This window comes from Glycine soja, chromosome 10 (assembly GCF_004193775.1).
Source record: "Glycine soja cultivar W05 chromosome 10, ASM419377v2, whole genome shotgun sequence".
NCBI lineage: Eukaryota > Viridiplantae > Streptophyta > Magnoliopsida > Fabales > Fabaceae > Glycine > Glycine soja.
In genome coordinates this window covers 4,980,337-5,102,232 of record NC_041011.1, presented here as the reverse complement: position 1 = coordinate 5,102,232, position 121,896 = coordinate 4,980,337, and the positions used below count along the sequence as shown (strand labels likewise).

Genomic DNA, 121,896 nt, shown 5'->3' with positions numbered 1-121,896 from the left:
AATTTTACAGTATTATATCAACCATTTAGGTTATAAACTATATTTTTTTAATTTTTTAGTAAAGAACAAGCATACTATTATTAGATAAAGTACATAATTAGTTCATTGACAATTATTTTCTTAAAATAATTTGCCCCAACAAGCAAGTAAACGATTTATTTACGCAAATCGAACATATACATTTTTCTTGATAGCATTCGAACATATAAAAGTAAACCTTCACAATGCTTGTCTTTTTTTAGGGACAATCGGTTGGGCTGATGGAATGGCTGAGAAATGTTTGGATGGGATTTTTTTGTAAGGTCAGACGGGCTGTGCCTAACTGATTTTTCAATTTTGATAAGGCCATAATAGGATTAAGTTTGACTTTGGATATGGGGATGGTTTCTTAATAATAAATAAATCGAGTAAGGTTATGGTTATTATGCGAGAGATATTTTAGTTAATTTTTAATTTTTTTATTAGTTAAAAAATTTATTTATTTATTTGATAAATAATCTTTTTAATAATTTTTAGTATTTTTTTAAATGTTATTTAAAGTAGTATTTTTTAAAATATTAGCTTTTAATTTTTAATTTTTTATATTTTTTTATCCTTAATATATTTATCACCTTTTTTAAATAAATTATAATTTTACTGTTTTTTTTTGTTTTTGTTACTCATTCACCTTTTCATACATTAGACTTATTAATATTCATCTATCTCTTTTCTTTCTCTAATGTGTAGACCCTCGTTTTGTTTTTCAATGTACATATTCACTTTTTTTTCCAAGGAATGGTATTATATTTTTAATTTGATGATTAAACTATTTTTTTTATTAATTTAGCATTATAAATCAAGGCATTTATAATGATAGATGGTAGGGTTTTTTTTAATTATATTTTACATTTTTTATGTTAGATTATTTATTTTAACCATTGTACTACTTATAAATATTACACTAAATAACATAATAAAAATATAATGTCTACTCAAGTGAATTTTCTTATATTATTTTAAACATGATTAAAAATATTTTTAAAATAGTATAAGATTAATAGTAGAATATTTAACATGAAAAAATATAACATAAAATAATAGAATATAAATATGTCTATTTTTGTCATTATACATTTTTCAGTTACTTTAATCGTTAATTTTATCGAATACTTATAATTTAATAAGTTAATTTTTCAACTTTCAACTAGTTTTTTAACTAGTTTTGTCAAAAATTAATCTTTAAAAAATCAATTTATTAAATTTTTACCATTTTTATTTAAGTTTGTAATTCTTAAACCTAATCACTTATTGTTATTTTGATCACTAAATATATGTTGATATTATTAAATTTCTTGTATTGTACATTACTATGCACATACAAGACTAAAATAATAATTTACTCTAAATAAACTTGTAGGATTTACTAGCTATTTTTTTTGTTCTTGATCTTTCTTAGAATTTTACTATTGCTCCTTGATTAAAGTCTTTGATTTTTTTCTTTCTTATCAATCTTCACAACTGCAAAAAAGACATTTAACAACGGTTAATAGAAGAATAAACCATCTTTACATTAAACGTCATTGAAAGTTGAAATATATAATGACGTTTATAAAACAACCATCGTAGAAAAGTCAAATTTTCTAAAACAATTATTTGCTAACAATTGGTTGTTAGCAAACAACCGTCTTAGAAAGTCCATGTTCTAAGACGATTTTCACCCAAGACCTGCTTTAGAATGTCCACTTTCTAATACGGTTCTTGGCTAACAACCGTCTTAGGATACTTTCCAAGACGGTGCCAGATAAGAACCGTATTAGAAAATGTATTTTCTAAGACAGTTGTTAGCTAAGACCCATCTTAGAAAGTGAACATTCTAAGACGGTTAGTTAAGACCCATCTTTGGGGTGAATTTCTTACTCGAAGGAAAAAGAAGATTAACAAAACATTCATTATAACTTCTGAAGAATATAGTATCGAATATGATTTTAATAAATTATTAGAAAAATCCATACCTTGGTGACTTAATTGAGAGGCCATGTACAACAATCAATCATGGAGTCCACCAGGTTAAGAATCTACTTAAGCTACTACCAGACCTGCTTGGAATAGCTTGGATCATATAGGTTGGATCTGTAAAAGAGAAAAGACAAGGCATTACACTTTCAGCCATTGATCCTTTCAGTGTGTCTACACACATCATTGCAAGAACTTTTAATCTTTACAAACCTATGTATTTGAGAGTTACGGGCAGGGTCTTCTGTGCAATATAATCTTCAGTGTGTCCCTTATGAATATCTCCAAAAGTATGGATAACTTTCCTGCACGAAATTATTGAAGGCATAAATTTCATATGCTAGGAATCTAACTTTTAGCCAAGATAATTATATGCAACTAAGGAAGAAATATAGGGCAGCAACAAAGGGGCAGGAACCCATTAACATAATTTGTGTAGCATGACATGAATTAATTATCTCAGACCAAAACACGGGAAAAGAGAAAACAATTATTTTTCAATGTTCAATTATCCACATGCATCCACAATTGCATATGTCATAATATACACATCTAAATCCCACACCAATACGACCACAACTCAAGGGATCAAAGATAGCATGAGAATGCACCTTTGCATCAATGCAACAACATTGATTGACTTAAAGATATTCTCAGTTAGTTTTCTCCAAGAAAGAAGCCAAAAAGTAAACTGTCATTGCTAAATGTAGACAATTAATTTTGACTTTGAAAAGCAAAAAAAGGGCGCCAATATACAAACCTTGCAGAAAGGTCGTAGACATTGGTAATTTTAGCCATACCTGTTTGACATCCACCCTGACAATAAAGATATGTGATATCAAATATATTATCATATTCATATATCATTTCCAGAAAGCTGCCTCTTGGCACAACATTCTATGAATTATAGAACCACAATTCATAGAGCAAAGCTCCACTCTTAGCTCAATTTCCCAACTAAACCATTATCTCATAAGAAATTCAACAAAAAATATAACGATCGCTAAATTTATAAGCTCAAATGTTATCAACATCAAGCACATAACATTACATTTTGGCAACAAAAAAAATTATAAGAACTATACCAAAGTTGCACATTCTTCTACAAGACCAGGTCCAACTATAGCATGCAATCCAGAGCTGCTCACCATCAATCCACCTCGAACAAGTATCAAAAGTAACAACAGAGTCCCCACTGTCATTTGGCAATCCAGCCCGAGATGTGGCTGAATTTGAAGTGGCCACGGGCCCATACATTTCAGGGACTCTTATCAACAACACCTAATACGCTTTCCAAGTCCTAAAATCACTACAATTGCAAATCAAAAATCCAAAATTTCACACCTCATAAGTTATTCAATTACCACAACCTCAACAATAAGAACCCTCCTTTCAAACAAAAAAACAACTATACATGAGATTCCAAATTAAAATTCAAGGGTAACCCATTTCTTCAACTATCATTTGTGATAGCTAGGAAGAAAATGCAATAACAAATAACAAAAATTGGAATCTCAATTATAAAGTTAAAATGAAGAGGGAAACCTAATCAGATTATTTTCCTACAGAAGAAAATGAGATTGTCAAACTTAACATGTTTTGCAAATAATCATCCTACAAGGTCAAAATGATATTCAAAAACCAGCAGTGAAAAAATTGGCAAATATTAATATAGAACATATTTTGTATAGTGTAATTTGTATCAAGTGTAATGATTTATCAAAGACTTTTATATATTATTTTCATTATATTATTAGAAGTATTTATTTTCTTTGTCAATTAAATAATTTTTATCAAAAAACGTGATCAACTATTTTCATAAAAGTCTTCTTTTCAAACATGTTTATGCCTTTAACAAAAACTCGAATCTAAGACTTTATTTAAAGATATTGAATTTAATTTATGTTACTTGACAAATTTATATTGTAGATTTCAATAACACTTATTTTTTTTCTATATATCTTTTCCTATCCAACTATAACTCCTGCTATAATCACAAATATCTCTTATTATGCTTTTCATTTCCCTCCTTAAGTGTTGAATACAGTTTGAGTTTGGTTTCCCAATTTTTCCTTCTGAAAATTTAAAAGTCTGCCTCCCCTCTAACATTCTAGCATGCTTTCACCACCCAAAACATTTTCATACATTCATTTTACTTTTTGTTTTTCTATTCCTTAATTTCCCAAGGGAGAGAGACAGAAAACTGGACCATCAAAGAGATATATAACATAAAAAGCTGCAAAGCTTCCATAACCATTTCTTTACCAAATTTTCCTTCTAAGAAAAAAGCATATTAATGATAATGTCTTTTCCCATTTTCTTCTTTACTCTTCTACCTTTACTATTCCACTATTCTCGTTGCACCACCGTTATAGTTGATGGGTCTTCAGAATGGAAGAACCCCACAGTTCACATTGGAGATTCCATCAATGAGTACTACACTACTACTAATAGTATCCCAGAAATGAAAAAAAAAAAAAACAATTGGAATCTTTGTAATAAGTATTCTTTAACACTAGCAACTAACATTATTCTCTGATTTGCCTCTGTTTCAATTTTCAATCACAAGCAACACTACAACATCTACATTTTCAAGAACTAGAAAGCCTTTGATCTTTACAATTTCACACAAGCAACTCTTCTCACCAACCCCAACATTGCTTCCTACACGGTAAGGCCTTTCAAAACTTTTCATCTGGGTGCTTTGTAAGTTCTTTCAAAACCATTGATTTTGAAAAAAAAATATGAAATTGTTATATCCACTTGTCATAATTCTATGAGTAAAACTCATATGTAGTTACGTAAATATTTTGTATACTATTCTCTTATTAGAATTGAAGTTTCATTTGGATAACCTATATTTTGATATTTGATATAAAGTTTTAAACTTTTATCATGAGAGCTATCAAGATTAAAAAATAAAAACCATTAAAATAAAAATAACTACAAATAAGTTGGCTTAATCATATTAATCTTATCTTGTAATACTTTATAAAGAAAATAATATACAAAAAAAATCAATATATCTAACATCTTAAAATATAAGATAAATTAAATAAGAAAATTCTTGAAAAATTAAACATTTTGTGTCATTGTTTTCTTATACCAATTATATGTTAATGTTGTTAGTGGCATCCATCACGACTTGGTTTCTTCTACTTTAGCTTCAATGATGGGTCCCTCAAAGCATGCCAAGCTTCTCAGAAGCTAGCAATTAAGGTCATCACTACAGTAGCAACAACAACCACACCACATGCTTCAGCAATGCCTCCTGCTCCATTTTCTGATGAAGTGTCACCATCTCCTCTATTTCCATGGCATTACAATAATCCTCTGCATGCAGCTTCACCTGGTCCTTCACCTTCAACAAGTGTGACAGCTCCAATGGTGCCATATAAAAGTAGTTGCATGCCCTTTATTAGCAGTAACCCTGCAGTTCCTCTTCCCACTGATGAAGTTGACTCTGCTTCTTCTATACACCCTCTTCCCACCTCGTGGTCATGAACTACAGGTCTATCTCTCTCTCTCTTTTAATACATTCTTTTCTTATTCTCTCCTCCATTTATTTGATAAAATTCATGTTTCCATCTAAATAATAAATGAATAAAAGAAAATATAGGACTCCAATCTGTTAGTAGAATTAACATAAGTTCTATCAAAAAGGTTTTAATCAATAATTTGCAACTATAATTATGATAGCAACTTGAAGGTTTTTGGAGTATTTAAGAACATAATTGAGGTCGCATCAATCATATTTATTCCTAATTTTTCATAAAGATCATGATAAAATGTCAATTATGACCACAATTTAAAACTATTTTTGAATGATAAAAATAATAGTAAAACAAATATTGTTATCAGTATTTCTCATCTCACTCTATTTTTTATATTTGTCAACGTATAGTTTTCTAACTTGATTGTAGAAACTTGACAATATTATAGAATATTTGTTGGTTTTCTATTTATGTTAGTATACTTGAACATTAATGTTCTTTGTGCATGATAAATGTGCTAATTACTATTAATGTTCTCTCGCTTCTCTTGCTCCTTCCAATTCTGCTTTTCTTAATCCATTTACCAATTTTTACTCTTCTATGCTAGCATGATTCTTTACTTGCCTCTTGATCCTTAAAACTTCATTTGCATTTTTGTTTTCTTCCTCCAAAATGAAACTAGGGAAAAGTCTCCTAATGTTTTTATAGTTTATTCCCTATATTATAGGCATTTACTAGTCTGCTAACATAAACCATTGTATTTCATTGACTAATAACTCTAACTAACTAAGGGTATCTATCATTCTTCAATTAGGCTTCTCTGAGTATATAAATGTATAATGGGCAAAATAAATAACCATTGAACATATATTACAAGCAATATGTGATCAAGATTTTGAAAGGGTTAAGGAAAATTATGAATGACCACATTTTGTTAATGGCTGGTGCTAGGTGCACCCAACATTATTGCTGGTGCACCCAACATTTTTCAAAAATGCCAAAATTTCCCTTGTGTCTTCTTTTTCCTTTTAAAAGTTGTTTTATATTTTAAAAACGACACCAACCATTTTTACACAGTTCTTCTTCTTTGTTTTCTCTCTTCGGTGCGCAGTGCTTTGCCGTATTTTCTTCGTTTCGTTGCGATCGTTTAGGTTCGGTGAAGGTGAAGGTGAAGGTGTCGGTGTTCATTGTTGCGGTGGTTGGTTCGTCGTCTGCAGCATACGAGGTACGCATTTATGCTGGGTGTATGCGAGGGTGGTCCGTAAGTCGTTTAGATCAAGTTGATCTGTAAGGTTGATATGGATCAACTTGATCCGTATGTTGATTTTACTTCTACAGATCAAGTTGATTCGTAAGCTTATTGTGGATCAAGTTGATCCGTATACAACTACTTTCATGCATAACCTTTGCGGATCATCTCTAACACTATTATGGATCATCTCATTCCTAACATTTGTCTACTGCGGATCAACTCAAAGGCTATGTGGATCATCTACAGCTAACCTATGTTTATTGCGAAACAACGAAAAGGCTATGCGACCTATGTCTAGTGGGGATCAACTCAAAGCCTATGCAGATCAAAAGAAGCCATACAAAATGTACACCAATCACAATGGAAACAGAAACGCACCACGGGGAGGGAGAACACAACTTACCTCGACAATGCCGACGAAATGCGCAAAACCAAGGGGACTGAAGAAGAAGGCACCACCATGCGTGCAAAATCAATGGGGATGAAGAAGAACGACATAGTGGCATGAAGGAGAAGGGTTGGGCTGCTAAAGAAGTGCTGAAGAAGAAGAAGAAGAACGGGCGGAAGAAGGAGAAAACGCAGTCACAGCGTGAAAATGGGCTATTGGGTGCGCAAAATATTTTTAAATAAATCAAGGGGCATTTTTGTCTTTTACTCTTAAGTGCTGGGTGCACCAGCAATAATGTTGGGTGCACCTAGCATCTCCCTTTGTTAATTAGTTTCCAATAGTTGTATAATGAAGCAAAATTAATTATATAGTATTCTTTCAATAATATTCACTTATCAAATCAAGAGACGTGGACTTGTTCAGATAGCTTTTAAGAATTTCTCTCTTGAAAATACAAAACTTTCTCCATTAAAGCTCTAAAAAATTCTTGTATTATTATAATTAGGGTGAAGAAGAACACAAAAAAAAAACATATTAACTGTTTAACTCATCCACCAATATCTAATACAACACAACACAAAAAAAAAATTGTTTCCTCTTGTATTATTATAAATAGGGTGAAGAACAACAATACACAAACCACACCTTGGTGCGTGTTACTACGGGAGAAGAACAACAATAATTTTCTAAAAGGATTAGCAAGATAACCCTAGACCTATATAATAAACCCCATTTACAATTCAAACTATAGTTCTTGCAAAGAATTCTTTAGATGATCAAATGTTAGACAATTCTAGATTCATTTTGTCCCATATTGTGACCCAATAATCTTGCACCCTATAGTTTACTGACAACAAATTCTTCATAAGGTACACGAACGAGAAAGTAAATAAACAAATATGGGAGACAATGAGACAATGAAATGATGAAAAATGGGTAAGCTATAAAAGTTGGGGTCAAGCTCTGTACATACCACTTGTGTAACCGCACACGTGACGTCGCGAGGGAGGGCTTCATTGAAGGGAACTAAGCGCTTCGACTACCTCACACGTGATTCGAAACATAGCTCTTCACCGAGGGAAGGCAAACTTGTTGACGGAGGGCGGCCGGGGAAGTTCGAGAGAGCTCAAGAGGGAGTAAGGCTAGTTTTTTGGTTGCGCGCGACAATGTTGTTCTTCGCGAGGTAGGGCTTTTAAATTCTTTGGAGAATGGCGACAATTTTTTACTAAAACCCTTTGTAATTTTTATGTCATATAATTACAGGATTGCCACCAAGACACATTTTAAGGCATTTTTCAATAACCGTCTTAGAATGTGCTTTGTAAAATACATTTTTCAGTAGGATAATTACAAAAATGCCACCGACTTATTTTCTAAGGTAGTTCCACAAAGAATCGTCGTAGAATAACTATCGTAAAAACACATATTTCTAGTAGTGCTTATTGTTAAGTAATAATGTTAATGGATGATGTAACAATAATGCTAACAACCTAATGACTTGTCATATTATCAAGAAGTTTGTCACGATAATTATGTGAATTTTCTAGATTAATTATATTTTTAATCTCTCATTAATTTAGAATAGTTGATTACTCAAACTAGTTGATTAGAAATTAACAATATAATTTACCAAAAATATTACATATGATTATTTTATCAAATTTATTGATTATTTGACAAATTATTGAATTGCTAACATCATTGTTACGTAATGAATTAATGTTATTACTTGATAATAAAGACTAAAATTGATAATGAAAAAAATTAACCAATCAAATTTTAGATTAAAAAAAGAAATAAAAAAGTTTATGAATTAAAAAAATAGTAAACCTAAATCCTTACTGTGATATTTATTACTTACTGACAAGTAATATGATCTTTACAATATTGTATGGAAAATATTAGTGACATATGTCTGACGAACTTGATATAAACTTTATCTATTATAGTGTTAACTGATGAATATTCAATTTTATTTCATTACACAAAATTACATCAATAATATTTATAGGCAAACAAGTAACTTTTGGTGAGTATTCCTAATACCGGTCATTACCGGTGATAATTTTATAATCTCAATTCTTCACTGTTAATTTATGGTCTAGGTTCTTTATCTTTAAATCTTCCTTTCAATTATAATCCACTCAAGATGAAATTTATTTTACTACTTGGTTAGTTTGATATCAACAATTTTTGTAATTTAATTTTTATTTAAAAATACCAATTATTTAAATTGTATTTAAAATTTGTTATTTATTTTTAAATTAATTTTCTTAGCAATTATTTTTTTATTATCGGGAAATGGCTCAAATAATCACCAAAAGACTTTCATGATTTACCTTTTGGATGCCTTGTAGTTATCATGGTTGTCCGTCTGAAGTTTGTATTTGGATCCTCTGCAAAGGTGATGCTTCTGTAGTGGTGATCTTGACCATTGAATTTACATCTGATGGTTGTTGATGACAAAAATATTTTTATAGTTAAGCTTCTTATGGATCACACACTAAATGTTGGGACATATTTAGTGTTTCAGAAAACTTTTTTCATTGTAATTTTTTTTATCTCCTTATGTTCATGTAGGCCGTAGCATTGTTGTTTTTTTTCTCGCTTTCCTATTTGTCGCCAAAAGGAAATGTTCCTTTTACTTTAAGCCCTATTTGAAAAGTAAAAATATCTTTGTTTCAATTTTTTTTCTTAATTTAAGTTTGTTTAGTAATAGAGGAGATTATGAGTATCACATACGAAACATGTGCATCAATTAACATGGTATTTTAACTTAACTACTAATTAATCTTGAATCCAAATCTTAAATATGTAATAATGTTAAATACTCAAAATAAGAATTTTGTTACTCATAATTATTCTATCCAACTCAGAGAGAAAGAAGGGATAATCATAGTGCTTTGATAATAATAATAATAATGTTCGTGTTAAAAGATGGCCGAAACTTCTACTCCTTTCGTCGAAAGATCATTTTCATCTTCTTTTTTTTCACTTAGTTCGAATGGTGTTATTTGAAGGAATACCTATAAAAGGTACTTTGACGCTCAAACAAGAGTTTATCTTAGAACAATAAATATGTCTTTTATGAACAATTATCTTTACCTAGGGATCTAACCTTTTTGTACTAATGTTGTTGGGCCTTGGACTCTTGGGCCTAAGCACAATGATTACCATCTAGGTAATACACCATCTAATCCGGCTTAGGTGGCTTAACCCCCTGATTATTATTATTTATTCAAGTGTGGTAATATGTCTTTTAAGGGATCACAGATACTTGGTGTCTTGACCAAATACCTACTTGATGCATTACTTTTGTCATTTTGTGGGGGTTAAATAGGTACACAGTGTCCTACCCAAATATTTATCCGGTATAAATAATGATCTTGGTGATAAAAGTGACAATGATAATGATAACAATAATAACATGGCAATTATAATTAAAATGTGTGGAATGATTATGACAACGACGATGATTGCAATAGTGAGAATGACAATGATAATAGTTGTAATAATAATAATTATTACGGTGATAATAATGATAATAATAGTGACAAAAATAATAAGAAGAATAATTATAATTGTGATAAAGGCGATGAAAATGGTTATTATATATTTTTTAAGCTTAAATACATTTTTAATTTTTGTAATTCATTTTTTTTGTTTTTTTTTCATTACAAAATTGTTTATTTATTTTTTAGTTCTTGCAAATTATGTTTGTTTTATTTTTAGTCTTTAAAACATTTTAGATAATATTTTTTCATTATTCAAATCATCATCTAAAGTACCTTAATGACTAAAAATAAAATAAACATAATTTCCAAAGACTAAAAATATAAAAATAATTCTATAAGGATAAAAAACAAATACTGAATTGTAAGTAATACAAATATATTTAAACTTATTTTTTATTATTTACTTTCATGATTAAATGTAACAAATGAAAACCTAAAGACTATGGTTTTGACTTTTGGTACGTTCTTGTCTCATATAGAATCTATGTACCAGCTGAAGCACAATCACTCCATGAATTCAAATACTACTAAATATTGAAGAATACAATGATTGACCTACTATAGGAAATAAATATCAAATAATCGTGGAGGACACGATAAAAAAAAAAACAATTATGAGTGTGGGTAAATGTAAAAAAAAGAAAACAATTTTTGATTGGCTGACTCTCATTATCTCTACAACAACTATTAGAAGAAGAAAAATAACAGCTAATTCTTTAAAGACTTCTTTCTCCTCGTGTTCAGAGAAATATGAAAGCTGAAAACATGTTGGAAAATTAATTCCATAAAAGAAGATCTCAGTCAAACGGGATTTTCTAGGGGGGAGGGAGTAAACAGTGCTTTTTTGACATTTATACATTCACTTGCATTACATGTTAGTAGAATAATAAACACGTTTCGCCTTTGTGTTAAGACTTTACGACATTTAGCTGTATTTTCCGTGTCTATTATATGATGCCAGTTGCTAGCAAGTGTTGTTGGTCTAATCTCGTGGGAATATAAATGCAAACAAAATTGGTGAAGAGGTCAATGCATGCTTTTGGCTTCAACTTTTCAATCAGTTATTTCCTTGGAAAATTAAACTAATAATTAATACTTTATTCTAAACAAATGAGTACAAGCCACCAACCAATGACTTATCCAAGGCACTATTATCTTATGGTCATATATTTTTGGAGCCTCTTGGCTAATCTCCCATATAATGATTCTTTCTTAGATGCATCACGTAATACATGCTTTAATTAAATACTATCTTTTAAATCTTTGTCCCCCTCGTTGGATTTGTTTATTATTGTCTCACTTTCAATTCAATATTTATGGACTATATTGTTTGCGTTTCCTTATAACCCGATGGTTTTTTAAAAATGTTTAAATGAGGACAATGTGTGTGTCTTAAATTGATAATCTAACCGTAAATAATTGAGGAATATATCAAACCAAGGATTATGCTGCATACTTACAACCTAACTTAATTATTAAATTGAGAAATTCTGCCTAGACAAAGCATGTTTTCCTCATAGACATGTCTTAATTCGAAGTTCTATATTGGTCATGCTTTGATTATATAAAAAAAAATACAAATTACATCATATATCTTTTATGAGAAGTAATTATGCTCAAATTAGGTATATAAACAGTAAAACTCTTTAAAAAAATACAGCCACATATCCAAAAAAAAAAAAACTTGAGATTGTTGATTAAATTAAAATAACAACTTCAAGCCAATTAATCAACATGTTTGATGGTTTCAATTGTGTCAGCTTAACAATATATATGAAAAAATAGCGTGACATATAATGGAAAAAGTCTTAAATAAGCACAAATAATATAAAAATCTGAAGAATATGTGATTATTAATATATTAGATTTCAATTTTGACAAATTATATTAGTTTTTCATTTAGCTAGATTTAAAATCAATCTAATCTTTTTTCTTTTCCAATTAGTCTACTATAGATTGCTTCACTTGATCTTTTTGTTTTGTCTGAATTAGTTTAATTTTGAATACTTCCACGCCATTGATCATTTTATAAGCAAGTTTCACATGGCTGCGACCCAGTGATTTTCTTATTATATTGTTTTGCTAGGTCAGTTATAAATTAATTTAAAAAAAAAAGTCCAAAAGATTTAGATAGGGCAACTAAAAAAAGATTTAGATAAGGACTCGCCTCATTTAATAACCGTTGAATGATTTTCTTTTTATTAGTAAACCCGTCCCTGAAATTAAAAATGCTAGCGATAAACTTTTCAATGCTATTGGTCAAGATTATTAAAGACTGATAGGTCTAACTTTTTATTTAATGGGTTTCTCTCCATTTTATAATTTTTAATAAATTTTAATTAATAATAAAATAAATGTAAAAAAAACATATTAGAAAATGTGTTAACACATTTTTTAGTTCTTGAATTTGTAACAATGTTGTCATAATAGTTCTTAAAATTTAAAAAAATGTCAAATAAATTCATAAACTAAAATAATTTCTAAAATAATCTCATACTTATTGATTCAGATGTGATAATATATAATTTTATCTTCAATCAAAATTTACTTATATTTTAAAAATATATTATATATCAAAGAAATTATGAGCCAAAACATTAATTCATTTGCAAGTTCTATACAATGTCATAAACTTACTTTATGAAAAATAAATCAGATCAATAACCTCTAATTTATATAAAATTATTTAATATATAACTATTAAGTTATATATTAAACTTACTTTCTGCTTCCCTTTGTTTTGTGCCTGTACGTGCTTCCTACACTGCTCATATGAAGCATTTCATACTGAACCTTTTTTTTAATATAAAATATATCACAATATACAATAATGGTAAACGAAGGTGCCCAATTTATACTGTCTTTTATATCGACAATAGGAATGGTGCATCAAATTATTTGATAAATTGAGTTGAAAAAAAATAATTGACTTGTATGTAAATTTCTTCTTTTAATTTTTGGTGAGACCAGGTATTATCCATATACCCTTTCAATTTAAAACTAACCATCATTTAAATTTTAGTTTAACCTTAATTTGCAAATTTCATATTTTTTTGTTTATGTATAAATAAACAAAAGTTAAAATAAACGAAAAGTAAAATTACAGTACAATGGTAATAAGAATGGGATTCAAATCTAAAACCTCACGTAAATGACTCAAATTCCATGACATTAACTAACAAATGAGTAAACAATCTATAGTCTCAACATTAACAAAATGAAATAAAATCTGTATGGAGTAAATAAATACGTGCACGATCTACATTGGGGAAACAATAATAAAACCATGATCGTTAAGCAAAAATTAAAGGTGCTTTTAGGTGCATGATTGGAAGCAAAACTGTTACATAATATAGTATTAAATAATAGTAGTGGATTGCTGCTGCAATCCTCTTTCTAAATCTGGTGGAAGAAGGATTCAGGGTGGTCTACTTTACCAGGTTTCCTCAATTCCTTTCTGATTCATTTGTTTTTGGACACATCCATCATGGTTATGTTATTATGGTGGGGTTAATGATACCTGCACCAAGTAAATGATACAAAACAAAGGAAACTTCCAACATCAACATGTACTGTAAAAAAAGTAAGTGGACCAATTGAACACTAGTACACTACCTTTCCCCCACAAAAACACACACCAAGTCCAAATCAAATCTGAATCTTCTAGTACTAGTTCTAACTTCAACCCATGCCCTTGTTTATTACCCTTTCAAATGTTCTTGATTTTTAACTAGTCAGCATCAGTAGTACATGGCCATTTCCCCTGTCTTGCTGTCATCAAGCATAAAGTTGTTGCAACTACTAGTGCTAATTAGCTGTTTAATTTCTTCTAGACCATACTCTAATGGACTTTCTCCCCATAATCTACTTTCTTCATCTGTCACCCCACTATTAACCTTACCAGCATTGGAGGGCACCAACTTTTGAGTATCTTCCAGTTCCACCCCACTATTGAGGTAACTAAAACCACCACCTATTATCTGGTCACAAAAGGTTCCATCACCAATAAATCCAAGTTCTGCTTCCTTGACATGATTGATCTGATTGTTGTTGCAACTTCCATCTGAAGAAGAGCTGCAACTTGTTTCACATCCTAACATAAAGCCACTATTATTAACTTGGTAATTCTGAAGGCTCTCAAAAGTGGAATAATTGTCACTGAGAAGACTTGAATATGTCATGGACTCGGAGCCTGTAAAGGGCAAATGGGGTTGGTAGTAGTAAGAGTTGTTGTGGTTGTTTTTGAAGGATAATGAGGTGAAGGGTGATGATGGTGTTGAGTTTTGAAGCATGGATGAAAGGTTAACTTGGTGAGGTTTCTTCAGTGCTGAAGGGTTCATTTTCACTCCCATCATTTTTTTCTTAAGCTTGGTGTTCCAATAGTTCTTGATATCATTGTCAGTCCTTCCTGGCAACTGAGATGCTATTATTGACCACCTGCAGTTATCATAATGAGTTCCCAAATTAGAAACATGTAGCAGATCTAAAAGTACATGTATCAATATCATATTTTTTAAATCTATAAAAATAAAAAATGGTGTGAGAGAGTTTACAATAACTCATGAACATTGCTTAACCAACTGAGTTAATCCCTTCTCCTTGACTATCAATATCATATCTACTTTGATATTGTAATTCCCAAGATGTGAAAACAAATTCTTTGATACATGATCTTTCCTCATTTATTTTCTAAAGTATATTTAAGGTTGGTTAGAAAAAAGTGGGAAATAAGTGAAATGAAGAATACCTGCTTCCAATGCTAGCAAAGAGAGTGCAGATTATTCTATCTTCACCTTCAGAAAACTCCCCATGCTTAAGGTTTGGTCTGAGATAATTAAGCCATCTGAGTCTACAACTCTTCCCACATCTTTTCAAACCTGTTTGAGACAAATTAACAGATGCCATCAGGAACACAAGATAGAAGAGAAAAGTTTAGCAGGTAATTAAGAACCCTGCATGTCAACATATTGTAATTACTCTCATTAGCTTGAAGAAAGTAATTAAAGGTTTTAAATTGCGGTCACAACTTCAGTTTCATTGCATTTTTTGATATTAGTGGATAAATGTGACCGATATGATTACAATTGCAGTTGTGGACACTCCAAAAACCTTAATGTTTGGCCAAAATCTTGGTCGTTAACCGTTTTAAAACCTTCTAATTTCTTCAAACTTCACAGCTCACAAAAATAAAACAATCAACTTGAGAGAGAACAAGGGGAGAAAAAAAAAGGGTAGAAAGAAAAACTTACCAGCTTTTTGTGGGAGAGCAATCCAGTTCCCTCCAGTTCCATGTTTCTCTATGTACTCTCTTAGCTTTTCATCTTCTTCAGGACTCCATGGCCCTTTCTTTACATTGGCCTTGTCACAACAAGGAGCTCTTCCCATCTCTTCTCACACACACACACACTTGAATAAGGCTCTTTCTTCACTTGAAAAAGTTTATATAGCTTAAGTCAACGAGGGAACAGCCTTTATTATAGATCAAAATTTTCACCACTGTAGGCTTCTAAACTCATAATTGAATGAAAGAAGTTTCCATCACTACTATATTATAGGACCCTCTTGCAAAGTTTAAATTGGTCACTGCATTCACAGTTTGTATATAAAAGTATAGAAAGTCTGCTCCCCGAGTTGTATATAGAATAATAATAATTCATCGAAAGTGATTATGTATTGCTAGTTTGCTACACATTTTTTCAAGGGATGGGCCAAGTCTTCGAAAACAAATGTCAACTTGGAAGTCCAATTATGTGCTATTTGTTCTCATTACCTTGTAAAAAAATATTAGTTTATAACCAAAGGGGTTAAAAGATATCATGGTCTCTAAGCTGGGACAAAACAAAAAGCTTGTGTTGCTTCCGACTCATATTATAATCATACGTTTAATCAAGCGTTGGTTTAATAAAATTGTTTTGATATAATTTATTGAATTAAATTAAAAATAAAACTTACAAAAGAGTTATATATAAGCCATGCTAAACTTAATCAAATACGTGTTTTAAGGGTGCATATAATAAAATAAGTCTAAACAAACTATGTAAAACTTCTAAACATCGTCCTCGCTGATTTGTATAATAAAAAAATGTAAATTACATTTTCTCTCTTAAAATATACTTAAATTATATTTTCTTCTCCTCTTATTTTAAAATATGCATTTTTATTCTTCTAGTAGATGAATATGTATTAAGTATTATATTTGAGTTTGTTTTAAAACAAATCATCTTTTTTTAAGAGATTTTTTTTTTCACTTTTGTGAATCTTGACACAATTGACATAATTGGAAACTGATTTTGAATATTTAATATAATATAGTGATTTTTTAAAGATTAAATAAAAAATTTGATAAAATTCAAAAGCCAACATTATAAGTATTTTAAATTCTATTTATCTTCTAAAATATTAAAATAAAATATAAGATATTCTAAATTAGTTATTGTTAAATGACTTATAAAAAAATTCATAGATTGAGAAAATCATCTAAGATCTTGTTGTGTTTCCAAGTGGGGGAACAATTTATTTAGCGGGAGAATTATGATGTTCATCATGTTTGTAAAATTTTCTTAAACTAATGACAACCATACAACATGAATAAAATTAATCTTTAATCCAATAAATTTGGAGACATATGTATTCTATTATCCAAGAAAAAGAAAAAAACTTATCTAGAAGTATCATAAAGTCATATACATCTTTTCAAAAAACCCATTCCAAAATATAATTTTGCATTTTATAATTGGTTTTACATAATGTAATGAGAATTGCATGAAACAAATGCTGAACTTTTGTAGCTCAATTAATACATTTGGGCCAAAACATTCTGTGACTGGGCCATCATTTTTGGGATTGGAACCTCCTCTCATACACACTCTATCACTCAAACTAAGTATTTTTATTTTATATTTAATAATGATTTAAATATCTTTTTGGTCCTAGTTAATTTTTTATTGCTGTATTTTTTTAAAAATTTTAGTTCTTGTGAGTTTTTGCTTTATTAATTTTGGTCCTGTAAGATATTTTGTTTATTTTTAATCTCTCTAAGTTTGTATTTTTTTAAAATTTTAATTGTTGTAAGTGTGAATTTGTAGAGACTATAAGTGAAAAAAATTAATTTTAAAGGGACCAAAATTGAAAAAAATACTAATTTACAGGAATTAAAAATAAACAAAATATCTTATAGGGACCAAAGTTAAAAAACACAAACTTACATGAACTAAAATTAGAAAATGAATTTATAGGGACAAAAAAGGAAAAAAAATATTAACTTACATGGACAAAAAAATATAACTAAGCCTTTAATAATTAATATTATATCACTTTTCATATATTTTTAAAAATTTCTTTGAATTTAAGGAAAATTTTCAAAAAATACTTATTTTTGCAACAATAGATAAAGCCGTAACTCGATATTTCTGAACTAAAAGTAGCAAAAAAAAAAAATGCACAACATGGTTCTTAAAATTTAAATGGAAATTTGTAAGAGTAAATTATGTGAAAGAATGTCATCAGACAATAAGAAAACTCGTATTACTATTTTGGCTTGCATAAATATATTAATTTTTAATCTTGTTAACATTAATCCTTAATTAAGATTTCAAGTAACTAAAAGTGAAATATTTTCTTAAAAAATTAATAAATATCTATTACATCAAATAATAAAAGTGTAGTGAATAATCTCTTTAATGAAAAACTTGCAATTTTAATTACTTAAAATTAGGTTTAAGGATTGATGTTGGTAAAATTGATAGTTTTTTTAATAAATAATGTTAAAAAAAATATACCCGACAATTTAAGGATCGCGATTTACAAACTAAAAATAAGTTTTTCTTTTGCATAAATATACAGTAATATATGTTAATTAAGGCTTTTCGATTCATAAGCTATTGTAGGAGTACCTAATGCGATCAGTATAAAAACTTTATTATCTCTATAGTTTTTTAAACGTTCAAATAATATCTGTGTTGAAATGAAAAAATACTTTACTTTAATACTAGGCACTTTATAAAAATTTAATCCCTTCCTTATTGAGTAAAATACACAGAATACTTTTAAAAAACAAAACGAATATCACACAGACTTTGCATAACAATTTGTAAAATTATATTTTCTCATTTATTTCCAGCTGATTTGAAATTGTAAATATCATGTTATCATCAATTTAAGTTTTTGTGACATATATCACAAGAATCTTCGATAAGAAACCATCTTACTTTATTATAAATCCCATGTATTCTTTATTTGTATAAACAAATGTATTCTTTACGTATTTCTAAAAGAGAATTAGTATTTTTTTCCCTCAAAAGAATAAAAACAAATTCAACATGAGACACACGTTCAGTTGGTGAGAATAATAATAAATGTACGTAGGAATGCTTTATATGAACTTAAAGAAGGAGAGATAATAGGAATGTCATAAATAAACTCAAATGAACAAGGAAAGATAATTTGTGAAAAAAATTATTAAAATAGAAAGAATATCTAATCATAAAAATGAATAAGAAATTGTATTTATTATTTATCAATGAATATAAAATATTTTTTATTAGTTATATATTCTCTATAACTACCCTAACAGAAAACTAACTCCTCTAACTAATTATAACAGAATTAGTTAATTTAGATAACTAACAAGTAATGCAAGTTAGACTAAGAAGATGATGGTTAATAAATAACTGGGATTTCCGACGAGAATTATAATGGTAGTAACGAAGTACTAAAAAAGAAAGAAAGTGTAAATGGACAGTGTGTGGGTGTGCTACTTCCCGAGCTGCACCATCTTTCCCTGTCGCCAGTGCAAGCTCTCTCCAACGCACCTTCTTCAATCTTCTACCTCAATCTCTCTTCTCCGCGTACGTGCTTCTCAAACCACAAGAGCCATAACAAGGTTTTCCCTCTCTCTCTCTCTCTCTCTTGTTGATTGAATTTCTATGTTTCCTAATTCGGTGGTCATTTTTTGCGATTCAGGAAAAGTCGAAGGCTGAAAAGCGACGCCGAGATCCGCAACGATATCCGCGAATTCCTCAATTCGGTTGGCCTCCCGGAGGATCACATTCCCTCCACCAAAGAGCTTCTGCTCCACGGATGGTCCTTTCACTTTTCCCTCCATATTCGGCGTTTTTTTACGAACTATTCTCTCTCACACTTGAGGATAAACTTCAATAATCAATCGCTTAATTGTTTCCTTCTAAATTTCCCAATATTGAAGATATTTGATGTTATATGATATTTTATTTAGCTGATATGCTATGAATTTTTCCTGCATGTATACTGCAATGTAACGGTAGTGCTTGGAATTAGAAAAAATGTCAAATAAATCCTTGAAATTAAAATTTGTCAGTCAGATTAGTCCTTATGCATAGCTTCCTTAGTCGCAAGGTTTTAAATATGGTCGGGGTCGCATTACGGTTTTGTGGCGTTTGTTGATATCACGGAAAATTACAGGCAAATGTGGCTGATGGGGTCCCAATTGCAGTCACGTTGCGGACAGTTAAGAAACCTTGATGTTGCGGCCCAAATCTCGGTCCCAGGCTGTTTTTTAAAACCTTGCTTAGTCATAAGGATAATAAGTTACAAAATTTAGTGATTATATTTGCATAAAAATAAAATAAAATTAGCAATTATATTGAAAATAAGTTGTACATTTCAGGGACTAAAATGACAGACATTTCAATTTCTGGGATTTATTATGACAATGCTTTACAAATTCAAGGATTAAAATGGGGGTTTACTCTTTTTTTTAGCTGTAGCTGGAGGAGGTTATGTTTATTTTTATTATAGCCTTTTATTTTTGACTTGTTTTCTCTACTTATAGGAATGACTTGGCAAACATTGTCAGAAGGAGAGGGCATAAACAAATTCAGGAGCTTCGAACAAGAAGCTCATTGAATGATGATGCTGATTTTTTGAGTGCTGAAACTAGCTTAGATGAGGGATTGGATGCTGCAAATGGTTTTGAAGATCCTTTAACAGGTCAATTAAATTTCTTCTTTATGAATGGATACTTATTTTGTGTTGCTCGTGATGATGACTGATGACATAATATAATGAAATTTAAAGGCCAGAGTGAGAAAGTGGACAGTTTGGTTGATGATATTGAAGCTTTGACAGAGATTCTTCTAGGAAGTAGTTCTGGTAGTTTGTATGTTGACTCTAGTTCAAGTTTAGGTGAAGGTACTAACATTGCTGAAGAAGCCTCAACTAATATTGTAGAGGATGGTCTTAGTGAAGTTGAAGATCATGCTGAAGTGGTCAACGATGTGACGGAGGGGAATTTCTACCCAACTGAATTGACTAGTGTGGATAATGATTATGATAGTTCCATCATGCGTACAGAAATTTCTGGTGAATTACCGTTTGAGGCAGTGTCTTCTGGAAATTCTGAGTTTGAGGATAGTCTAGTAGGCAAAATGGTGGGAGAGATAACCTTGTCGTTGACAGAAAGCCATTCCAACACTTCATGTAATGATTCCAATCTTGACACTGAAGACAAAGAGTTTAGTCATTTGGAACCATTAGTTGGTTTCCCTTTGGAGCAAAAGGACTTGGGTGCATTAGAAGGTCTGAATGACAGCAAAGATGATATTGTTGAGGATGTTACAACAACCTCTGAAGTTTCTGTTAGGGAAAATTTATCTGGTGACAACAAACTTGATTCAGTTGTTCATTCAGCGGCTGACAGCAATTCTACAAATCTTGACACTTTGGCCAACTTGTCTTTGAAGGAAAAGGTTGCAAATTTTATTCAGAATGGAGATTTGGATCCAGTTGAAGGTAATTGTAATGTGTAGTGTTGTATTGTTTTGAAATTATGGGGTTTTAAATATAGAGGGAAGAAGAGAGATGAAAGAAAATGAAACGCTAAATTGATATTAACTAAGATGTATTACAATTTATTGAACTATTGATGCATTTAATATATTCACAAAACATAGAGCACTGACCCATATTTATGCTAATCATTGTAAGATAAGGAAATATCCGTCCTAAGTGATAATGAAGAAATAGGAAAACTAATCTGATAAAATAATCTAAGACATTCTAAGATATGAGAAGATATATTCATATATTCTAACTGTCATCATGAATGGCTTTAGCTATGCCTTTGACAACTGTAGCTTTTGATTTGAGTTTCAACATATTGAGTAAAGAGAAGACAACGACCAAAAAAAAAAAAAATGATCTACCTTGCCTCTGCTCAAATTTTCACTCTGAATGTTGGGCTACATTGCCTTGACTTATTTTTTTTTTGAAAAAATTTCTTTGGCAACAAGTGCCTATGCTTTAGTCAAAGCCCTTCTAATGAACAGATAAATTCAGAATAATTTCTTTGTTTATTGCAAATTTTATTGACACTTTCTTTTTGTTCCTTTTCAACAATGTCCCTAATTGTTTGATTCTTAGATCATGTCTCTTGCATTTCAAATGGGGATGGTCCTCAAGAAAGCAAAGAGTATATTGAATCCAAACTTGTTGTGTATATGCCACCAGGTACCCATCTTCCTGAAGATAATAATGTCATGGCTCATGGGAACTCATTGACATCCAAGCAAGTTGTTCCATCTGGAGCATTGGATTTGGATCAGCCTCTTTGGTCAGTATTTTGTATTATATGGATGCTAGTAACCAACTGGGACTGTGAGAAGTTCATTGATGTTTTTCATTTGAACTGAACCCCCCCTTTTTTTCTGCATTCAAATCATATATAGGGATGATCACTTGCCACACGAAGATGTAACTACTCATTTCAACAAGGACTTGGATACTGAGGTCATTTTTGTTTAAATATCCAGAAATTCTATCTCAATTGACAGCTTCTTGTGACCTTAATTATTTGCTTTACTTATTCTCACTATGCAGGCTCCAAAAGTGCCAAACGAAATTGAGATAAATCATCTCAAGTTCATGCTGGTAGTAATTATTTAAAGTTTCTGTTGTGGTTTAGATTTTGCTAAAGCTAACTAATTTTTTGTTTAGAATTATGAATATAATCTTTATCATGCTTTTTCCTCTTCCATTTGCATTTTTTTTTGCTTAGTATCAGAAGGAGTCGGAACTGTCTTGGCTGAAGGAACAGATTGACAAGAAAAAGGTAAATGAGAAATATCTGAAAACTGGCACTACAAGATTTGTGTGTATACTACTAAGATACCAAAGTACTTTTTATTTGAGCAATCGTCCTTTGTTGAACTAGCTTTTATGATTGAGTTTGACACCCAATCCATTCTCAGTCGTTGTATATATTTTCTGGCATCTGCCATGTTAATTGTTAGCATCAAAATGGCATTTCTCTGGGCTTTGACACCTTTGATTCACCAGTTAAAAAAAACATTTCTAAATTCATTATGATGGACCTAAGAGTAAAGATGATAGAAAGACAGGAATATGAGTGCCTGAATGGCTAAATGAGTGATAGAGAGAGACTATAGATTGAGAGGTGACATCAAATGTATCAGGGAGAAAATAGATGACTGTAACTTATTTTGTATAGTTCATTTTCTCTTTTTTAGGAACTACCTCTTTGGATGTCTCCCTATTTGATTTTATTCTAGTTTCAGGAGAGAAAAAGTGTCAAAAACAAATTCTATGATTACATGAAATCCTGTTTGCTCAATGTGTGTATAATTATAAATGATGCTCTCTGTGAGATAACTTTGTAAAGGTTCTCTAACCTTTCTCCTGTTATGAAATCGTTTGAATCTCCTGAAATTTATGTCATAACTGCAACTCAATTTTAGGGATGATGATCATCTAAAATCAAAACATGTATGAAAGGTTCTTGCAATTAAAACTTGAAACAGAATGGGAAAATGATTGATCTTCTAAAAGAACCCAGACTCTCAATTTTTGACACTTCAATTGTAAGAAATTGCATGTGGTTATTTTAAATTGTTTAAAGCTTGTTGTCTGGTCTTAATATTAGGAAATAATATACTATCACATTAAACAATTATATTATAATGGGTTCAAAGTCAAGTGTAGTTCAATTTGAATGTGTCCCAAATCTGACAAAATTCAACATATTTTTGTTAGTGTGGAAGTGTTAACAAAACAATATCATTGCCTACTAGAAGCAACTGAATGTTCAGCCTTTCTCTCATCCCTCTCTTCAATGTATGAGAGTTATTCCATAATCCATACAACTCAGTTGCATGTTATTATTGCTTTCAGCTTGCTTTGTCTGTCTTGCAAACCAAGGCAGAGGCAGAAATCAGCAAAGCCAGAAAACTTATATCTGAAAAAGATGCAGAGTTACACGTTGCTGAAGGAAGTCTTTCAGAACTCAAGGAGGTATTGCATCTGTCTTGTTGTGGACTTTAATCCAGTAATGTATTCAGAGCATCTTGAATTCTTGGCCTAGTGGTTTTTTTTTTTTTTTGTAAATTTCAAGCAGTTTCAGATAGGAATATTGTTTATGAAATTGAAGAGTAATTGTTTAAAACTATTCATGTATTGGATTAGAAACATTCAACATTCCCTAAACTTATAATTGTAAAACAAGTCTTGTTGAACACACCATAAGACCACCCGATCCCTGCCTTTATAGAGTTGTGTTTTACTTTTTCAAGAGTTTCATCCGAAAGAAACACTTCAAACACCATCTTTAATTCTGAGTTCAAGGGTAAGTTTTGATACTCCCCTTGTGCTGAAAATTGTCCTATTGTCCCGGAATATACAATAATTTACATGGAACTATATACACATTCCTTGTGCTATACACAAAGGATGCAGCAGAAGACAACATTTTTAAGGCTGTAGGACTAAGGGAGGTTTAGCTGTATATGTCTGCTGTTGGATGCTAAAATATCATTGGGCTGGTTTACATTTGACCAACTTCATTTTTGATATTATGAAAATCTATAGTTGAATTCAAATGTTAATACAGCTATTTGGTCGTTAGCTTCAGTCAATGAATGGTGATGGGAGTGTGTTTTTTCACATGGAATATATGTTGGTTCTATTTGATCCTGTATATGGTGTATTTGGTAATCAATATGTGAAATCAGAACTTTCTATCCAAAAAGATGAAAAATAGATTTTATTTATTTAATAAAACTTGTATACATGTCTGAGTTCTGTTTGCCGTTATTATATTCCAGGTTCAGATTGAGTTCTGTGGTGATGGTGATGTTGTGGAGCTGGCTGGTAGCTTCAACGGTTGGCATCACCGAATAGAACTGGATCCTCAACAATCAACTAGTGCTTTAGACCTTGATGGATCAAGGTATAGATTTAACATGTTCAACTAGTTACTGTTAACTGATTACGTATTTATATGTCATTATTCTGTTCCTTTTGATCATGTATTGTTTGTTGATCATATAAGAGGAAATGTACAGAGGATTCTTTGTTTAGATGGCAGTTAGTGTTAAGGCTGAAATTGGAAGTATCATTTCAATAATTTGATTGGAATCAGCCAATGCCATTTAGGATACAGAGTGAAAAACATTTTGCATCCTTTGATAAAATAACAACATAATAATATCATATTAGTATTAGAAAAGTTAACCTGTCTTATAATATTGATATATGTTGTTCAATGTAATAATATCCAGGAGTTCCAGATGTTGGTCAACGATGTTGTGGCTTTATCCTGGTGTATATGAGGTGTGTGCATCTTCAATGATACTAATGATTAGAATCGCTTCCCCTCAGTCATTAATTTTCCAGTTTTTGTGTTCTCTCTCTAATTATGGGCTTTATTATTTTTATTATATTTTTTTGTTTCGTAGTGTAGCAGTTGAAATAGGTTGGTTTTTTTATTACCTGTGTGTTTCTAATTCTATTACCCTTTTGACTTGTAAAGCATAAATACTTTAAAATGATTTAATAACTATATTTGTTTCTTGTAGATCAAATTTGTCGTTGATGGCAAATGGATAACAGATCCTCAACGGGAGTCAGTAACAAGGGGTCACATACGTAACAACATTTTAAGAGTAGATAGATGATGCACTCTGGTTCAGGTCTCAATTGCTAGATGTATATAAAATGGTAAGATGGTGGTTTTCTTCTTGACTTTTCTTAATCATCAATTTTAATGTTGCCAGAGATACTCTGAAAGTGACAGAATCAAACTACGTGTTTCAAGTGATAATTGGAAATTGTGCATGTGCAACATTCTAAGATCAGATAGTTGATGCATTTAAATATTTAGTTATTGCCTTGTTCTTAATCATTAATTCACCCCTTTTCAGCGCATACTTGCACTTACAGTTAATTTAAGCATTCTCTTATAACTTCTTAAAATTTGTTTAATACTGAAGTTGTGTTTGATTTTTTATTTATTTTTTATGAGTGCCCTAATATTAGTATGAACTATTGTAGGGTACATAAAAATCGAAGAAAATGGTTTACTACGGATTTCTAATAAAATCACGTTTGACAGCAATATGGAAAGGAGGGGAGAAGAAAGCATGCAAGAATGAGCAGAATCTAAATGAATGTCTTTTACTACCGTCATGTTTGTACATTTGGGTATTTTTTTTGGTCAAAGTACATTTGGGTCTGAAACTAGAGATCATGACATCATCTGGGACTGTGCAAGAGTTAATTAGAAATTAGGAATTTAGGGTGGGATGGTGCAGAGGGATTTGGGTAGTCCTTAAGAGGTTGTAGCTTCAGACCATGCTATTATCAATCAGGGGAGAATTGTAGCCTCCTTCGTTTTGGTATTCCTCATCTCTTGTTTCTGTTATTCGGTTCTTCGGTTATTCTTTTGGTGGTCTTTATTGTCAAAGCCACTCACAAGAACCGGGATAAAAGTTCGTTTTCACTTACTGGACTTGAATGAGATTCTCTTTCACTTCCAATCTATTACATTCTCAGCTATAAGAAATATTCTAGGAAACGACAAACCCGGATTTAAGCCCAAAAGTGTTATTAAAGTGATAAAATAGTACGAGCAGAGATCATAGTTATCAGTCTCGAATATAATAGTACAAGTTAGATCATTTATGCTGCAAACATAAAAATTAAAATTAAAGAAATTCATGATAAATAATAAGTCACAGTTTATACACAATCAGTGTAAAAAATTAATAGTTAACATCTAAATTTAAGGTTGGAGATTAAAATTATCGGATTGCAAAAAAAATTAAAGGACTCAATTGGTAAATTAAGTTATAAAGAAATCAAATTTGTGAGTTGAGATAATCAGAGGATCAAATTTATAATTTAGTCAATTTTTTAAGTGTTTTTGGATATCCATTTATTTTTACTAAAAGAAAGTTTTTGTGTTCCGATGCACAAAATGTAGATTGAATTCACGTTACATTTAATTCAACATTTTCCAAACACGCACTAAAACTTAGGTGTGATGAGAATTTTAGAGCTTATCTGCTTCTTTTTCTTTCTTTTCAAGGAAGCTTATGTGCTTCTTAAACAATTCATTTTGGGCTCTTATCTAGCTTGCATCTCTAATACACATGCACAAATATCAAATTTGTTTATTTTTGTTACTAAATAAAGTAAGGGTTGTATACCTATCATACTCGTAAGTCGTAACCTGCACTTAATTTAGCTTATTTTAGAGGAACAACCCTTATTTATTTTGTCTTCACATCAATTTTATTTATTTGTCTTTATTTTAAATTTTTTGTTATGAATTCAAATATAGGACAAGTGTTAGTATGTTGCAGTTTTTAAAAAATAGACAGAAAATAAGAGGGAGGGAGAGAGAGAAGGGAGATAGAGCGAGTCTTCCGTCTACGTAATCTCTCTCTGACTCTATTGCGTTGCAATATATTTAGAGATAACACTATTCATCTCATCTCTTCCTTTTCAATTTCGCATCTCCTTCTCCTTCTCAATCCCTACACCAAAATACACACGGTACGTATCATTATTCTACTCTTTCGCCATTTTAATTTGCATTTAGGATCTAATAATTTGTCCATTTATCTGATAACCCTACATATACCTTTTTCCTGGCTCTTGTTATTTCATTCGTAACTTTCTCTGCTTTATTCTGCCAATGCGTATTTGAACATGTTTGTGAATTGCGATGGTAGATCACGTTTCAATAATAGACAATGCCGTTTCTATTTGAGATATAGCGAAACGCATATAATAAGATTTTATTTCTATTCACGAACATGCAATCTCACGCCTCTTTCAACTGTTAGATTCAAATCTAGATCAATGCAACATTTTATTAACAATCAACAATTTTAATTTGTACAAAATTCACATAAAAGCCGATGACCAGTTTTTGGTATAAGAATAAATTATATATGTATTAATTCAAGAGTTTAAAACTTATATAATGATGGTATAAAATTTTACACCGTCATCTAATCATATATCATCGTTTGAATTACTTTAAGATTATTATTTTAAAAGTCAATAAACTTATTATACATAATAGATTGTAGTTGGATTACTATGTAAAACTTTCTATAGGCATAACCTTTTTCCTCATAAATAATTATGTATAATCCATTCATTTTTGTTTGTGTAAAACTCTCTACAGTATTATTACATACTTGAATTTTAAGTGCATGCTTGGATTTCAATAAGGAGAGTTTGAAAGTATTTTTACTTCTAAAGTTCTAAATTCTTCTTTCTTCATTATCTGTATTAGAATTTGCTATTATATATTGGACTTTGCAAAAGTAATTTCCACAGCAACTTTTAATCTAAACATAGCATAATTATAATTATTTTTACTTATAAATGTAGGTTATTTAAAGACTTTCTTAATATCATGTAACGATGAAAATTTTAAAAGCAACTAAAGGAGTTCTTAATCATTATTCTAATTATGCATAATCATTAAAGTGGTTTAGCCGTATGCATTTGAAATGTGAATTTGTATTTTCTTTCCTTGGTGGTAGAGCCGTCTTCCTTGCAGGACGTTTTAGAAACTTTGATTGATCATTTTGTAGATATGTATGCACTAGAAGTTGCCTTAACAATTTCAACTTAGTTGCTTCTATATATAAGTCAATTAACATGTACATATGCTCCATGCTTTTTCTTTTTTATTTTTCTAACTTTGAACGACAGAGATGGAAACCTTCCTCTTCACCTCAGAATCTGTAAATGAAGGCCACCCCGACAAGATCTGTGACCAGGTTTCGGATGCCATCCTCGATGCTTGCTTGGAGCAGGACAAAGAGAGCAAGGTTGCCTGCGAGACCTGTACAAAAACCAACATGGTCATGGTCTTTGGTGAGATCACAACCAAGGCCAAGGTGAACTACGAGAAAATAGTCCGCGACACTTGCAGAGGTATTGGTTTTGTGTCTGCTGATGTTGGTCTCGATGCTGACAAGTGCAATGTTCTTGTCAACATCGAGCAACAGAGCCCCGACATTGCACAGGGAGTTCATGGTCACCTGACCAAGAAGCCCGAGGAAATTGGAGCCGGTGATCAAGGCCACATGTTTGGTTATGCCACAGATGAAACACCTGAGCTAATGCCACTCACTCATGTGCTAGCTACCAAGCTTGGTGCCAAGCTCACTGAAGTGAGAAAGAACAATACATGTCCTTGGTTGAGGCCTGATGGAAAAACCCAAGTGACTGTTGAGTATAGGAATGATGGTGGGGCAATGGTCCCTATCCGTGTGCACACAGTCCTCATCTCAACCCAACATGATGAAACTGTGACTAATGAACAAATCGCAAAAGATTTGAAAGAGCATGTGATAAAGCCTGTGATTCCAGCTGAGTACCTTGATGACAAGACCATCTTCCACCTAAACCCTTCAGGTAGGTTTGTGATTGGAGGGCCTCATGGAGATGCAGGACTAACTGGGAGGAAGATCATCATTGATACCTATGGTGGGTGGGGTGCTCATGGTGGAGGTGCCTTCTCTGGCAAGGATCCTACCAAGGTTGATAGGAGTGGCGCATACATTGTTAGGCAGGCAGCAAAGAGTGTGGTGGCTTCGGGGCTCGCACGCCGTTGCATTGTGCAGGTTTCATATGCAATTGGAGTGCCTGATCCACTGTCTGTGTTTGTTGACACCTACAAAACTGGAAAGATACCTGACAGTGACATTCTGGCTTTGATTAAGGAGAATTTTGACTTCAGGCCTGGAATGATTTCCATCAATCTTGACCTCATGAGAGGGGGAAACTTCAGGTACCAGAAGACTGCTGCTTATGGACATTTTGGAAGAGATGATCCTGATTTCACATGGGAGACAGTGAAGATACTCAAGCCTAGTGCTTGATTGGTTCATTGGCATTGGTGTTTGTTGTTTTCTTAAGGTGGTTATCATATCGTAACTCGTAACCATCTTTCTGATTTTGGGTTAGAAAAATAATAGTAATAAAGGAGCTTCGGTGTAATACATACTTCATTTAAGATGTGTTTCTCGGCTTGGATGAGAAATGGGAGCGGAAAATGTGCTGTCCTAAGTGGAGGCGTTCGCACAATAGGAGCATGCAAGCAGCATTTTGGTTTTTTTGCCTTTTCTCTTGAAATTTCTTTGTTGTTGACTTTTTTTTATATATCCCTCTCCTTTCTGATATTTGATTGTTTTGCAACCAAACTTGTGTGGTTGGGGCAAAATTATTAGAATGCTATTTATTTGATTCTTTTTTGTCACTGTTTTATAATATATTATTTGTCATCGCAATGACTTTAGAAATTGTTTTTGTTTTTGTTTTTTAAAATTTCTACTGGGTGCAATGGTTAGGTTTTTAATCTGCATTCATAGATGTTGGGTGGTTAAAATTTAAAAATGTCAGATACAGGGAGAAGTTGCAAGCATAATAACATTTGGCTCAACTAGTAATTTAAAGCAACATAATGTGAGCACTTAGCTTAAAACTCAATTGATTAACATAAGCTATAAAACAAAATATAGTATATAGCTCATAGTAATTGTTAGCTTATCACAACAACTTAGTAAAACACTTATAGCATGGGTATTCTACCTAAGCTGCTTCTGAAGGATAGATGAATTTAATGTTAGTATATCTACAAAGCTGCTTCTGTAGTGGCTGACCAAAAAAACTTCATTCAAATAAGAACTAATTTCTGACGAGGTAAAAATGGCAAACTTAAACGGAATTTTGCAATTGTTAATGCCTGGGCCACCAAACATATCATATCATGTAGTACAATAAACAATTACAAGTAGTTTACTGATTGTAACAATTCATTCTTCCTTAGGTTAATCTTAAATCCCTTTTGAAGTTAATCTGAAGTATGAAGCACAACAGCACCAGGCTTTTTGCAAAAGGCCAGGGGAAATTGCAAAGTTGTTTTCTCATCCCGAGAATACACCACTTTGAACAAAACTTGCAATCTTATTAAATTGAATCTTCAATTTCTATGACACTAATTAGTACAACAACATGCATAGTGGAGATATAAGGTGAGAAGGGAAGATCGGTCACCCATTCGATGCCTTCTGCTAATAAAATTAATATTTTAACAAAATTAATATTTATCGATAAAAAATACATGATTACAAAAATTAGTAAGCATCGAAGAATACATCACTTTGAACGACAATTGCTGAGACATTATTTTTATGCCAATCAGGAACAGCTGCATGCATAATTGAAATTGTAGGTTCTTGTTAGTCTCGGTGGATATATTGCTATGTGATATACGTTTATGTGTGTTATGTAGCTCCATTTTACCTAGTTTTTGTAACTTTATAACAAATTTTATTATTAAAAGTGGTATCTTAAGCGAACAAAAGTGGGCGTGCCGGAGTGGTTATCGGGCATGACTAGAAATCATGTGGGCTCTGCCCGCGCAGGTTCGAATCCTGCCGCTCACGATGTTTTAGTATGAGTTTTGGCAAAAGTCATAACGTATTTATATGTTTTAATTTTTTTATTATAAAAATAAGTTGGTAGTAAAATTGAATATTTTTTTTATATAATACAAAAGCTACTCAATTTTTTTTTAATTTAAAACCAATTCTTGAATGGAAAACATAACATGTGAAAATTTATTTTAGTATATTTGGAATGAGTATTGGCAAAATTAATTTTAAAATGATGTGAATTATTTAGATATTTTTGTTATAAAAGCAGGTCAATAGTAAAACTCTAAATTTTTTATCAAATACAAAATTTATCTAAAATTACTTAAATTGAGAATAAAACAGTGAAATCTAACATGTCAAAATTTGTCTAATATTATGTAAATTGGTATTTTAACATGATTTTGGAAAATTGAATGTGAAACCAATGTCAATACCAGTTGAATATTGTTTTCTACCAAGTTTAGTGTTGTTACATCCAACTGAGATAAATACTTGTTCTGTTTAAAGAATTTTAATATGGAATAAAGATATCAGTCAAGTTCAAACCTATTGTCAGAACCAATCAGAATTAAACACAGAATACAGACTAGAAATATACCACTGAATTGCGGTACATGAACCAAATAATTTATAAAATTTCAAGTTGAATTCTCTCTTATTGACAGTTAAAGATGATTTTCTTATAGTTGGTCATCTATTGACATTTATTTGCTTCTCTTTTTTAAGATATTAATTCTCATGACCTTTACTATCCTCCTTTTTCAGCCCATATTCTTCACAACATGCAAGGCTTTAAGCAAATCATTTTCTTCCCTCATTTTTTCATCCTAAAACCAGATTTAAGAACAGACACTTTCTGAAAATCTTTCCCTTTTACAGACTATTCTGCAACTATAATTGGACTTTTTCTTTTATGGGTCTCATACGATGAAATTAGTTGAATAGATACATGACGATGTGGAAGGAAGAGTGAGTCATAACTTTGAAATTCCTACTATAATTTTGTTTTAGTGAGAAGCCATATCAAACTTTGTTGACAATAGCAGCTGAATTACTCTATTAAATAAAAATTATATAATCTCACATCTGAGGTGACAAATTTGGCCACCCAAATTACTGGAGCACATCAGAAAATAGTGCAGATATGTATAAATATAACTATAACAAAAACATGATAAAAGGAGCTAACCAACCTGTCACCTTATTTGCCATTTTCATAATTCAATTCATACAATGCAATGATATGATATGATTGTTTGAGTCCTTGTGAAAAACTCAACCAAGCTCCCTTGCAGCTGTGACAAAAGCTGCTTCATCTGGTAACTCCACTTCATAAGTTGGGAGAGTAACCCTCAGTATCCATTCCAGGCAAACATATCTCAATCATAGATTCAAAGGATAACCTATCATCTTAGTTACAACATATGACAAAACTATGAATTTGAACAAAAGATCAGACATATATGGAATAACAAAAATCTTTGAAAGTTACCGGACTCCACATCAGAGAACAGAAATATTGATAAACTATTTAACTAATTATGAAAATCAATCAAAAATAAAAATAAAATAGGGATGAGACCTAGTTACTCAAGGCATGTCCTTCTAACAAGCCAAATTTCATGAAGAACTTCTTCCTATTACAATCCAACATTTCACTCAAGCTACAATTTAAACTCCTCTCCTTTAGAAGTTTGTACCGTGGTTCTATTCTTCTCTTCAGACCATGACGAAAGAAGCAAGGATAATCAATGACTTCGTCAACTTGTCTCCCCATTACATCTACTAAAAACTTGATTCTTGGTTCTAACGAATTTTGGATGCTCTTGATCAGGATAGGAGGAAAACCAACCACCAAAGCAACTATCTGTCTGTCTTCAAATCCACGTTTCTTTAGATATGCATAATTGGGTACCAAAAGCTTGTTCACATCTCTACTCAAGATTGCCGGGAAGTTCACAGCCACCGCCTGAAGATCTGCCTCACTCAGCCCTATTGACTTGAGAAACTCCGAAGTAGGGCGGAGCCTCTTATCGACACTATAACCCATAATATATGGGTCTCTGACTATAACTTTTCCGATCATTCCATCCTTATTGAGACCAAGGTTGGCAAGGAAGTTCACAATTTCCGTCAGCTTCGTTGCAATGCTGTAGCTAACAAGCCTAGGGTTGAGCAGTATCATTTTCCCAATTTGCTTTTCAGGGATACCTAGAGTCTGAAAGAACGCCAAAAGGGGACAAAGCTTCTCTTCCACGCTGTTCGACAGTATGTGAGGAAATTTGGCTATGGCAGAAGCAACCTCATTAGGTTTTGTTCCTAATGTCCTGAGACACTCAACAGTGGGCACAATCTTCTCATAAAGATCCAATGCAAGAATTTTGGGGCATTTTGAAACAATTGAGGGTAGCTTCCTTTCCTCAATGCCAATGCTTCTCAAATAGTCCCAATTCTCACTTGCTCTTTCTTGGTGCACACCCTCGAGGCGCCGGCACTTTCGGAACATTCCTTGTGCACTGTTGTCATCAAAGCCCTTATCTTTGAAAAACCACATCATGCTGCCGCTGTTATGGCTGCTCGTGATCTCCATATTACTCTAAAAATCATTTAATTTTGAGAACAAAAAAATCAGTTCACATATGCAAACATCAAGAAAACAGGATGAATTAGAAGAGTAACATGAAGCTTAGTACAATTAAAAGGTTAAATAACACCTTTTGTTCAACAATCAACACAAATAGATATGCAAAAACATTGGAAGCTCATAACCTAAGTAACACATGGACATTTCACAATTTTGCAAGGGAAAAAACAAAATGGTAAATAAACAGTTTTGAACATATGTGGTAATTTTGTAACTTTAGTTGATATTGATTTTTTGCATTGACAGATTCTAGCAATAAAGAAATGAAAAATTATTTGGAAAGCAAAAAAAGGAGAAATGGATGTTAGGAACAGTTACCGAAAGGTGATCGTGGTTGTGCGGTATGCATATGCGTGGGAGTAGAAAAGGGCTCTGAGAGTGTTGAACAAAATTGAGACTTAGAATGAATGAGGGTAGAGAGAAAAAACATAAAATGACCAGTGAGTGAGTGTGCCTTCTGTTTTTGATTGAATGAATGAAAGATAAGGTGTGTAATGTTACCCTTCCTTTGCTGACATTTGGACCGTTGGATTAATGTACAGCTCCAGATTATGACACGTGTCATAGTTTCTTCACTTAATTTCCATTGTTCTCCCCCTGCTTAAGAACTTTCACTTTCCCTGGAAGAACAAACTGCTATGCTACTTCTACTTCACCCACTTCAACACTTTGGCTGATAGTGGCTTTGGAGGTTCAAGAAGCACGTGAATTTTACTTTTACTGTACTTAAGTTAAGTGTGTGTTTGGATTCCATAAAAAAGGTGATGGATCTAATCAATTCACATGATTTTTTAGAAGTAACAAGGAGTTGCTCTAAAAGAAGATTTTAACCTTGATTTTGTGTGATCACACACCACCTTCCCAAACATGCCATAAACCTTGTTACAGTATCTTGTAAGGTTTGGTTAAAACACTATTTCAAGTATCTTTTTAACTTTTACTTTTTATATTTTATCTTTTTAATATTAATTAAAATGATTAAGAGAATTATAAGTCTCATTTGATTGTATAATTGATTAAAGAAGGAAAAAAAATAATTTAATAGAAGCTCATAATTCATGGGACGTATCACAAAAATAGAAAAGATACAGAATTGTATAATTTTAAGAAATAAGCTTCGAAGTTATAATAATATAAAAGTTCATATCAATATATATTTTATTTTGGATTAATCATCAAAGATCATAAGGAGTTCCGTGCATGATCTTCCCTTTGTTGGTTTGTCATAGGTTGATGAGAGTTTGATTTAGTCAATAACAACTAAATGTGGTCAAAGTGAGCAGAGAAGCTCTCAACCCTCAAATCAGGATGTTTAGCAAAAAAAATGTTCAATCTTAGCAGGGATTACGAAGGTGGTGACTTTTGACTTAACATAAGCTTATGAGGAACTTGTCAAAATGAACTTTTTTTTAAACTTATTTCACAATTAAGCTTGTGATACAGAATTAATTAATAAGCTCTGATTTGATAAAAATTTTAAATAAAGAATTAATTAAACTCTTTACCTAAACACATTCTTAATCTACATCAAACACCATTTTTGATACACTAATACTATGGCAAATAGATTTCAGTCCCGTTCAATGTCCCTGAGCATGAACTCAGTTACTTTGGCCTCCGGCTGAGACTTATCACCAGCCAGAAATTTGTGAAGAGCTCCATTCATTTCCACGTAGCTCCAGCCAGGGGCTTCTGGATGCCAACATTATCAATTGCCTTTCTCACACTTGTAGCTTCATCATGCTTTTCCATGAGAGCTGGCATATTAGATAGCATCACATAACGGACTCCATGATCATGCTCCACCGCAAGAAGCTATTGGCTGGCTAGTTTAGCAAATTCCACATCTCCATGTACCTTACAAGCACTCAACAATGCTCTCCATATCACAGCATTGGCCTTCAACAGCATATTTTGAATCAAACGATATGCTTCATTCAAATGACCAGCCCTACTAAGAAGGTCAATCATACAGCCATAATGCTCCATCTGATGATTAACACCATACTCACTCAACATGAACTCAAACAGCCTCTTTCCTTCATCAACCAAACCACTATGCCCACAAGCACATAAAAGTGCTACAAATGTGACCTCATCTGGCTTTAATCCTAGCAACCTCATTTCTTCAAACAAAGCCCATAGCATGTTTACCACGGCCATGATGAGCAAGGCCAGACACAATGGAGTTATAGAGAAAAGTAGTTTTCATATCATCGCTTGTGTTGACAAACACATCCAAAGCAGTGTCTATCCTTCCACACTTGGCATACATATCCACAACAGCACAAGCGAATCCTCTGTGGTAACCACACTGCCAACTCTCACCATCATACTTGTGGTGGATCCTTCTTCCCAACTCAAGGGCACCAAGCCATGCACACGCAGAAAGAGGAGCAACTGCCACGACCTCGTCAGGTTCCATCCTCAATTCCTCCAACTGCACAAACAATTCCAATGCTTCTTGAAAACACCCAGCATGACAGTAACCACTAATCATAGCAGTCCAAGAAACCACATCTCTCCCCCCCATTTGATCAAAAAACCTTCTAGCAACCTCAACATTCACCAACAACACATTCCCACCTAAACAATCCAATTTCCTATACACCAACACATGCACCACCTTCCCAATCAACCGATCCTCGAAGGAGGAACATGCAGACAACAACGCGACGAACGTATACCCATCCGGCTCAACAAAAACCTGTGTCATCTCCGCAATAACCCTGAGAGAACAACCAGCACGACCCTTACGCACAAGCCCGTTAATCACCGTGTTATAAGAAACAGAATCCCTCACAGGACTTTCATCAAAGACCTTTCACGCATTACCGGCATCCATTTGCAAAAGCGCGTTGACAATGAAGACATTGGACTCAAATCCACTTTTTATAAGGTGGGTATGGACCTGATGGCCGAGTTTTGGAAGCAAAAGCTAGGCGCAGGACTTGAGGAGGAAGGGGAAGGGGAAGGTGTCAGGGGTGATGGGTGATGGGTGGGGAAAAAGATAGCATTTTTTGTAGAGAGAGAGAGAGAGCGTGGTGGGGTGAGTGGGAGAGAGAGAAGGCTCTGATGAAGAGGTTGAAGAGGAAGAGGTCGGGGTTGGGGATTTGGGTGAAGGGAAGGTGGGAGTGGCGAAGAAGGAGATGTGTGATGTCATGAGGAATGGGTCGTGGTGGCGCCCTGTGACCACCATTTGAGCGTGGATTTGGAAGGCTTGGTGAATGGTTTTGTATGATGATAACAGTGTTTTCAAATTCAGATCATTCATTTCTTGTTCTTCCTAATAATGGCGTAATATGCATGCTGCATGCTACATGCATCTTCGTCTAACCATAACTGCAAGTCTTTAGAGACGAATCTCTATGATTTGTAATTGTGAGAGAATTTTACATGAGAATTAAATATGAATTCTGATATTAAATAAATTATTTTTACATGAAACATGATATTTTTTTACGAATGTAGTGGTTTTCTAGACCTTTAGGTAAACTTTCTCTATGTATGTATTTTATGTTTTAGATAAAGGAAATACTTACGGTTGTACTGTCATTCAAGAGAAAATAAATCAAATAGTTTTTATTCATTTTTTTCACGTATGTTATATTTTGGTTTTGTGACAGAAAGAGAATTGGGATTCATGGGTTGCGCAACACCACCACCGCCAAGTTATTCTTTCGTTTCAGCGGCTACATGGACTTCTTGGAGGTCTTGGGTTTGCACAACACCAAGAATGTGAAAGATTTGTTCATGGATTCCAGATCATTCTTATTTTTTTACCAATTAATCAACAATAAACCTAATTTAAACTCACTAAATATAGCATCAAAACTTACATATGCAATCTCTCACCACATTTATCCCACACATAATTGCCAATAGTACACGCAGCTATGAAATTAGATACGCAAGCCAAAATAAGTAGGGATGACTGTGTTAAGTATAATACGTATATTTCAATCACTGATGTAGTCATGTAGAAGAGGGAATTACAGATGATTTATTTTCCTTATTTTAATTATCTGATATTTTTAGTAATTTGTTTGAGAAATACAATTCCAATTATGAACTAATTCGAAGAATCTTGATATAACTGGATGATAACGGCTAAATAATTGTATTTTGATAGTAAAAAATTAGTCAAATATTGGCCTGAAATTAATTATTTAGCAGTTATTTGTGATTAAAAGTTAGAAAATTAATTAAATTGAATTTTTGGTTGCAGATATAAAAATTGGAGGTGTAACAAGCAAAAAGGACAGAAAAATTGAAGAAAAGAATAAAATTTGAAAAAGGTCCAACCCAATACGCGTGCTCAGCGCGCGTCACAGGCTAAGCGGGCCCCCGGAAGTACACGCGTTAAGCGCGCCTACAAAGGCCCAAAGCCCACTTCAATAACTATAAATAGAAAGGCAGTCCAAGGAAAAACACCACCACAGAACTCCTCTCCTGGGGGTTGTTTCATTTACTCCCTTTCTTTCTTTCACCCCTCCTCTCATTGTAAAGCCCTCATGATCATGAGTGGCTAATCCCTCTAGCTAGGGCTTGGCAGGCCTAAAAAGTCAATGATATATGGAGCATTTCAAGAGTTATCAATAACGTTCTTTCTTTTTACATCCTGTATCTTGGAACTTGCTTTCTGTTAGGGTTTAGTCCACTCGGGAGAGGGTAAAGCCTAATTAGGGGTAAGGAATGAATACTTGAATCTGTTCTAAGGGTTAGGCCACTCAGGAGAGGGTAACGCTTAAGAGAACACTAAAAAGAAGAAATTATCGGGTTATCTTTTAGAGGGTTTTCCTTCCAGGTTCTTTTATGTGCTTTTCTTTCTTGCTTATTCTGCATCTCGGACTTTGTTTTCGGTTAGTCTTTAGGCCACTCGGGAGAGGGTAAAGCCTAATTAGGCATAAGGAATGATTGCGTGAATCGGTTTTAAGGGTTAGGCCACTCGGGAGAGGGTAACGCTTAATAGAACAATAAAAGAAAGAAATCATTGGGTTAGCATGACTTAATGCCTCAATGCGCATGCTTTAGCAAACATCTAGAATGTAATCTTAATGCATCTTAATTATTGAGTCTTCGCAAAGGGCATTTGAAAGATAGGTAATTAAGGTAGGCTTGTCATCATGAGGCACACCAGGGGCAAGTAGATGGATAGATGTGGGGCAGAATAGTTCACTGGTATTGATAACAGACAAATCCAGAATCCATATATCTAGGCTAATTAGACTTGTCAGGTTTTAGCGATTTTAATATATAACTTTTATTCCCTACTTTTTTATTGTTGGTTTTTTTTAAGAAGTAATTATTCCTTATTTTACTGCTGGGTTTTTATTAGGGGTTTTATTAAGAGTACGTAGTTAGGCTTAGTAGATTTAGGCTTTATTTGAATTTCATAGAAGTAGTTATCTTTATCGCAATTTAAATATTTTATCTTGTAGTTTGATCTTTCAATCTTTTATCTCTTAATCTTGTCTTTAAATATCTTATCTTTTATTTACCTTATCTTCTATCTTTCTTTATCTTTTATTTTAAATTCTTATTCCTTGTTTTTAAATTGGGTTTGCATTAATATAGGTATAAACAAAATTCATGTGGATTCGACATTTGGACTTCCGAGAACTTTACTACTTGTGACGATTTGGTACACTTGCCAACGAGTTAACTCTGGATTTTTTTGGGCAAACTAATATATTACATTAGGTAAATTCATATTGTCAACAACATTTTATAAAAACTAAATTGTTCAAAATCATTTTTTTTAAATAATTCAGACTCACTTTCTCCTTAAATCATATCCAACAAGATTACATCATACAAAAAGATTAATAACTATAATCCATAGCTAATCTAAATGATTGAAGTTTGTAAAAATATCTTAAAATCTTATTAGAAAGTCAAAATTTTTAATTATGCTAGTTAAAATAATAATAAAATATGAAAAAAAAATATCTATCAAATTTTAAGACAAAGAAAAAAAGATAGATGAGAGAGAAAAATATGAAATAAATTAATGATGCAATAAAGAGAAAAAGTAAAGTATCACTCCCTTCTCTATATAATAATGTTCGTCTAATAAGAAAAAATAAATTTTAAAATAATTGTTATTTTAGTTTTTTAATGTAATATTAATTATTTTTTTATTTATGTTCCTTATAATATTAATGATGGAAAAAAAGTTGATAATAATAAGGTTTATTTTGTATTTTTTTTTCATTTATCAACCATAAGTCTAAACTCCAGCCCCTACGAAACCACGTGACACCTTTGTAATAGGTTCATCACCGTCCACGGACGGAAAGAAAGAAAGAAAGAAAAATTTCCGAATTAACAGAGTCAATAAATAATTGAGTTGAGTTGTTAAATGAATGCTCTTTTTCTTTTTCTTTTTTTTCTTTTTCATCAAGTTTTTATCAATGTCAGAGAGATAAGCTATTATATTTATATTAAAAAGCTACGGTATTTTTTATTTTTTGTTTGCAACAAAGAAGCTAAATAAGTTTTGTTTAATTAGCTCAATTGGAACACAGCAACACAAGTCCGAATCTACAATGAAAGAGTCGTGCAATCTCAAAAGAAAGCATAAATAGTCGGATAAATTATTTATACAATATTATATTATCTATGCATAACCATTAATCTCTATAATAAATTATGATAGCAACAGTAGCATTAATTATTATTATTATTATTTAATTAAATACACTTATATGTTAAACTTAATTTTTTAAGAGACCTAAATTTTAGTAGTTTTTAATATAAATTTTAAAAAATATATTGTTTTATTAAGATTATATCTCACAGAATATTTATAAAGTTGATATTTATTCTCTTGATTTTACACAATTCATTTGAGTCAAAATTGAAAACTAAAGTAGAATGATTTATGTTGAAAAGCTTTTATTTCAAAACCAAATTTATAATAAAATTTAATATAAAATTCTTCACAAATTGCATAAAATTACTATCTTAGCTTTTGCTTTAACCAAAGTTTTAAAGACATAACCATGTTTGACATTAAACAACCGAATATGAATTTTTTTCTTTCAGAAGTAAAACCACGTTTCTTGTTTACAACTGTGGGATTTTTTACCAATTACATAACACAAAGATTATTCCATCTTTGTTTGCTTTGCCAATGCTACCATTGCCTCTCTCCCACACGAAACAGCTTAATTTTCCCTATTACATGAAAAGAGTGAGGTAATCCCTGCTACAGTCACAATCACTACACCATCTTTGGAGGTGACAAAGTCGAGGGACAGTGGAATAAATTTCTCCAAATCTAGTAGTAAAATGCAATCTCAAAATACGAGCTACGCCAACCATTTAGAGTAGCTTTTCAACAAAAAGAACAAGGTTTATCTTTCATGGCAAGTTAGCTACGAATGTAAAAAATAAGAAATACAACTCAACAATTGGAATCATAATCATAATCTTCATTTTATCAAATACACATTCGATTCCTTGGAAACTACAATATTTTGAATAACATTTTTTTTATCAACAAATGTTAATTGGTAATTTATTAATTATTTATTAATAGGAAAGATTTAAATCCACAATTTCTCATTTTCAATCCCATTTTCTCTTCAACCATCCAACTAATCTTATAACTCCTATATTCATAAAACAATATATTGTAAGTTTGTAACAAAATTGATGGACATATAAGGGTCTAGCTAATTAAGCATCATAGGAGCAACTTTAGTTTTTTACGTGTTCCTATGGACAAGTCCTTTGATATAGGAGAGGAACCAAATCAAGTGTCATATGATATGAGCTTTGTGATTTGTGTCGGCTAAGGCAAGGTGGCCCTACCCCCATCCCCATCATTGATCATTCACCCTTAATCTCTCCCTTCCTCCGTCTTACCGACAATCGTGTGAATTTGTCTTCATTATAGGTCAAGAAAAAAAGCTCTAGCAAGTCGTAAACGAAAATCCAGAGCACACAAATCCTCATTATGCATTTTTTTTCATGTCACATATATTGTTTGCATAATTTGAGGTTGTATTATTGCATATGAATTCGAGAGACACTATTTTTGTGGTTATTGTTTTTAAACATCTTGTAGCGGTGGTTGTGGCTGGAAACTTGGTAGTGCCTTCGAGTCTTATAGATCTATGTCTTGCGATTTTGTGGTTTGCTAATGGGAAACCATGCCTTTATTTATTGTACTATTTGGCACCCAAGACTCTAAATTTTGTTAGATTTGTGGGACATCGGTCAGGGGTCCACGTACCAAATATTTGACGTAGGCACTAACCAATCTGCTTTTTGTATTTTTGGTCTCGAAAATTGCTCACAATCTTTCATAAAACCTAGTTAATTGCTTGTTTGGGGGGTATATAATTTGATTTGGATTGTTTGTATCATTAAATGTGGCCAAATATGGTAAGCACACATCTTCATAGAGAAAGTAAAACTCAGTGCACTTACCAATCCACTATAATTGTTCGGAAACTGATTTTCTAAAGTCACGCATTTATATAGGAATGAACTGTTCAATTCTCGAGTACATAGCTTAAGTATGATCTATTGAAAGAAAATATAAACTGTCTGATCTTCATATAATGATTTCAATGTGTTAAAGAATCCGGGTCCTCATCTCCCTAATTCCCTCATCACCTAAAGAATGAATAACATTAAAATCTTATTATGATGATTCACTTCAGAAGATTGTACTCAAGAATTTGTCTATATCAAGGAATCAATCAACTAAACAAGTAATTATTTAGTTGGCTCCAACCAAAAAATAAACTAAATAAGTACAGAATATTGGAGCAGTAGTTTGTGCCAACTCATATTCAACCTTAAAATGGATTTTGATTAATTGATCTTTGGTAAAACATTTGATGGTAATGTGATTTGTTGCAATCTTTATGGACTCCTTTTTTTTTATTATTCATCTTATGTAGTATGAATCATCCATTAGAGGGTTATTTTATTTCTACGAGTCAATCAATTATGCGTGTGGCCGTGTGCCCCCTGATATCAAGCTTTGGGGACCATTAAGGGATAGTTCTTGACCCTCCTCATTCATGAAATTTTTCATATGTTAAAACGCATTATTACTCACTTGGGGTTCATAAATTGACTATATCAGAATCTGGCCCACACCTCTTTTGCTTTAACTCATTATTTATGCATTCATTTACGTATTTGTTTAATTTTGGCCTCCACTTACAGTTATGCTTCACTGAATGGTAGCAGACACAATGAAGAGGGTGATGGTATGGTGAAAAGTGCAAAATATTGGGTTAATCCAGCAAGTGCTTTCAGAGCTCTGACACTTCTATCAGAAAGGGTTGTGTTGTTTGCTTGCGCACCAAATTTCATACCCCATTTTCACAATTTTACAGATTGGAAAAAATAAAGATAAAGTGTGTATCAACTACAAGTGTGGTCGGAACATTAATTAAGGAATTAAAAACAGAATTTTTCATTGGGGCACACAAAATTATGTTTTCTGTGACTATTTTTTTTACATTCTCTTATAATCTCCACAATAAATATCTTTTCTTTTTATTTTCTTAATCAATATCCTAAAATTATTGACCAGCCATATATAAGCCATGCAAACACAACATTTATGGCATCCCATCTACCCTCTTCTGCATGTCTTCAACTTTTCTAAGCTCTCCCACAACACTAAAAAGTTATCTGACATTACTAGTAAGAAGGAAAGTAGTTGCATTGGGAAAAAGAGAATGACATAATTTAAGTGACCCTGCAAAGTGTAAAAATTGAATGTAATCCAACAATTAAAGACCATACATTTTATCTGTAATGATCCACAATTAATTAATGCCATGCTTAGCTTTCTAATCCCTCCCCAATTCTCCTCAGTTTCACCGTTAATTCTTCATGGAGGGACCCACAAATTTTCTTATTTTTATCAAAACTGTACTGTCATACTCTTATTTCATATGCACCTTTCTATGAACAGTCCCCTCTCCCTTTCACTTCTCACCCTGCATTTATAATAGAGCATCATTCTGCTTCCTGCTTATACTTTAGCTTACTCGTCTTTTTCCTTCATGGCTTTGATAACTCTGTTTTCTATTTTATTCTTTATGCTAATGGCCTCTTCAAGCAATGCCTACTGGCCACCTTCACCTGATTACAGGCCAAGTTCCAAATTCAGGCCTGTGAACTTCTATAGAGGGTTTAATAATCTTTGGGGTCCTCAGCACCAAAGCATAGACCAAAATGCATTAACAATATGGCTTGATAGCTCCTCAGGTATGAGGCTTTAAATTCACTTTCAATAGTATATTGTCTACTAGTATGTATTTATGTCATTGATATTGAAATGTAACACATCTTTTGTTAACAGGAAGTGGCTTCAAGTCAAATCGACCATTTCGATCCGGTTACTTTGGTGCTTCCATTAAGCTCCATCCTGGCTATACTGCAGGAGTTATAACAGCTTTCTATGTAAGTTATGATCAAATGATTTGTACAAAAGTACAAGTTGGTTGATTGAAGTTTACACATTCATTTTTAGTTTAAGTCCACTAATGAATTTGATTAATGACCGCTTTCTATGTAAGATATGGTCAAATGATTTTTACTTAAGTTGATTGATGGAAGTTTACACATTCAATTTTAGTTTAAGTCCACTAGTGATATGGTTAATGACAGCTTTCTATGTAAGATGAGGTCAAATGATTTTTACATTAGTTGATTGATGGAAAGTTTACACATTCAATTTGGTTTAAAGTTTACTAATGATTTGAGTAATGGCCAGCTTTCTAACAATGAGGCACATCCGGGCTTCCATGATGAAGTGGACATTGAGTTTCTTGGGACAACATTTGGAAAGCCTTATACTTTACAGACCAATGTTTATATAAGAGGGAGTGGGGATGGCACAATTATTGGCAGAGAAATGAAGTTCCACCTTTGGTTTGATCCTACCCAAAACTTTCATCACTATGCTATACTTTGGAGTCCTAAGGAAATAATGTAAGTCACTGTAAATTTTACGAAATATCTGTTTAGTAGAGTTTGAAATTGCTAGATTTGTTAGTCTATGATGAAGTAGAGAAGATAGGGTAGGCAACATTTCATTTTCCACTGAAGCAGATAGAAGAGAGGTAAAAGGGAATCAACAGTATTAAACTTGGGCTCCATGCTTGTGTCATTGATTTGACTGACTCTTATAAAAAGGCAGCACAGTGTAGACACGAGTGAGTGAGAGTGATATTTTTGATTATGAAAAAGAAAGAATTTCGTTTTCTCTGAAATTGAGGAAAGGAAAAGAGGCACTTGATGACAGGGTTAATCATATAAAATCAAGATCACGTGAACAACACACAAAGTATGAAAACATAACTGTTAGAACTTAGAAGTCTGGGGTAAAGTAAAAAAATCTGGTCACTTTGTTAAAGTGACATTAATTTAGTCATATACCTTTTGGCCACTTATATAAATTAATTTCACACTTTCACTATAACATTAGATTTTAATTTTCATGCATGCACTAACGTTGTAAACTATGAACCAATTAGAAGTTATTGTTGGTATGATTTGTAAGATAAATATTATAATAATCAACAAATTTATAATATATGATGGTTTATGATTAGATGAGAGTGTAAAAATACTTTTTACTCATAACTAACATAGAGCTTAATTTCTATCCCTCACACTATCAACCAATAAAAGTGTACGACATTATACAATCACAGCCACATTAAAAGTGATTTAAATTGACTGCTTTTACTGACATTATGAATTAATATATCAGATTCCTTGTGGATGATATTCCCATAAGGAGGTACCCTAGGAAGAGTGCTGAAACATTTCCACTAAGGCCAATGTGGCTTTATGGTTCAATATGGGATGCCTCATCATGGGCAACAGAAGATGGTAAGTACAAGGCTGATTACAGATACCAACCTTTTGTTGCAAAGTACACCAACTTCAGGGCTGGTGGTTGCTCAGCCTATGCCTCTCGTCGGTGCCGCCCGGTCTCGGCCTCGCCATATCGCTCCGGTGGCTTGACCAGACGCCAATATTGGGCCATGAGATGGGTGCAAAAATACCACATGGTCTATAACTATTGCCAAGACCCCAAAAGAGATCACAGACTAACACCTGAGTGTTGGGGGTAACACGTCCAAAAGTGAATTTCTACTATAAAGTTATGCAATATTTGGTATGCTAAATCATTTGTTGGTTCATATAAATAGAATAATTATGTATTTTGTTACACTAAATCCGAGTAATGTGATGTGTTTGTGGTAAAGTAAATTTGAAAGTCAGATCGGATTTGGCGTATAAAAGGTGCATGATTGTTTTTTACTTATATATGGAACTATAAGTGATTTTTCACTTGAAGTGTTGCATAATTTTAGAGCAGAAGAACCAAGCTCTCTCTAATCACTACTTTGTGTGATTTATTATATATGTTGTGCTATCTTTTAGAAAGTTAATTTTTTTTTTATATGGAGATGACTTGAGATGGGGCCCATCCTTGACAACAACATTGTTGCAAGTGTACGGATTGAGAGTCCAATGAGGGAGGGTCCTCCTAGAGAAGAAATTTGGTAAGATTGTGTGGATTTTTCGCTTTGTTACATTTCTCTTTCGGGTTAGAACAAGCAAAAAGGAAGAAAAGAGAAAAAAAAAATAACATCAATGTGTAATGAAGAGAGATTAGGCCGAGTGGGATTGGCCATGTTGGTGAGTGCGAATATTATAAGCACACTCTTCATTTTATAATAATGTCATTGTGATTTTATTATTCATTTTGAATTAAAATAAAATGTAAAAGTGTTCGTCTCATTATTTTATTATTCATTTTTTTTCTTTTTCACTTTTTTTTGTCTGCAAAGAAACGCATCCTCAGAGTAGTTTGAAACCAAATACAATGCCATTTAATCAGAGAAATTAAAATGTCTGTAATTCTCAATGTTCAAAGGGTCCCTTTAATTTATTGCAAGGAAACTTCTTCAGCGTTTCAGCAGATTCTCTTCACAGGTCTGCCATGATTTGCTTGAAAGTTGAATTATTAACAATAGTACTCTAGTTTCAGATTGGTTCATTGATCTAATTATCAACGGTATCATTGGCACTCTGAACTTACTCCAAACTAAAGGACTAGACAATGAATGTATATCAATTTTTTTTTAATTCTCTATAATTTGTGCATATTACACATTTTTTTAATTAGAAAATTCGTATATGTTTATATAACAAAAAAATTGTGTAATAAACGTAAAGTTATGGAAGAGTAAGTTGCTCCTCAACAGTTAAAAACATGATACTGTTTACCTTTATAATGCACTGTTGAAGATAAGGTACACTATCTATTTATCTTTATGAAATAGGTGCTAGCAATCACGCCATATACAAAGTAATTAATAAAAGGGAAAATGAAGTGGCTAGCTATCACAATTCACAAACATTAAAATGGCAACTTAGTTGCGTTTTGTAAATTTGGGGATGTCGATTGTTCCTCCAAATTAGCAAGCATGATTTCTTGTTGAAGATGCATGGCAGCATGGAGACCATAGTAACGTAGAAAGTGGAGCTAGCCCCATAATGAAATGATCAAACGAATAGGGTCGTTGATGGGTAGCTTTCAAACCATTAAGGTCAAATGTTTTTCTTATTAACAACTAGATATAGCTAAGCAATATTAGTGACATTGCCCTACTCCTTTTGTAAAAAAATTATTTTTTTTTAAAAAAAACCCACTCTTTGTCAGTGAAATCTTGTCCATTTCCTTAATCTTACTTCTCAAAAACTCCTCCATCGCCTCCGCAAAAACACCACTAGATTCGATCCAAAACAATAACCCAAATAGAAAAACACCAATCATCACTCAAGCAAACAAGAACATAATCAACACCATCATAATTCAGCTACTTCTCAAAATTTCTCCACTCTCTCATCGTCCCACAAAGCCTAATTCTTACTCTAGTATAGACAATAATATCAGGTCAAAGTAGTTTGCTAAAACAAGTTATTTATCATACATAAAAAATTTCAATAATTTTTACATTTGTTTTTTTTTCTTTCTTTTATGTCACTGGGCTTTAAATATAATTTTCAAGCCTGTCTTCTAATTTCCTCACATTGTGACAAACAAAAATCATCAAAAGACAGGATTTATGCATTATATATGCCTGTGATAATTGAAAACCAGAATACCAGATTATATTACAACCAGTAGAACACTCTTGCAATGTTGCATTACACATTTGAAATTGAAGCTTTTTCAATTTTTTTTATTTATTTCTTTTACTGCCAAGACAATTTATAGGTACGCACGGACCTAAATTGCATACAAGTAAATAGTTAAACTTCATTCCACCAAAAAAAAATATAGTAAAACTTCATGCATGTTTACAGGTTCTACATCCATATTGATCGAGCAGGTTTTTATATGCATTTATTTATTCTTGATTATGATAAAATAAGATATGCATTGATAATATAAAATGTTTTTTATACATTAAGTCAATCAGAAATTATGGTCAAATTTTTTTTAAGGTAATTTTTATTAAAAATAATATTTTTTTATTAAATGAAATATAAAATATTTTTACAATTAAAGTGAATGAATTTTTTTTTTTCAGAAGTACGTGTAAATTAAACTCATTGATTAGGGTGTTTTTTTTTTCCAGGAAACAAAATGGGAAGTGCAAGAAGTAAATCGGGAAGTGTGGGAAGTAATTGCCCGTTGATTATTATGCTGGGTTCAAAGTATTTCTTGGTTTACCTTGCAGCCCATGGGCTAAAAAAATGAATGGGCCCAACACTAAATTCCAACATATATGTAATTTCGGCGTGGAAAGGAAATTACCAAATTGCCTCGCTTTCCCCAACGAACCTCGTTGTTGTGAATCGCGCTGCTGAATCAATCGTTCTCGGTTTTCGCGTACTCTACTCGTTCATCCCGACATGGTAACTAGAATTCTTTTTCTGCGATTAATTCTTCGTTTTCGTATAATTTTTCAAACAAAATTGAATTGAATGATGTGATGTTATAATAGGTTTGCTTGGCTTGTTTGCTGCCCCTCTTTCTCGTCCCAATCGTCAACATCCTCCCTCTTCTCTTCCATTTTATCATGGTAAGTGCAATTCCCCTTTTTATTATCTTTATTTTACCCAAACTAATAATAACAAGTGAAATTTATGGTACGGAATAAATCGTACTGAGAGGAATACCCAATTACCCTCTTTATGTGCGCTTATGGTCTCTAACAAAGATTAAAGATTAATCACTGCTTCGTATTAATACCATGGACACCAAAAAGAAAAAGTGAAATTTATAGTTATAGGATATGTTTGGGTGATTGTTGATCTATGATTCTGTTTTTCAGGGGAAAATCTATCGGGTTTTTGGTTGGGAGTACAGGAAACCGGAGAGGGCTCCTCCTGCATGTCCATTCAAGCCTCCAGCCAACAGGGTTAGTGAAGTAAGCCAATGACTAATTTTAATTGTTTACGAAAAAGTTTAATTTTTATGTGCTACTATCAATCATAAATTAGAAATCATGATATATATATGACTTTTAAAGTAGTTATTGTGGAAGTTAACAAACTTTGCTCGAGCGGATTAGAATGGCAGAGGCTTTGTTAGTGCTCAATTTGCTTTTACTTTTAGTATGTTGGAAATAACCAATGTGATGTTGGGGTGTGAATTCCTTGTTGGCGGTGCGCGATGAGTGAGAGTGTAAGACCACACCAGTGTTATCAATGGCGGATGGCAGAACATGGCAAAAGGCCAAAATTCCGCCTTATAAACATGCCACTGTGCCTTATGGTGCCGCCATGGCAGGCCTCCCTTCACAAATTACCTATGGCAGTTGGCAAAAAATCCGCCACACCATTCCGCCATGGTGGCTATTTTTTTAACAACATGGACCGAACTTTACAACTTTACAGGATCGAGGAATGTGAGTCCAGTGTCAGCTATGGCCTAGGTGAGACATGGAGCTTCCATTTGAAGTGGAGGATGTCCCCACTAATGACCTTGCTTTCAGGAGTCACATCAGCCATACCATGATTATTTACAGTATGTGGTTGTAGCACTTCCTTGTGCAATGGCTGACAACTGTGTTGCTTTGTAGATCTTTCTGAATATTGTGGGCGAATTGTGGATGTCAAGATATGCATAAACCTTGTGAGGACATGGAGGAGAAGGTGCAGAGATTGGAGATGTTATTAGAGTAACTAGAAGCACGTAACTAATCCATTAGATCAACTAATGTCTTCCTAAATGATTTGGAATAGTCATTTTAATGCACTTCAAGTTCAAGATGCTTTTGTTAGTTTAGATTTTATGTCTATAGAAAAATTTTAAATCAAGTAGGATGATCCATGCTAGAAATATGAATTACGGAGCACTGTTTGAGTGTAAGGGTATGTTTATCGAACAGAACATATTAATCCTTTTATTAGCTCTTTGTAGAAGTCTTCATTGGAGACATCGAGACATAATATTGTGGAATAGCTTTTGAGAAACAATCTTTTGTATTCTTCAATTGCATATATGATCATTTTGCTCCAATTTCCACAATAGGAGTTTTCTATTGCATTATAAGAAAATGCTGAGATCTGGTTCCAAATATTTTGATCCCACTAGCATTTAAATTTAATTTTTTCAAAAAAAAATAAAATATTCTTTTTCTTGGTGGTTTGTTCTAAAAACTGTCACCAGCAATGTGATTTAGAACTTGAATTCTGTAAAATTTGCAAGTTGATAGGCTATCATTCTGAGCCAATTCCAAGTGTAAATTGATCTCATATTGAAAGAAGATCAACATTGTGTCTAAAGAGTTAGAAAAGAGGAAAACCTAATCCTAACAAATGATGTGGAATTCCTGGAGTATCTCTGTATCTGTAGCCTATAGGATTTTGTGGCCAGGCCTCCTGTTGTGAGGATATTTTTATGAGTTAGAATGAAAAAAAAAAAAGAGTTTGTTGTATTATGTTAAACTTTTGATTTTGCAGTTTATTATGACTGATTCTACTTAATTTATTTTGACGGATAATGAAGTTTAATTGGTGAAATTGATGAGAATTTGAGTTAGAAATGAAGCCTATTCTGCTACCTTTTTATCCTATGTTACTTGATAGATTATTGCTGGGGATTGGTCATTTACAAAGACAGTATTATATCAGGAACAATTTTAGCGTTGTTCACTTGTCTGTATTTGGTTTAGCTGACAAGACCTAGTGTTACCGATGATCATATGCATCTCCCAATTGAGAAACAATCTGTTTGCCTGTCAATTATTTGTTTTTCTTAAAGATGAATTTTGATTTATCCTTTAGACAACCACTACCAGGTAGTGACCCTTCAGTATTCCTTCTTGATTGTTGGTGTTCCACGTGAGATGATGATGGATTCTGTATTTAGTTAGTGTTTGCACCATGCATGCGGCGTATAATTCTTGTGTTGACGTATGTGAATGCTTACAATTTTGTGTTGACGATTTCGTGGATGAAGCTTCCATGAATTCAAATGTGAACTGAAATTACAAAATGGCAATGTTATTGCAGGCTGAGGCAGATGTTGAACCAGTTCCAGCAGATCCTGTTAAGCCTGGAAATGTAGATGTCAAGCAAGATTAATCTGGCGTACCTATTGTATAAGGTTTGAGTTTGACAGGAGTAAAATGTATGATAACATCTGATGGTTTATGTATGTTTGTAACTTATATTAAATATCTTGTTTTGTCATGACCATTGTTTCAAAAAATAAAAAATAAAAAAGATGTTTGGTTGGTTTAAATTTGAAGTTGCTTTTATTTTTATAAGTACACTTCACTAAAAGTAAAAGAAAAATATAATTTATGGATAAAGTTAAGAATCTTGTATAAGTTTTATTTTCAATTTACTTTTTATATAAAAAAGTTTAAACAAATTATTGTATTATAAACTTAATTGTCAATTAAATGTAATTTTACGGAATTGAAATAATTTAAATTTAAGTTTAAGAAAACTCAAATACACTTCCTTTTTTCTTGGACTTTAATAGACTATTTTTTCATTGTTATGGTCAATTTGATATGGGGAAAATCTAAGGAGGGACATTTATATATAAAAAAAATGCTAATAAATTGCATTTAAAAGTAATTTATGAATTTTTGTTAGTTGAATTATTTTGTATATTTCTACAGTTTTATTAATTTTTAAATTTTTTATAATTTAATAGTTTTTTTAATGAGAAGTTAATACTTCCAAAAAAAATATACTAACTTTTCTCTTATTAAAATATAAAATTATTAACAAGTCGCTGACTTGGGTAAAATTGAAGTTAGATTTTTTAAATAAATTTTTGAATTTGAGTATTTCAAATAAATAAATGAAAAAATATCGATGAGAAAAATGTTACTAAAGGTGGTCAACCACCAATAGCATAGTTACCTTAAAAAGAATTATAAAATTAAAATCATAAATCAAAACATTATTGCATAATTGTGTTGAATTTTTTAATTCTTACTATATTTAAATCAACTCCATGTTCAACGAAGATTAGAGGAGTGCTGGCAATGTATTCCTTCTAACCTCCTTTATTATTAATTAAAATTTATTAAAAATTATAAAATTATGTGTTAGGAGAAATCTGTTAGAGAGTATGTTATTTATATTTTTCCGAAAACTATTTGTTGCAGTTACTTTTCTATGTATTCACACATTTTTAATAATTGGATGAAGATGCGATAGTTGATATTGGAAGCGTATTTTAAGTTCAATCTACCAACACAAAATATGAGTTGTCCGATCTTCGTATACAATTTCGAGTTACTAATGAGTACGATAAACATTGTGTGCAGAGAATCCGGATCTGTGTTCAACCCAACCAATACCACACTAATAAGTAATAAATTAAAATATGCCATTAAACTCGATTCCTGTACTAGCTAATAGTTATGAAGGAATTGGATTATGATGTTAAAATTATGAGCTTCACATATAAATGATTTATATAATGGAGCATCAGGAGCATTAAGTGTATATTTAGTACTAATGAAAATATTGTATTAATTATAGTTAATGTTATCCTTTTGAGTAAATTCGTTTGATCTTGTAACCATCTAAGTTACCATGGGAGTAACATTAGGTCTTAAAGACAGATTTGCAACGACTCTCATTTTGTTCCATAAATTTTAACTCTTTTTTCATGACATCAAAGTATTTTATCAACATTTTCACTATTCATTTCCTTAAAAAAAAAAAAAAAATATAAATATATATATATATATATATATATATATATATATATATATATCACTATTCATGGCTTGTGAAACTTAACTGGGCCATTCTCGATTCTTAAGTCAACTTTAAACTTTTGTAGATACACGACATAATTATATTTACTTAATATGAAAGTTATTTTCTCATTACAAAACAGTTTTTATTTTATGTTTCATTGCATTTTTATAATCATATTTTCTTTATTAAATTTAAACATATACTGTACAATTTAACATATAACATACCAGTGATATGGTAATAACAGTAATATATAAAAGTAACATAATGTTTTGTGCATTTATTTTAAATAGCTGCAACTGCTATTCCATCACATTGCCGTATGAATGTTTGGTTTGGGTGGTTGAAATATATGATTGTTATTGATTCAAACCAGCTTTGCCTTTAATGCTATCACCTTTGCAATTGCAATATGCACCAAGTCCATTAATCTCTATATTCACCCTTGATGATTTCGTCTCACCACCGGGGGGCCCTCGCCCAAGTCACGGTTATTCTGCCTCACCCTACAACTCAGCTGCTTAAGTAGTTAATGATCGAGTTGAAAGTCAAGCTAATGTTATGATCAATTTCACAAAATTTGGGATTGAAATCAAGTCAATTTAATAACGGGGCTCATTAACCAGTTATTATTCCTTTTAAAGCGTAACTTCTGTATAAGTTTTCAAGAATTTTGCCTCCATTAGCAGTTTTTACAATAATAAATGGCAAAATACGGTTTGGAAAAACATATTAAATGTGTATTTATGGTACTAGTATACTTATCATAATTAAAAAATAGAAACGTCCAGTCAATGAAAGACGAGGAACGTGATTGACAAGTGTATGGAAATTAGTGGTAGAAGCCATAAAATATGTTATAAATAACGATAATAAGAATAATAATCACACTAAAATTAATTTCATTGAAAGAAAAAAAAAAGGAACATTGTGCTACCAAACATACTTTAACACCCATTTTCTAATATACTATTGGTTGAGATTAACATGAGTCTCATTAGCTTGAATATGAGACCCTATTAAGAAAAAAAATGAAACTCACATTTAGTGAGATTCATGTGAATTTCACTCGATGAAAAAAATTGTATGAAAATAAAGTATTAGAGATTGTGTTGATGTTATTTCTCTATAATCCATAGTTGCATAATTCTACACACGTTCCCAATATTAATGCATAGCTGTCCCCAGAGAACGCATGCAGTTGAGAGGAAGGTGCATGACTAGGCTTTCAGCTTGACATGATCAATGATCAGTCTCTGCGGTGATGTTGGATAAGGTTCTCAACGTCATCAAAATTTGAGACATAAAAAGAAGAAAGAAAGAAAAAATGCTTGCAATGCAATTGTAAACTTTGATGCCCCTATGGCCTATTCTTTTGAGTGGAGGATTCTATTCCACACATGGCATGAATAAAAACCATTAAACGAATCCTTGTGTCATTTCAAAAAGCTTTCAAATGCTCCATTAACAAATAAGACATTATGTGAATTTTGTATAGTACGTAATCTTTCAATTACTAATTTTGTTCGACTTCTGATAAGTTAAGAGGGTTTAACTCAATTGTGAGTAGAATATAAACTTTTTATATTGTCTTCAATTCTTACGAATAAAAAAAAAAAAAACCTTCTGATACGGTTACTGTCCAAGTCATGTAACTGAAGTGGGGGGAACAATTAAGCAAAGTGGTTTCACAATAGAATGAGACTGTTCCATGACCCATGTTTCGGTTTTGTTCACTGATTAAGACAAATCAGGAGTTTGGTATTAAAATTCATGGTGTAGAAGTCAAATACTGAATTCAAGCTAGCTTTTAAACGGAATTGACAGCATGGATTTTCTGGTTAAATTTCTCTTAACTCTATTTCTTTTCTTGTCTTCTCTCCCCCTTTTCTAGCTTGTGGTATTTCTCTTTCTACTTCTATTATTTATACATATAATTGAACTTGAATGTGATGTTTTTCATTGATACGTTTCCCCTAACTGAACCATAAAATTTTTGCATGGTTATTAAAACAGATGAAGTAGATGAAGGCAGTTTTTGTGGCTCTACATACATGGACCTCACATATATGTTTCATTTCACATTCTTTCTTCGTTAGTTTCATCTTTTTATGTCAGAAAAAGTGATGTCAAGTTGAGCATTAAGTTCAAGGAGCGACGACTTTGAATCCTCCACAAGCCTTTAGAAGTCAAATTCACAGGTTTTACCTGTACTTTCATGAAAAAAACTAGCAAAAAGATTACTGTACAACATAGTACTACTTTTCTGTCACATGATTTCTGGGAAAGATTGCACTGAAAACTAGTTTCAATATTTTGTGGTTGAGCACGTAATTATCAAATCTTTTTCTGTGGTTAATAGCCTGCATATATATATGGTCTCTTCTGTCTACTTGAAGAGTGAAGCTAAAAAGTTGAACTAGCAAACTATGGTTTCTGATAGATCAAAATCTGTGAGGTTTGCCAGTTTTTCCCTTTAACATTGAGTTGCAAACTTGTACGTAATTAGAAATTAGTGTAACATATGCCAGTGACTATATTAATTTATTAATGTTATAGGACATGTGTCAATTGATGTGATTACAATTTTGTATGACTTGGTTATTTTCATCACTTCTTTTATTTATTTTTTTCATTTGGTTTTGGTGCTGAAACTCAATTGTGTATATGTGCATCCAGATTTCAAGATGAACTTGAGACAAATAAGTTAATGGACAACAACAAAGAAAGTCACTTGTCAATGGTGTCCTTTAATGAAGTGAGTAATGATAAACAAAAGGGTGGGAAGGATGCAATAGGCAACAAGTCCTCTGAGGATGGAAGAGAACTTTCAAGGGTCTTCTCTGAGGATTATGATGCAGCAGAGATTTTGGTATTGGATCCTAGGGGACATAGAGTAAACACATGGAACAAAATTTTCTTAGCGGCGTGTTTGCTTTCGTTATTCGTGGATCCTCTATTCTTTTACTTACCAGTGGCTAAGAAAGACAAGTGCATTGATATGTCAGTTGGTCTTGAAGTGTTCCTCACCATAATCCGATCATTGATTGATGCATTTTACATTATTCAGATTTATTTTCGGTTTCAAACCGCTTATATTGCTCCTTCCTCTCGTGTTTCTGGTAGAGGAGAGCTTATCATAGACTCTTCAAAAATTGCATCGAAGTACATGCGAAGAGACTTCTGGCTTGATCTAATGGCTGCTCAACCACTTCCACAGGTATGTTCCTGACATTAAATGTGCATTCATTTCTTCTCTGATCCCAAATTTTCTGAAAATTTGTTTGTGAAGAAGAAAAGGAGATGAGTTGATTCTTATAAAATTGATGACAACTCCAAAACTTACCTTATTTATGCTTCAGCATCATCCAATAGGACTGCTTAACTATTGAACACTATTAGCACATCTTAGTATTCTAAATGGGCTTAGTCAACTCTAAGTGTATATTAATACTGATCACAATAAAAGTATTACCTCGTGCATTATTGCTATCCCTATATATTGATAATTTTTCTAAATCTTATACCGAGAAATCAGGGTCAACTTAACAGTTGATTTGCAATTTTATACTTGTGAATCTAGATAGTCTGAGACTAAGAAGACTTCTTAATGCAGTGATTGTTTTTCCTTTCATTTTTATTGTTAATTTACACCAGCCTTATGATCACATTCTGCCAAATAGGTGAAACTTGAAAGAAAATGATAAAGACTACAAAGTATTTGTTTTGTTAAATGATGTGTAAACATAAATTGTAAGCTTTTTAAGGATATATCTTTTCATAAAACACTTTCACTTCCCTCCGCTCCACTTGTGCTATGATAAAACGAAAATATAGTAATATACTAAAAGTCTCTACTTGGTCGTGCCATTGGCTGTATTTCTCAGGTTCATTTTGCTGAACTAAATTGATGTTACAGCTCTAAATGCTATTGTGTCTCAGTTGTGTACGTCCTGTTTTGTTTCTTCTGTGGCAGGATAACATTTTTTGTAATTCATATACTTGTTAGGTATTGATTTGGGCAGTAATTCCAAATCTAAAAGGGTCTCAAATGATTGCTTCAAGGCATATTTTACGCCTTGCTTCCATTTTCCAGTACCTCTTGAGATTGTATCTTATTTATCCTCTATCATCTGAAATCGTCAAGGCAAATGGGGTAATGATGGAAAAGGCATGGGCTGGGGCAGCATATAATCTGATGCTCTATATGCTAGCTAGTCATGTAAGTCACTTTTCCAAGTAACTTTTTGCATAAGAACTTATGATGGACTTTGTACTATAGCTTTCAAATTTGGAATATTATATATGAAGAGGCTAAAATATAATTTAGGTTACACATTTGAATTTTTTGTTTTAGGTCCCTTAAATTTAAAAAGTTTCATTGGAGTCTCTTAAAGTGTCTTTTAGTCCCTTAGAGTGTATCTGTAATACTAAAATGGTCATTCCACCAATTTTTTGCATTAACATGTTAACTTAGACTGACGTGGTAAACACTTATATGATGTGACATCTCTTACCGTTTGTCAATTGTCACTAAATTGATCAAATTAGTATGATAAACTAATGGAATGATCACTTTAAAGGATCAAAATGAAACTTTTAAAATTTAGGTAACCGAATGAAAATCAAATATTAAGATGAGCAACCAAAATTACATTTTAGCCTAAATGAAGATCTCTTTTTCCTTTCTTTTTTGTGATTTTCATTTATTTTTTATCTTGTTTTGTTGCTTCTGATTTAATTATTAACTGTCCCTCTATTTTAAAAAAGGTTTTAGGATCCTCTTGGTACCTGTTATCAATTGAACGCCAGAATGAATGTTGGAAGAAAGTTTGTACACTGCAGTACCCACACTGCCAGTATCGTTATCTTGATTGTCAAAGCATGGGTGACCCGGATAGGATTGCTTGGTTAAGATCAAGTAATCTCTCAAGTCTATGTGATCAAAGCAGTGATTTCTTTCAATTTGGCATCTTTGCTGATGCTCTCAATTTGGAAGTTACGGCCTCTAAATTCTTCAACAAATACTGTTACTGTCTCTGGTGGGGACTAAGGAATCTTAGGTAACTTCATTTTTTGATGTAAAAATGGAATAATTTATCAAATAACAACTTAGTTGCATGGAAATAAACATAATTCAGAGCATAATCATCACTTCGTTGAAGATCAGAAATACTATTATTCATTGATTATTATAAGATTCCAATCAGCCATATGTTAGTGAATGATAAGATGATTTATAAGAAAGTAAAACTCAAAATTTCTCTTTCTTTTGTTTACTATAACCTAGACCTTCGTGGGCCTAAAGAAAAATAGTATATTCTTTGCATCTTAACAGCCATTCTTTCTTAATCCTAAACTTATTTTCAGTCCAAACTAGAGTTTGTGATATTCTAACCAATAATATGCCAAATTTGCAGCTCTGTGGGACAGAATCTCTTAACTGGCACACGTGTTGCAGAGATCAATTTTGCTGTGATCATTGCAGTTCTTGGATTGGTGCTTTTTGCATTGCTTATAGGCAATATGCAAGTAAGTCTAGCTGTTGCTAGTCTTCTAATGTGCTGCAAGTCACAGGACTTGATAATAATTTGCAAAAATAAACTCACTGTCTGTTATTATGATAGTATTCCTTAACATCAGGATTATTTATAGCTTTTTCCTTTCGGCTTACAAGGATTATTTAGAGTTTAATATAAAATTTCTGAACCTTATAAAAACAGGCTTGTTATACTTTATAGTGAATTGATCATCCATATAAGAACTATTAGGTTTAGAATGATCTTTAATTTAAATTTTTCATTGATGATTGACTCTTTTTGTTGGCAAAAGTTTATTGAGGTACTAACTAGGACCTTGATCCAAGCTTGCTAGCCCCACTTTTAGTAGGGGATAAAGCATGCACCATGAATATGTGTGATAACTAAATAAGATCATAACTCTGATCCTCATATCTTGCATTTTTATCCTTTTCATATAACTGAAATTCTTATCTAATTAACAGACCTACCTGCAATCCACCACTACACGGCTAGAAGAATGGAGAATAAGAAGGACAGATACAGAAAGATGGATGCATCACAGGCAGCTCCCCCGTTACCTAAAGCAAAACGTGCGACGTCATGAACAATTCAGATGGGTTGCTACTAGGGGAGTTGATGAGGAAACTATTCTCAGAGACCTTCCCATAGATCTAAGACGTGACATCAAACGCCACCTTTGCCTCAATCTAGTCCGACAAGTAAACCTTTGTTTTCTTTTCTACACGTACTTTCATTGACACAGTTTTGTGAAGGAGAAAACTTGGATGTAATTTCTTAGATGTTGTTAGTATTGTTCCCCAATCAGAATTGGAATTTCATCTTGATAACCTATGTTGATCTTTAATACAAACATTTATTATGCAGATTAATGAGGTAAAATTCTAATTCTGATTGGAGAACAACACACTAAGGAACTGCATCTAATTTCCTCCTTCTGTGAATTGTGAAAATTTCAAATAAGCTTCTCATGTTAGAGATGTAATTTAAAAGCCTCAGCCTTAGCTTTTGGAATGGGTGGTTCATGACATAGTATCTAAGCTTATATGGCTTAGTGATATAGATTTTGATCCTTGCCCCCCTATTCATCTAATAAAAAGTTGAATTTCAGCACAAGGTTGTTGTTGGTGGGACATTATCCATGCTACAAGTCCAAAGGGCACCTGCATGAAGCGGCCCGATGGATATGTACTATAAAGAGTATTCATGTATCTTCATCTAACAGCTTAAGTTTTAGCAATTTTTGGTTCATGACAACAAGAGTTTTACCTTGTTAACATGTTTCTTGGGAAACAAGCAACTAAGAAGGAACTACTTATTGGCCCATGGCAGGTACCACTATTTGATCAAATGGATGAAAGGATGCTAGATGCAATATGTGAAAGGCTGAAACCTTCTCTTTTCACTCCAGGCGCTTGTGTGGTTCGCGAGGGTGACCTGGTGAACGAGATGCTTTTCATTGTTCGAGGACGCCTAGATTCTTGCACCACCAACGGTGGCAGAACAGGTTTCTTCAACACCTGCAGACTTGGCTCTGGTGACTTCTGTGGTGAAGAGCTCCTGCCATGGGCCTTGGACCCTCGTCCAACGGTAGTCCTTCCTTCATCAACTCGCACGGTGAAAGCCATCACCGAAGTGGAAGCCTTTGCACTCATTGCAGGGGACTTGAAGTTTGTGGCAGCACAATTCAGAAGGCTGCACAGCAAACAACTGAGGCACACTTTTAGGTTCCACTCCCACCAGTGGAGGACTTGGGCTGCGTGCTTCATACAAGCAGCATGGTTCAGGTATAAAAGAATAAAGGAGACAAGTGAACTCAAGAGAAAGGAGAATCTGATGATGGCCTTTGTTCCTGGAACAACTGGCTCTGAACATTTCTCTGCACCTCTTCAGGCCCCAAAGGGCACAATGTATGCTGCAAAACTAGCTTCCAGCCCAAGGAAAGGTAGGAGCCTAAGATATGGGCCTGAACTTGACATTCTTGGTTCATTGAGGAAGCCCCTTGAACCAGACTTTACTGATGATGAGTGATGAAAGCATTGAAAAAGTTGTTCATTTGGAGAGGGGATGCAAATCAGTGTGTACGATAATAAGACTGTTAAATGAGTATGTGGTTCTTGTTAATTGTAGTAAACTTTGTAACTGTGAAGGAGTCCTCATCTTTTAGACTAGGACAAAGGATGGAAATAAAGTAGATCTGAGGCAAAAATTTTGTATGAATAAACAATTTGACTGTTGCCACAATGTCCTTAACACAAGTGGCATCAGGTTCCTTTGTACATATTCCAGACTCTAATTCTAGTCTACTTTCTATGTAGTTTAGTTTGAACTACTCTTTGTCTTCTCACACAAGTAATAGGCTTCTTTTGTTAAATAAATAAATATGCTTATGAATATTTGGTCTGTGTGTGACAAGTCTTATTTATGAGAGACATGACAATGGTTCGAACTCAGAATATTTACAATCTGGTGAGTTAGTTTTCACATCAAGTTTTTTTTTCAGTGCATTTGACCACAAGAGCTTGCTAAAAAAAACAAATATATAACCTAAAATAACCACTCCTTGCTAAATAGGTTACATGAAGTTGTAAATTTTATTCCGATATACTAAAAATTGCAATTTTATGGAATAGAAGACTCTTGATGGAGATAAAATAAATTACTTGTTATGGGTAGAAAAGAAGTCATACTGTTGCACTGCTATGGTCTATACTAATTTATGTTTGGTGAAATAATTTGGACTGCATTAGCTGCTAATGATTGAACACAATATTGTTTTGGTCACCAATACATGATATTAAGGCATTTATATCTTACACTCCCACTATTGCATCGGACACCTTCCATTGCATTCTCTGGAAAGTCCATTCCGGAATGCAATGGAAGGTGCAGATGCAATAATGGGGTGCAGGATACAATAGCCTGATATCATGCAAAGAAATTTGAGCACAGCGGCATCTAATTGTGTAATGGGGCTGGCCCAAGATTATACTAGTTACCCAACTCAGTGGCAGATTTTACTTCCTGCACCACATTTTTGCTTCTTGTAGCCCCAAAACAGACTTGAATGGACACAAATACTCCTGCACCACCACCGACCCCCTCCACCAGCCCCTTCCCCACCGACACAGCCGCCATCAACACCTTCTCTAACGACTGCAATGGCGACATGTGTTGGGACTCTAAAAGGTTTTTTCAGAAGTATAAAAAAATTAGTATCTTCTGAAAAGACCTTTCCAAAAGTATGCAAATGTACTTCTAGAAAGGCCTTTCTAGAAAGGCCTTTTTGAAAGACATTTTTTTTTTCACTTCAGAAAGACATTTCCAGAAGAATATTTGCATAATTCCATAAAGGCCTTTCCAGAAGGATAAAAAATTAGTGACTTCCGAACAAGCTTTTCTAGAATAGGGTCACATTCTACATTTCTCTTTCGTCTTCGACTCCATCTATGCCTTCTTCCCTGCCTTAGAGTTGCTGATGGTGGTGTTGGGGGTTGGTGGTTGGGTGGAGGTGGGGCACGGTGGTGTTGAGTGGTTGACTGCAGGGGTAGTTTTGGGTGGTCTTGGAGGTGCAGAAAGTAAAAGTCCTCAGTGGCAGGATCCAATGTTTTGCCGAAAAGCCCAACCAAATTGGTAATTTCCTTTCATCAAAAACTTTTTGGGCCTTGAGTAAACACCATCTCCAAACGGTTTGTTTGTGAATTTTCTACCAGGTTTGTATGTCGGCACGGTTCATGATGATACTTTAGTTGTTGAATAACATACAACACTATCAATTTAAAGTAGGCATGCCAATGAAACCCCCTGCGTATCCGTCCAAATCCGTCCTGATTTTGATGGGAAATACCTAAGTTGATCGGGTAAGAATTCGGGTTCGAAAATTATCCAACTTTTTTAATTGGGTCGAGGTCGAAGATGTCACTACCCGTCTCATACCTATTCTCGTACCACCCCAATGATGAAATTATTAAAATTTTATTAATTACTTGTTAATTTTTTTATAATTTTTACATAATTTAATATTCTTTTCTTGATGATTTTTGTAAACAAATACGTTGCAAATACAAGTAGTTAAAAATAAATGTGTAACAATCAATTGTTTTAAAATTAGATTTTTAATATAATTTTTTTACAAAAAAATAAATTTACAAATCTAGATCGGAGACGGGGATACCCATATCCGACAAGTACGGGGATGGAGTAACCAATTTTAACTCATCGGATATCGAGGGAGTCGGGATCGGGAACTGGGGAAACAATACCCGTCTCTGCCCGTTGCCATGTCTAATTTAAAGTGTGCACATGTAACCAAATAAATAAATTTCTTTAAATTAAAATAAACTGAATGTGCCTATTGCTTCATTCATTCTACATTTATATTTGATTTCCTCTATATCCTAAGAGGGAAATGGACGCTCTGTCTCACGTTAAATTATAACATGACAAGGTTATATTTAAATTTTGTCTCTCTAGAGAAATTAAATAAATAAGAAAAATTAGTGTTTATTCAAAAAATAAATGAAAACTTTTAATATAACTTATTATATGCATAACTTATCATCATATATACATGAGAGGATGTTGGAGCATTCCTGAGATATTTCTTGATAATTCTTATTATTATCACCTTCTTTATTCGTGCTTGGGCATATTTTAGGTGGCAGAGGGGTAGTACATGGGTAAAAAGCCCAATGTTTGGCCATATTCAACTGCATGTGACTTGGTCTTACAAATGTCACATATGATGAAAATTTCAGAAAGAGTTAAGGGGGTCCCAAAGAATATTTGAGACAAGAAGTTCGACAAGCCACAAACACTGAAATCACCATTTCATGGAAATCAGCATATTTATTGACCGACATTACTTAACGTTTAATGGACGACACAGAATATTCCATTCTCATTTACCAAATCAAAAACTATTGGTTCAGTTTCTTTTGAAGAAATTATCTGGTCAGTTCTCATCAACATCTCCAGAGAATTTAAAAATATAATAATTATAATTTCTTTGAAAATAAAGTAATTCTCAAACATGTCATAAAACACATATTTTCAATGGGAAAAAAAAGTCCTTTTCATCTTTATGTCCCATTTAACGTCAACAAGTCCACTTGGCATGCTGTTTTTCTGCTCACCACTCTTTTTTTTTTATTACACTTTTCAACTACTTTACTAATGTCGTTGCTATAACTAGGAAGTTTTTATTTTGTCAATGAAGGCTTAAAATTATCGATTAAAGAAAAAAACAATAAGTATTAAATTAAATATAATCAATAGTAGCATATCAATAATCTAAATGTTTTAATTAATATTTTTATTTCTTTTAACAAGTGGCCCAAGAGAGGGGAAATTCAATTTTTATTACAACTTTAAATAATAACTCAATTGAAGCATATACCTAATTCCGAGTTCCTATGAGTGCTTATCATGCAAATTTGTGCATATCAAAGTGGCCACAGCCGTAAGTTTTGAATAAATAGATTAAAGGTAATGATTAGAGAGTGCATGTTAGAGACAAGTACATTCTAGCTAACTTCCTAGCATCATATACCCTTGGAATTTTGTCTTGCAAGCCAAGCCAAATTAAACAAACAAAAGAAAGAAAGAAAATTCTAAACAACCAAAAAACTCGAAGTTTAAGCTTTCTTCTCGGCAATCGATGCAGCAAACTTATTGATTCACTATTATGTCTAGCATGGTCGAGCCATGCTTTGATATCATAATGCTTGCATGCTTGCCTTAATTAATGACTATATCCATTCAACATTTTAATTTTAAAATAAAACTCATGCATCTCGATCAATACTAATACATTATGGTATATAGTGCTATCTATGATTGATACCATCGATTCTATTGGCAAGTGTACTACTCTCTATATATTATATTAAGCTTCCCAATTAGTATAAGCGATTAATTTAAGAATTGAAAATAGAGAAAAATTACTTGCAAGAAACATCAAACGTGTTGATATTAATATAAGAAAGCTAGAGAAAACAAAAATTAATGAAAGTTCCGGAAAACAGGCTGAGAATGTCAGTTCGATGTGTCACGTTGTTTCAGAAATACGTGACAAATAGTTTCCAAGGAAGCCATGTCAGCCTCCTTTCATGTTTAAATGCTAATTACCCATTTGCTTTTTGTCTTTTCTTCCGAAATGATATCTTTTTCTCATGCATATACGTGATCTTCACAACTTTTTTTTTTTGTTTTTCATGTGGCAAGTCAAAATACAAATGATATATGATGTACAATTGTATATATGATACGATACATATCTTATAAAATGATACAGTTATTATTAAAATATATAAGATACAACATGTGAAAAATATATTTTTTTTATGCTTCAAGTGTTATTTATTAGAAAAAAATTTGTTCAAATCAAATAAGATTATTGTAAACGATAAAAGTCTCGCTCGAAAGATACATATCTAAATATGTATAAATTTCATCAAATATAATGATTATATCAATTGTAATTCTGCAAATTCAAACTAAGAACAAACTTATTGGATATTATCAAAAGTAAAATAAAAATTATAAATCTTTATGATTTTAACTCACTTCCTATATATTGTCTAACACAATAAAATACTTTCAGTGTGGGTTTACCTATAAAAATGCACGAATGATTTTAGTTGTCATTAGTTATTAATTTGATTTATTTTGTACTAACAAATGTCTACAACTTCTTATATCAATGCATCCATATATATATATGGATGCATTGAAAAGGTCTAGATATAAAGCTAGTCCAAATCTTTAAGAAAAGATGTTATTTAGTCCTAAACTTCGAATGTCGCATGTCTATTGAAAATTACAAATAAAAGAAGAGAAGGACACAATATAATTGTTCATGGAATATGGAACCGTAGCCTTAAACTTAGTTTTCGTGGGTCATACATAGTCCGATCCAAAAAATGTGAGTGTGCATGGAATATTCTATATGTTCAAATGTTATCTTGAGAAAGCAATCCAAAGCACATGCTGCCCAATTGATTGCATATCATTGTTCCTGGAATTGGAGCACTTAATTTTGTAGACCAGAGGAAATTACCAGTTTCATACTAGGGAAATTGAAAATGCGTGAAAGCAAAAAGATGGAAAGGGTAATCTATGTATCTGTGAATCCTTTTTACAATCACGTTTTCTTCAATAAAATTGTCAATTTGTTGAATAGGGGGGAAAGGCATATGTCCCCACCTAAACTTTCCATAATTTAAAGAAGCTTTTTAATTGTGTTAAGTTCACAAAACAGATTTCTCTCCAAAAATAAAAAGTTCACAAAACAGATACAGTCAAAAAAGTGGTTGTTCCATATCATTCAAAAGAGAGCTATTGATAGCATTAAATTTTACTCTTTTCCAAAGAAGGATAGGATACAAACAAAAGAATTGAGAACACAATTACCCTAAAAGGTATCGCAATGTCTTAAAAAAACAGAGACTTTAGAATACATGCATACATGTCCTTTTACTGTCTTAATCTGCTACTCAAACTTTGATTCTAATGCAAGGCTTTTGGTTGACATCAGAATTAGCTAGTAAAAGTCTATTGCTTTTCGTTATTTAAACACCATGAAATTTAACATGAAGACAAAATAGACCAATGCGGCTGCAAAATTAAACAGGGAATTGAACTCCTTGAAATTAGGCTTTGGCATATCAACCATTCTACCCACCGATCATTCCGCATGAGTCACAGTCACACCAAAGAATATGTGGAATTGAATGGTTAAATGAAATCACGATTTGATTTCTCATATTTTTCATAACAAATTCAGTTTTTATACTTTATCCATTCCATATTTATAAGAAGTTTTAGATTTTGATATATATTTATATAGAGAGAGGAATGTAATTAGTATCTTGAATTTCATAGATAGATAAATAAATAAAACTCTTTTGCTCTACTGCTCTCTCCCATCTCAAATATAACAAGAATAAGAAAAATGTCATGGTGATTAACTAAACAAAATTAGTTAATTACATTTAATTACATTAATTTCAATAAAAAAATATTTTTTTTAATTTCCTCTTCATTAGAATTTGATATCAAAAATAAGAAAGAGTCATTGAAACTAACACTTCAACTAAATCAAGAATATTTTAGAGATAATAGAATTAAATAAAATAAAATAAATTAAAATTTTCTTACATTTTAAACCAAAAAAAATTCTTATATTTGAGATAAGAAGAAAGTACATTTGTCATCTAATTTACTCAAAATTCAAGTTTACCATTTGATTTATTTTGTTCATATAAAGGTTATACTGAAAGAGAGGTTATTCCTAAAATATTTTTCACTAAAACTAGATATGATAAATAAAATAAAGTTCTCAAAAATAAAATCTTAATTAAATGAATGATGTTTAGAAATTATATATCATGGATAAAATTAGTTAAATTTACTTATATATGAGTCAAAAATATAAAACAATTTTATTTCTTATACATGAATCCGACCGTATATATTTTTAAACTGTTATAGGAAGTAAAATTCTTCATTTCAGTGTTTAATACTAGGACTTTTTTTTCCTTCTTATGATCTTATAAAAAAGAATCTATAAAATTATGTGCTGAATTTAATTTTTTATTCACATTCTTTTCTAAATCAATACTAGTAATAGGACGGATTTTAGCATACAAAACCATCTTAGGTTTTGCACAGTGCAAAAAGATTTTTAAGCCATTGGATATAATAGCAAATTGGTTCACGGTAGAGATTGTTCGGATGTAACATACAAACAAACAAAGTATTGAATAAATAAGTGATAGCGCACACGGTTCGATCCTACTGAAAGAAGTTTTCAATTTTTAAGGCTTTTTGCTTTTATTTATTTGATTAAAAAAACAAGCACGTGAATATAACCACACCATCATCAAATTTACGATCACTTAATTGCACTTAAATGTGCTTAATTGCACTTAAATATAATTTATAATCTTTTGGTAATTTTTTAAAACTATTTAGAAAGTTCCAGTAAATTAATTTTAATCAACCTAATGAATTTTTAAAAAATTTCAAATAAATTTTATTTATATATACATCGTTTCAATATAATATATAATATAAAAAAATCTTAAATTTAATTAATTCTTAATTAAAATGTATTTAAGGATATCATTTATTATTCTTAAAGGTGTTTTCGGATACAAGTCACTCACAAACCTAATTTGACTACTAAGTCTATTTTCTTTTGTATTTTGGTACGAGTCACGTGTTTTAATTCTTAATCTGTTGTTGACCGGTTGATTTTCTTTTTTAAAGGATCCATTTATGATTATTATTATTATTATTATAAAATAAGATACTCGTGCATTCCTATGGATTATTCTCGTTTTCACATATGTTAATAAAATTAAATGTATTTTCTAGAAGACATATATAGAGTCAACAAAAATTGTAGAAGCATATATGATATGAAGTTTGGATGATGTCAAAGATGAGTGTGATTCAAGCCAAAAATTCAGAAATGCAAGAAGAACGATGTACTTAGTTAGGATCTTAGAAAGAATTTCTTAATTGATGCTGCACAGGTTTGGCTAAAGAAAATATTTTACAAAAAAATTTTAAGAACAATTATCTTTTCAAAAAATATGATATTTCCTCTCTGGTAATTGATTATTAGAGGATGTAATCGATTATCAATGACTAAATTGATTTCAGAAAATTTGAAAATTTTGAATTTGAATTTAAAAGCCTGTAATCGATTACACAAAGTATGTAATCGATTACCAAAAGTTTGAACTGTTTGTAACAGCTTTTAGAAATTTGAATTTAAATGTTAAAAGCTTGTAATCGATTACATCATTTATGTAATCAATTATCAGTAAGGAATTTTCAAAAATAACTCCCAAAAATCACAATTGTTCAAGAAGTTTTTGAATGACCATCAAAGGCCTATAAATAGATGATTTGGGATACGAAATTCCTTAGAGTTTTTCTGAACAGCATTGTCTTATCCTCTCAAAACCAAATTGTCTTATCATTCTCAAAATATTCCTTGGTCAAAACACCTGCAAATTCAATAAGGAATCTTGATAGATCTTCAATTGTAATATCATTCTCTTAAAGAGAGAAAATTCTTCTTATTATTATTCAAAGAGATCGAGGGTCTATTAAGTTGTATGAATATCTGAACACAAGGGAATGGTGTCCCTGTGTGGTTCAGAGTTTGTAAAAAGTTTTTTACAAGATAGTGAAAATCTCAAGCGGGTTCTTGGGGGACTGAACGTAGACACAGGGGTGGCCGAACCAGTATAAAATATAAGTTTGGATTCTCTTTTCCCTTAAACTTCTTTTATTTATCGCTATTTATCTTTTGCTTTAAAGAAGTTTATTTTTGAATTGTCTTTTGAGTAATTCATATTAAGGGTGTATTGGTAATTCAAAAAGAGAGTTAAATTATAATTGGAAATAATTTTTACATCTTAATTCAACCCTTCTTCTTAAGATAACTAAGGTCACTTGCCCAACAAAAATATTGTATAAATACTAATCAATAAAAAAATTTGTATATAAAATTATTAAACATAGAGTCAAAATATTATTTTATAATCAATTTATTTAGTAATTAGATTTAAATTAAGTTTTAGTATAAAAATTTGAATCACATAATATAAATATTGTTCTACAAAATGTTTATTTTTGAAATTATTTAAAGTTATTTTATATGATTTATAAGTAAAAAAAATACTTTTATAGAATTTCAAATTAAGACAAAATTTGTTTACAAACATCACATGTAATAAACTATCAAAGCCTTCTAAGCTCCACCAAAAGAAAAGAATCCTTATTCCTGCAATTCATCTATACTTATAGGAATTAACATATTCCAAACATTAAAATGATTCAAATAATCAAATCACTAAAATAGTTCTGTAATTTCATTAAAATAATTATAATATTATATCATATTAATAATAATATTTTTATTAAAAAAATTGTTTCTAAATTAGTCTTATGATTTGATCTATTTAACTAAAAAAACCTTTTTAAAGAGCTTGACATTTTTGTTAAACGAGCTGAGTTGAGTCAAATCTTAAACGTGTGGTGCCATAGACTTCAGATGGACCACCCGACCTACATCCATCCCTATCCATAATGATCTTGAATATGATTAATCTCATGAATGATATTTGTGATTTTTAGCATAATCAAAACTATTTTTATTCATGATATTATTAAGTCTTTGATATGCACTTGTGTGAAATACTTGAAGAAAAAAAATTGTGGCACTCAAGTAGAATTTTGCCGGTTGACTTCATGTAATTTTTTTAAAACCCAAACTAAACCAACTTATTCATAAACGAGTTTGTTTGAGTTAGGTCAAGGGGTTTGAAAATTTATATTTATATTAAACTTTAAGATAATTTACACAAAAAAAAGTGAAATAGAAGCAAACAATGATGCATAATGCACAAGTTCAAGGCCACATTCTATTGCATCTATCCCAACGCCTTAAAATCCAACCAACAAAGGAAAATTCTAGCACCTACACCTAGTATATCGTTCAATTAATTTGTAACATCATTTGCAACATGAGCTTTCATCTCATCCTCAAAATCTTTTTTAATCTTACACAAGATATACTTGAAGAATTTTATAGAGATGTAATAACTAATAATAATATTTTTTTTTTAATTTTTAAAAATTATAATAATATTAATAAGAAGGTTAATGAGTTTTAAAATTAAAACATTTGACTCAACCTGTACATGAACAATTTAAACGGATTGGGTTGAATTTCACCCAAATATTAAGGTAGTATTTGGTTTAGTTATACTTAGGTGCATTTGAGATGAAAGTTTCAAAAAGGGATGCGACTCTTATATTTATACATGATACTTTACTTCAAATGTTTCACCTCTTTTCATCTCAATTTATTTTCACACCTCTTTTATTCCTTTAAACCAAACAAATCCTAAAATAATTCAACTTGAAATATTTGGACCAATTTTGGTCAAATCAAGTTCACAAATGACTCGTACTCTAAACACTCCTAAGAATAAGAAATAATATCTTCAAATACATATTAATTAGCGATTAATTAAATTATAAAATTTATTTTAATAATCTAAATTAATTTAAAACAATGTATATATTAAAAAATGATTTAAAAAATTACTAAGTTGATTAAAGTTAATTTACTGAAAATTTCTAAATATTTAAAAAAAATCCAAAATAATATAATCATATTTAAGTGCAATTAAGAAATTTAATAATACACGTATAATAAAAGCATTTCTCTACATAATTTTTTTTAATAAAAGCATTTCTCTATATAGTTATTAATAATTTACTGTAAACATTAAGTGATCATAATGTGGTGCTATTGGTAGTTGTGTTCGAATTCAAGATGGTGTAGTGTGGCTTGTTTTTCTTTTAACCAAAAATAAATAAAAACGAAAAATCATTTACAAAAAAATCAAAAACTTCTTCCAAGATAAATGTAGGATCTAACCCGTATGTGTTATCACTAAAGGAAAAAAACTTCTTATTTAGTACTTTATTTGTATCTTACATCCAAAAAATCTCTACCATTAACTAATTTGTTGCTATATCCAATGGCCTAAAATTCCTCCTGCACCGTGCAAGACATGAGATGGTGTTGGAGGCTAGAATCCGCAGTGATAGTACAATTCATGTTATGAAACCGAAGGGGGGCATTTGGTCTGCATTTCCATGCAAATAAAAGAGATGGTCGTAGTCTGCATTTCCATGCAAAAAACAGGAATAATTATGAATGATGATCATATAGCTGCAGCAATTGATGAGGATAGAGTGGCAGGGACAGGGATAGGGGGTGCCTAGGGGTATCATAGTATTAGGCCACATTGAAAATCATGATCAGGCTAAGGCAGTGTAGTCTTTGTTTAATGCTTATCCTTCCCAATGGAATGGCATATACTGAACAGATAGAGATGGGCTAAGTGGACCTCAAAGTCAATACACTTGATGCCCATATAGCAGCCTTTTGTCTTCTTCTCTTGCCCCTTGCCCTAGCCACGAACCCCCCCTTCTACTACTACTACTAGTACATGCCAAACACTCCTTGCCAAACTACTTTCCCACCCCTTATCTTTGTCTAAATATTTTTCAGAAAACTTTTGGGATTCGTCATAGTCCTTAGGGAACATAATCACCCTCATCATCATATGCTATACACTACTACTACTACTACTTTTCATTTCATCAATAATCAACAATATTATATGATCCACATCCACCCTTTGTTAACTTGATTGATTATCACAATCACGTAATACATGGTGCATATATAACATGAATGTCAAGAAGGATTTCGTTTTTATCTTGTGTTCAAATTCAAATAATTGTAAATTGGAATCTTTATATTGTCAAAATAGATGATATTAATTTATACTGTCCTTATATTTAATTTATAATTAAAAATGTTTCGACTTAAGTTTCAATATAAATCAAACGGATAAAAATAAGATAAATAGAAAAATAAAAATTTTGACCCATTAATAAAATTACTTTTACGTCAAATATAATTTAAGGTCTTGATAATTGGTATCCTAACACGTTGATTAAAAAATTAAAAACAAAATATATGTAACGTGAAAATCATAAAAAAAAAACATTTAAAAAAATTACAAATGGCATAATTGTATGTATTCTTATGAAAAAAAAAAAAGTAATTTAATTCTTTAATCAATACTCTTATAACATTGATTACTCTTTGTAATAGTTTTATATCTGCAGATCAACCATACTTCTAATTAAGTTGAATGTTCCCCCAATCCCACGCGTGCAAGTTGAAAATTGGCAAAGGGACAAAAGAGATCCAAGATTTCCATGGTGGTGCAACATTGGGTGGAATTCACAGCGAGAGAAAATTTGGATCACATCGATGCCGGCCAAGCAGGGTGCAATAATTAACCACATTATGAGAATCTCGAATTCAGCATTAAACCCAGAGGGGGAAAACGACCACTCCTATATTTTGAGAATCTTCTCCGGAAAAGATAGAAAAGACATCTTTAAATTTCTTATTTGATGATGCATCAGATCCGAGAGTCTTCTTAGCCAATCTACAAAGATGGGCAAAATATGAATCGAGTCATCACCTGCGGCATAAATATTAGACTTTAATGTCCCAATATTTATAATATAAAATATTTTTATATTTTTTATTTAATTATAAATTATTATTTAAATTATTTTAAGATAATTATTTTAAAATTTAATAAATTTATTATATATAATAAGTTATAATTAAATAATTATATAAAAAATTTTACACTGATAATACATAACTTTTTTTTTCTGAATAATAAGACTATGATCGTTTTAATTCCACCCATCATGTTCAAATATTTAGTCTAATAAGTTTTGAAGATGAAGCAAGTGTAAAGCTAAAACCATATGTTCCCAAAATTGCCTTCAATTCGGATAAGGCAAGTCCTGAAATGGAAAATGATGTAAAGGAAATGATACCTCATAAATCATGCTAACAAAATACCCATAAATAAAAGAAAGAAAGGGTAATTATGTTTTTATCCTTTTAAAATTTTCAAATTTTGGTTTCAATTCTTAAAAAATTCTCCTATTTTCACTTCACTAATTTGGAAATATTTCACGGGATCAAAAATATACTTTACCCACAAAATAAAATATGATAGTAATATAAGTGATAGAAAAAAACTAAAAAATGTTTATTTGGTACATATGAATGAGTTTAATAGTCATGCATTGACATTGTAAAAAAATATTACACGATCATTTAATTATAAATTATAATTGATATGATTTTTAAAATAATTTTATAAAAATCAATAAATTTATCATACATGATTATAATTAGATGATAATTTTATATTATCAATGTATGTGCATGGTGTATTTTTTTTAAATGAAAAGGAGAGAAAATATTATATTTTAGAATCTTTTTCATCTTTTTGTGAGGTTATAATATATTGAAAAAATATGATGATATAATATGATTAATAGGTAATTTTATCTTTTAAGTAAATAGTCAAGAGTTTAATCTTAGATTCATATGAAAAAATATTTATTGAAAAAAATCTAACACCTAGAGCCATTAATCTTGACTCTCGAAGAAAGAATACTTCTAATTCATTATAATATATAGAGAGAATCTGTACGAGACTCACATCAAAAAGTTTTTTTTTTTTTTACAAAATTGAAAGAAAAAGGAAAAAAAAGTGATAACTCTTATAGAAAGAAAAAAAACATAAATATTCTTATTTATATCACATGTATTTTTTTATTCGGAGTTAATGACATAAGTATTTATTCGGTTAATTTAAATAAATAATTCTATCCAAATTTTCAATTCAACAGAGATATGATAATCTTGTTTAAACCTATTTCACCCTGTACTGTGCATAAGTTTGGAACGTACCAAAATAGACAAAACGACAATAGACGAAAAAAGTCTATTTTTTTCCCATAATTTGGATTGTCTTAAAAGTGAAAGAATAGAATAAAATAAATTTGTGGGGACCATGATCAAATGCCATCCTTGCATATTGGAAAGAAATGGAGATTGAAAGACTTAGTTGTATATGAAAAGACTCCTTAATTTTAGATTTTTCTTTTTTATTAGAAATATTCATGCGTTTTATATACATATTTTTTCTTTTCTTTCACTTTCTATACAAACAAACATGAAAAAAAACATGAATCTTTCTTTATTTGCATTTTTACCTGAACATAAATTTTAAAGGTCGATCGTTTTAATGAAAAAGTCAGGTCAAAAGACATATACAAGCTATATCATAGACTCCTGACAAATGATCTAGCTCATTTTTCACCCTTACACTCGATTGCCATTATACTCCTACATTGTGATTCAGCATCAATAATGTTATTAATATGCTTTAAAAAATAAAATTTGAAATATAAATAATGTCAAAATATGATTTAAAATAATACAAAAATAAAAAATATTAATACTAAATATTTATAAGTTATTAAACTTTCAAAATGATAATATTCATAGAATTTTAGAAACAATGAATATATTATTAAAATACTTAAATATGATAAAGGCATAAAAATGTATTAAAATATTTATAAAAATAAAAAAAAAATACAATTATTATTGTTAAATATAAAATAAAATATACATTTATTATAAAATAAAATAAAATAAATGGTTCGCACCAATGTGAGTCAATCATTCTTAAATCGTTGAATAAATTTCATTCGATAACTATTTTTCAAAAATTAGCATTGAAATATTGAAAATCCATATATTTAGATCATGCGGTCTTAAACATTTACATTAGGGTGAATTACACTTTTCTCCTTTAAGAGATGAAACTATTATGTTATCATTCTCTCTTATGTTAAAATATATAATTTAGCCTGTTTAACATAACATTGATAGATTAAATAACATTCTTTTTCCCCAAAAGATGTAAGTATTATGATATCTCCCCCCCTCTTGTTATTGAAGATGAGTGCTACAACACTCATCAGGTAGTGTTTGGTTCAACTTAGTTTTGCCCTCTTTCTCTCCTTAAAAGCAGAAGTGGGACAAATGCACTTTATATAAAAGCTCTTAAAAAATAGCTTATATTTTTAGAAGAAATAAAAAAAATGAGATTTTATATATAAAAGCTAATAGGAGGAGCTTTTGAGGAGCTTATGCAGAGCTTTTTAAAGTTGGACATCATTTGAATCTTGTCTATGTATATTTTATGCTATTTTTTTTATTGTTTTGTTGCATATCTATATTTCATTATTATTTTTGGGAGATTTTTTTTCTTAATGTCGTTCCTTATTCTTTCTTGAAAATTTCAAAGCCTCTTTATTTATTACTTTGTTTTTTTTAATGTTTGATTGTAAACAAAATATTATTATTTTTAATTCAAAAATATTATTAAACAAAAATATGAAATAAGCTAGACATTTTATCATTTGTAATCAATATTCAACTTTCTTCGATAAATATTATATATATAAATATAATTTTTAAATCATCAAAAACATTTTGGATGATTTAAGAACAAATCATTTTTTAAATAATATTTATTTACTACTATAGGAATAAATTATTGTGACTACTATGAAACAATATTTATTTTATTACTATACATAAATTTAATAAGTTTGTGAATACCATAAATATCATTTGAAAGTAGTCACAAATTTAATCCCTATAATGGATTACCACTAATTAAGCATATTTGGGACAAATGTCCATTTTTTTTCCTTTTACCCTTATGTGAAAAAAAAAACTTGGGACTAATGCATTCGTTTGTTTCAAACTAGGCATGCAAATCATTTCCAAAGTTCAATAGCTGCTATAGTGACACGATTTAAAGTTGTAACTTAAAACAAGAGAGATGAGAATTAGAATAAAAAAGAAAAAAGAAAAAAAAGGAGAGATTTTAAAGAGAGAAAAAAAAAATCCTTTCGGTTGATGTTGCAGAATATATAGATAGCTTTGATAACCATAACTACCTTGTCTATCATACAGCCACATGTGAAACCCCTTCCAAAGTTTAATCACCTAGCACAACTTCAGTAATTAGTTACGCTTTGATAATGAGCGCGAGAACATATATAGAAGCAAAATGAACTTTTGGGGGAAAATTGACCCTTACTTATCCAACATTACTTTCCTAGTTAGTTTACTTTTTAAACTTGATTGAAAGTTACAGTTTTAAAAAAGCCATGTTTATTGGTTAGGAACAGGGTCAAAAAGCTCCATCACTTTTATTATTAGGCATAATCAAGAATTTTACCCCTAAATGTTCTCTTTATTATGGAACAGATGCAACTAGGAGGAGCCTTTGACAACTCCAACTTTATGAGACCATCAAGAAAGAATATTTTAGTGAATTAGTAATTATTGAAAAATATTTAAGTCTCACTTTTAGTAAAAAGTAATATCAAGATACAACATATATAAGTAAAACATAATTCTTATTTTGTAAATTAATTTTTTAGAATTAAATTAAATCTAAATTTACAATTAAAAATAAAATTAAATTTTATTTCACATTCATTATGGACCACTTACTTTATTATCCACAAATCAAATCCACATGTGTTACAAGATATATGTATTAGAAAAAATCTAAATTCTATTTAAGTTAAAAATAATAACAAGATAGAATATATATATATATATATATATATATATATATATATATAAAAGAAGCAACTCACATTTTATAATTAGTTTTATGGGATTGAGATATTTCTAAACTCATGGTATAAGATTTTCAATGTTATATTATAACTATTTTGTTCTTCCTAGTTGGACTATTGATATTGTAGTGCAGATGTCTTAATTATTACTGTATAAGATAAAGCTTATTTACTATTCATTCAAGTAATGAATAAATAAATTAGAAAGTAAAAATCATGAGCAGACAAGATGAGATAACAAAGAGAGACACATCCAATCCAACCAAAAACAAATTGGTGGCAGCAATTTTGCAAATCAGGCATTTGCATTTGGGGGCAGGTTTGTGGTCTGTTTGTTTAGCTTGGAATTGCACCAAAATAAAACGATTTTACCATCCCATAGGCAGGGACATGTGTCAGTAGCCCAGAAGCTAAGAAAGTGATTATGCGTGTAAGCGTGTCATTGGACAAACATAATGTATGTGATGGCAAGAGCAGCACAATATGTCACAGACACCAATGAGTGCATCTGAATCTGACGGACCATTAATAACTTTTTACCTGCTGGTGCTTCGTGTCTCATTCGATGCTCATGAGTATGCATCATTACAATACAATTTACAAAACATTTCACAACAAAGAAAACAACTGCGTTTTAATTAAGTTGGTACATGTAAAAATTTATTAATTATCATTTAACTCGTGGATTAAGATAAAAGAGAGGCCATAGCCATACTAATGGTCATGACATTTTAATAAACGAATATTCATAATCCTAAAGTATTTTTTTGTTTGTTTATCATTTTTTATCTTTTGCCTAACACTCTAGCTCTTTCTATTCAAGATTGTGATCTTAGCTCTTATCTGAATTTAGTTGAATTAGGGAGAACACCGTTGAAGTAGAATTAGATGGGGAAATTTAAATTTATGAAAAATTTTAAATTCTAAGAATTTTAAATATTTTAATTGAAATTCTTTTATTTTTAAAATTTTGTGTTTAGATAAAAAAAATTAAAATTACGAGGGTGAAAAAAAAATAAAAGAAAAAATATGATTCGTGTACTAGTTATACGTGTTCTTTTATGCTTAGACCCGATCGATATTCCACAAAATCAGACGGTGTTGTTTCTTGAAGAACACTATAAGAAGAGAATTTCAATTTCTCATCTTTTAGAAGGAAATTGAAATTTCTTACTTTTAATTATTTAAAATTCTGTTTTAAAATTCCAAAATTTTAAATTTTTCAAAAAAAACATCCAAATAATGAATTCTAAATTATAAAAATTCAAATTCTCTTTTTGCTCAGTTAAAATTCTCTATCCAAACCATAACTTCAAAATAGGTTAATAAATTTAAAATTGAATTCATATGGACTTTTAGAACTACCACAATCTCTCTAACTTCCTCTACATCTAAAGGGAACAATCAACCCACCGCATTCTTATTGTGAGACTTGCCTAAATGTGACACCTCCAAAGTAGATCTCCTCCACACCTCCTTCTCAAATCTACTTTTCAAGGAATTTCTCACTTCTTTTTTCCACTCATAATCAACTCACAACCCTAAACTCTAAAACATATGTCATACTTTTATTCTGGTTTCTTTTCCCCTAGAAATGAAGTGGAAGGAAATAAAAAGGAAAGAGATGAAATAGAAACATTAAATATTTTTAATTTTTTCTTTGAGAGGAAAAATAGGAAGAAAAAGAGAAGTTATTTTCATGTAGAACCTCCCACCACTCCCCCAAATTGACATGAAATGGTAGATAAATTATTTCTCTTTTTTTCATTTTTGGTTTTAATTTCTCAAAAAATAAATTTATTATTTATCATATAAAAATAATAAATGGTTTTATGATAAGAAAAAAATAATGAAGTAATTTTTTTAATTAGTATAAAAATAGTTTTATATCTATTTATTCATTTGTTTATTTTTATTTGTCTCTTTTATATGCATTCAAACTTTAGTCTTATTTTGTACGGTTGTTCTTTATCGTTTTATTAAAAATTCAAATTATTTAATTTCAAATGAAATTGCATAAAGAACTATAGGTCTTTCCCACGATATTATAAGTTGTTGACTCTTCACGAGGTAAATAATAAATAAAGAGTAAATTATATTAATTATTCTTAAAGTTTTATGAACATACACAAACTCCTCTTGTTAACAATCTCTCTTCCTTAAAAAAAAAAAATCTCTCTTATAGGGGAATAATATTTTCAAATAATTAAAGAGACTTAGTGTATTAGGAATCCAAAAAGCAACAAAAAATTATATAATTTCATAAAACTTCAAGAATAGTTAGTATAATTTAAAAAATAAATAAATAAGAAATTAAATATCTTCTTTTAATATAACTACGGAAGCTTTTAAACTATTTGATTCATAATGATTCTAGAGTCAAATATTTGTTGTTTTTATTTTTAATAAAAATTGAATCTTCTGCAGAATAAAAACAAAGTATATTTATCTAAGTTAAGCTATTGAACTAACAGTTGAACGAGATCAGCTATCATATCATAAAGTCTTTTAACAAGGCTGGATAGAAAAATATTGACGATATGAGAAATGTTAACCATTATCTTTTTTTGCAATTTTTTAGTACTATTTATATAATTAGTTAAAATTTATTAAACATAACTAATTTTAGTGAGTTTTACTTTTAAATTAGCAGAAAAATTAAATGAGAAATAGAATATATTAAAATTGGTTATTTTCTATAAATTTCAATAATATTAGAAATAGAGCATCATAAGCATCTTTTGATACAATAAATAAGAGTTAGTTTAGTTAGAGATTTTTTTATTTAATTTGGTTTAAATATGTTCTACGTACATTTAAATATTGTAGACTTTGCTTTAATCCATGTAACTTTTTTATTCTTACAATATTCACCCTCATTTTTTTTTTTGCCCTTGTGGCAGTAGGGATGAAAAATAAAATAACCATTATATTTAAAAATACTAAGAATATAGAATAAATATAAAAATTATATATTTGCACCAACATAAATTATTTTTCTTTTAGGTTAGATTTGGTACAAGTAAAATTTTAAACTTTTAACTTTTTTATTTCATGTTTAAAATTTTTTTACTGCAACAGAGGGAGTATTTATCATATTAAATAAAAATGCTGAACTGGTGGTTGGTTTAAGTAGTAATCTTTTTCAATTAATATCTTGAGTTTGAATTTTAAGTTTGAAAAAAATTCATCAAGAAAAGGTTAATCTCATTATATATTATAAATATTTCTAACTAAAAAAATTATCATTCTTAAAAAGTACTTAAAAAGACAAGAAACTTATTATATATGGCATTTTGTTATTAATAAACAACAGTTAAAAATATTTATGTTATGATTGCATGTATTACTTATTCTCATTTGTACAGTAGCATTTAAAAAAAATCGCATGACAAGTCGCTTGTTAACAATTTTTATTTTATAAAATATTAAAGATATTTCAATTTATTTACTCAAATATGAAAATTTTATAACCGCATAGTGTTAATGAACAGAAAAGAAAGGGAAAAAAAGAAGAAGAGTAGATTGAACCCTTCCAAAATCTTTTGACCAAAATAAAAACCCAATAAGAGGGCATCAAAGTGGTATATATATATATATGAGGAGATTACCGGTGCAATCATTTGTAAATTAATGATGATAAAAAGGACTGCGAATTACTTTTTAGGCTAAATATTGCTTTTGATTTTTTATATTTTAGTATTTTCTATGTTAAGTTTTAAAATTCTCGTTTTAATCCGTTATGTTTCCAAAGAATATGAATTTGTCGTATGATGTGACAGCTCGATTTTTACTTATTAAAATAATAATATTTGGAGTTGTAGGTAATATTTTTTTAGTGAAATCAAATCTATTGATTACCTAATATTTATATTTATAACTTTTATAATATTTTTTTAAGTACGATCTTCTTGCTTAAGCAAGAACATAAGCTCGTAAATTCTTATTGTAATAACTCACTTAAGTAAGTCAATTTACTAGCTAAAGTGAGATCAATGACCTACACTACACAAATATGATTTTTTTTTTTTTAAATCATTCATTCCCAAATCAATTTCTAAGTATTCATAACACTCATAATTGATATAAAACGCATCCCAACTCTCAATACAAGCTTGAATCATCACAAATCAACAATAAATTGAACATAAACCAATTTAATTCAAGAATTCTCAAATTAAGAGCACTCATGGACAAAAACCCTAAAGCATCCAAACATTCAATTACAATCAATCAAAAACATATATTAAAGGTATTTTTGGGCATTCATAACTAGTTCAAGATCAAGAAACACAAAGCTTGTGAACATTCAAGCCTACCCATGATCATTCCCATCATACAAGAGAATGAAAAGAGAGAGTTTATTCCCCTTTACCTCCAAATAAACTCCCTATAACAAGGGATCCAAGCAACAATGGTGGTCCTTATGATTTCCTTTTACTCCTTCTCTCTAACTTCTCTCCTTTTCCATCCTATGACTCTTGAACCTAATCCCTTCTCTCTAACTTTCCTTCTTATAAGACATTGGTGAATTGTGGTTTGTTGGCCTTAGCCCCAGCTCTAAGTGTTTTCTCATATCTTATATGTTATTTCTATTAATCTAACAGTGGGGTATACTAACAATATTAATAAGACAACTGACAACACATATAATAATAATAATAATAATAGCAAAACGACCATAAGGTCCTAATAAGATTTTCTTTATGTTATAACACATGAAAATTTGGTTGTTACAGATATAATTATCTTTAGTGAATGATACATGTGATTTATAAAAAGTAGGATCTTTTTGAAGTAGTTGCGAGAATTTGATTTTCATATACAACTTTCAAAACAAAATGAGTTAAAATGTGTTTTGGCGAATATGGAGTTGAAATGATTTTTTATTCATTTTCAAAATCAATATTTTTTTTTTTGTGAATTTAGGGTTCTTTGAAATGGCTGCAAGTTTTTTATTTTTTATTTCAATATAATTTTCAAAATAAAACATGTTTGATAAAAATGGACTGAAATGATTTTTTAACTCATTTTAAAAACTTTTACATTCATTTTCAAAACAAGAAAAAATTATTTGCAAATATGATTCTTTAAAAAGGAAAACTCTCTAAATTTGACAATAACCCTAACATGTATGGTGGTCATCATGATCACCACCATCAACATTAATATCATTGTCTTTACTACCACCATCACCAACCTCCATTGCTAGCACCACCACCACGATCAACATCCCACCCCCAAATACAAAAGAAAGATAAAACAAAGGAATCAACGGAAAGAAAGAAAGAGAAGCAAGGGGAAATTTAGAGGGAGGGTATAAGTGTTTAGTTTTTTTTTTGCTTTTAATGTTCCTCGTTGATTGGATGGATGGTTAATTTTTTTTTAAAAAAAAGGAATTTCTTGTTCAAAAAATATTGATTTTTTTAGGAACTCAAATTGATTAAATTGATAAGAAAAACTATTAAAAGATTATTAGATGCTTCATTTTATTATGACATCAATTATCTTATAGATATTTCTTCAATTTAATATTTGATTTTAGAAATTTTCAAAACATAATTTACACAATCTTATCTTCACCAAGGACGGATAGAAAAGGGACTAGATATGGGTCTAGTCCCCTTCCTCATAACCTTAATTATTACTGTGAGGTAATTATAATTTATTAATTTTGATTTTGTTAATTAGCTCAATAGTAGTTAGTTTGTTTTTTTTTTCTTATTCTAAGTTCTGATAGACTGATAATTATTAGTAACATAATTTCTCACTTTTATACAAACTGATTTTTTCCTTATTAAAAATACGAATGAACAATACGGATTTTTTTTAGAGTTATTTTTCTTTAGCTTCTTGAAACCTTTCAGATGATTGATTCTAAAGTTTTTTTTTACACATATATCCATGTTAACGTAATTACTTAATTATAAAAAATTCTGATTGATTCTACATGATAGTGTAATAATAAAAATTGTGTAATTATACGAGATTATATTCTTTTATTTTTTTGACAATCATATCAATTGAATTGATATTGTATATTTTTCTTTATTAACTAGTTTATGTTCTCTCTCTATATATTAGTAAATAATGATGCACCTTTTACTCCACTTCTTATGCCTATTTTCTACTAATATTTTTGTGCATGCTTCTGCTAATACTTCAGATTAATTTTTTTTAATTATTGCGGAATTTGGATTACAAAAAAGAAAATAAAAATTCTAACCCCCTCTAATAAAGTTCTGGATCCGTCGCTGATCTCCACTATACTATTTTATCTCTTCCGGTCATATATATGTTGGGCAAGATGTCGTGAGTCGTAACACCAATTTGTAAGGCACTTTTACAGGGTTATATTGCTGTTACTGTCTTATCCTATAAAGATTTAGGGATTGAAAGTTATGCATAATTGGTTTTCAGAAAAAGAGACATGACATTAATTAAGCATATATCTAAACTTATTTGTTTACAGAAAAAACAATTATACACTTAGTGTAAAAAGTTTTACCCTATTATCTAATTATAATTTATAATCTATCTATATGTATAATAAGATAATTAAATTTTATGTAATTAGTCGTATCAATGATTTATGATTATTATCATTTAATTCATTTGTTTATTATTTTTGTATTTTGGCTTAAATATATCTCAACTTTATGGGCCCTCTTACAATTAATGCTAAGTATTATCAAGTTAGAAGCCACCAATCCTTACTAACCTTGCTAGTCACTTCACTTATAGAAGACTTCAACCAACCCACTCAATAAATTAGTAAGCACCAATGATATTTTTTTTCCTTCACTTAGTCGTTCACACTAATAGCCGCCTATACTTAACTGCTTTTTGTTCTTGTTTTGCCACTATTAATGAATAACAAGTCCCCACTGATCTTTTCTTAAACAAGGTAAAATATATTTTTTTATCCTTTTAAAAATTTTAATTCAATTTTGTCTCTTTTGTGTTTCTATAATTTTAAAATTTATCACTTTTGATCTTCCGCTCAAAGTACTATTTGAATCATATTTTGTCCTCTAAGTGTTATTTCAACCATTTTGAAGAGTAAAAGTTGTGCATTTAAAAATTAGAGGGACGAAAAATAGAAGAAAAAAATTGTTAATGACTAAAATTGAACTTACTTTTTTACAGAAGCCAAAAAATATTTTATCCTCTGAAATAGAATCAAATATTTAACTGAATCAAACCTAAAAGGAACAAAACATAAGAAAACAACTAATATATAAAAGACAAAAATTGAAGGCATTGGGATCAAAATATGAAAATAAAGGGAAAAAAATAACAACACTACATATATCTTTATGATTTCATAAAGTCATGCTCCCCCTCAACTATACTTGGATCCGCCCCCTCCCCCTTCCATTTGTCCCCTGAATCTGTATTCAATAGTGATTTTGATATTAGTGGTATTTATTGGGTTTGACATGGGTTGGACTCCTTAGTAAAGGGCAACATTATCTTTTTATTTTTTTTGGAATAAAACATTATTACTTTATTTTAAATCGAAGTACACGTAGTTGTATCTAAATGGAGTGTATTTGATTAAAATTTTAAAAGATTATTTTGACATAAAAAGTCTTTTGAATTTTTAAATACTTTAGTTATGTTTGACAAGATATTTTATTTAATTTTTAATTTCTTTTATTAGTTGAAAAACTCATTTAATTATTTAGTAAACAAGTTTTTTTAGTAGTTTCTAACATTTTTTTAAACACCACTTGAAGTAGTATTTTTTAAAATGCTACTTGAAGTAATAATTTTTTAAAATACTACCTTCTAACTTTTAACTTTTTATATCTTCTTCCTTTTTATCCTTAATATATTTATCAAATTTCTTATTTATCCTTTTTAAATAAATTATTTTATTAGTTTCAGTCATTTTATACTTTTCAACTACTTTAACAATTAATTTTATTAAATACTTATAATTTAATAAGTTAATTTTTTAACTTTAAGCTACCAGCTAGCTTTCTAGTTTGCACCTAACTTTTTAGTTATTTTTTCTGAACATAACCTTTATAGGAATATAATGACTTTTAAGATTTTTTAACATACTTTTATGATTAAGAATTTGTAGTTTGAATTTTAATGAATTTACAATAAATTAATTTATAAGATTTTATGGATTTACAAGATTATTAAGAATTTGTAGTTTGAATTTTAATGAATTTACAATAAATTAATTTATAAGATTTTATGAATTTACAAGATTTTGAAAATTGTATGAAGTTTTAGAAAACATTCAAATTTTAACAAATAAATGATAAGTTTTGAATTTTTGCAAACAGTCAGCTTTATGAGAATTTTCACAAATAGCTTGCGGGCATGGTTTAATGGAGAAGTTATGAGGACGTTCATAATCTATTGAAGAAAAAAAAATTCATTACACACAAACTATGACAATAAAAAGAGAAAACAAGGAGAAGCTTATGGCTTTAAAATGATAGAACTCTCACAAATTTATTTGCTCTATGTTATTTTTGTTTAGAAGTTTGATGTTGTGTGTCTAAGCTAGAAGACATCAAGCTCTATGTTAATATCATCACTTCTCAAGCGGTGGACCTTGTTTTCTAAAGGGGTACTTTTTCTTCTTCATCTTCTTTGTTTTGGTGGCAAGCAGAGTGCATATTTAGGGGTGGATTGGATTAAAAAATTTAAAAGATTATTTTGCCATAAAAAATTCTATAAATTTTAAAACACTTTATAAAAATATAATGACTTTTAAATTTTTTTAGAAGACTTTTACGAATGAGATTTTGTAGTTTAGATTTTAATGGATTTATAAAATATGAATTCATAAAATTTGAAAAAACATTATAAATTTTTAAGATTTTAAAATACTTCGTGAATTTTTTAAAAACATTTAAAATTGTTGATAAATATCCATGAATTTTTCTCACCTAATACTTTAAATAAAACTCATTCCATACAAAGAACCCTAAGCTTGTTACATAATAAATCAATTTTTTCTAGCATATTTACAAGAACAATAGGTTCATTCCCCTTCAATCATCAATCATGTTAATTGTATAAAAATTATATAACTCAATGTTTGTCAATAACATGAATATTTGTAATTATTCTCACAATAACGATCCCCAAAAAAAATACACAACAATTATTTCAAACACCATTTATAGATATATCAACTCATGTACAAAAATAAACATTCATATATTTATTCAGTTATACATAAATTAATTTCACACATTCATTAAAAATAAACATGTAATCAAAATGCCCCAAATTCAAAGAATTGTGGAGATTTCTCATATCACATGTTTAAGGACATGTTGTCCATGGGACGAAAGATTAAAAAAAATTATGAATGTCTACTGTTTTCAACAAAGAGATAAGAGATTATATACAAGGAAAATAAAGAAAGAAAGTCTCATGAAATTTCATGGGTTTGAGTGAGATTATTTGATGTGTATTTTCTACTTAAAAAGTCTCATGAAATTCATTAAAATCCATCCGAAAAAAGAATCCATCCAAATTTATATACTTTTAAATAACAAAAAACATTTTTTAAGTTAATAATAAATAATCTTAATTGAATATTAATAGATTTTTATAGAATTCCGTAAAAAATTCTAATAATTTTAACTGAATACCACAAAAATTATTTTTATTATTTAAAATTTTTGATTGAATACCTCATATTTTTTTTAAAAAAATTAAAATCATTTGAAATTGTAATTAAATACACCCCTAAATGTATATAGGAAATGACATTAACTTCGATCAATACTTTAACAAATCAAGTTAATTCTCTCCTTTAGTCTAAAGTGTCTTGTAGCTAAATTGAAACTTTAACTACTATATAAAACATTTCTCGCTCAACTTTTAGATTTGCCATTGGTTAACTGTCCTCTACTTTTCCAAGAGTCTCAGTTTAGGGCAACAAATATTTTACTTCCAATATTAATTCAGTATTTTCTAAGATTCGACGCTATGTATTGAAGACATAATAATTGATATATTTTAAATTTGTTTTTATCTATATACAGAACAAAATGTTAAATTAAATTCGAGAACATTGAAGAAGAGTTTTAGAAAAATCTCATGTGAATGCCTTGGATTACTGTCCTTGTTGTGTTTTACCATCAATAAATTATGCCCACTTTGACAATAGTTTCTAACTTTGTACTCCTTATAAATCCTAAGGTTAATCATCTATATGTATTTGTAAGATGTATTTGTTATATGTGTCGTCTTGAGAAAAATGGTTAAGAAGTTTAAAATATTTCTTTTGATAAAAAAATATAAAATTTAATGGTTTAATTAAAATATAACTAATAACGAACAAAATGTTACTCTACCGTAATTTAATTTTAATAAGATGGTATACTTATTAATTTCTTAACATTTTTGTGTGTGTATAATAGTGATAATGAAGGTCGAATATATCATTTCATGCATTTATTTTAACTCTCCACTACAAGACGGAAAATAGTAGATATTAATTTCTTAACCTTTTTTCTAGGATAATGAATAGAAAAATAAAAAATCGTTTGAAAAAATCACAAACACACAAAAATATGCTTTTAAACGCGCATGCAAGCATGCGGGAGGTTCACATGAATTTTTATAGATATAAGCTCAATCCCCCCATCACGAAGAAGTGATTATGAGTTTATAATCTCTAAACACGTGAGAGGGCAGGAAGTAGACAAATATAGGGGTTTAGATTAAAAACTAAGCAAGAAAGCCAGAAAGACTACCTTGGGATTGGAGCTCTATAACCAACATACTAATAATATAACTATTCTATTACTAGCATAAAGGCATGGGTTCAGTTGCTGCAATCCTGACAAAACAGCTACTACTAGTAGCAGTAAACAATTTCAATTAAGTAATGCCCATGAGTAGGGCAAATCGCATGATTTAACCTTTCTTTGCATAAATGGTGATAAAATTGATTTTAAAATATTTATGTTTGAATGATTATGATTTGAATTGATTTTAAAGTAAAATTTAGTATAATTTTTTTTATACAATACATAAATTCCTTAAAGTTGTTTCATTTCATAGTTAATTTTTGATTCAATCAATTTTAGTCTTTTTTTTTAAGTGAAATCAAATATATAAAAAGTTTTCTAAAATTAATTTTAAATTCAAAATATATTAGGTGAAATCAAACACACGCTTAGAAATAGGCAAATGGGTTTTTCATGAGGAGGGTTTAAAAATTGATTTAGGTCATCAATTTTTGATAGGTGGAGAAAGAGGGCATGCAATGCAATCAATCTGAGTGAGGATGGGGACAAGGTGCTTGAAGAATTGTGGAAGAGAGGATATGGGTAATGGAAAGGGGCGTGTGAAATAAAAATCAAATGTTTCCTATGCGTATAACATGTGTGTCGAGTAAGGTAGGGTGGATGAGGGCACAGGTGTTATAGGACACTACCCACTAATGTTTTTCTTATTCAATCATCAATGCACATTGCTCAACAGCACTAGAGCACCTTCTTAAGTAGCTTCTGCTAGTACCCATAACTTGCTCAGCATAAACAAAATATTTTGTGACACAAATAAAACAAAAATTAATTGTCAGAATTGCCCATTCACAACGATTAATTTAATTGCTCCATCCTCACTCTTTTTTTTTAATAACAAATTCATGGTTTTTGTGGTGGATTTTTTGGGGGGGTCTCTTTCGTTAAGTATGCAAACTTTGGTTGGAAAGTAATGGATGAATCATTTGGTTAGTGAAGCAGTCCTCTTCTAGATAGGAACCTTTTTATGTGATTTGTTCAACACTTTTGGATAAAGGACCAATACAAAACAGATCAAGTGGAAGGGAATTAAGAGAGGGGAACCAAAATGGCAGTGTTGCACTTACGCACATAATTGGCACTATTATGGTTAGTGACTGGCTATGACAACTTATTTTCTTGGATAAGCCCCATTCTAGCTACTCTTTCCCATTAATATCAAGATTCACACCGCCCCAATATTTTGAGATGGTGGAATTATTGGTACTATTCCATTTTTCTTCTTTTTCAAGAAGGATTGATATTTACATAAAGGAATTATTTGCCGTGACAACTTCTTTGTTTTCCTTCATTTGACACCACTAGTAGTAAGCAATTTTCATTCATATATGCACGTATATATGTTTTCGTTTTTCACTTCTTTTTTTTCATTTGCTACGCTAAAGCAGTTTTCAATTATATATATAAGTCTGGAAATTTGTTCTCAATTAGATCAATTTGTTTTCATTTCTATGCTAGGATTTGTTCTCAATTAGATCAAGTTGTTTTCAAAGAGAAATAAATGTGACAGGAGAGAAAAAATAGTGATGAGAGAGGAAAGAAAAATTAGTGGGGCAAGTAACAAAATTTTTATTTCTTTTAAAATTAAATTACCATAATAACCTTGAAAAAAAATTACTAAACAAACAAGAGTGGTAGGATTTTTTGTCCAAATGTTTGAATTATTTAAAATCACATTTTAAGGGATTTCTTTTTTTTTTTTTTAACTCAAACCAACATATATATGAAGTATATGTTTATTAAATTTATGGTGATTTTTTTAATCTAAGACTGCAACATTCAAATATATTAGACATTTAATTAATGGTGTGTTTGAAACATGTTAGGTACAATTAGACATGGATTCTCAATGCAGCTAATTATTGTTTTTGGGTGCATGAAAAAAATGTTTTGCAAACTCGAGACCTTGATTAAGATATGTAAGCTTGGGAGTGTTCAAGCCAATGATATGTTGGTATTTATTAGTTATTAAGCTCAAATTATTTTATTTTATTTAATGGGATAAATATGTTTTTAATCTCTTTAAATATGATCATGTTTGTTTTATTCCTAAACAAAAAAAAATTCATTATTGCATTTCATTTATGAAAATATATCACATGTGATCATTGTCATTCACAAAAAGATAATCCCCCTTCATTTATGGAACTATCAGGATCGGTTCAACATGAAAGAAATCTAAAATAAATTTAAAGAGGATTTTTTTTTAATTTTAAAAGAAATAATTATATTTTGGATCTTTTTCCCAACACACGTAACATTTTTATCAATATATGTAATCTTTTTTACTTTATAAAAATCAATAGCAAATAAACTTTATTTATTTGATGGACCTAAAATATAAATTTTAGTTATTTTACCCTTGAATTGACCCTGAGAACTACATATGACTTATTTTGTATTTTTCATAAATAAAAGACTAAAAAAATGATTTATTCTCTAAGGACTAAAAACAAATATTACTAACAAAAGTCATGGGTATAACTGGTTTGACACTTGTGTTTTTTAGTCAATGACCGAGGTTAAAATCCCGATTTGAATATAGAGTTGTGACTATATGTATTATTTTATTTAAAAATGGGCTGATCCAATGAAAATGAGATAAATTGGATACTAAATAAAATTTAAAATACCTCCTAGTTAAAAAATATTATTCTATTTGCGGATATTAAAAACATATTTATCCTTAATTTAATTCATTGCATACAACAAAAAATTTAAATAATATATAAAATAATTCATAAATTTAACGGTTAAGAATATACTTAAGCTATGTTTGACAAGTCATTTTATCTAGTTTTTAATTTTTTATTAACTAAAAAGCTGATTTATCTGTTTAGTAAACAAACTTTTTTTAAGTAACTTTTAGAGTGTGTTTGATTCGCTAAAAAAAAAGAAAAACTGGACAACACAAAAGTATTTTTCCAGCGTTTGATTTTAAAAATAACTGAGGAATAATACAAAATAAAGAATGATGAACTGAACAAATATTCAGAAACTTGTAACTCATTAAACTACACTACAACTTTTTGTTCGGTGACTAACAAAAGTAAAAATATAATACTATTCATATTTTCTGATTTTTCATTATCCCACACCTTTTTTCCTTTTCCATATGTGCCTCTTTCTCTAAACCTTCCTTTCCAAACGTCGTACCTTGGTCGCCGACGATGGCTGTATGGACAATTGATGTTTCCTTTTTGCTCATTATTTTTTTCTTTTTATTATTAATTTATTCAAATATTCACATTGTCTTCTTGCTCCTTCTCGCTATGTTTTTTTTCTTTTGGCCAACTTCGATGAGGCCGCATCATGCCACTATGACCCTATGGTGGTCTTGCGCTGCCATTGCCGTGATGCTATGGTGGCCTTGCGCTGCCAGACCCTACACTTGGTGACGTCAAGGGCCACGCCTCTTTCAAGGAGGTGTCTCTCATTTGTTGTGTCGTCAAGGTGTTGCTAATGCACTTGGGGTTTTATAGTAAAATTTACATTTTTTTTTGTCCAGTATATAAGCACATCAAACAAAATAATCACAAAATTACTAGTACTGTATCGACCACCAAATAGTGTACAATACAAAAAGTTATCTTGTGATTCAGCTACTTGTCCAATGTTATTTTGTCTGTGATGTCTTTTTAGCAAATCAAACGTACCCTTAGTGTTTCAAAAAACTACATGTAATGTTTTTAAAAATGCTAGCTTCTAGCTTCTAGTTTTTATATTTTATTTTTTTATCCTTGAAATATTTATTCAATTTTCTTATTACCTTTTTAAATATGTCATTTATATCATTTTTTATCTTTCAGCTACTTCAACAACTAGTTTTATTGAACACTTATGATTTAATAAGTTAACTTAAAAGTTTATAGTTACCGCTAATTTTTTAATTTTGAACTAATTTTTAAGTTAATTTTGCCAAACATATACTTAAAAGGGTTACATTAACCTCTTCAAAAGGTAACACTCTTTATTGGAATTTTTCTATGATATAAAAGTATGTAAGATATGCATATGTAACATAAAAAAACAGAGACAAAAAGGAAAATGCATTAGATGAAAATATAAGAGAGATATTTGAAAAAGGAGAAATAGAGTATAAATAAAGTGACATGTTTTGTTGTTTAGTTTAAGAGAAATATGTGAGAAATGGAGTAAAAATAATATAAAGAATGCTTGCGGCTCTCTCTTTGACATGTTCTCTATGATTGGTTAGAAATTATTAAAAATTATCAATTTTGGTACGTTTCATTTTTCATTTAACATAAATGAGAAGCAAAACTACAAAAATTGGGATTTCCAATAAATTCTAAATCAATCTTAGATACATCGAGTGTGTTTGATAAAATATTTTAATTAGTTTTAATTTTTTTTAGTTAGCTGGAAAATTTGTTTAACTATTTGATAAAAAAATTTTTTTAACAACTTATAGCATTTTTTGAAACGTTAACTTCCAACTTTTAGTATTAATTCCCTTTTTGTCCTTAAATATTTATTAGATTTTCTTTTTAATTTTTTGATAAATTTTTATTTTTATCTTTTATTTAATTGTATATTTTTTAACTATTTCAACATAATTTTATCAAATACTTATCATTTAATGAAATAACTTTTCAGCTTTATGCTAACTTTTAACTAACAATTAATTACTTTTGAGCTAATTTTTTCAAACATAACTTATTCTTGAGAAGAGAGTGTCGTAATGAGTGTCATCAATATTTCTCAATAATATTATAAAGATATGAAATTACTTTACAAACCAAAGATTATGCAATAATTAAGTAAATATTTTTATGGAGACACATGAATGTCTAAAGGGACAAAAATGGCACAATCATAATTTACAACCAGCTTTGCAGCATTTTTGAGTCTCACCTCATTAAAACTTGTTTCTCTCAAGAATATAAAGTAACAAGCAAGTGTTTCTACCAGCGTAAAAGAGAAAAAGATTTTCTTAGAAATCATATGAAAAAGCATTTAAAAATCCTAGGGACGCATATTTTTCCACATCTCAATAAGTTTTTTTTTTCTTTTTTACTTTCTTAATTTCTTAACCAGTGGATATAGTATGAAGTATATAAAATTTTGAAGAACTAATTTGAACAAGAATGCACACATGTCAATACAATACATTTATTTTTTCCGGAAGAATCACATATCAATACAATTTTTCAAGATAAAATAACAAGTCCAACATTGTAATGAAGGTTGTTTAGGAATCCAATTGAGGTGCTGTAGGTGATGTTTAGGAAAAAAACCGTGATGATTACACTACAGGTAATGTTGTTTGTTATTGGAAGAATGTTTGTGACAATGTTGATTAGGCAAAACAGAAACAGAACACAAGACCCGTAGGTAGGTTGGGACCGCACAACAACAACAGTAATCCGCGCGTGCTACCAAGGCACCACTCACGTGCGACCCCCCAATGGTGTGGTGTGGGGTAGTGTGGTGCTCTTCTCTATTCTCTCTATATATACAAAACCCCATTCACGAATTAGAACAAGAGTGAAGAAGAACGAGTGAGTGTGTAGTTGAAAGAATGCTATGTTGATGATGACACATGGATGATGGATCATGGATCATGGATCATGGATGGATGATTAAGATTTTTCTTCAACACAAGGGAAGGTAGCAAATAGAAAAAAGCACCTCAATTTGTGAAAGCATTGCTTGCAGTACATAAGCACTAACAACACAGTGTGTGAATATATATAAACTAGGTAGCGTAGTAGTACTATTATTACTAAACTTGTTACATCAAAAAAACAAATGGAGACACACGCTGAGATAAGGGTGTCAAAGTTCAAGAGGGTTTGTGTCTTCTGTGGTAGTAGCCCTGGCAAAAAGAGAAGCTACCAAGATGCTGCCATTGAACTTGGCAATGAATTGGTATATATACACACATCTTCCATCATGCTTTTATGTTTTTCTCCCCCCCCCCCCCCCTTATTTGTTTTGGAATAAAGGGTATGTATGTAACCCTTCTGTTTTATTGGGGGATTTATAATTTTTTTGTGTGTGCCATGTTTTTCTTAATACAATATACATGAGCTGAATTAATGGATTAGGTGGAAATGTTTAAACTTTATCATATATGACGTCTTGAACGGTCTGGTTCCATTGTGAATTTCATTTGGGTAAGTTCCGTTGTGTTCATGACGTGTTTTGTATGTTGTAACTTGTTCACGGCCTTCGAAAAATTGAAATTTTTACATTGATTTCCTTGAAACTATGTTTCTTTTTCTTCTGGTTGAGTTCGAGTCTAGCTTCTATTAAATGTAAATTTTTGCATTTTTTTCCTTTTTCATCATTACTCACAAGCAAAAAGACCAAAATCATTCTGAGAAAGAAAGGGTCACTCATTACCGTGTCCAATTTTTGTTCTCATGTTTTTGGATATCTATGGCTCCTTTCAGCTTTCTGAACTTAAAAACAGTAAAAAGTAACCATTTTTTTTTGTTAGTTAAGCTCAGTTAGCTCTGAACTGAACACTTGGCATGGACTTTACAAGTGCTTGCTGCTGATTGAGCTTTGGAGAATAAATTTCAGTGCCTTTTTTTTTCCAAATGGATCATCATTTTTGCTTTTGTGTTTTTGGCATCATATTATCATGGACTCTCTTATTTGTTTCTGTTATCATAGTCTTTCTAGGTTGTTTAATGTTGTTGTTAATGGTTTCTGAAGGTCTCAAGGAACATTGATCTGGTCTATGGAGGAGGAAGCATTGGTTTGATGGGTTTGGTTTCCCAAGCTGTTCATGATGGTGGTAGGCATGTCATAGGGTATCACTCTTTTTCTCACACCCTTTTTTCTTTTTGGTAAAGCTTTTCTCTTTCTCTCTTTTTTCTCCCAAGGATTTTGGGAGAAAGGAGGAGGGTCAAGAAATCAGAGCCAATTGTGTGCTTGTGTTGGTTTCTTTCTCTCCATTGACACTATTTGCAATGTTATTGTCTCTTGCAGAGTTATTCCCAAGACACTCATGCCTCGAGAGGTATGTCTGCTTCAGCCAGCAGAAAAAGCTTCTAGTTTTTTCTTTCTTCTCTAATAAAATTTTGCAAGTTGTCTCTTTTTTTTTTTTAACTTGTTTCTCTTCATCAAAGATCGAGCTTTAAATTTTGATTTTGTTCTTTCTTTTTTCTTTTATTTCTCCACTTTCCCCATTGCTTCTATATTCTATTTATGTATTCCCACTGGTTATTCCTTCCTCTTTCTGCAGCTTCTTTGTTTTCAGTTAAGCCTTCATTGCTCTCTGGTTCAAATATATATGCTTATTGCCAATTTCAAAGTCTAGTGTATCACAATTTTGTTGTTTTAAGGTTTGGATAATCTGGTTTATATGTGTTTTTCTTTTGCAAATGAGATCTTTATATGTTCTCAGCAGCTCTTCCCTGTTCTGGTTTTCCTTCATTGGCTAGAACTTTTCCTTTTTTGATATTGTTTTTGTTTTTTAGTTTCAATCTCTTGAATTATAAATTATTGATGTCTGTATAGCATGCTCCTTCTCTCTTTACTTTTTTTTTTTAATCTTATTTTCTGTTCCATCTCCTGTGCAATGGTTCCTTTTGCAGCTAACTGGTGAAACAGTGGGAGAAGTAAAAGCTGTAGCTGATATGCACCAAAGGAAGGCAGAGATGGCTAAGCATTCAGATGCCTTTATTGCCTTACCAGGTTAGCATGAAACTGAGAATACTTGGTTGCATTAGAAAAAGTAGAAACATCAAAGGTGCTTGAAGCTTTCTAGTTTTATCATGTACCATTGACCATTTTATTCTTTTGAGAATAATTAGTTGAATATAATATTCCTATTGATCTCCCTGTGCAATTTTCTTATTCAGCATTCAACAAACTGGTTTTTCACTTTCTTAAACATTATTAAAAGGTTTACTTACCACGCCTAATCATGGATGTTGACTAGGCATTAACTATTTATGTACTTGTGTATGTACATGGTTTTGAAGTCTTAAACGTAATAATAATGTGGACTATTCATCTACTTTGAGTATGCACAAGTGGACAGTGATTTTGTAATTTTAAGGAGTAAGTATCGAATAAACCAGTGAGATTTTTATGCTATTAATTAAATTTGACAGTGCTGCAAAGCCTGTTTATGACTTTTCCTTCATAATTCATACATCCATCCCAATGCTATGATGATTAGAGAGCGACCCTTCAGAAGTAGCTGATCCTGACCTTCTCTGAGCCCTTAGCATCTGTGGCTAAAATTTCAAAACTTCTGGGGCTCTGAGAAACTGTGGTTCTGGTTGAATACCATTTTTTGCCTCTACTTTCGTTGGAACCATGACGTGTTTTTGTACCAAACTTGCTGCATTTGATAGTGAAGGGAAAGTAAAGCAAAAGAAGAACTATCACAAGATAACGTTTCCAACTAGCACCTGTACCTGACATGGAATAGTGCCTTACCCTTTTCAAAGACTTTTATCATTTCTTAGTGGTTATCATTCTGAGAGTAATTTAAGTGCTGAAAAATTAGACAGATAGAGGAGGCATGCAAAGACAAAGCTGTCAATCACTCTCTATCTTGGGATCCCTCGTATGAAAGTGGATTCCCCAAGTTCCAAGAGTTAGGGTCTATTTGGAAGGAGTGAAAAGTGGGGAAAAAGCACGTATAACAACTATATTTTTTTCTCTGTTTGATTGAAGAAAAAATATAAAGAAAATCAGAAGATGTGTGGAGTTAGAAAAACAAAAATTAAAAATTTTCTTTTCTTCAACTTTTCCTTCAATTTAAATTTTAAAATTTTCTTTCCTCTTTCATTTTTTTTCTCTCTACCAAATATAGGGTAAATAAGAGGGAGCGTGTGAAGACAAAACCAATCGATGTCCTTAACGACCTCTCACTTCATGCTGTAACATTCATATAGTGGCATTTTTTTTACACAAACCAAAGGGTGTAGTACTAAATAGTAAACATTACTTACATGCACCTCAACATGGAATAGTTAAATCCCAAACTTGTGGAGAAAAAAGACAACACAACACGGTTGAAATGAAACCAAACAGTGAAACATGGTTCTCATATAGTTGAAATAAATTCCAGTTTCTCTTTCCACTGTTACCATCTCAATCATGGGTGGCTTATCTTATGCTTTTGCATTAAATTATTGATAAACTAATGCAAGTTACCTACATGCAGGTGGTTATGGGACTCTAGAGGAGCTTCTTGAAGTCATAACCTGGGCTCAACTTGGGATCCATGACAAACCGGTAATTGACTTGTACCATTTTGTTGGGGACTTATGTTAGTATTAAATTATTTTTTTTATTCTGTGGAGGTTCCCTGTGCTTTTTAGCCTAACTAGATTTTAACATTTCACAACTTGCAGGTGGGATTGGTAAATGTTGATGGATACTTCAATTCATTGCTATCATTTATTGACAAAGCTGTAGAGGAGGGATTTATTAGTCCTAATGCCCGCCACATTATTGTGTCAGCACCAACATCAAAAGAGTTAGTAAAGAAATTGGAGGTAATTTTCATAGGATGTCATCCACCAACCAACACTAATTAGTAGTAATTAGCACTTTCTACCATAAAAGATAATTGTTTATGTAATGTAACCACTTTTTCCTCTGCAGAATTAAGCACAAAATGATATGTTTTATGTTTAACTCACAGGATTACGTTCCGTGTCATGAAAGTGTTGCTTCTAAGTTGAGCTGGCAGATAGAACAACAACTCACTTACCCTGAAGAGTATGACATCTCGAGGTAGCTGAATTTGCTTCAAGGGCACGGAAGATGACACTAGATAGAATTTTGGAGGTGGAAGAAGCTAGGCTGGAATATCAGTATTCTGTTTTGTTTTTACTTTTAAAGAAAAAAAAAGAAAAGAAATTTCTTTTGTAAAGTACTGGGATTGATCTGGATATGTGAAATTACTTTGTTCCCTTGTGAAACTGATTTCCTTTTTAAGTTGTAAGTATTAGGGGCTTCTCAACTTATTACTCTACCTACTTCAACTAATTTTAATTTTAAATGGTATTTAATGTACTTTTTGACTCTATGTTCTAATGCCTATGGAAACCTCTAGTATGTTATTGGCCGAGCAAAGTAGTAAACACAGAACCACTTAAAATACATGATTGATGGGGGTAGTGAACAGAGTCAACAGACTATAGTCCAACTTAAATAAAATGTAAATAATTAAGAACTGGACCAATTTATGTAACGGATATGTTCTTAATGGAGCTGGTTTAGAGTTTAATTAAGTCTTGGCCAGCTAAATAGCATGTTCGGTTTAAATTCACTTATAGCGTAATTGATTAAAACATATTTGGTTTAGATTCACTTCCTAACATAATTGATTAAAAATCGCGGTAGAAGTGAAGCAACAAATAGTTATTTCAGCCTTTCCATGGGGTTACCATGATTTTATGAAATAGAATCAATTCTAGCATAATTGATTAAAATATGTTGGCTTAGATTCACTTCTAACATAATTGATTAACAAATCACGGTAGGAGGAAAGTAACAAATAATTGCTTCCGCTTTTTCATGGTGTCACCATAATTTTATAAAATAGAATCAATTCTCACTTGTTATCCAAACACATTAAAAAGAAGACATACAAAAAACTGACCCCACAAACAACCAATTCTTGAATGCAAGTGCAATGTCTGGTTGGGATTGCATTCCCTCACCTAGTTGGACAAAAGAGGCTGCATTTTGTGAACTACTCACCAAAATTTAACACCATAGTATAGGAAATGCTAAGGTAGATGCTGTTTACCACATCATGCACATATGATATTTCAGCTTGTGGGCCCCTCAGTTGCCAAGCAAATGTGACATTGCCATGTGTTACAGAGGGGTATGGTGGGGTTCAAAGTTCAAACTATGCGAGGGGCCATATGCATGTAGGCTTAAGTTAAGGGATCATGTGCCACATGCATGGATCTGAGGACAATATGATAGCCATGGTTAGTCCATGTATCATCCATCAAATTGCCAGTGGTTGAAAGACCTGCGTCGTACAGTTTGGGGTCTGCTTGGTTTGGAGATAATTCCAGAAGCTTTGAGTGGTTGCATAGTCATCATATATGATGCATTGCTTTGAAATATTGGCTGAAACATGGATGGCATGGCAAAGAGGGAACTGAAGGAAACACAGTTACCTCCTAGGTAAGATTACTAGCTCCTTCGATAATTCCTTTTAGAAATTCCTAGTACTTAGATACAGCATGTAGAGAACTAGAGAAGATATTTTCATTGTGATCTATGAAAGAGAAAAGATTGGAGGCATTGACAAAATTATCCACAGGATAAAGTTCCCATGCAGTACCCCTTTTTCTTCCTTTTAAACATTTTACCCTAAATTGCTTGAATTAAGAAAAAGAAAGAAAAAAAGTGATCTAGTGCTAAACTTTTTTTTTCATCAGCAACAAATGTTAGTTTGATAGATTTATTAGAAATAATAGTTGGAAGGATTTGAAATCGCAACCTCTCCTTCCTCCCTTTATCCTTTTTCAATCACTAGATCAACCTTATATCTTCCTTCTAATACTAAACTTGATGAGATTGAGCTCATATTGATCTTAATTATAAGCAAAGTGTGAAAATGGGAAAAAGAGAGGGTGAGAGAGGGAAGTTGTTGTTTCTCCATATATCAGTCAACTTGTCTTGTAATTAGAAATCAAGTATTGGTTAATGACTAAAGAATAAAAGTTTTACTGTGCGTTATGCAGTGCTAGTTTGGGCAAACATCCACATCTTTGGACCGCTAACCTGTGGAGCACCTTTCAAGGACTATTTTCATGTTAGGTAACATGGTTTGTATGTTAGGGCTTGCATTCATTTTCTCAAGTTAAAAAAGGACTGGCCGTGGCATGCATAACATTGTCAAACTTTCATCCTACATAGTACACTTCTTGATCAATGTTACTGTGTGATGGATAAGGAAGTTATCAACATCAAAAGTCTATCTTATCTACATGCTTCACCATATGAAGAAATTAAGAAGCTTTTGAATATGCAAATGCAATTTTCTAATTATGTTGGAATTATTCCTTTTTTTCTTCTGTCATTTATTCCTTTTTGTTAATAGAACCATAATCTTTATTTTTGGGATGAAAATACACTATTGATTTGTGATGAACTTCTTGTTATAATGACAATAAATTTTAAGTATATCATTTTTCTCAATTTGTTCATCTATAAAACTTTTATTTTTGTTTTAAAAAAAGAAAAAAAAGAAAAAAAATAGAACGTGATAATGTAAAAAAGGTTTTTATACTGTTATTCAATTGTCATATATAGTAACATCATTAATTTTTGTAACAAGGGATCTAACTCAATTGGTTGAATAACCTCTTGATTCTGTTTTCGATTCCTACGAATATAAAAATATCATTAAATTTTATAATAATTATTTTAAAGTCATTCTTAAGATAATTAATTATCTAAAACTCTTTATATTGAGAACATATAAAAACTAATTTTGTACCAAATTTCAAATGCATTTTTAAATGGGTGTGTAGATGATTAGGACATCAAAGACTAGACTTAAGTCCAGAAGGAAGCCTAAGACCCAATACAAGACATAGGAGGACCCATGACAAGAACAAGAGCTAAAAAGATCTCAAGCTTAATTATGCCTCACTTAACCACCAAGGCATTTTAGTTATGCTTACAATGTTGAGATTTTATGTTTCTTTTATTTTCTACTAAGTACATGAGAACTGATTTGTATAAATCAATTGTGAACTGAATGGATACGGACCTTTTGCTGATTTTATCATTGAAGCATGCGAATTGTCTCTGCTAGGATTCTTCCTTGAATCATTTGATCTAATCAAGAATTGCTCAATTCTTGTGGCAATCCTCAAGGCTTATCAAACATCATTGTTTGTGACGCCTATCTTGTTCTTCATTTTGTATTTTCTGTGTCCTTGTTAATTTTTGCAATGCTAATTCTATAATTCTGTCTGAATTTTTTATTTGCATATTTTTCGTTTTACTTAACCTTTTTCAGTGTTTTTTGTGCCTAAATTGTGTTTCAGAATGTCCTCTTTCACCTCAATTTGGAATCGTCCCAATCAGAGTTCTGTAACCTGAGACATGAATAAAAGTTAAAATACATTTTTGGTTTAATTGGTGTACGAATTTCATCATAGAATTGATCCGAATAGAAGCACAAGAAGGGAGATTCACATCACTAGAAGAACAAGTATCGGAAAAAATCAACTCTTTAAATGGATTTAAGCATCACAAGGATTAGTTTTTAACTTTTGATTAAGGGATATCTGCATTCACTAAAAGAATCTTGAATTATTGATATATGGAAAAATGAGGTGAGGTGATTATTTTTTTTAAAAATCAATTTTAGAATTGAAATTAAAATTAAAATTTTATCAAGTGTTCAAGAAAGTTTAGCTTAATTGGTTGAGCAAGATATGTGAATGTGATAAATCTTGATACCATAAAAACAAATTCAACAAAAATCATGTTCAAAACTTGAAATAGACATGCTTCATTTTTTCTTAAAAAAAACTCTCATTTACACAACTAACCCTTGAGATAGTACAAGTCATTATAGAATAGAATGACACCGAAACATTCCTTTGGGACGTTGAAGAAAACCAAATGAATGTCTTGGAAACAAAACAAGACAGGCGAATTCATCAAACAATAGTAGTATGATTCTTACATAAAACTCTAAAAATGTCAAGTCCAGCTTTAAAAAGAAAAGTCACATTAAATAATTGTCTAAACCACTTGTACGTTAATTAGTATATAGATGACAAATTGTAGCTCATTATATTTAGTTGTTAACGGATCATCACGACTCAGATTGGTTGGGCTTGAAAAGAAACAATTAAATCAATTGAGTGAGCTTGGATTAAATTAGAATGATTTTCAATAATTTTAGAGTTAAATCCAAATTAAATCAATCTTGTTAAATTTAAATTGATTTTCATCACATGCTCCAGTCCCGTCATGAAAATATGCTACTAAGAAAATTAAAATATAAAAAAATAAAGGGGGTAAAGAAGTTTGTAGATTTTTTACCCAATTCAATTCAGTTTTAAAATTTTGATTTGGTCGAATTGGTAAGTTTATATATTTATTTGACCGAATAATATCCACCCCTAATTATGCCTCTACAAAATGTAACGAATTAAGTTATACTTTTAAGAAAATTATAATAGATTTTACAAAATATAACATAATGATACATAATTATGGCATGTTGATAACATAAAAAGTAATTGTCGAGAGTTTAAAAGGTCTCTATATATTCGAATTTTAAAATTATTTTTATTATATTTTATTTTTAATCAGGCTAACTGTTTATTTCTCGCCCAGCTGATATGGAGAAATAATTTTAAAAAATTATATAATTTTTTTTCTTAACCTGGTTTATCGACCGGAGATAAGTAAAATCTACAAAAATTGTATATGTAATTAGTTAACAAATATCACTGGTTATTAGCTAATATCTTTCCTCAGAAAAAAGAAGAAGCTATTATCTTCTTTTTTTTCTTTCAAAAATAGGATGAATTGAAGGGTAGATAATGTAGTTAGTAGTACAATCAATTCATTTAGGCTTATTAATACCAAGTTGTGCAGCATAGAATAGACATCTAACTATCAATAACATTATCTTTTAACTTTTTGTCCTTCACTTCTCAGCAGTTAAAAACTTTATTTACAACTTTTCTTTATAACTTTTTATTTACACTTCCATACCGTTACTTTTCATTCCATTTACTCTTCTCAAATTCAGATAATTCTCGCATTATTTACTTTCTAAAGGAACTTTAGGATGAGCAATAAAATTCTTTCTTTAGTGAAATTGCTTGATCATAAGAATCATTGTTTTACTGTCAATTGATTCATTCAGATACTAAGACTCTTCATTCAGCTGACAACATTGCAAAAAATAACACAAACAATAATTAATTTTAAAAACTTTATTTACCAAAATATTAGTCTGATATTCTTTTGGTATTGAAGTCAACTCTGGTGCAAAAATAACATTTCTGCACAATAAAATATTTATCACCCCTTTTTTTCAGTAACCTGTGACCATTACCTATCATTTGATTGTCAGCTCAAAAGTCACTACTGCATTCAATTTACCTGAGCTATATGATGTTTAGTGAACCTTGACAATTTAGTGAATTGGTTTTCCATTCATATATAGTGGACACTAGTATGCTTATATTGCAACCATTTGGTTCTATTGGATTAATGAAACACTAGGAATTTTTTCTGCAAAAGATTTTTGGGATAATGCTCCAACTTTTCTTTGTCTTAGCCAGCTTCTGAATCTCACTCCTGATGCATGAACATTCCTTCTCTAGCTCTGAGACAAGGTCCCTCAAGTTTTCAGCACCTTGTGTAGGGTCTAGTTGACCACTGCCATTACCCTTTGGAAGGCCAAGATTTCCACTGTGGTTTTGTGAGTTCTCAATATTGGCTGAAACATACAACCAGCCAGAGATTGATGTTCGGAGTCGAAGTTGTTCGAAAAAGAGGACCTGCACAATCACTCTGAGTGGTAATCTTTCATTTTGTGCTGCATGAGTGCTTGCTTCCAATGAGAGCTTTTGGCAGTTCATGAGTCTACAAAATTGCTCTCTCTCTGAATTAATGAGCCAAGGATGTGCCTGTACTTGTCATAAACGTGTCAAATTAAAATTATCAACTGAGACACAAGAAACAAAACAATACTGTTGACCTTGTAATTGATTGTGAGGTTTTGTCACTAAATTATAGAAACTTAGGGAGTATTTGGTTTAACTGTTTTCTGTTTTCATTTTTACTGAAAACAGAAAATGGTGATGAAAATGTGTTTGGTTGGATTTTTGACAACATTTTCAGTAGAAAGAAAACAGGAAACAATCAGAAAATGAAAACAATAAAATCCTGTTTTCAGTGTTTTCAGTCGAATACAAAAACTTCATTTTGGATAAAATGAAAACGCGATGACAAAAAATGTAATTTTAAACAAATCTAAAAATACAAAAAAGACAAGAACTTGATATATCATAAATTTTCAGTATTTTTATTTCTTGAAAACAGAAAACAAGAAGTCAAACCAAACATGTTTTCAGAATTCTAATCTTTTGAAAATAAAAATAATTTTCAGAAAATGAAAACAGAAAATAAAAATGCAAACCAAACACAGTCTTATAGTTCCTTTCATTATTTTTTCTTCCATTTCAACTAATAAACTTTGTTAGGTACTGAATCATCTCTTCTCTTTCTAGTGATCACTGAAGATGCCTATAAGTGGAAATCTTCTTGTTCTATTTAGCTGGGATTAAGAGAATGATAACTTTAAATAATTAATTCTTAACTTTAAACCAGAATTATCAAATTCTTCAGAAATTTTACTGTTTATTAGGGGTATTTTAAGCCTTCTTTTAATGAAAACAATTATATGTTACAACATTCAGTTAACCAGAATGTAGAGAAAGTAACCTTTATGATCTTACCTTAAGGTACACATCTATTGCATGATATAAAGCATCATCCAATGGCCTAGCATAATCTGGAATTGCTGAAGCAAGGGCCTGAAACTTAGGAAACTTCAAATTAACATCTACAGCCACCTCAGCAAGATATGCATCTATCAAATTTGCCACCATTGTCATAGGTGCAAGTGCATCAGTTCCAGCTATCAATGGCCCATCTTCAATTATGCATGGAGAAGTTGATGCAGTTGAAGCCTGGTATATGGACATAAAGTGATCAATAATCCTTTGAATGCAGTCCATATCATAGAGAGTCTCAACCGAGTACCCCATATTTGGAATGAGAAGATCCACAAGCTCAGCTTGGTCAAGTTGTGATCCAATTCTTTTCTCCAAGTTTTCTATGCTTGATGGACTTGCGTGTAATATCGTGGCTGTGCGGAGCAACCTGAGCAGATGCTTGGAGGGTGTGACCCCTTTCTTATTAGGAATCAAGCCCATAATTTCTTCCAGCAATACCCTTTGATCTGCTTCAGAAATTGGACTATTAGTGGTTGTACCTTGATTGGCACTATTTTTATCATTGAAGCTTGTTTGCCTATTCATCATGGGTATAAACCTCCTAATATAATATATGAGGGATCCAGCAACATTCTCAGGTTTCATGCCCTTTGCTTCAATGGATAAAATAACTCTTTTATATAAGGGTAAGCTTAACGAAGACAAATCGTCGTACCACCAATCATCACCCGGAGGTGGTGATTTATTCTCGGAAGAAATTCCATTCCATAAGGCCGGGTCTTGAGCTGAGTTCTTGGAGAAATCTTGTCCTTCCACATGTCTATTGGACATGTTTGGGTTAGAACATGCCTTGACGGCCAAGGAATCAATGCCTCTTGAAACAATGTGTAACTCTTCTGCACAAGATTTAACTTCCTCACATGTTTGAAGAGCTTTTATAGAGTCTGACCAATTGCTGAAAACTTCATTGAGAAAGGCCTCAGTCCTTGCTATTAGGTTCCCTTCACCATAAGTTTCATTCATTTGTAGGTGCTCTGCTGCACATCTTAGACTAACTACATTTGATGCTGTGACTTCTATTTTAACACTGTAGCAAAACTTGGTCACGAGCTCGAATGTTTTGTCTCCACCTGGCACATCATCAAGTTGCAAAACACAGTTTGATCCTTCCTCGTTTGTGAAGTCAGCTATGAGTTTCTTCAGTAATCCACTTCTAGAAAGCAATGGGAACTGCATCATCAAGATCATAAATGCAGGAATAAACCAAGGTCCACCATGAGCTTGAATGCATAGTTGAGGTTAGCACTTGTTACTAATAATAACGATAAAGTCCTAAACAGATAGTGCATACATCAAAAAATCATTTTCAACAAAAGCTCAATTCAAGCATGCACCTTGTGGAGAAAAAATGATGTTTCGCCTACTTTAACAGTAACATCACTTGGAAGTCCGGTTGTGCAATTCCTGGACATAAAGAAAAAATTAAATTTAACAATTAAATCAGTGGTTCAGTATTAAAAAGCATTGGCCCTCACAAGAGTGTAAATGCTTGAGTAGGGAGGGGGGAAATTCTAGATATAAAGCTTGAATATACTACAATACGGGGGAAATTCTACAAAGATAAGTTGTTTGATGCTTATTCCGTATTTTTGCAATCATTTTTTACACAGTAAAATCAGTTACCAAAGAACTGAACAATACGGTAGAGAATGCAGGACCTTATATATCAGTCCTAGATTATAATGCAATGTCATGAGAATTGAATCATTGGAAAATATTACACCTTGAACCCTCATCCATCTTAGCTATTAATCTCCCATTTTCTCCTTTTTTGTCTGGGGGGCATTTGCACCTTTATGTCTGGAAAGATCCACAACAATTGACATTTTCCCAATTGTTTTGTTTCCCTTTTATCCAAGTAAATAGGATAATAATATATGCTTTTAGCATGACATGCACCACTTTTAATTTCCTCTTTGTTGGGCATGAAGTTGTACCACACATGATCTTGTGATTTATGAACACGCTTAAGATTTGTAAATTATAATCATACGGCATCACACATGAAACTGAAAAAACTTTTAGACTAAAGAATTAAAAAACAAAATCATTATGATTCTCCACCACAAGTTTCACAAACCCATTTGGAGCAATATACATACATATTGGTTTGATTTTGATAAATAAAAAAATCGTACCATGTTTGGCCCTCACGATGAAATGCATCAGATTTTGATCCAAGCCTCATGAAAGCCATTTTATTTATGGATGATGTTGTTGTGTGAAGAAAAGAGAAATGCAACAAGGGGAGAGTAGTAGAGGAGGAAGATTGGAGAAGTTGTGGAGTGAGAGATGAGAGCAGAGTGCAGATTTTGCATTGTGAATAATGTTATGTGATTATGATCCACAACACAAACAAGTCGCGAGTCTAATGCTGATGGTAACCGAAACAAGCGAAAGACATGGCTGTGCAATCATATGCACATATGACATCTCTCTCCCCCTCATCATTACAAATACAAACTTTTCACATGTTTTTTATCTTCGTGAAAAACCACGTAGGTCACTTGTTTTAAAGTTATTGAACGTAATTGTGAGACGTATCAAAGTTAAACCCAATCGTGAATTTATATTAGAGCATTTTTTCTTCTTCTTCTCTTTGAATACTACAAGAATTATTATTTTTTAATATATTAGGAAAAATTAATTCTTGCAGTATAATCAGTATAATAAGTTCAGTAAAAAAAAGTATATTAATATCTTTTTGTGCTCCTAATATTGCAATCATTTTTTTTATACTGCAATGAAAAGATTGCAGTATATAACCTATAATAATCTTATACTGAAAAATTAATTCACGACTGCAAGTATTACTTATTATGCTCCTATTACTGCAATCATTTTTTTTTAAAAAAAAACCCTATAATTGTATTTTTTTTTACGAACCACACCAGTTTAGCGCGAGGGTCAGATACTCATAAAAAAATTGGTCCAGTCCAATACTCTAATTTCATGGACCACGTTTAGCTCGAAACTCATTTTAAAAAGGACAATGCTACGTGCACTCGGAAAAATTGCAGGTACACCCAGAAATTGTGCAATTTTTCTGTTTTGCCCTTCCGTAAAAGTGATATGGATTGACTAATATGTAAGTCTCATACAGATTAACTAATCCACATGCCTCATACGAATTAGTTAATCCAACTGAGCTAATAGATCAATTATGTTATAAAATGAATAATGTTGTTATATATAACACTGAAATTTCTAATTTATATTTAATGCATATGTAAATTTAAATAATAAATTTTGTGATAATTAATTTTGATATAACTCATACAAATTAGCTAATCTGTATGTTTTTTTTTATAAATAAAGAAAATTTACCATTAAAAAAAATTAATTTACTAATAAATTAAAAAATACGGATTAGCTAATCGTATGAGTTATATCAAAATTAATTGTCACAAAATTTATTATTTAAATTTACATGTGCATTAAATATACATTAGAAATTTTAGTATTATATATAGCAACATTATTTATTTTATAATGACTTGTTAGGTTTAGAGTATCGTGATAAATAGTTATTTTCATTCATAAATGTGTAATGTGCTGACAAATTCGTCCCCAAAAGATGAATGTTTAAATTTTAGTCTTCGAGAGTAAAAAAAGTGTGATAAATCTATTTATCCGTAAACTTCCGTCCATTACCATTAATGAAAGAACCTACGTAACACATAGACAAAAAAGAAATTTATCCAAAATATAATTTAATCTTCATCTTCTCCTTTTTTAATTGTTGCAAACATAATATTACATTAAACACTTACAAAAATAGGAAAACAAAAAAGTTAGAACAAACATAATATTGATTAATAAACATAATTTATCCATTGCTCCAAAATTTCAATTGTGACAATATTAAGTAGTAACAAAATCATGTTTAGTCTTATTTTTTTGTAACGATTAAAGTGAGTCTCATATTTTAGGTGAGGTACTATCACATTAGAAATTTTAGAACAATAGATAGATTATGCTTATTATTATGTTTGTTTTCCTATTTTTAAAGTGTTTATTGTAATATTATGTTTGTAATGATTAAAAAAAAAAAGAAAAGATGAAGATTAAATTATATTTTAGGTAAATAGTCATTTTCGTCCGTAGAGCGATGACAAATTCTTCGAAATGTACCACATAGATTTTTTCATTAACCGTAATGGACATAATAACACGAATGACTAGATTTATCACACTTTTTTTTTTTACTTTTGGGACTAAAATTTAAATTTCAATCTTTGACGGACGAATTTATCAGCGCTCTAAACATAAACATTGATTATTTATCCTAATTATATCAATTGAGATGTTTCAAATTTCAATAATAAATGACAAAAAAGCCTTGAGAAATCAAATGACAACTATCTCACGAGGTTGAAGTTGATCTGTGGGGCTTGCACTTGTTCCTGTTTTTCTCTTCGGGTAAGCTCTCTCTTGATGAATTAACTGATCACTTTCATAGTCAATGTTGTTTCATTATTTGATATTTGCTTCAGCTATTGTGTATCAAACCAATGCTACTTTTTTTAGTCATTTCCAAATGTTTGTAGGACATCCTTTGTTTTCACATTGTCCCTCCTTTGTTGTCTGGTCTTACCTTCATTTTTGTCATGTTATCGCTTTGCCCCATCACACTCAAGCAACCTATGCAAAAGAAAATGTTAATGCTTTCATTGCTTTGAATAATTTTTCGTTTTATTTGTTGCAGAAATGGTAGATATTAGATAACTGAGATTAATAGGTTCAGTTGGTTTTCAAGAACATCATTGCCACTTCCATGGCAGCCTCGCACGTCCTTTATAATCCTCCTTCCCTTTCCAAAACTTTTATTAATCACTCTTTGAACCAAAACCCTTTCCCTCAAAACCTAATTCTACCACTAAAAGCTACTATTAAACCGCGGGTTCTTAGAGTGGTTCACTCCCAGAAGATCATTGCTAACCCCTCACTTCATGACTCCGATACCAAGACTCATTTTCGGCACTATTTCACCAAGAGTGAAGATGGGTTTTTGTATTGTGAGGGCCTTAAAGTGCATGAAATTATGGATTCTGTTGAAAGAACACATTTCTACTTGTCCAGTAAGCCTGAGATTACTAGAAATGTGGAAGCTTATAAGGACGCCTTGGAGTGTTTGAGGTCTATAATTGGTTATGCCATCAAGGCTGTTATGAAAGTGATGAAGAACAAACAAGAATAGTAGCAGCAGCAGAACAATATGTTATACACAGTATTTGCAGTAAAATGAAAGAGAGAAAGAAGTGAAAGAACACACAAAATTTACGTGATTCACCCTTAATCAGGCTACATCCACGTAAGGGGGTAGAGAGATTTTATTTCTGATGCAATTCAAAAAGGAAGTGCTTCCCAATACAAAACAACCTTTCCTTATATATAAGAAAAAAAGGATCATAAAAACAGAACAAAACATAATAACAGAATTAATTGCCATATGAATTTTAGTCACAACCTAACAATTCACCACCTTGAACTAACATCCATATAAAACACAAACTGTACCCTCCAAACACACGTGAACTTAATCCCAACAATCAACATTGAGCAAGCTTAAACAGTTATCAAACTTGCTCTTTGGGACTGGTTTTGTGAACATATCAACAGGATTGTGCAAAGTACTGATCTTATGAACCTTAATTCTTCTTTTTGATCGAATGAAGTGATATCTAACATCTATATGCTTGGTTCTATCATGATGAACCTAATCCTTGGCCAAGTATGTAGCACTAAGGCTATCACAATAGATGTTAGCATATTCTTGATTAATTCCGAGATCATTTATCAAACCTCTTAGCCAAATTCCTTCCTTTGCCGCTTCAGTAAGAGCCATATATTCAACCTCTGTAGTTGAGAGGGCAACAAAATGTTGAAGGGTTGCCTTCCAACTCACCAAATAGCCACTAAGAGTGTAAGCATACCTAGTTAAGGACATTCTCTTGACAAGATTAACAGCAAAATCAACATCAGAATAGCCAGTGAGACAGAAATCCAAGTTAGATCCATAGACCAAACCTACATCTGCAGTCCCTTTAAGATATTTGAAAATCCTCTTTACAGCCTTCCAATGTTCCTTATGAGGTTGGTTTAACAACCTACTAACCATGCTAACAGCATAAGCAAGGTCAGGTCTGGTGCATACCATGACATACATGAGATTTCCAACAACACTTGAGTATGGAACTTTTGACATATAGTCCTGATCAGCCTGAGCTTGAACATTTATTGTAGCAGACAACTTCTCTCTTTCTGAAAGGGGAGTGCTGATGTAGATCCATGACATTCTTGAGTAGTCATCAGTTATGGAAAGGAAATACCTTCCACCACCTAGTGAAGGTACTCTTGCAGGCCCCCAATAGTCAGCATGAATGTAATCAAGAGTTCCTTTGGTGGTGTGAATTGATTTAGGAAATTTAATCTTATGTTGCTTGCTGAAGACACAATGTTCACAAAATTTATGTTCATCCAGTTTTTGATTTCCCAATAGCTGTTGTTTTTGAAGTATCATCATACCTTTTTCACTCATATGACCAAGCCTCATGTGCCATAATTAAGTTAAGTCAAGTATGTTCTTATTGAATTTTGATGCAACAACTACTAGGCCATCATCAATACATGTTGTACCTTGAAGTATATAGAGATTACCCCTCTTTATACCCTTCATCACCATTGTAGAGCCTTTCTGAAATTTCATGACCTCATTTTCAATGTTACATTTGAACCTCTTTCCATCCATAATACCTATAGAGATTAGACTCTTCTTTAGCTTTGGAACATGTCTAACTTCAGTGAGTGTTCGGATAATTCCATCATGCATCTTGATTTTTACTGTGCCAATTCCAACTGTCTTGCATGAGACATCATTTCCCATGAAGACATTTCCACCCGATTTCTCTTCATAGGTGTCAAACCAGGTTTTGTTAGGACACATATGAAAGGAACAGTTAGAGTCTAATATCCATTGATCTTCAAAATGTTGGTGGTGATCAGCAACTGAGAGAACAAGCTCATTTTCAGATGTGGAACCTTCCTTGACAACAACAACAGATGGTTTGCCCTTTTTCATAGGACAATCTTTCTTCCAGTGACCTAGCTCCTTACAGTAGTTACAGATGTCCTTTGGATTGACATGAGCCTTCTTTTTTCCTTTAAACACCTTTTTCTTGATGTTCTTGTTAGAGTTAGAGACCACAAGACCAGATCTATTTGATTCTTCAGAATTTTCAAGTGCTTTAGATCGAAGTTCCCTTGAGTATAAGCTGGATTTCACCTCCTCCATGGTGACACATTCCTTACCAACACTAAGATAATTAACAAAGCTCTCATATGATGGTGGTAGAGAGGCTAACAGAATCATGACAACATCTTCATCCTCTATCTTAACATCTATATCTCTTAATTCCATCAAAATAGAGTTCAGTTCATCAAGATGATCCTTAAGAGATGTACCTTCTTTCATGTGTAAACCAAATAGACGCCTTTTCAAGAAGAGCTTGTTGCAGATTGACTTGGTCATATATAGCTTTTCCAACTTGAGTCATAAGCCACTTGCAATTTCTTCATTAGCAACCTCATATAAAACTTCATCAGACAAAGAAAGCAAGATTAGTGAGTGAGTCTTTTCTTCTTCTTCAGCAAGTTCTTCAATCTTTAAAACAAAGGCCTTTTCTTTTGATTCAGAAGCCACTGGTTTCTTCACAGATGCAGAAGCAACAGGGGCCCAAACACGTTGTTCCTTCAACAAAGCACGCATCTTGATGCGCCACAGATTGAAGTTGTTCTTTTCATTGAATTTCTCAATCCTGATTGTGTTTGACGTGATTTCTTGAGTGTTCTTGATCACAGTGAAGCAGCGAAAGATACCAGAAACAAGACTCGCACAACTTGATCTTCGTATTTAGACGAGAATCTTAAATTCCCTTGATCGCAACTTGAGCTCTTGATACCAATTTGTTATGAAAGTGACGAAGAACAAACAAGAACAGCAACAACAACAGAACAATATGTCATACACAGTATTTGCAGTAAAATGAAAGAGAGAAAGAAGTGAAAGAACACACAGAATTTATGTGGTTCACCCTTAATCAGGCTACGTCCACGAGAGGGGGCAAAAAGATTTTATTTTTAATGCAATTCAAAAAGGAAGTGCTTCCCAATATAGAACAACCTTTCCTTATATAAGAAAAAGGATCAGAAAAACAGAACAAAACAGAATAACAGAATTAATTGCCATATGGATTTTAGTCACAACCCAATAAATGCCAACAATAATTTGAAGATTCTGGAGCATTTGAGGCAGTTGGGCTGTGGTGCTGTGCTTGTTAGTGGGAATGAGTTTAGTTTGGCTCTTCATGCTGGGTTTGATCCCACAAGGTTGAATTTCACTTAACCCTTGAGTGTGTCTACATGTATCAATCTATTTGTGTTTTTTTAAGATCCTTTATGCACGGCTTATTATAGGAGCGTATCCTGTGAGAGCGTGCTGGTTAAGATTGTTATACTTAAATCTAATTTTGATCATTCATTTAGATTTTATGACCAAGAGTTGCTCCTTTCATACCCTAGTCTCTCACTTGATATGCTTCCCAACTCTATATATGGTGAGAGGTGAGAGAAGTTTATCTTGATCTTCCATTGGCTTCTTTCACGGGAGCATGCTCTGATTGCTCTTTGCCTAATTTGTTTCTTATATATACAAATCTGCCATCTGGAACTTGCTTAGCTTTGAGTCAAAATTATGTTGTTTGGCGTTTCTCTTAACTGGTTCTTAGTAATTCTTTTATTTTCTTGAAAAAAAAAGTGATATTAAGTGTATTTGTGGGTCAACGCATTGGTGAATAGGTGTATCTTTAATGGCAATGGGAAAATTTTGGATGATTTGGTCTTGGCTGCCAAAGAAGGTGTTTTTGTCAACATTGATAGTGAATTTGACTTGGAAAACATCGTAGCAGCTCCAAAAATTGCTTGAAAGAGGGTGAATGTTTTACTACGGATTAATCCTGATGTGGATCCACAGGTATATAATATTGTTAAAGTTTACTTCATGAATTACAAAGTGTTACATGCCACTTGTGTTCACTCACGGCCTTTAACAACTTCAATAGCCAAGATGTTATTGCCTTTTTAAGTAAGGCTAATTGATAAACAACTGAAGTGACAATACATACAAAAGAAGGCTCCTATAAATCTTAAATGTTTTATTTCTACCAAAATTAAATTTTGGCTACTTGTACTTTTGAATTTTGAAACTTGTTGTGAATGTCAGAATGTGACTTGACATGATTGAAACAGGTTCTATTATTATCTTATTTTCTCTCTTCCATTGTTATATAACCCATTTCATTAGTTACAGTGGATTCCCTCTTTGCAATTCCTTTTTAACCATGACTAGAACATGACCTTCATTGTTACCAAAACTTTAATTAACTGGTTGTGAGTCTTGTCTTGTGACTGACTGCTATATCTTGGCCCAACTCAATTCCTCCAAATCTCCAGCTCTCAACTTCATTTTCATATAATATTTATTAGAATGAAATCATCTAACAAATTTTTATCTTTGTTATGCTTAGGTCCACCCTTATGTTGCAACAGGGAATAAGAACTCCAAAATTTGGCATAAGAAATGAGAAGCTGCAATGGTTTCTAGATGCTGTGAAGGAGCATCCTAATGAGTTAAAGCTTGTAGGGGCCCACTGCCATCTTGGGTCAACAATTACCAAGGTATATTATCAAAATATTTGTGATTCTTCTTATTTCATCTACTCCCATTTCACCCTGTATCGGATAAATCTGAACTGAACATCACAATAATTGCTTTATTATTGCCCACCAAGTTTGTTTTTTCTTTTTGGTTTGTTACAGTAGGATGTTTTTTTCTTCTGTCTAGTGTCTACTTTATCCTGCTTGATTGTATATGCTTTTATAGAGCAATCATGGACTCAATTTTTCCACTGGATAACTTTTCCTTATATGTTGATTCGTAATATTTACCCAAGTTGAAAGAATTGTTGGTTTATTATTTTTTTCTTCAGGTTGACATTTTCAGGGATGCTGCCATTATTATGGTCAACTACATCGACCAAATCCAAGCTCAGGGTTTTCAAGTTGATTACTTAAATATTGGTGGTGGACTTGGGATAGATTATCAACATTCCGGTGCTGTCCTTCCTACACCCAGAGATCTCATTGACAGTGAGGACTTGACCTCAGATATTTTATCTTCCCGTAATTTATTTGATTATGTATTAAGTTTGCAATCCCTTATAAGAATAAGGAATCACTAGTGGATGATTAATGGGCATTCTTAATATTACAATATATATAGTTAAATGCAGCATTTCATAAATCGTAACATGCAGGAACATCTGGAAAACTTACCCTTTGAGAACTATCACACTGGCATAAACTATATAAATGTAGTGTTCAGTGTTTGAGGGACTACATTACTGCCATCTTTTGAGATGTATCTATAAATTATCCGTTTTCTGGTGAATTTCCGTACAATCAAGCAGCCCTTCACTAGTTACTAGTGGCTGATAAAGATCTTTGGTAATTCATTTTCATTGTATTGATCTGATATTATAATATGTAATATATATTATTTGCTTTGATATTTCATGTGGTATTTATTTATTTATTTCAGTTCCACGTCTGATATTTACTTTCCTTTTCACGTAAACAAGAAAAGATGTGCGCATATTTATATTTGTGTATGTTTTAATCATGTATAGGAACATCTTCATAGCATTTTTGGGCAATTTAGACATGTTGTACCAACTCTTTATCTAAATGCTTTTCATAAGCAAGATGCAGTATATTTTTTTTTACTTATACAGTTCATAGTATTCCTGCTAATTTAATATTTTATGCCTGTGGAACATTTGTTGAACCGTGGCCTTAATCTCATTATTGAACCGGAGAGATCACTCATTGCAAACATTTGTTGCTTAGTTAACCGGGTGACAGGTGTCAAAACCAATGGATCTAAAAACTTTATTGTGATTGATGGAAGCATGGCTGAACTTATCCATCCTAGTCTATATGATGCTTATTAGGTAGTTATCCAAACACTGCCTCTTTTTGCTTGACACAAAATACATCAATATTGATGCAGACATATATCATATAATGTTTTTCATTGAAGTTTGGGGGTCTGGTCCTCCCTCCTTCTTGAACTATGTAGGAGACCAATGAAGGTTCTAGACCCTTTGAATTCATGTGCTTTTATCTTAGCATGATGGACTCTATTATATAACAGGTTATACTATCAACTGAAAACATGCCTGACATTATATATGTGGCATCCTATCCTCCATGTTCCCCTTTCTCATTCCTGCGCCAAATCTATAGAAAAAAAATATTCTTGTTTTTTTAGCCTGACATTCTAAAGTATTGTAATGCATTTGAAAGATATAAATGTATAGGTACTTTTGCCTTCTGCTTGGGAGTTGATAGACCTCTAAAAGACAACATATTTTGAGTCCATTTCTGATGTTACTCAAATGCCATTTGGTTGTGCTTTTTTATATTCAGAAATTTCTTTTCCTTGAATATTGAATGACATGTCGTTGTTTCGTTGCAGCATATCGAACTGGTTTCCCCTGCCCCAGCAGATGCTGAGATAGCAAAGTTTGATGTTCTTGGTCCTGTCTGTGAGTCTGCAGATTTCTTTGGAAAAGATAGACAACTTCCAACTCCAGCCAAGGTAAAAATATTTCCTTAAATATCTGAACTAAACTATGATGATGACAATTCCTACTTGATTTTACTATCTGAACTGAGTTTCACTTTGCATGGTACTCTTGTCTGGTCGTTCATGATGCTGGTGCTTATTGTATGAGTATGGCATCAACCTACAATTTAAAGATGCGGCCTCCTGAGTATTGGGTACGAAACTGCGTTTTTTCAATGGCTGATTTCATTGGACAGGCTTCTTTAATGTTGAGGGTAGCTTTTAGAGGAATTTGCATTTTGACAACCATTAATGAGAGTGGGATGGGTTACTAATACTGGACTCGTTGGTTAATAAAATTCTCAATACAAGTTTTATTCATGAATGTTGATTGGAATCCAATATACTCTTTCAAAGTTTTAGTGTACCATTCACTTTAGAGGAACTGCAACTGGGTCAGTTTCCCTCGTTTTTATCCTTATGCCTTTTTCCAGCTTTAGATCTATACAAAATATAAATGAAAGGATAAGAATATTGCTTTCTATTATTATATTTAGTATTGGTATAAACATTGAATAACTCATGCCTTGATGGCAACATTGTTTATTAGCTTTAACCCTGCTGTTAAATCCCATAATAGTTTGAAGTTTTGCACCACACCACTTACAAGGAAACTTTACATAAAAACACAACTTTAATTTATCAACTATTTGCCCATAAATAATTATATATTATTACCTTGTAAAATATCTTAGGTAAGCAAAATCAGACACGGGGAGACATTTGAAGACCACATGCGGTCCTTTGAGGGCCTTTGAACATAGACCTGTCTTTTTTTTGGTGGAAAACGATGCTTGAGATTATTTGTTTGTAGCTCAGATTTTAATTTCTAGCAAAAGACTGCAATGACATTTTTTTTCTGTTTCTCCAATCTGGTCTAATCTTTAGCAAATCTTAGCACTCTAATGAAGACAGCAGATTAAAAAAAACTGACTGTCTAAGATCAACTAAGTAAAATTGTGATGGAGGTCAAAATTCATATTTGGTGAATTCTACTAGATTTAACACCTCATCTAATATCCTCCTCAGTCTTTAGTTTCAATTATCAGTAAACTTGCTTGTAGCTGCTGCTTGAAGAGTGGAGATTATGGCAGGCACAACATCTATGATGGTTTTTGTTTGATAGTCTTAGGTGTTGTATGTTTTGAACTTCCTCTACATAATGAATCATATTTAGATGCATTGAGCTCAATTTTCAGATTTAGCTGAAAATATCAGGTGCTGTAGAATCATAAAATCCTTACATCTCGAGACACTGTTTTTGCTTTTACTATTTCAAAAATAAGTGCATGTGCTTGCTATTTCCAGTTCATGTATGATGTATGTCATCTTATGCTACGCAATCCACTTTGAATGTCAAGTTGTGCATGGGAAATTTTGACTACATGTATATTCGGTTCACTTTATTTTAGAGAAATAATTGTTTACTTTTGTCAAGTTTTTGTAAGTTTCTATAACACAATTATTTCCTATAACGTTAAATTATTCCAAACATGCACTTAGGCATGCCATGCCCAATTTTATGGCACATTCAATCTTGATTCATTGATCAGCTTCACAATTCCTTCTTAAATCTCAAGAGAAAGTACAAGCTAAATGTAATGGCAATTATCGATTACTATTTCATAGACATTAATGGATGTCATCAAGAAATTGAGATCGAATCTGAAATTCACTAAGAAATTCAGGACGTTAAAAGTGTCCACAAATTTTTCCAAAGTGAAATCAAAATAGAGTGATGGAAAAACTTAATAATTGATGTGGTTTCTCAAGCCCGAAAGTAAAATACCAATAATTTTTTTAAAAGAGATAATTTTGGAAAACAAATTAAAAAGGAGAGTGTCTAATCAAAGAGGGAGAGTGGATATACCGACTGTCTTAAATTATAGAGCAAAAATATTTATCCAATTAAATTCATGTGTGTAAAAGTGGCAAATGGGCCATTTGGGCAGCTCGACTTAAGTATCTACCCATTGGTCTGTTTTTGTGCAAATTTATATAAATTTTACAATAACATAAAATAAAAATAATAAATATTTACATGGTTTCAAATACTTCCGATATACTATAATGTCTTGGAAATTATTATTATTATTATTATTATTATTCCAGATGCGTGTGAATTAATTCTCAGGTTCTAAATTAATAAATAAATAAAATCCTTTTCAAAATGACAAACTCAACTTTTTTTTTTTACAAGAACTCAACTTAAAACCTGAAAATCCCAGGAGAAAAAAAATATTTCTCAATCCTTATGAATTCACATTTCATTTAATAAACTAAACTACACATATTCTAATTCTAATATTTCAATTTCAAATTAATAAAGAAAAGGTAACTTTCTTCTGCTCATTCTTGTTGCAGTTGGATTGTACTAGTCTAGCACTACCCATAAAGGTACAGTGAGAAGAGAAGGGAGAGGATTTTAGTTGGTTTTGCTAGTGATTCTGGCAGTGCCAGAGTGCCAGTGGCACCTACTGTACCCACCATGCCCACAGATTGGTCCACACTTTAGACTTCTTCATCTTCCTTTCCGGTGTCTGCACTGGCATCTCATTGTACCTGCCCATATCCTCAATTAAATTCACCCAAAATAGGGAAGCAAAAATGAATAATCATCTTTCCACTATTCAATGTATCAGAAAAACTTTTTCTCACGTTTTTTAGAATAACTATGTAAATTAATTTCCTAATTTTTTTCTCACATTTTTTTAGTGAATATAATATTTTTTGACTAAAAATTAAAGTCTAATGTCTCTAGAAACTAATGATTGTTTAAGAGATTGATTTCTTTAAATAAATAGTTTTTTATATGTACAAATCTGAAATCAAACTTGTGATTACACACCTCAAGCAGTGACAAATCCATAATATTTTAATTGCGGGGATAAAACTCACATATATAAATTAGTGGTAGAAAAATCATATTATAACTTATTTTTTAAACTAAAATTTAAATTATACAGATAATTTATGACTACACATAAATATTATATTAAGAAAAAATAAAAAATTGGTGAGGACAATTTCCTCCTTCCTCTCTAAAGTAGATCCGGTACAATTTGTCAATCGCATTATCTCATTCAATTTTTCTCACATTTACAATCAAGTCCTTCAATCTTGATTTTACTTAATATTTAGGTCATTAATTTGCAAAGAGTGATAATACATTCTCTTTGTTGTTCATTGCTAACCACCCTAAAACAATAATTTATTTGCAATTATCGTCAGCACAACAATTAAGTCAATATCATTATAATATATTATAGTCCAAACACTATATTTTTTTAGCCAGTAGATTATATTTACTTAAGGTGTGTTTGCTTTGCCAATAGGGATTGAAATCACCAGTCCTACATGCTTGTCTCTTTTCATGTCCCACCATTTATATCAGCAACATTGCAGCACAAGAACAATACAGAAGTTTGTGATACACATCGTGAACGGGAGAAATTGCAGATTGGGGATTAATATGTAGGGGTAATAAGGTTAAAATGCTTAAAAGGATAAAAAGATTACATATTTTTTTTTAATTGATGTGGTATAATATAAGTGGTGGAACTGGAAAAGAGACATATTTGTGGGACTGGTGATTTCTATCAGTAGACATGCGATAACACGAAATTCAACATACATTCACAGTAAAAATAAGGTAATTAGTGTTTCATGAAAATGGAGGTTGGCCCAAATTTAAATTTGGACCAGAAATCCAAACACACACTAGTGTTATGTCATTTTCAGTTTCTCATATTAAGTAATTATGTCAGATATATATTAAATGGAATCAGGATAAAGAATCTAGATTGTAAATACGAGAAAATTTAAATACTTGATATAATTAAAAATTTTGGGACCAAAATCACTCCATCACATAAGCGTTCGGAACATGCAAATGGTAGTGGAATGATTCTAGACTGAAAGAAAACAGTCCAAAAATAATTTGTTCCATCGTTTGATTTTATTTACAGAAGGAAAGAAACATAAAAATGTAGGTGGGCTCCATCTTTTTGCTATTCCTACTCATTTGGACGGAAACCAATAAAAAAGATGATCTTGTGTTTTAAAAATACTAATCTACTCTTATTTGTACTAATTTAAGGATATTTGTATTATATATATATATATATATATATATATATAGTCCTTCTATTTTCTTTATAAACAAACAAAAGAAAAATAAGTAATTTTGAGTTTGAATTTTAAATCAGTAGTTGCATTAAATATTTAAGAGATCGAAGGGTTATATTCAAATGTTAATGATTAGATTGTTAATTTTTATTAATGGAAGAGATGGAATACACTACTTGTTCTATTTCCTTTTATTTTTTTAAAATCACCACCAATCTTATATCTGATGAACAAATGTTTATATGAAAAGGTGTGTTGCCTCTAATTTGCAAGTGGTGGCAGTCCCAGATTAATAAATTCAAAGGGATGAATGATGGATGGTAATGGCGTCAATGGGACACAACATTCCAACGCGTGGAAGATTGTTTTGTCACTCCTTTTGACATCAACCTCATTTCTAAAAACATATCCCATCCAACAATACAATTACAAATACAAAAACACAAGGCAACGCTAAATTATGAATGAAGAGAAAGAAACCAAAAGGGCCATGGCCATGAAATGAAACGTAGCATCTCTCCCTCCACTCACTGCCTCCCTTTGTTGTCTTGTAGTTGTCAAATTAACACAAACGTGTCGCCCTCACACTTGTCACTTCTTTCATCGCCTTCATTAACTAACTATACTATTAGTACTCATATTTTAGGAGATATAAAGTTGATTTGATGGTAAAAATAAAATCATAAGTTATGAATTTGAATTTTTTTAACAAAATTAATATTTATGGATGTAAACAAAACTAGTATGATGTTTTAAAAATAAACTATTAGTTTAGTTTCTAAATATGTAAACAAATAAATATTTAATCTTTAAAAAAATAAAAATTCTAATATAATCATGTAAAAAATAAAATAATTATGTCTTATCGTTAAGTTTTATACACCAATTTAATATTAATTTGTTGTTTTTTTTTTTACATATTAAATTATAATTTCCATTTTTTCAGGATTAAATATAATAAATTTAAAGTTTTCATCAATATCTCAAAAGAGTTTATTTTAATTTTCTGTAAAAAAAAAGTTTATTTTAATTTAACATATAAATATCAATGGAAGGTTGGTTAATTATGTTTTTTATTTAATGATTAAAAAGTTAAATACGCGTATTTTCGGTGTGTGTAACTCATATTTAATGAAAAAGTTATCTATTTCCCTTAACTAGGTGTAGTGTATGTATATGTTGCCGTGTGTAATTTTAGGTGAGCATACATATTTATTAGCTAAACATATTTATTAACTAGTAAATTTTGGCAAGAATTTATTAACTACTTGTTGAAATTTGTAAATTTTGGCAATTTAATTTAATATCTCAAAGAAAATTACTCCTATTTTTACCCAATACTTTTACAACAATAGTTAAAGAATTAAAAATTAAAGAAAAATGTATTAAAAATGAAATATTTAATAATCCAACTACATTTTGACCATAATTTATAGTAAAATTTATTTATTTATTATTAATCATTTAATTATTACCTTAAGATAATGAATATTAAAACTGAACTACTAACATTATTTTTTTATTAGCTAATTGAAGTGAAAATAATTAAAAATCTAAATATAAATAAATAAATAAATAAATCTCAACATAACAAAATTGTTGTATCACTTATAATATTTCGTGAAATATTTAAATTGTTTGCAAATATTATTGTAATTAATATGCTGCAGGCGCTTGCCCATTCTTGTTTTCTCACATAAAACATGCATGAAATAATTTAATCAATCAATAAT

The 121,896-nt window shown here is 31.1% G+C and overlaps 9 protein-coding genes, 1 non-coding gene and 3 pseudogenes across 18 annotated transcripts; 9 read left to right on the top strand and 4 right to left on the bottom strand.

Moving 5' to 3' along the window:
- Window positions 1-4,294: 4,294 nt before the first annotated feature.
- On the top strand, window positions 4,295-5,496 carry LOC114370300 (annotated as a pseudogene).
- Window positions 5,497-13,850: 8,354 nt separating this feature from the next.
- On the bottom strand, window positions 13,851-16,217 carry LOC114369829 (transcription factor RAX2-like). Its single transcript, XM_028327085.1, has 3 exons — window positions 15,891-16,217; window positions 15,389-15,518; window positions 13,851-15,078 (listed from the first exon to the last, which is right to left on the bottom strand). The coding sequence occupies exons 1-3, from the start codon at window positions 16,024-16,026 to the stop codon at window positions 14,382-14,384; spliced, it is 963 nt and encodes a 320-aa protein (XP_028182886.1). The 5' UTR covers window positions 16,027-16,217; the 3' UTR covers window positions 13,851-14,381.
- A 3,114-nt stretch (window positions 16,218-19,331) lies between these two features.
- On the top strand, window positions 19,332-26,447 carry LOC114369861 (protein PTST homolog 3, chloroplastic-like). Its single transcript, XM_028327129.1, has 13 exons — window positions 19,332-19,522; window positions 19,603-19,722; window positions 20,450-20,607; window positions 20,695-21,408; window positions 22,126-22,228; window positions 22,344-22,404; window positions 22,495-22,545; window positions 22,673-22,726; window positions 23,806-23,925; window positions 24,735-24,859; window positions 25,191-25,242; window positions 25,488-25,629; window positions 25,963-26,447. The coding sequence occupies exons 1-12, from the start codon at window positions 19,374-19,376 to the stop codon at window positions 25,584-25,586; spliced, it is 1,806 nt and encodes a 601-aa protein (XP_028182930.1). The 5' UTR covers window positions 19,332-19,373; the 3' UTR covers window positions 25,587-25,629; window positions 25,963-26,447.
- An 877-nt stretch (window positions 26,448-27,324) lies between these two features.
- Window positions 27,325-30,183, top strand: LOC114370963 (S-adenosylmethionine synthase 1). The gene is made up of 2 exons (XM_028328363.1): window positions 27,325-27,468; window positions 28,645-30,183. The coding sequence occupies exon 2, from the start codon at window positions 28,647-28,649 to the stop codon at window positions 29,817-29,819; it is 1,173 nt and encodes a 390-aa protein (XP_028184164.1). The 5' UTR covers window positions 27,325-27,468; window positions 28,645-28,646; the 3' UTR covers window positions 29,820-30,183.
- A 1,120-nt stretch (window positions 30,184-31,303) lies between these two features.
- On the top strand, window positions 31,304-31,385 carry TRNAS-AGA. The gene has a single exon. It is a non-coding gene; the product is annotated as a tRNA-Ser (tRNA).
- Window positions 31,386-32,556: 1,171 nt separating this feature from the next.
- On the bottom strand, window positions 32,557-34,473 carry LOC114369205 (transcription termination factor MTERF6, chloroplastic/mitochondrial-like). Its single transcript, XM_028326401.1, has 2 exons — window positions 34,339-34,473; window positions 32,557-33,972 (listed from the first exon to the last, which is right to left on the bottom strand). The coding sequence occupies exon 2, from the start codon at window positions 33,964-33,966 to the stop codon at window positions 32,959-32,961; it is 1,008 nt and encodes a 335-aa protein (XP_028182202.1). The 5' UTR covers window positions 33,967-33,972; window positions 34,339-34,473; the 3' UTR covers window positions 32,557-32,958.
- Window positions 34,474-35,417: 944 nt separating this feature from the next.
- LOC114370823 lies at window positions 35,418-37,615 on the bottom strand (annotated as a pseudogene).
- A 6,277-nt stretch (window positions 37,616-43,892) lies between these two features.
- LOC114370776 (probable xyloglucan endotransglucosylase/hydrolase protein 32) lies at window positions 43,893-46,777 on the top strand. The gene is made up of 4 exons (XM_028328166.1): window positions 43,893-44,268; window positions 44,363-44,463; window positions 44,777-44,994; window positions 45,779-46,777. The coding sequence occupies exons 1-4, from the start codon at window positions 44,064-44,066 to the stop codon at window positions 46,143-46,145; spliced, it is 891 nt and encodes a 296-aa protein (XP_028183967.1). The 5' UTR covers window positions 43,893-44,063; the 3' UTR covers window positions 46,146-46,777.
- Window positions 46,778-48,826: 2,049 nt separating this feature from the next.
- LOC114370206 lies at window positions 48,827-51,781 on the top strand. 4 transcript variants are annotated; one of them, XM_028327495.1, is made up of 4 exons: window positions 48,827-48,945; window positions 49,035-49,112; window positions 49,365-49,451; window positions 51,550-51,781. In XM_028327495.1, exons 1-4 carry the CDS (start codon window positions 48,943-48,945, stop codon window positions 51,619-51,621), a joined length of 240 nt encoding a protein of 79 aa, XP_028183296.1. In that variant the 5' UTR covers window positions 48,827-48,942; the 3' UTR covers window positions 51,622-51,781. The 4 variants fall into 4 exon arrangements, with proteins under 4 accessions (XP_028183296.1, XP_028183295.1, XP_028183298.1 ...); XM_028327494.1 differs by having other exon boundaries at window positions 49,365-49,460; XM_028327497.1 differs by lacking the exon at window positions 51,550-51,781 and adding an exon at window positions 50,115-50,242.
- Window positions 51,782-55,319: 3,538 nt separating this feature from the next.
- Window positions 55,320-61,140, top strand: LOC114370219 (protein CNGC15a-like). Of its 5 annotated transcripts, none has more exons than XM_028327512.1 (7): window positions 55,320-55,469; window positions 55,948-56,488; window positions 57,278-57,490; window positions 58,039-58,331; window positions 58,689-58,800; window positions 59,273-59,509; window positions 60,141-61,140. In XM_028327512.1, the coding sequence occupies exons 2-7, from the start codon at window positions 55,979-55,981 to the stop codon at window positions 60,837-60,839; spliced, it is 2,064 nt and encodes a 687-aa protein (XP_028183313.1). In that variant the 5' UTR covers window positions 55,320-55,469; window positions 55,948-55,978; the 3' UTR covers window positions 60,840-61,140. The 5 variants fall into 5 exon arrangements, with proteins under 5 accessions (XP_028183313.1, XP_028183314.1, XP_028183311.1 ...); XM_028327513.1 differs by lacking the exon at window positions 55,320-55,469 and adding an exon at window positions 55,672-55,726 and having other exon boundaries at window positions 57,416-57,490; XM_028327510.1 differs by lacking the exon at window positions 55,320-55,469 and adding an exon at window positions 55,672-55,726.
- Window positions 61,141-93,264: 32,124 nt separating this feature from the next.
- LOC114370104 (cytokinin riboside 5'-monophosphate phosphoribohydrolase LOG3-like) lies at window positions 93,265-97,777 on the top strand. Of its 2 annotated transcripts, none has more exons than XM_028327390.1 (7): window positions 93,265-93,655; window positions 94,451-94,548; window positions 94,727-94,757; window positions 95,335-95,434; window positions 96,921-96,991; window positions 97,111-97,254; window positions 97,404-97,777. In XM_028327390.1, the coding sequence occupies exons 1-7, from the start codon at window positions 93,536-93,538 to the stop codon at window positions 97,497-97,499; spliced, it is 660 nt and encodes a 219-aa protein (XP_028183191.1). In that variant the 5' UTR covers window positions 93,265-93,535; the 3' UTR covers window positions 97,500-97,777. The 2 variants fall into 2 exon arrangements, with proteins under 2 accessions (XP_028183191.1, XP_028183192.1); XM_028327391.1 differs by lacking the exon at window positions 93,265-93,655 and adding an exon at window positions 93,884-93,903 and having other exon boundaries at window positions 97,404-97,724.
- Window positions 97,778-102,809: 5,032 nt separating this feature from the next.
- LOC114371089 (BTB/POZ domain-containing protein At5g03250-like) lies at window positions 102,810-106,696 on the bottom strand. Its single transcript, XM_028328498.1, has 4 exons — window positions 106,428-106,696; window positions 105,624-105,693; window positions 104,230-105,459; window positions 102,810-103,398 (listed from the first exon to the last, which is right to left on the bottom strand). The coding sequence occupies exons 1-4, from the start codon at window positions 106,484-106,486 to the stop codon at window positions 102,988-102,990; spliced, it is 1,770 nt and encodes a 589-aa protein (XP_028184299.1). The 5' UTR covers window positions 106,487-106,696; the 3' UTR covers window positions 102,810-102,987.
- Window positions 106,697-109,066: 2,370 nt separating this feature from the next.
- LOC114370812 lies at window positions 109,067-117,363 on the top strand (annotated as a pseudogene).
- The last annotated feature ends 4,533 nt before the right edge of the window (window positions 117,364-121,896 follow it).

Coding starts and splice junctions, on each gene's coding strand:
- LOC114369861 (XM_028327129.1), top strand. CDS start 19,374: ATGGACAGTGTGTGGGTGTGCTACTTCCCGAGCTGCACCATCTTTCCC. Junction 20,608..20,694: donor TTTTGAAGATCCTTTAACAG/GTCAATTAAATT, acceptor TGAAATTTAAAG/GCCAGAGTGAGAAAGTGGAC. Junction 24,860..25,190: donor TTAGACCTTGATGGATCAAG/GTATAGATTTAA, acceptor AATAATATCCAG/GAGTTCCAGATGTTGGTCAA.
- LOC114370219 (XM_028327510.1), top strand. CDS start 55,698: ATGGTTTCTGATAGATCAAAATCTGTGAG. Junction 56,489..57,277: donor CTGCTCAACCACTTCCACAG/GTATGTTCCTGA, acceptor TATACTTGTTAG/GTATTGATTTGGGCAGTAAT. Junction 58,332..58,688: donor TGGGGACTAAGGAATCTTAG/GTAACTTCATTT, acceptor CCAAATTTGCAG/CTCTGTGGGACAGAATCTCT.
- LOC114371089 (XM_028328498.1), bottom strand. CDS start 106,486: ATGGCTTTCATGAGGCTTGGATCAAAATCTGATGCATTTCATCGTGAG. Junction 105,694..106,427: donor CATCGTGAGGGCCAAACATG/GTACGATTTTTT, acceptor CTTTATGTCCAG/GAATTGCACAACCGGACTTC. Junction 105,460..105,623: donor CATCATTTTTTCTCCACAAG/GTGCATGCTTGA, acceptor TTGATGATGCAG/TTCCCATTGCTTTCTAGAAG.
- LOC114370206 (XM_028327494.1), top strand. Junction 49,113..49,364: donor TTCTCTTCCATTTTATCATG/GTAAGTGCAATT, acceptor TCTGTTTTTCAG/GGGAAAATCTATCGGGTTTT. Junction 49,461..51,549: donor CAGCCAACAGGGTTAGTGAA/GTAAGCCAATGA, acceptor ATGTTATTGCAG/GCTGAGGCAGATGTTGAACC.
- LOC114370963 (XM_028328363.1), top strand. CDS start 28,647: ATGGAAACCTTCCTCTTCACCTCAGAATCTGTAAATGAAGGCCACCCC.
- LOC114370104 (XM_028327390.1), top strand. CDS start 93,536: ATGGAGACACACGCTGAGATAAGGGTGTCAAAGTTCAAGAGGGTTTGT. Junction 93,656..94,450: donor TTGAACTTGGCAATGAATTG/GTATATATACAC, acceptor TGGTTTCTGAAG/GTCTCAAGGAACATTGATCT. Junction 96,992..97,110: donor TTGGGATCCATGACAAACCG/GTAATTGACTTG, acceptor CACAACTTGCAG/GTGGGATTGGTAAATGTTGA.
- LOC114369829 (XM_028327085.1), bottom strand. CDS start 16,026: ATGGGAAGAGCTCCTTGTTGTGACAAGGCCAATGTAAAGAAAGGGCCA. Junction 15,519..15,890: donor TGCTCTCCCACAAAAAGCTG/GTAAGTTTTTCT, acceptor TGTCTCAAACAG/GTTTGAAAAGATGTGGGAAG. Junction 15,079..15,388: donor TTTGCTAGCATTGGAAGCAG/GTATTCTTCATT, acceptor TGATAACTGCAG/GTGGTCAATAATAGCATCTC.
- LOC114370776 (XM_028328166.1), top strand. CDS start 44,064: ATGGCTTTGATAACTCTGTTTTCTATTTTATTCTTTATGCTAATGGCC. Junction 44,269..44,362: donor ATGGCTTGATAGCTCCTCAG/GTATGAGGCTTT, acceptor TTTTGTTAACAG/GAAGTGGCTTCAAGTCAAAT. Junction 44,464..44,776: donor GAGTTATAACAGCTTTCTAT/GTAAGTTATGAT, acceptor AGTAATGGCCAG/CTTTCTAACAATGAGGCACA.
- LOC114369205 (XM_028326401.1), bottom strand. CDS start 33,966: ATGGAGATCACGAGCAGCCATAACAGCGGCAGCATGATGTGGTTTTTC.